The 144,179-nt window shown below is 38.9% G+C and overlaps 1 protein-coding gene and 3 pseudogenes across 4 annotated transcripts in view; 2 read left to right on the top strand and 2 right to left on the bottom strand.

The window, feature by feature from the left end:
• The first annotated feature begins 403 nt into the window (after window positions 1-403).
• On the top strand, window positions 404-16,741 carry LOC308511525 (U6 snRNA-associated Sm-like protein LSm3; annotated as a pseudogene). Its single transcript has 2 exons — window positions 404-454; window positions 16,436-16,741. The product of its transcript is annotated as a U6 snRNA-associated Sm-like protein LSm3 (transcript).
• Window positions 16,742-59,667: 42,926 nt separating this feature from the next.
• Window positions 59,668-113,005, bottom strand: LOC308511524 (importin subunit alpha-1-like; annotated as a pseudogene). Its single transcript has 4 exons — window positions 112,867-113,005; window positions 61,415-62,071; window positions 60,138-60,955; window positions 59,668-59,763 (listed from the first exon to the last, which is right to left on the bottom strand). The product of its transcript is annotated as an importin subunit alpha-1-like (transcript).
• Window positions 113,006-113,284: 279 nt separating this feature from the next.
• On the top strand, window positions 113,285-115,045 carry LOC308511523 (DDB1- and CUL4-associated factor 8-like; the record flags this gene model as incomplete). Its single annotated transcript, XM_081081549.1, has 1 exon — window positions 113,285-115,045. The coding sequence occupies one exon, from the start codon at window positions 113,285-113,287 to the stop codon at window positions 115,043-115,045; it is 1,761 nt and encodes a 586-aa protein (XP_080937675.1).
• Window positions 115,046-140,449: 25,404 nt separating this feature from the next.
• The window catches only part of LOC308511522 (tRNA-splicing endonuclease subunit Sen54-like), a 7,585-nt pseudogene continuing 3,855 nt past the window's right edge, over window positions 140,450-144,179 (bottom strand). The window contains exon 2 of the transcript in view: window positions 140,450-141,905. The product of the transcript in view is annotated as a tRNA-splicing endonuclease subunit Sen54-like (transcript). The remainder of the gene's footprint in view (window positions 141,906-144,179) is intronic.

Genomic DNA, 144,179 nt, shown 5'->3' with positions numbered 1-144,179 from the left:
AGTATTGCTACCTTAAAGGCTACAGGGATGGGGGGGTCCCCATTATATTTCTGTTTAATTCACCATCTATACCTTGCAGAAATGACTTTAGATTATTAATATTTCAATAAGTAGTAGCCTTGATTGCAGCTACTGTGCTGGACATGGTATCATGGTTAGAGCAGATTAATCTGGCCTCAGGTACATGGTATGTGACCATTGATTTGGAAAGTGTATTCTTTCCATTTTAATGGAAAAAGAAGATCAGAAGCAGTTTGAATTCATGTAGAACAGACAAATGAATTCATTAACAGTTTTGTTTCAGGGCTATGTTAACCTTACTGCTCTCTATCATGATAAAGTGTAAAGAGCACTATCTAGACTGCCATAGGACACCATATTGATTAATTACATCAATGATATCATGTCGATCAGGCATAATAATCAAGAGGTGACAAGCACAGTGGAGAGCTTGGTAAGACATGTGCAGTCCAGGGGATGGGAGAGAAATCTGAGGAAGATTCAGGGGCCTATAGTATCTCAACAGTTTTTATGGATCCAGTGCCAGGACATCACCTCCCGAGTGAAAGAGAAATCATTACATCACTGACCTCCTATCATGAAAAAGCAAGTGCAGTGCCTTCTTCAGGTTCGGTAGGAACCATATTCCATATGTAAGGACATTGCTTCGGCCCATATACTGGATGACACAAAAGATTGCCAGCTTTGCCAGGCCAGTGTGGCTCAATAGTTGAGCATCGACCTTTGAACCAGGAGGTCAGGGTTCGATTCCCAGTCACAACACATGCCCGGGTTGTGGGCGTGATCCCTCCTGTGGGGCATGCTGGAGGCAGCCAGTCAATGGCTCTCTCTCATCATTGATGTTTCCATCTGTCTCTCCCTCTCCCTTTCTCTTTGAAATTAATAAAAAATATATAGTTTTTAAAAAAGTGTTCTGCAGCAAATTCAAATCTTAATATTAGCATCTGTGCTATTTGGGCCTATGGTTTGCTGGACCCTGTGATGTTGGAGGTATTAGTAGTGATGAAAGATGCTGTCTGAGAGAGAAGGAAAATATGGTCCTCTCCCAAAAGAAACTGAAGTATTGTTATCTAAAAAGGAAAAATGGATGCTGGACATGAAAGAACAAACAGATGTCCAGTACATCCCTACTGTAGTCATGGAAACCTTGAAAAGTTCTTATTTTTGATTGGTTTATATCTTAAAAGGTCAAATTGTTTTCCTCAATGAGCACTTTTGAAACTTTAGAACACATTTGAACATAATCAACAATTTTCAAAGCATGGCTTACTAACAGGATACTAAATGTTTTTGTAAATGACTACATGCTGTGTGAATGCTTTCATATTTTGATGTGTCAAAATAGTTTATCAAAGTTATAATCAAAATGGGAATGTTTATCAAAAATACACATATTTTTGAAATTTTTCTCTGCACTATCATTAAACCCAGAAATAAAGTAACATATTGCATAGCAGATCACTATCCAATTAATATATACCTTTGAAAAAGTAACCAAGGAATAGATTCACTGGCCCATGACTTTGCAACTTAAGAAGTCTGCACTACATGCTAACTCTTCAGCATAATTCTAATAAAAATAAAACTTTTGTTCATTACCACTTTTAAGCTTTTTCTAATTAACTCTGAATAGAATCACTGAAAAATAGATCAGAAGAGAATATTAAAATACTGAGTTCTTAATTCTCTTAAGTCTACAATATTTGAATATCTACAATGTCATTAGAACCTCTTAAAGTTTATGAACTTCAGAAATAAATCATAAAATAAATGGCAGTAGAAACTTCCATTTTCCTTCATATTCCACGTGTATAATGGTGTTTTTACCTTTTTATTTAAAAAAAAACTATATAGAGAGCTAGATAATAACGCAGACAGATGATACAGCTTTTAGATTTATGGAGTAAAGAGCAGCAATGTGATTGTCTAAGGAAATTGTTTTAACTTTCCAGCTAGACTATATTGTAAAAGTAAACATAATACATTATTAGTATTCTTTTTTCCTTCGTAGTGACATAAGAGTGAATGCTTGCGTTATTCACTGTTTCTTTAAGTGAAAAAATACACATGAAATTTCTATAGAACAGTTTGTGGTTGATGATACTATTGCTGCAATTTCTGGTATTACTGCATTATTAGCATTCTCTCAGGTTTTTAAAAAATATTCCAAAGTGTTGAAATATTGCGTTCTTTTTGGCCTTCCCAAGAGTGAATCATTCTCCCTTAGAAAGTACATTACGTTTTTTGTTTTCCAAAATATCAACCGTAAGTCATAATATTAGTATAATGATAAGTATGTCAATTATCTAAAAGTTGGAAATATAGGTCTGTACTGTCTATGAGAGCTGAAATAATTAATTCTGCTAGAAAAAAATGAAAGTAGAAGATAGTTGTTCATTATTATTCCAGTTATGACTTGTTTATGTACAAAAAGAGTAATTCAACTCAAATTAATTTAATCCAATATAGAAGTTTATTTACTTATCCAAAAGGAACATGGACTTGGATTCAGTCATAGCTGAATAAATCCTGTTTGATGTCTGCACTACCTACCTGGTGCTTTGCCTAACATGGTTTAAACATTTTTTTTTCATGGGCCTTCAAAAGCTATGAATTGAATTGATTTAACATTTTCACAGAGCAGTCAACATGCTTCCCTAATTTGCTTACTCAGGATCATGATATATTTGGGAAAATAAAACATGTTGAAAAGAACCATCCATTATTTTACCTCTTTTGTCAGTATTATGCTTTTTTACATGTTTCTATTGCAAACCATCTACTGATGTTTTCATATTCCCAAAATATCCAGTTGTCTGCCACCTAGTGACTAGTCCACACGTTAGTTAACTGCTCACTTATTTAATATTTTCTACTTAGAGTCTTTTTGAAAATGATTGCCTTTTCATGATTTAGACAATCAGTAAAGGGATTGCTACCTTTTATGAGACAAGGACAGTAAATAATTATCTCAAGTGATATTTTAAAAAAGCAATGCTTCTTACATAATGTGGATTATAAATATACACTATTTCATAAATAAAACCATTTTTTTGTGCACAACTTCTGTTATTTATAGTTCTAACATATGGCAGCATTTTCTGTTGTAATATCCTATGGCTTAGAAACTTTGTAGAGGATGATTAGGTACATTTTTCTATTCCAGGATTGGTTGCAGATAGTTATAAAGCTTTTAGAAAAACACAGGAACTTGGAGAGAAAACTCAATAAAATATGCAGAATGAATTTTCAAACTAAAATTACAGAATTAACTTTGAAGGACACATATAGGTATATGAACAATACACAGTAGAATGAACGACATTCATTTCCCATTTGTCACAGTGGGATCATAATCTAGATTTCTAAAGAGGATACACAAGAAAGAAGCTACAAAAGAATTTAAAAAATATAACAAATGAAGGAGTGCAGTGCATGGGAGCAATATAGCATAAGAGTGTCTATTAGAGTAGAAAAGTAATAAGTGCAGTTTAGACTCTGGTTACTAGGTCGGGGATTATGTGCAGATTATTTATGTTCTTTGAAACAGTTTATCAGCAAAATGAAAATAATAATAAAACCTTTATAGACGTTTTAGGTGCATTAGACACAAAAAAATATGGCATTTGTTGGGGTTAGATATAGACATATCTCCACGTGTGCCCATCCCCATAGTCATACATCTTGGAGCGCAGATGGAGCCTTTATATTAATTAGAAAAAATGATCCTTACTCCAGGCAGATGCAGCTCTGCCCCATGAAGTAAATGATGTTTAGAAGAGCTTGGAATTGATTTCAACTCTCACTTGCCCTCTTGCTAGTTGTCTATGTAAAGTGAACAACTAGAACATTTCTTCAGGCCTACCTCTCCTGGCTATTGTGGATCCTGTTAATACTAATGGAAAAGAGGGAAGCAAATTAATAATTTGTTTTGCAATATTATTGTTCATAGACCAAAAGGAAACAACCTCTAGAGAAAGGCATAGTTTTGTTAACAATAAAGACTACCCAAATGCGTAGCCTTTTTGTTACAATGTTGACAAAGACTGAAAATAACTCTTTTTCTGATTAAACCCATACAAATTTTAAATTTTATTTGGAAAGCTGGCTCTATAAGATATAAATCAATTTTACGGAAGAGGTTTTAATAGTAACTGAAGAAAGTGTGGCAATGCTGATATGAGTAGAGTGAGGTTACTTTATGGCAGGTTTAATTAACTTTTATTGTGAATCTCCAAACAGGGCTAAGTCTTGCAAAATTTCTCCAAAATAATTTACAATGGAAACTTCTATTGCTTAACAGTGAAGATGCCCGACCAGCATGTCTCAGTGGTTGAGCGTCAACCTATGAACCAGGAGATCATGGTTTGATTCCCAGTCAGGGCACATGCCCAGGTTGTGGGCTCGATCCCTAGTGTGGGGCATGCAGGAAGCAGCTGATCAATGATTCTCTCTCATCATTGATGTTTCTATCTCTCTCTTCCTCTCCCTTCCTCTCTGAAATCAATAAAAATATATTTTTTAAAAAAACAATGAAGAACAATTTCACAGCAAAAAAAAAAGAACAAAAGAAACATAGGCAAAGTCAAAAGAAAAAAAGACAATTTTTGAGAAAAGATTGATATACTTTGGAAAATAAAAAATGTTCATAATGAGTAATATCCTAATAAAAAATGTAAATGATAAAGATTGAAACCAAGCAACATTATGGGAAAAATGGGAAGAAGACATGAAGAATTTTATATTTCAAAACAACTTTAAAGAGACATAAAATGGTTTTTAAACTTGTGAAAAGGTGTTAAATTTTGCATATAATGAGAAAAATGTAAATTCAAACTACACTGACAATTTCTCTCACACACACAATACCAGGTGTTGTCAAGGATGTATGCAATGGGAATTATAGTAAGATATTAGTAAGAATACAAATTGTTTAATGTACTCTGAAATACAGTTTGATATTATCTACCAAATGAAGATATTCTTGCCCTATGACTGAGCAATTCTACTCTTATATCTATACCTAAAAGTGTAGGGACATATATAGCAAGCAACATATACAAAAAAATATGCTGAGCATCATTATTTGTAGTATCTCAAACTCACTAAAAAGTAAAATGGAAAAATAAATTATGGTAAGTCAAGCAATGAAATACTATGAAACATGAATATGAATGAACTAGAATTACATGCATGTTTCCCATAAACATAATGCTGAAAAAATAAACCTAGACACTTCTTCTAGATTATTCCATTCAATTAGCATAACAATTAGGTACACATAAATCAGACTGTTTAAGGTTCCATTCTTAGGAGGTAAAACTATGTATACTGAAAAGAAGGAAATAACTACTATACAATTCAGATGATCTTTAGAGGAGAGAAGTTGTGATTATGACAGGATCTGAATGAGGTTTTGAGGTTGATGGCTTTATTTTAGTCCTTGATTTTGAAGGTCAATGAACAGGAAGTTCACTGTATGAGAAAGGACTGAACTGTAAATTCCTGCCTTGTATATTTTCCTCAGTATATATTATAGTTCACAAATAAAATGTGATTGAAAAACAAAATAGTCAGTTGAAACATAATCCTATCTAATAATAGACAAACATGGTAATTAACCATTCCTTCACTATGCCTCCCATTGGCTAATCAGTGTGATATGCAAATTAACTGCTAACAAAGATGGAGGCTAATTTGCATACTGCAGGCAGGGCAGGACAACACCATCCCGTCTGCCCCGCCACCATCTGAGCCTGCTATCTGCGATCTGGGGCGGCGGGCATCCATGTACGACCTGATCCGGGGCGGCCAGGTGGGACAGCAGTGATCCGCTGGCCCCCCGGTATCTCGTGTGCGACCCGACCCAGGGCAGCCGGGCGGGGCAGCAGCGATCCACCTGCCCACCCAGGTGTCCCATGTGTGACCCGACCCTGGGCAGCTGTGTGCACGACCCAGGGCAGTGCCCCAACCCCCGGATCAGCCCTGCTGAGTGCCCGACCTGGGGCAGCTCCCCAACCCCCAGATTGGGCCTGCCATGTGGGCAACCCTGGGAGGTGGGGCAGGCACCGAGGGATTGGGCCTGCCATCTGGCACCCGGAGAGCTGGCCTAAGCCAGCAGGTGGTTATCTCCCGAGGGGTCCCAGACTGTGAGAGGGCACAAGTGGGGCTGAGGGACACTCCCCCATCCCCCCTCCCCCACCAGTGCACAAATTTTTGTGCACTGGGCCTCTAGTCCTCTAATATTTGGAATTGCTCCAATTATGGGGAAGCTCTTGCTTAGAATAAGGAAGTTATAAATGTATTTGCCGATGACAAGAGATAGGCTTCAGTGACTGTTGGTTGAAAATTGTGCTCACTGCTGGAAGATTTTTTGCTCATAATATAGTCTACATTTCACACCATTTAGTTTTGGGGCTACAAGAAATGGATGTCTTGGTGACAACAGGAAGGGGGCGGTGTGTTTCATAAAACTGTGGACAGATTTCTTCCATTGCCCTTCAGGGACAGAAAAACTCAGTAACCCTAGAACATATATTTTAATGTAAAAATGATTACACAACAGCCTGAGTAGAATTTCTTTTATGATGAATTAGTCACAGTCTTTTTAAATAGCAAGAATATACCCCTCACACAACCTCTGAGAAAATAATAATGTAGATTTAACACATATGAACGTGAAAGGATTAGATTTCCTTGCAAACCAATCTTGTTCAAGGTCTGCCTGTTAGATAAAGATCCAAGAGCTAAAGTTACCACAGTGAGTTGCTTTCTGAAGAAAGGAAGAAAACACTTAGACAGTCATTTGAATATTCATCTAGTATCTCCTGCTAGATATTCTCTATGTGCCCTCACTGAAGTTATCTCATTCAATATGTATGATCAACCAATGGCATCAGAATTGTTTTCTAAACTTTACAGATGAGATTATTGAAACTGAAAGTATCTTCTCTAGTCACACACTGAAAGAATTGGAATGTTTGGATCTCAAACAGTTTTTTTCTGACCTGAGAACATTTGTTTTTGTACCTACTTGCTACTTTAGCCAACTATGTTCTCAGGGTTTATCATTCACTATGCAGATAGGAAAATGGAAGTCATGTTGTTAGGGGCAGACATAGAGCTACATGTATAACACCAGCTACAATTATAAGAAATGTTAATCATGCTCTATTAACCAGGATGTTCTGTTCTGATTAAAGAAAGCACATCTCACCTGGCTGGGAATTGTATGCCCTGGGACATGGGAGCTAACATCAGAATGCAGCCCGTCCTCCTTTCCTGAGAACTGCCTATTATTATGGAAAGATTTACAACGGCAGGGCTGACACAATCTAGTCCCGGGGGCACCCTCTCTTTAAAATCCCACCCCCTATTGCCTGTAATCTGGTCTTGGAGGTGCCCACCCTCTGCGACCCTCCTCTCCCCAGCCCACACTACTTCAGCTGGTTTATGGTGGGGTGCAAAGCGGATTTTTGTGGATGACCTGCTGCTCTCCCATACTGCAAGCATTATTGGAAGAAGCGCTCATATCTGAGTCAACCCTGTCTCTGCTGAATTGGCTCAAGTAGTAACAAGGCAGTCTACACCCCTAGGTTGTCCAGTTACAATGTCACTTTTCATGAAAGGAGTTTTATATGGGAAGCCAGTCAAATTGTTAGAAGAGCTGACAAAACAACAGAGCTGATGTTACCAGAGTCCAGGGTCTGAGTTCCTTTTATGGGAGCTGGAAACTTGAAGGAGGGTCTGTCTGAGGGGTAGCACAGCTGGCTACCAAGGGGAATCTGGAAATCTGAAGGAGTGCCCACCTGGGAGGAGCTGGAGTCCTAGAATGAGCTGCAAAGTTGGAGCTGGGACTTGGGAGGCAAGCTCTGCTGAGTGGCAGCTGCAACCAGAGTCACTGAAGACACTGGTCGAGATTCCTCCAGAAACTGAGAGAAAGACTAACCTTGGATTTTCACTTCCAGTCTCCAGTGCCTCCTGTTTGCAGGGCCCCCAAAGAACCAAATTGATGGAGATCTTGGAAATGTAGTTTTCAGAAGCCACCCCTCTGAGATCAGTGGTGTACAGCAGAGTGCAGGAAAGTAGGGGAGGAAGTAGATCAAAGTGAACAGGAAAAGTTCCAAATCTCAAGGCTAACATTCTAGCCTACTTGAGATTAAACCAGCCCCAAGCAGAGATGGCAAGTAGAAATTACTTACAATATCTAAGCAGGCTCATGTTAGAATAATTTATTTAATATGTAATATTTATTTTGTTTCCCAAGAAAATAAATCATTCTATTACTTGAATAATTCCACCCTTGCTACATCTGTTAGAAAGCAATCTAAATAGTATATAGAATGAGAAAACAAGCTGAAATGTAAGAAGCACAGAGAGATGTCTGCTATCACATAGGGTTGATTAAAAGACATATGTAGATGAATGTGGAGAAGAGTCTAAAAATAAGGCTATATCTTAGCATTTCCTGATAATGCTCATAAGGGACATTAATTTGAATGACAATTCCAATTGTTGGTTTTGCTAATGTCTGAATAGTGCTTTTAGAAATTCTTCTTTATATATAAAGTAGCAGGTTATAATTAGGGGGGGATTTCACATTTGAAACAAAAGAATTGATTTCTAATTCTAGGTGGAAGAAAAAAGAGACATCACCAAGAAATTCAAGACAAAAAAAAGAAAAATGTCATGAAAGACATGGGAAAAATACAGTGCTGGTATTTCATGAGAAAATATGAGTGATACAAAGTTTATGCTTTCTTTACTATTATCCAAACTGATAAAATCTAGAAAGAGGGATATCAGGAATGCCTGGCAAACGTTTTTTTTTTAAAAAAAAGCTTTATTGCTGAGAGTATTATAGATGTTTTCCCTTGTTTCCCTCATTGCCCCCTCCACCTGGTTGAGATCCCACCCCATTTTCTTGTTCCCTCCCCCTCTCCCTCCCCCTCTCCCTCCCCCTCTCCCTCTCCCTCTCCCTCTCCCTCTCCCTCTCCCTTCCCCTCTCCCTCTCCATCTCCCTCTCCATCTCCCTCTCCTTTTCCTTCTTCTCCTTTCCTTCAAGAATATTCTTTACCATTTCATGTAATACTGGTTTGGTGGTGATGAACTCCTTTAGCTTTTTCTTTTCTGTGAAGCACTTTATCTGACCTTCAATTCTGAATGATAGCTTTGCTGGGTAGAGTAATCTTGGTTGTAGGTCCTTGCTATTCATCACCTTGAACATTTCTTTTAAAAAAATATTTTATTGATTTTTTACAGAGAGGAAGGGAGAGGGACAGAGAGTTTGAAACATCGATGAGAGAGAAACATCGATCAGCTGCCTCCTGCACACCTCACACTGGGGATGTGCCCACAACCAAGGTACATGCCCTTGACTGGAATCGAACCCAGGACCCCTCAGTCTGCAAGCTGATGCTCTATCCACTGAGCCAAACTGGTCAGGGCACCTTGAACATTTCCTGCCAATCCCTTCTGACCTGTCTAGTTTCTGTTGAGAAATCAGCTGACAGTTGTATGGCCACTCCCTTGTAGGTAACTAACTGTTTTTCTCTTGCTGCTTTTAAGATTCTCTCTTTGTCTTTAACCTTTGGCATTTTAATTATGATGTGCCTTGGTGTGGGCCTCTTTGGGTTCATCTTGTTTGGGACTCTTTGTGCTTCCTGGACTTATAAGTCTATTTCTTTAACCAGGCAGGATAAGTTTGCTGTCATTATTTCTTCAAATAGGTTTTCAATATCTTGCGCTCTCTCTTCTCCTTCTGGAACTGCCCAAGATGAGAATTTTGGTACACTTAAAGTTGTCCCAGAGGCTCCTTACACTATCCTCATATTTTTTCTAATTCTTTTTTTTCCCACCTCTGACTGGGTGTTTTTTGCTTCTTCATATTCCAAATTGCTGATTTGATTCTCAGAATCCTCTACTGTTGAATCCCTGTAAATTATTCTTTATTTCAGTTAGTGTATGCTTAATTTCTGACTGGTCATTTTTCATGTCTTTGATGCTTCCACATCATGTCTTTGATGAAATTTTCACTGAGATCTTGAAATTATTACTAAGTCCCTTGAAGCTCTCACTAAGGTCCTTGAGCATCCTTATAACCATTGTTTTGAACTTTATATATGATACTTTGCTTGCTCCTATATCATTTAGTTCTTTTTCTGGAGATTTCGTCTGTTCTTTCATTTGTGACATTTTTTTGTCTCTACATTTTGGCTGCTTCCCTGTGTTTGTTTGTATTATATAGAACTGCTATGTCTCCTGGAATTGGTAGGGTGGCCTTGTGTAGTAGTTGCACTATAAGGCCCAGTGGCTTAGCCTCCCTAGTCACCTGAGCTGGGCACTCTAGGAGCACCACTGTATGTGCTGTGTGCACAGTCTTGTTGTAGTTGAGCCTTGATTGCTGTTGTTGTCACTGGGAGGAATTGACATCCAGGCAAATTGGCTGTGAGAACCAGCTGTGACCATAGTGGAAGAGCTGCTGTGCAGGAGACATCCCTATGGAGCAGGTCTTGCTTCAGTGGGGCTTTGGTGCTCACTGAGCCTGCCCCATGAGTGCATCACTCTTGGCTGTGTAGAGCTGTAATATGGTATGGTCTGAAGCTTTCCACTGGCTCTGGGTGCACTGGCTCTGGGACCCCTTGAGGTGCAAAGTTAGGCACTGCCTGTGCCCCGCCTGAGGCTATCCTTCAGGAGCTACAGAGTGATCTGCAGATGGCTGCTACTTGTGTGTTGGACTTGGAAGAGCCCAGGAGAGGCCAAGCTGTGAAGCAAGGCAGGCTGTTGCTAGTGCCGGGCCTGGGACCTCTTATTAAGTGGTGTGGGGCACACTGGTGGCAGCTGCTGCTTGAATGAGAGATTTTAGGAATGTTTGAAGCCTGAGCCAGGATAGGCCATTCATATAGAAAAGTCACTGCAAACAGCTTGGGTGGGGCTGCAAATTGGGTGGGGCAGGGTCTCAGGGAATCACCAGGGTGGAACGAACAGTGTGAGCCACGTTTATGGAGTCTCAGATAAGGTGCCTGCCAGTCAGCTCCATGGCAGGGGAGGTTTCAGCATACAAACAATGACTGCTCTGAGCACCCCTATTTGGGAGAAAGCCCCCTCCCCTGAATTCTTGTTCTGATGCTAGACAATCCAGCTCCTTCCCATATGTCCATGGATTCTTCCAAGCTGCTGCTCCAGCGCTGGATCTCAGAGGGAGCACGTCTGAGTAAATCTGTGTGCCATCCTTTTAAGAGGAATACCTGGGTCTCCAGCAGCCTCTGTGACACTCAGCCACAATCCCCGCTGGTTTTTACAGCCTGAAGTTATGGGAGCTTCTCTTCACTGTACTGGAACCCTGGGTTGGGGGGTCTGGTGTGAGGTTCCTTGCTTCTCACGAGTGGTCTCCACAGCCTAGATATCCTTCCCAATTAAAAAAACACCACACATGGGTGTCAGATCAGCCCATTCTGTGTCTCTGTCCCTCCTCCCAGTCTCAGTGTACTTTCTTCTTTACTTCTCTAGTTGTAGGACTTCCATTCAGCCAGATTTCAGGAAGTTCTGAATGATGGTTGTTCTTTAATTTTGATGTGGTTGTGGGAGGTGGTGAGCACTGAGTTTACCTATGCCGCCATCTTGGTTCTCCTCCTCCTGGAAAACATTGAATATATAATTTTTCTTACAAATACCTAGCTAATGCTGTTCAATAGAACTTTTTGAGATGGTGCAATAGTTTTCTAACTGTTTTATCCAATACAGTAGCCACTGGCCACATGTGGCTATTAGGTGCTTAAATGTGGTTGTTGTGACTGAGAACCAATAATTCCATTTTGATTGAATTTTAATTCATTTTTCATTTATATAGCACCTGCAACCAATGACTACATTTTTGGACAGCACAGACCAATGACTTTGTTCATGCTTGATAGAAACTTGTTTTCCTTCCACAATGAATAACTTCAAAGACAGTTTTGAAGCACTGAGGTAAAAAGTTGATTCCTTTCTACCAGTCAGAACAGCTAAATTATCCCTGGCAAGGTCACAGTCAAATTTCTCTCATATTCATCTACGTTCTAAATGGATAGTAAGTTATTTAGAATTAAAGTGCAGACATTTCTAAGGCTAAGATGGGCATTTGTTCCCTACTTTATATCCTTTAGTGTATGCTAAGAAGTTATTATAACAGGTGGGGGCTAAATAAGTATTTTATGATAGCATTTTGAAGCACTCAGAAAGCTCCATTATGATCTATAGTGCCATACTGAAAGCAAAATAAAGCTAAAATATAGAAGTTGCTTTTTTTTCATCCATTCAGTTCATTGAGGTCCAGCCACTTCTCACCACTTCTATGCCTACTACTTTCAAATCATTGTCTATTGCCTGGATTATTGCAATAATCTCCTAAATAGTGTTCTGCTTCTATTCTGTCCCCCTTCCAGTCTCTTTTCAACACTGTGGCCAGTGTGATATTTTAAAAGAGAAATTAGATCATGTCACTCCTTTTCTCAGATTCCTCCAGTGACTCCATTTTATTTTATTCAAAGTCAAAGTCAAAGTTTACAATGGCCTGTGAGGCCTTATATGGATGGTCTGGACCCCCATTCCTCTCATCTTACCTTCAGTTTTCTCCCCAAATTCACTCTGCCCCAGACACAGCGGTTTCCCTGCTGTTACAAACTTGAGGTATCCTTTTGCCTTAGGGCCTTTGTACCGGCTGTTTTCTCTGCCTAGAACTTTCTTCTACCAGAATATCTTCTATCTTCTCCATGGCTGTCTTCTTCCCATGGATTTTTTGCTCAATTTTCAATTCCTCTTAGATCAGTGATGGCGAACCTATGACACGCATGTCAGAGGTGACAAGCGAACTCATTTTTTTGGTTGATTTTTCTTTGTTAAATGGCATTTAAATATGTAAAATAAATATCAAAAATATAAGTCTTTGTTTTACTATGGTTGCAAATATCAAAAAAAATTCTATATGTGACACGGCACCAGAGTTAAGTTAGGGTTTTTCAAAATGCTGACACGCTGAGCTCAAAAGGTTCGCCATCACTGTCATAGATGCTACTCTGACCACTTGATTTAATTCTGTCCCCTAGGCACCTCCCATGCCTCCTGATTTCCCTAATCTTTTTCTTTTTGGTTTCCCTTTTTCTACAGTATCATCAGCATTAACATACTAGAGTATTTATGATGTTTATTTTTCACAGTCTACCTTTCTCCAATAGAACAAAAACTCTAGGGAGACAGTAAATATTCCTTGTTTTATTCATTGCTATATCCAAAACACTGTGAAAAGTGCCTAATATTAAAAAACACTTTATTAAAGTTATTAAACATATTAGCAAACGTTTATTAATCACGATAATATGTCTAAGATTTATAAATGTGTGTAATGATTTCCATGAATTTAACTTTTGTGGGTAAATATATCTGATTGTTAATGTAACATGAAAATTGCCACATCAGAATTTTCTAAATGAAATGTCATAAAGTTTCTTTAGTAAATTTTAATTTGTTTCAAAGTGTTTTAATAGTGATATAAAATCCTAGATGTGTTCAATTGGGCTGAGATAATGATATTAGAGAAAATTCTAATTTTCTTAATGCCCAAACCCTTCCATCTTTAATTTTCATACTTGAGGCACTTCATTAAAATACATGTTGTATTTAATTTTCCAGGAAATCTCAGAGCATAAAAGATGTATATGCAAAGCAATTTCCAGTTAAACTAGTTGAAACTTTAAAAATGTAAGCCCATGTCTTTTAAGTACAGCCTGTGTCTTTTCTCAATGTGAGATATGTTTGCATGGGTCAAGGTAACTCAGAATAAACAAACAATCAGAGTGCCTTTAACTTTTAAATTTTTTTTATTGATTTCAGAGAGGAAGGGAGAGGAAGACAGAGAGACAGAAACATCAATGATGAGAGAGAATCATTTACCGGCTGCCTCCTGCTTTCCCCCTACTGGAGATCGAGCCTGGGCATGTGCCCTTGACTGGAATCGAACCCAGGACCCTTCAGTTCGCAGGCTGACGTTCTGTCCACTGAGCCAAACAAGCCAGGGCAGAGTACCTTTAACTTTTGTTTTGTGCTCCTGTCTCCTAAACCCTTTCTTACATTCTGTACCCTCTCCAAGCTTCCGATATTGATTTCAAAGCCCTGACACAGACATAGTATTCTCATAATACTTGACCGCTGCTGAGAGCCGTGGGAGGAAAGTTTGCTGTTTTAAGAGCCTCTGCTTCAGTGTACAGATCCCATTTTCATCCCTCCTTTCTGAAAAGAATTACATTACAGACAAACTTAACTTGGAGCCCATAATAAGCCTTGGAATATTTTTCTGGCAACAGCTTCAAAGCTGGTTATTTCTGATTGTGTAGCCATGGAAATTATGTTTTATCTTTAAAGTTATCCTGTATTTATCAATGTTAAAATTAGCATTGTTTTTATCCCTTGGTAGTTGTGAAGGTCAATTTTTCTCTTGTTGGAAAGGTTATTTCACAACCTGTGTCAAAAGCTTGTATTTCCAGCAAAATTTATTGTCTACTATATTCCATCTCTAGTCCCACATGGGTATAAACCCTTTGAGGACAAGGTTATATCCCATCCTTTTTTGTATTCTTTACAGAATTTAGCACATAACAGGTACTCTATTCCAGCTAGCACCAACATGACCTTGTCCCTCATTATCTCTTTCCTGGACTAGAGCTATAACTCCCTAACTAGTCTCCCCACCTCTCGTTTCTTCATAACTGACTTGGGCTGCAAACATAGTAAATTTCTTACAAGTAGCTTGGCTATCACCTGGTCCAGCAGTCTCCAACCTTTCTGACCTCATGGACCACCAGTGATCCTCAGACCACCGGTTGGCAACCCCTGATAGTCTATCTACCAATGCACGTGCTACCTCCTTTCCTGAAATGCCTTTCATGTCCATCTGCCTCGCTCAGTCCTGTACCTCCTTCTGAATTCAATTCATAGCTTATCTCCTCTGCAAAGGCCCCCCTGATTGTTGTGGTTAAGGGCTTAGATTCTGAAATCAGATGGCTTGGTTGGTTTCTTCTGCTTCTTATTAGTTAAATAATCTCAGGTAAGGTCTTTCACCTCTCTGTGACTCAGTTTCCTTAACTGTAAAGTAAGGAAAATAATAGCATCTATTTCATAGGATTGTTGTAAGGATTCAGGCAGTTAATATAAAAAGCTTGGAACAGTACCTGTTTCATAATAAGCAGTAAATAAATGCTAGCTTTAATTAGTAGTTTAGTAGTTATGTTGACATTGCTAGTTTGTTATCACTCTGGGCCCTTAAGCAGTGTTCAGTACATAATTTTCTTATTGTTGTTTAACATTGATTTTTTATTGAGATATAATTGACATAAAACATTATATTAATTTCAAGTGTACAGTATAACATGATGATTTGATATATGTATATATTGTGAACTGAATACGACAATAAGTCTAGTTAATATCCATCACCACACAGAGTTACAAATTTGCTTATTTTTCTTGTGATGAGAATTTTTAAGATCTACTCTCTTAGCAACTTTCAAATATAGTATTATTAATGATAGTCACCATGCTGTACATTACATCCCCAGGGCTTATTGGCTTTTCTAACTGCAAGTTTGTACCTTGTGACTCTCTTCACCCCTTTTGCCCACCCCTGCCTTTGACAACCACAAGTCTGTCCTCTCTTTCTATGAGTTTAAGGTTTTGTGTTTTAGATTTTGAACATTGATTTTTAATTATTTTAACCTCTTGACTAAAGCATGAGCTGACTGAGGACAGATACTTGTACTGTCATATGCTGGATCTAGCATTATGACTAGAGCACAATAAATAGTTCTGGAATGACGAACTAAATAAACTGAATTATCTTTTTAATGAAACTATCAACATCTCTAATGATTAACTCCTAATATTTGCCCAAGGAATTCATGATAATTATAAAGTAGCATCCTTTTAAAAAATATATATATATTATATATATGTATATGTATATATATATATATTTCTTTATTGATTTCAGAGAAGAAAGAAGAGGGAGAGAGAGATAGAAGCATCAATGATGAGAGAGAATCATTGATCGGCTGCCTCCTGCACGCCCCCTACTGGGAATCAAGCCCACAACCCAGGCATGTGCTTCAGTCCGCAGGCCGACACTCTATCCACTGAGCCCAACTGGCTAGGGCAAGTATCATCCTTTAAGGAGCTATATTGGTAGTTTCTTCCATCAGTGTCAGAAGCTGTGCAAGTCATTGAGCTCAATGTTTGTTTTTCTAAACCAACCCTATAGAATAGATACTGTTAAGGCATGAGGGGTTTGAAACATGGCGGATGACATGGACCAGGGGAGTGTCTTCTGAGGAGCTGGCTCCAGAGCAGCTTCCCCACACCCAGCCCTGGCCCTGTCCTTGCATTCCAGGGCTGCTTTCTTCAAGGTAACAGGGAGCAACAAAGTACTAACACCTTAGAAGAGCCCCTGGATCTTATCAGGCTCAGCCTGGATGAGCAAATTTATGTGAAAATGAGAGATGACAGAGAGCTTCAAGGTAGATGACATGCTTCGGATCAACATTTAAATATGACATTGGGAGAAACTGTGCCTACTATAGAAATTAATGAAGAAGCATATGAAGAGATATATAAATCAACAAAATGGAATATTTCAATGCTTTCTGTTTGGGGAGATGGTGTGGTGCTAGTTTCCCCTCCATTGAGAGTTGGCTGAAACAAAGAATATATCCAGTGTAGAAATTGGGAGACTTTATATGATTGAGTCTTTAAAGGTAGAAGATATCCAAGAGAAAACTGCATACATTTTGATATTAAGAAATGAGCAAAGATTCTTCTACCAGTACTCCTAAAATGAGTTTATTTGCATATAACTCACTATTTATTAAGCTATATAGCATTTTTATTTTTCTCCAACCCTTCCAATAAAAGTGATCACCAACAGGCAGCCCTTTTTTTTTTAGGAGTTGATTTCCTCCACTGTTTTTTCCAGACAATTTCTGATTTTTTAAAAAATTTAAATTTGATATTTTCTTTTTAAATTTTTTTAGGAAAAAAAAAGACATGAGGAAGCCAAGATACAAAAGAGTCAAGTAATTTTTTCGGTGTATTAGAGGAACTCAAGAATACTCTCTATAATAAACACCATGTTTTCGGCCAATTCAACATTCATTCAACTGGCCATTCTACTTCCACTTTTGACACTTATAAGAAAAATAAGATGCTTCAATCATCAATGTTTGATATCGACAGTGACACTTTTGGTGTATTATTTCAATATTTCTGGACAATAGTCAACACCTGGTGTATTGCAAGCAACTTCTCTTCATGCCAATAGAAACACAGGGTGTTTGAGACATTTCATTTTCCTAATGAACTATGTGGCATGAAAACCCTGATGCTGAAATAAATTAGACAGATGGGGCCTCCTGCCTCATCTGTGTTCATGGTCCATTCTCCATGTTTAGAAACAACATGTTCCTCTGACCCTTAAAGATTTGATTTTATTTTTAAACCCTTTTTAATTATAACCTAAAATCTACTGCTATGCATTTTAAATTTATCACTAACATTTAGCTATTAGTAAATGGCCTCAAGTTGATCCAAAGATATGAGACTAGAAAAAAAACACACAACACAACCTGTGTGTTCATTCATTCATGAAACTCCTTGGAAAATCAGACATCTTTCCTGCTGAACCTGAACGGGGAAGCATGTAGCCCCAGGAGGTGCTGACAGTTTTATTGGTTTTCAAATGTAGGAGGAAGAAATGACAAATAGATACAGAGAAACTAGCTACACCAGGTGGGCTAAATTCACCTAAAACCACTTCTGGAAAATTAAACAGAGGATGAATTAATTAGAAGGATAAAAATAGCTCAAAGAATCAATGAGGAGAACCAGAGAACCATGCGCAGGAAATAAGGAATCAACGAGTTGAGCGATGTTGCAGAAAAATATCTGATCTTCAAACGTATCTGATGCTTTTGTTTACCATCTCTTTCACAAAACACGGCCACTATAGCTAGATGGCAGGCAACCAAATGATAAAACTCTTTTTCCTTCACATCACTAGCCCAAGATATAAAATCCTGGTGAGAGTATCAGAGTGTTAATTACAGTTCCTGTCCACCAGGAGATAGGAAGACAGGAGATTTTACCTCAAAACATCTGTTATTGGGAGAAGCGTTTCACCCACTGAGAATCACCAAGTAAGGGTTCCTTAGAACTAGAAAGACTCTTCATTTTTCTGAGCAGCCAAGAGTGACAACTGACAAATGTACATCCTACAGGGCCTCATTCACTCTGTTTGAAACTAAAGGCAATCAGATACCACCCCTAAATAGGCCACTTTGGCAGCAGGGTTATTTTTAGCTAAAGGCAACTGAGAATCAACAAATGCAGGAAGAGTTCTCTGCCTCCCTATATCTTTCTAAAAGCAGAGCATGAATTTCCCTCTGAGGAAGGTGCTCCCTCTCCCTGCCCCAATACTAGGGAGAGACACCAAAGACTGGAGTTGACATCAAGTTGAGTTTGCATAAACATGCCTTACTAAAATAGCTTTTATTTTCCACTAGAAACCTGATGCACGAAATTCGTGCAAGGGGCTCGGCCTTCACAGCCCCTGGCAGCGTTGGCCAGCCCTCACAGCCCTGGCTTCATCCTGAAGGTCATCTGGACGGTTGTTCTGCTGTTTGGTCTACTTAGCATATTAGTTCTTTATTATATAGGAGAAGCCTGGTGCATGAATTCATGCATGGGTGGGGCCCTTCTGGGTGGCCTGCAGGGATTGGGCTGAAACCCATAGTCCAATGCACCTGCAGCTCCTACCTGCCACTCCCTCTCATCCTGGCCCCACTGTGCTTGCCTCGGGCTCACACCCAATCAGTCTCAACCAGGAGAGGCTCACGCTGCCACAGCAGCGCTTGCCAGCCATGAGCCCTGCATCTGGAGCCCTCCCAAGGGGAGTGGTCTGTGGGATTTGGCTGAAACTGGCTCTCTGACATCCCCTGAGGGGTCCTGGATTGCAAGAGGGCGCAGGCCAGACTTAGGGACCCCACCAGTGCATGATTGGGCCAGGGAGGGACTGTGGGAGGGCTCCAGGGCATGTCTGGCCCATCTTGCTCAGTCTCGATCAGCCAGACCCCAGCAGCAAGCTAACCTACCTGTCGGAGTGTCTGCCCCCTGGTGGTCATTGCACATCATAGCAACTGGTCCACCAGTTGACTGTCTGCCCCCTGGTGGTCAGTCCACATCATAGTGGGCAGTTGAGTGGCCTTTGCATATCATTAGCATATTATACTTTGATGGTTGAATAGTCAACTGGTCACTGGACAACTGGACACTTAGCATATTAGGCTTTTATTATATAGGATTATTTTCCCCATATCAGCATACCTCACTTTATTGCATTTTGCTTTTTGTGCTTCAGAGATGTTGTGCTTTTAACAAATTTAAGGCAAGACCCTCCACCAGCATAAGGATTACAACTCACTTTATTGCTATACTTGCTTTATTGTGGTGGTCTGGAACAGGACCTGCAATATCTCCAAGGTCTGCCTGTATATTTCCTGGTCACTTCCCCATAATTTGTCATCCTTTGAAGCCTAATCCTCTTTCCTTTGTTAAAAGGGTATATAAATCCCCTAAGTCTAGTTTTGAGTTTCACATATTTTCTCTAAACTCCTGTGCTTGTAAATAGTAATAAAAATTGTCTGCCTATTCTATTAATCTGTTTTTCATTTGTTAAATCTGTAGGGCCCCAGGGATAGAACCTAAGAGAGCAAAGGAAAAGTTTTAGATATAGGTAGAACCTTAGCTAAAGCTGTTCTGTACAGTGTGATTATATGGCTTATTACATTAATGTTTTGACTTACCCCAGTTGGTTTCAAATTAATCTGTTGCTTTTGTCCTAAAGAGTTCATATTAGTACTCAGGGCTTCTATGTTTTCTCCATTGTGGGGTCACTATTACAGGGATCTGAAGAGTTCTCTAGCTCACCTTTGAAGAGTAGGGCCCTTCTTCCCATTTTCTACTAAAGTTATCATTATTCATCTATATACTCTTTCCCAGTCACACTGGCTGCTTGACTGGGCTTCTGAATGTCATTATCTTGCTTTGCCATTAGCAACTTCTTTCTACACTTGGGCATGTGCCACCCAGGACCAACATTATAACTTCACATGGAGCATTTACATTGAGTATCCAGTTCAAACCATGGAGTATACAGCCTATGGGACTAGCTGAACATGCCAATCCTGACCACACCCCTTAATATTTGACCATTATCTAGAATATTTTTACCCTGGCTTTTTTCAGAAATTATTTTATATAGCTTAGAAAAATCTATACAATCAAATTAAATTCAAATTAAAAAAACTTGTGAATAATAGTGGACTCAGAATTTAAAGATAAAATGATCAGTTCATGAAATAGTCATCCTTTTTTAAAAAAAAATAATTTTTTTATTGATTTCAGACAGGAAGGGAAAGGGAGAGAGACAGAAACATCAATGATGAGAGAGAATCATCAACTGGCTCATCCTACAGGCCCCACACTGAGGATTGAGCCTGAAACCCAGGCATATGGCCCAACCAGAATGGAACCATGACCTCCTGGTCCATAGGTCGATGCTCAAACACTGAGCCACGCCAGCAGGACCTAGAGTCATCCTTTTGTTCTCAACTTTCTAGCAGCCAATCTGCAAAAGGGAAGAGGTCATTTACCCAGGTAACATCATCCATCCATTAAAAACAAACCAATTACTTATAGGATCAAAATAAGCCAGTCAGAGAAAGACAGATAACAGATGATTTCTCTTATATGTGGAATCTAATAAACAAAATGAAATGATGAACAAAATAGGAGCAGAGACATGGATGCATAGCACAAACTGACAGCTGTCGGAGGGGAGGTGGATGAAAGCAGGTGACGTGCATAGCCAAAGAACACATATGCATAGCCCATGGACATGGAAAACAATGTGGTGAGGGCCAGCAGGGAGGGCAAGGTTTGGGTGGAGGGGGACAAAAGGGGGAAATGGGGGATATCTGTAATAATGTCAACAATAAAAATGAAATATAATTTAAAAAAATAGACACAATTGCCCTAATGTTAGTTCAATATCCTGAGAGAAGGAGACAGGAAGACAGGATTAAACAAGGCAGAGATTTATTAGGGAAAAGGGCTGTAAGGGAAAGTGGGGAGGGAGCTGAAAGAGGCTTGGAGAGCTATCAGACCACAAGGAAATTTGGATCCCTGTGCAGGACTGATGGAAGGAGAGGAGGTTGGGAAGGAAAAGTCTTAGACCGCAATGCAGTTTTAAGAAAGTTTCAGCAAGGTTGATGGGGAATCCTTGAGGCAAAGTTGTTCATTAGGGAAGCCCTGTATCTGCAGGAATACCCTTCCTTTAGTACTCCTGTTCCACACCATCACTAGCTAGCAATAACCTGTGGGAAGTGCAGTGACGGAATCAGAATTCAATAGCTGGGGCCATTGATCAATGGCAATATTTTCATGGCTGCCACATCCCCACCCTCATTTTAATGGGTCTGAAAAGATGACGACTACTAAATGTAAATGATTTATTTGAACCAAGCCTGAAACTTTATGTACCTTAGAAGTTGACATTTCCCAATAAATTTAACCTTCATGACCAGTTGTGTTTGCCCTTACTCCAATTATACTGGGAACGAGTTTTATAAATCTTGAAATATGAGAATTCATGCCCCACGGAACTGGCATTCTAGTGAAGGTTACAGACACGTCAGCAATGAACTATAATACAAGGTGAAAGGAAATGTGTGTTTAATTAAGGTATAAACAATGTATTATGGAGGGGCGTGAAGGAATGGGAAATTTCACTATAAGAGTTGGCATTTCATAAGGGACTTTATAGATAGGCATGTTCTAATGTAGGTTGACTGAGAGTAACCCAATTTATTTGCATTCATTGTTGGACGTAATGACAGCTAATGAGTTAATGTAAACCTGTCTTTCTCAAGCTTTGGTGCATAGCAGAATCATCTGGAGGGATTGTTCAAACACAAATTATTAGGTCCACCCCCATGCACAGAGTTTCTGATTCAGTGGGTCTAGGAATTGAGCCTGAGAATTTATGTTTCTAAGGAGTTCCCAGGTGTGACTGGTGGTGCAGGTCTGGGCAGCACACTTGTAGAACTAAGAAAGTAATCCAAGGTTAGTGGCTCTTTTAGAATATGAGTTACACAAATAATTGCTCTTCTTCTTCTCTCTCCTTAATTAACTTTGAAAATGTCATCATAGGATCATTATTAAGAGTGTAAAAGTTTAGGCATAGAGTAAACCTGGGTTCAAGACTGGAATTCTTGGGCTTGTTTTTTTAATTTATTTGGTTTGGGGGTGTGTTTTTTATTAATCAACTTCCACACCCCCATCCATTGGCAATCACTCATCAATTTTTGTCCCTACAGTTTTACATTTTCTAGAATGTTATATAAATGGATAAATATGAAGTGTAGTTTTTGGGGTCTTGTTTCTTTTACTTACCAACATGCATTTGACATTTACCCATGTAATATCAGTAAATATGCAAATATCATATTTCATTCATTTGCATTGCTGAGTACAAGAATATAATTTAATTTAGGTAAATATATGAGTAGAGTTTCTGGGTCATGTGGCAAGTGTGTGTTTAACTTTATAAGGAACTATCAAACTGTTTTCCAAAGTGGCTCCACCATTTTGCATTCCCACAGCGATGTATGAGAACTCCAGGTACTCTACATCTTTGCCAACATTTAATATTGTCAGCTAATTTTTTATTTTATTTTAGCCATTCTGATAAGTACATAGTGGTGTTTTATTGTCATTTCAATTTAAATTTCCCTAATTATTAATGATGTTGATATCTATTCATATACCCATTAGCAATCGATGTAACTTCTTCAGTGAAATTTTGCTTTAGTGTTTCTAATACAGATAACTTAAAACAGTTTACACTCAAATAATATTATATCACTTCACCTACAGTAGAAGAACCTTAAAACAGTACAATTTATTTTACTTCTCCTGGCCTTTGTGTTATTTCTGTCATAGAGTTTAGTTTTGCATTTTATAAATACTACAATACATTGTTATCATTTTATTTTAAACATTCAATTATATTTTACTCTAACTTAGAACATAAGAAAGCATCATTTTGTATTTACTCACATATTTCCCTTTTCTATTTTTATTTATTCCTTTATATAGATACAGATTTCTATGTGGTATCATTTCCTTTTTGCTGAAGGGACTGCCTTTAAAATTGCATGTCTGCTAGTGACAAATGGTTTTACTTTTTGTATGTTTGCATAAGCATTTCACATTTATTACTGAAATATATTTTTACTGGTTATGCCATTCAAGGTTGATTGGTATTTCCTTTCAGTACTTTAAAGACATTGTTCCACTGTTTTCTGATTTGTACTGTTCCCAACAAAAAATCTCCTGTAATTCTTAATTTTTTTTCTCTCTTCAAAATGTGTCTCCCTCTCTTTATAACTGACTTTAAATCATTTCATTACAATGTGTCTTGATGAAGTTTTCCTATTTTTTTATTCCCTCTTAATAAGATAGTTTGCTACTTATATGTAAATGCATTTACTGTGCTTCTGTTACAATTTAATAGCATGGTTTAGGTTTGTGGGTGATGAGAACTGTATTTCCTATTTCAAACAATGGAAAATCAGCTGAGAGTTAGCATTTCTTATTTCAGGAATGAATTAGAGATGTTAAGTGAGAGATATCTGCATTACTTGGAAGAAAGGGTTATAAGGATTCAGAGCTTTGTTAAGCCAAGAGATCTGGACCTTATTAACAGTTGTGCTGCTGCTAACTCGCACTATGGATATTGTTGGGAATTGCACTTTTTCTTTTTCCCATAAAATTAATTTTAAGGTATTTTAAAAGTTTGTTTGTGTGTGTTTTAAAAGAGCTATTCTCATTTTTGTACTCCCTTTTGTTTCAAGAGAAAGCTAATCTGAGATGATGTTGGAGAGACCAGAAATCAAGAGAAACTCATAAAAGAATCCAAGTAACTTTTGATAAATCCAGTGGTTTTATAAAAATACACATAATATTAGTACTTGTGTATATGTGTGTATAGTGTATAACACATATTTATAAAACACACACACACACACACACATTTAATTTGGTGTTTGTTTATCCCACTAGAATGTAAGCTCCTTGACATTAGCAACAGTTTAATATTGTTACAATATTAAAGCTATTAAAATGATTAATAAATTGAAAAGAGTACAAAATGATGTCGTGTTTTTTGTGGGGGATGCAATATGATGGCAGTAAAATATTTCTTGTGACTATGTTACTTTCCATGAGGTTATCGCCTGCCTTCCCTATTAAATTGTGAGCACACATTGAGTTACTGGTGTTTAGCTTTTTTTTAAAAAAAATTCACTTTATTGTTGAAAGTATTACAGATGTCCCCTTTCCTCCCCCCCCCCCCCCGCATTGGTCCCCTCATCCCTGCACCCTTCCCTTACCTCCTCTGCCCCCCCCCCTTCTGCACTATTGTCTGTGTCTGTGGATTAAGCATATATGCATCTAAGTTCTTTGGTTAATCTCTTCCCACCTCCCTCTCCCCTTCCCTCTGCAACACCTAATGTATGAAGTATTCAATATTTTTTTATTTGGCTGAATGATTGATTTGGTTGTGAATGAACTGATTAGGATATCTCTACTTCCTTAATGACAAACGACTGACTTAGTGTTCCAAAAATTCTACTTTCTCTAAAAGGATTATATTCTGAGTTTTTCTTTAACTCCATAAAATCATTGCAAATCCCATTGTTAGGTTTTGGCACTTAAATGTCTGCCCAGAGCTCTCATACAACTTCTGTCCATCTGCTTAGCTCTTTTACTACTTTTCTACCTGATCAATGTATCCTCCTCTGAGAAGCCTTCACTAGTCATTATATCTAAAATATCACTCATCACCCCGCCCTTGTGGCTCACTGGTTGAGTGTTGACCTTTGAACCAGGAAGTCACGGTTCAATTCCTGGTCAGGGCACATGCCCAGGTTGTGGGCTCGATCCCCAGTGTGGGGCCAGAATTAATGATTGTCTCTCATCATTGATGTTTCTATCATTCTCTCCCTCTCTTTTCCTCTCTGAAATCAATAAAAATATATTTCAAAAGAATAAAATGAAATATCACCCATCAAATTCTGACCCAAGGCTGATTTTCTTTGGGATCAACTTGAGAATATGAAATGCTCTTATATTTAGTGTGTATAGTGTATAACACATATTTATAAATCACACACACATTTAATTTTGTGTTTGTTTCTCTCTCTAGAATGTAAGCTCATTAGCAACAGTTTTGATGACCAGTTTATCCCCAGGTACAGAAGAGTGAAAGACACAGAGGAGATATTAATATTTGTCAAGTGAATGAGTACATGTAGTAAGAGGTGGATGATACACTTCATTACCAGAAGCTTCATCATCAAGACTTTTAGTAATATAGGACACATCTGTTTTCAGTGATAAGACAGGTTAACTCCACTGAAAAACTGCCTGTTACATATCAACTACTGTGCTGGATAAATATGACCAAGAGGCATTTAATTACATAGCTGAGTTCTCAGGAAGCTAAGGGAAATTTCCAGGAGCCATTCAAAGATGAAATGGAAGCTAGGAATCGAGTGATACAATGGAGCTGAAATTACTCTATTCTGGTGATATTTTGCTTTTTTCAGTATCCAAGACACTTGAACCTCCACAGTTGGTAAAGGACGAGATAAGAACTTGGTTCTTAGCAAGGAGCGGAATGGGAACAGGTCAAGGTGGAACAAGAAAGACCCCAGACCAAGACAATATCTACACCTGCAATGAAATGATTAATTAGATAAAAATTAATCTCCTATCAAAGGCCAATGACAAAATTATCTATCTAAGCTAGGGTTCTGGGAAGAAAATTTTAGAAAGGTTCCACTAAGCCTGGCTGGCATGGCTCAGTGGTTGAGCATTGACCTATGATCCAAGAGGTCACAGTTCGATTCCTGGTCAGGACACATGACTGGGTTGTGGGCTCCATCCCCAGTGTGGGGTGTGCAGGAGACAGAAGATCAATGATTCTCTCTCATTATTGATTTTTCTATCTCTCTCTCCCTTTCCCTTCCTCTTTGAAATCAATAAATTATCTCTCTCTATAAAAGCCTAAGTAATTGACTGTTCAACCATTCGACCATTCGATTGGTAGCTATGATGTGCACTGACCACCAGGGGGAAGATGCTCAACTCACAGGCATGGAAACATGGAACAGACTGATGAATCTCAGAGGGAAGGGGAAAGGGGGAAGGGCAGGAAGAGATTAACCAAAGATCTTATATGCATACTAGAGGCCTGGTGCATGGATTTGTTCACTGATGGGGGTCCCTCAGCCCACCAGGGATCAGGCTGAAAACGCCAGACCAACATTCCCCAAAAGGTCCCAGATTGCGAGAGGGTGCAGGCCAGGCCGAGGGACCCCACTGGTGCACAAATCCGTGCACTGGGCCTCTAGTATTAAAAATAAAAAAAATGAAAAGGTTCCACTGAGATTTCACAATTTCATTACTGCCCCCATTTGTGATATGAGTTTCTATTTGCTACCACATAGTCCATAAAACTCAATACCATAAAATTAAAGATATTCTTAGTTGGTAGTAACTTGGGCCACCTCATAAAGGTAAATGTATTACCTTTCTGGAAGAAGGTAATCCCAAAAAATGACTCACGACTGTCCTCATAGGAAAATTCCCTGAATTGAAGCTCAGAATTTAAAATTACACAGCATAAAAATAAATAAGGTACCACAAACAAAAAAGCAGGATGAAAGAAAAGGACAGATTCTAATGACCATGAAATGGAGATATTAAAATTAGCAGGTAAAGACAGGAAAATATGCATAAATTAAATAAAAATGACTGAGAACTTTGTGAAGATGATTATCACATTTGGGAACCACAACATAAAAATATCCTATCTAATAAAGAGGGAATATGCTAATTGACCATCATGCCATCACAAAGATGGTGGCACCCACAGCCAATAAGGAGGGAATATGCTAATTGACTGCCCTGCCCTCAAAGATGGCAGCGCCCACAGCCAATAAGGAGGGAATATGCTAATTGACTGCCATGCCCTCAAAGATGGCGGCTCCCACAGCCACAAGATGGCAGCACCCAGTCCCCTCAGCCCACCGGGGTGGAAGGCCGGGTGCCTGCCTCCAGAGTCCCCCAGTCCCCTAAGCCCTCCAGCCACCTAGGGCTGGCCCGAGGTGCCGGCAAGCTTCAGATGGCAGCTGCCCTGTCACCCAGGCCTGCCCAAGGCTCAGGTAACCAGGGCCGCCCAAGGTTTGTGCTGCCAGCAGTGGCAGCAGCAGAGGTGTGATGAGGCATCGTCTTCCCCTGATCGCCGGGTCGCCTCCTGCCTCTGAGGGGGCAGGCCAGGCTGAGGGCCCCCCCGACTCCAGTGCATGAATTTTCATGCACCAAGCCTCTAGTACACAATAATATCCTATGTTGTTTAGGGATATATAACTATGGGAATCCTATATAATAAAAGGCTAATATGCAAATTTTCCCCTCAAGAGTTCGACTGGAAGTTTGACCAGTTGCTATGATGTGCGCTGACCATCAGGGGGTGGCGCGGAACGAAGGAAGGCCCCAGCCAGGAGCTGGCAGCTGGGGGAAGGCAAGGTCCCAATTGGCCCTGATCACCGGCCAGGCTTAGGGACCCTACATTCAGAATAATGATACCTCTGTGAAGGAAGTGGAGGCAGGAAAAAGAGAGTAATCTAATCTCAGATAATATCTTAATGGAGACATAATTTTTGTTTTAGGAGAACTGATTTCAAAAACCAATAGTAATACCTCCCTGTTGACCAGGCATAATTTTTAAAATTATCTGTGGCATACTATTTGGAATTGCATTCATTGATTAGGAAGTTTAGATCACTGACAAACTTTTCTAAAAGAGGAACTTAGAATTGTATAATGACTATAGTTACCTTACATTTTTCACATTCTCTCAGCTCATTGGATACAGTGCTGATGCTATGAGTCTCTGCTATTTAAGGCAGTTACTGTATCTTTTTGCACATCCCCAATCTTCATGCCCACCTTTATTTTAAGACCATCAATGATATATAGGTAGATAAAGGTGGACAAACCACAATCAAGTGGCATAATAATGATCCTAAGTAAGATTTATGTAAGCTGGAATTGGTCAGAACCTGAAAATCAAAATGCTTCTATTAGAGCTACTTTAATATTTCATACATATCTGACTTGAAGATAGAATGGAATAGTATATTAGCTCATATTGGAATCAAGGCTCTCAAACACAGTTGCACATTAACATCATTTGGGAAAGTTTAAAATATAGATGCCTGGGCCCCAGAGAATCTGAATAGATTGGTTTTGGGTAGAGTCTGAGCAGTGATATTTGTTAAACGTTTCCCATATGATTCTAATTTGCAACCAGGAGTGGAGAACCACTTTCCTTGAGCAAAATGGCCTGCTCATGGCATATGGTCTCCATGAAACCCTGAGAATGAAGTTGCAATTTGAGGATCAACTGAGCACTCAGAGTGGTCATTGTCAACTGCTTTGATTAGCCTGGAAATAGTTTGAACTCCTTTGTTATCCCTGCCCAAGAACTGCAGGAATGCTTTAAGATTGAAGTAAAAGAATCAGGAATATATTCAAGACTCATGCATTGACATAAGAGTTTAAGTAACATTCTAGGATTCAATATCATTTTTAAAATACTCTCTTAAAAAAGATACTTTTATGCTATGGAAGATAAAACCTCAAAGTGAAAATAAGGATATAGAACTGAGATTAAAAAGAAAACAGGGAAATCATGATCATGCGCTCTATGTATGGGTGTGTGTTTTCACCTTTCCTAAGTTAAATAACAAAGACAAGACAGTAATACATGTAATCCCAGTGGCATTTACAAAAAATAAATGAATATCTACATTGTAAATTTACTTTGCCATTCTGTACCTAAATAAAATGATCTATTTCTTCAGAGCGGGTTGGGGGCTTAATAATGAAGGTGAAGAGAGTGATAAGAAAATTAAGGGAGAAGTGTTTTGCCTTTGGAAAAAATATCCTCAGGTCTGAATAAGTCTTTTCTCACTATTTTTATCTTCAGAGAAATTAAAACCTAATACCACAGTTCTATACAATTTTGACCCAGCGTATATTCATTTGCTCAATTAACAACTCTACTTAAATGAAACAAAAGGGCTTAATGAATACAAACAAATTGGACTATATAGCAAAAAACATGCATAATATATTTAATTTTAATTTTATTTTTTATTTATATTTATTTATTTATATATTTATTTATTTATTTATTTATTAAATGTTACAGGTCTCATTGTCACCACTGTAGTAAGATTACTGTGATGGAAGCATAACCTGTGTCTCAATGTAGCCACACTAACAAATTTCTGGACACCGTACACAAAAAAACAGTGCCCATAATATATTTTATTTTAGGTTTACTGTTTTCTGGGTATGAAAACTCTATAATTGACAAACATGATCCTATGTTTATACTTTTGCCGAAAAAAGTGAATATCCTGGCATATTATCTGGATCTCCGCTGTCTAATAAGGTATCCATAAGCTTATACATGGCTGTTTACATTTACCTTAATTACAATGAAATAAACTTTAAAAGTCAGTTTATAATTAGCACTGGCCACATTTCCAGTGCTCGTAGGTACTGTTTTGGACAGCTTATGGGTCGTTTGCATCATCACAGAAAGCTCCAGTGAACAGCACTTAATAATTCAAACCTTTCTTATGCTAGCATTCAACACATCATTCATTGTGTTATTTTGTTAAATATATTTTATTGATTTTTTTACAGAGAGGAAGGGAGAGGGATAGAGAGTTAGAAACATCGATGAGAGAGAAACATCGGTCAGCTGCCTCCTGCACACCCCCTACTGGGGATGTGCCTGCAACCAAGGTACATGCCCTTGACCGGAATCGAACCTGGGACCTTTCAGTCCGCAGGCCAATGCTCTATCCACTGAGCCAAACCAGTTAGGGTTCATTGTGTTATTGTAAGACAAAATAAGTCAATTTACTTTTTTTCCTGTTTCTGATCATTGCCTATTTATCTTCTTCATTGGTATGTATAGAATCACCCTAAGTATTTTCTTGATTAAATAAATGTGAAGGTTAGGATTAAAAGTAGACATGTTAATATCAGATCATTATTTTACTTTCAGAAATCCTACAAGGATGGTGTTCCAAGAAGCTAACTTTGACATAACAGTACTAGACACTTTTGAAAAACTAAAAATGGCTACTAGCTTCTATTTTTTTTCTTTTCTCCCATTTCGAAGCCCTTCATCTTATCAACTGACTTGCTCTTTAATTTCTAATATTTTGAACAGTTCAATGAAGATTCTATAAAATATCCTGTCCTAACACTGGTTTCTGAGAGTGAATTTCCAAGCAAATTAAATTCCTGTGGAGGACAGGATGCCTTCCTCGGGGTGACCTTGTGGTGGTCCTGCGTCCTGCTTCCTCTCCCCCCACCCCCACCTCCCCAGGAGGTGCTGCATCTGGAGCTTGTGTGGCCTCGCCTTAACCATGGCCTTCAGGGGTCAGACCAGCTTTCCACATGCACCAGGGGCCATGCTGTGGGGTCTGGGCTAGACAGAGTTGGGGCAGGCTGGAGGGCTGGATGGCAGGCAGCCCCGGCCTCCTTATCTAGCCTCAGCAGCCCGTCTGTCCTTGATCAGAGCAGCTGTGTCCTTGTGGACCTGGGCGGGCGGGTGGACGGGCTCTGTGCTCAGGCAGACCGCCCCCCCCCCCGTCCCCCGTTGCTCACAGCACTGAATACAGGTCCCCAGGCCAAGCCAAGAGGTGGTTACTGGACCTGGCCCCTACTGGTCACCCAGTGTGCAGGCCCTACCCATCTTGCTCAGGCTTGGGGGGCCATGTCGGGACTGGAAGGGAGTCTCCAGACCCTCTCTGGCTGCCCCAGGTCAGGGTGTCATTTATTTATTTATTTCTTGGCCTGTGTCCTGTGGGAGGTGGCGACCAGGTCAGCCTCGCACCAGCTGGAGCAGAGCTTGCATGTCCCCCCACCGCCGGGTCTCAGAGTGAATGCAGGGACACAGGGCATGTCTTAAAGTGGGGGGGCGCAGTGAGGGGGAGATGGGAGGGGCACATCTCAGCAGCGCGGGGAGTGGACCCTGGCTCACAGATGCTCAGCTGCTGCAGGGACAGGTCTGGGGTGAGAGGGCCAGCCCTCCCTCCCTGCTGTCCTCAGATGACTCCCAGTCCCCGTCTCCGCCCTGCCCTCCCTTCCTCCCCCCGCCACCCACGCTTCCTCCCAGCCACCTGGCTTGCTGGTGTCCCTGATGTGGATACTGTTTCGCGTCTGCGATGTAGATACCATATCAAGTTAGAGCGTCGTCTGGATAGTTAATACAGCTGCTTCTGTGTAAATGCTATTTTAAACACTAAAAAACATTTACTTTTATGGGAAAAACATTCCTGTCCATAATAAGAATAACTACTATGCATTAAACGATTGTGACAGACATAATCATTGGATATATATTATGCCATTTAATCTTTATAACTATTATTATTTTCCTTTGAATATGAGAAAAATAGACTCAGGGATGCTAAGTAACTCAGATGTGATCACCTAGCTTGCTCTAGCTCTGAATCCCTTGAGTCTAACCATTATGACATATAAACACTTTAAAGATAGCTTTGAAATCCAACTATGAAATGTCAGAATCAACTCACTGATTCAGCAATTAAAGTAACTACTACAAGTTTTTCCATTCAGTCCTTCAATGTTATGTATGGAGTGCCTTTCTATATTCTAGGTACTGAGTTCTGGGTGTTCAGTTGTGAACAAAACAAAACAGGCTCTCCTGGACCTGTAGAAACTGAAGTTTCAAGGCAAAGAAACTTGATTAGATGTGTTCAGTCATGTGCAAAATAATCAAAAAGAGAAACAGTGTCAGCTCCTGGGATCCACCAATTAGTTGCTAGGCCATTTTGTCAATTCCAACAACTTGAGAGCATTCCATTATTCCACCACTCAGTCAGGCATCATCAGCAGGGATGAGGATAGAATATATAGTTATATAGAATGATGAGGATCTGGCATACTGTTATTATTTCAGAACAAAGTGATTCAAAAAATAGAACCATTGAAACCTTGAGTAAAAGAAACAAAATCAAGGGCAAAAATCTCATCTGAGGTAAAGGTTAAAAGAAACCATAAGGACCAAAGATTTTTAAATAGTTTGCTACTTTTTTAGTACTTTAGATTGTTTTATTCATCAAAATACATCAAATTTACTCTGAAGTGATAACACTAAAAGTGATTTAATACATATGTCTAATTTCAGAAAAACAGACACACAATTAAGCTGACATGAAGGCTGAGTATTATATGTTTAATTTAGGGTGTGAAATTTTACTAGGTGGCCATAATCTGAAGAATTTGAAGCAGATAAACTTTAAGTTAAGATTATTTGGGAGACAGGCTAATCATTTAGAGTAATAATTTCTTGCAAGTATGGATTTATCTAGTTTTAAGAATAACAAAAACACATTCATATAATAGTTGCCAGAATAACTAAACCCTTTGTCTACTTTAATATGGCAATTCCTGTTGGCTCATTTCGTTGTAAAATATTTTGTGAGTCATGAAAGCAAAGCCAGGAAGAAGACAAGAAACTAATACCAGCAAAATACATCACCTTGACTCATATATTTGTAAACACTCTTCCTCAGGGAAATGCATTGCTGTAATAAAATACTTGTAAAGACATTATGTCTGCAATAGGAATAATTCAAGAATACAGTTATACACTTAGGTGGAAAGACTGTGACATATACTGTAATCTTATATTTTTCTCATCAAGTCAAGATCTAAATATTTATGAATAAGGATTTATGCAGCATCTGCTAGGAAATGTGCACTCTAAATTGCATTCCTTAACATTTAAAGAAAAATATGGAAAAAAATCCTAGGTAACATTTGTACAGAATGAGTTCAATTCATTGACACATTAAGTCTATGAAATAAAGTAATCATGCATTATTCAAAGAAGTTGGCCACATTCTATGAGACTTATGTCTCCTCCAGGTTTAAATATAAATAACATCATTATTTTTTTCAAGTAGTCTGGAAATAAAGCTCAAAAGAGTCACTTTATTTTAGTAGCTGGAAAGCAGTAATTTTCAGATATTCATTTGTTCCTAGAAAAAGGTACTGATCACATATTTTGACCTAATCACAGTGTCACATAATGTGATGAGCACAAAAATGCTGAGGCTTTTTCCCTATCTTCAAAAAAATTTCGCTTGAATAAAATAGAGATAAAACAAAACACAACCTTACAAAATGCTACAGTAGGAAATTATCTAAATTATATTTATTTATAAAAGAACTCTGTCTAGAACTAACAAACATAAGTAATCCTAGCATTTTATAACAATAATCTCAATAAATTATTTCTTAGTGAAAAAAGCCTTTTTTTTGTTTACACATTCAATTAATATCCTGGCCTTCTAATTGATAGCTGAGTTTTTAAAGTAAATACTCATAATACAAATACATACTGTGTTTACATTCATCAGGTTCTTCAGGAATAACAATTCCCTAACCTTCAACCTGTACAAAACCAGCTTGCATGCACTCCTATCCACTACTGATTTTTTAAAAATATTTTATTTTTGTGTTGACATTATTATGCTTCCACTAGAAGCACTCTTCTCTGAAGTAGCCAGAAATGGGTGACTAGTCAGTTAATCAAAAAAGCCCAATACATAGGAAATAACAACAACAACATGTGTATGCATATGCATGTTCATGTATGTATGCATACTTTAAAATACTCATTTAATGTAAATGTCAATATATTTTACTTTACAACTCATTTTAACTTAGAATTAATGTAATTGCATTTGAGTTTTATTTTGCAAATCAAAGTTCCACAGTCATATGCATCATCTACATGTTCTAGTTTTAGAAGTTCTTTTATTAATTAGATGGAAACTCAAAGACACTTATGAAGCACTTTATGTAAAAAAAAATCTAGAATATGATTTTTCCCATTTTTGCAAGTGTCTCTTCCACTTATTTTAGCAGCTCACACTGGCACTAAAAATGTGAGGGGATAAAGCATAAGTGACTCTTTGATAAGCAAATAACTCAATGGATGGGGCCCGGACATTCAAGGGTGTAGTGGAGAGTAGCTGTGTAGCCATGAGCACTCGGTGTGGAGAGCATCTGTCAGTATACTTTATGGAAGAATTGAGGACAATTGCTCAATCCAGTGCTTAAGAGATCGTCTGTTATAAAGTACATTCAGGTAAGCATTTTCTTTTTTAAAAAAAATATTTTTATTGATTTCAAAGAGGAAGGGAGAGAGGGATAGAAACACCAATGATGGGAGAGAATCATTGATCAGCTGCCTCCTGCACGCACGCCCCCTACTGGGGATTGAGCCCACAACCCAGGCATGTGCCCTGACCAGGAATCAAACCCTGACTTCGTGGTTCATAGCTAACGCTCAACCACCGAGCCATGCCATCCGGGCTGTATTTTCTTTTTGAAAGCAGTGCTAGAACAGGTTACCTACACCACTTTTGATTAAGAAAGCTGTAGAGAGTTAGTAACTGCCACAAGTGAACGCCAGGCGGTGGTGGCACGTGTCAATTTCTGTGGAGTCCTGCTTTGTGGAGTGTCTGAATACACTGCTGGGGTCTCTGCTCGCACTTGGTGGAATCGATCTTGGCAGATGTTAGTCCACAGGTGCCTTTTTCCCATATTTCTTTCTAAACTCTTCAGAATTTTTACAGAAATGTTTATGGTCCTTAGAGTATTCTTCAGCCAAGTCAGCCCAAAGGGGGTGCTAGGCTGGGGGTCTTGAGCAGCACAGCGAGGGACTGGATAACTTGGTCAGTTTTGATTGCTGGCTTCCAGTTTTCAGAACTAATTACTGGCAGACAAACCTGCCCCTTTTCATCCATATTGGGGTGATAGATCTTTGTTTTAAATGTGATCATCGGTGGTTTGAATGGGTGCTCTCCTGGAAAGTTGATTTTTTTTTAAATCCCACCTTAGGATTTTTTTTCATTGATTTCTAGAGAGAATGGAATGGAGGGAGAAGAGAAAAATGAAAGGGAGGGAGGAGTGAGAGGGAGAGAGAGAGAGAGCGTAACATCAACATGAGAGACACATCGATTGGTTGCTACCAGGGCTGGGGAAGCTGCAACCAAGGTATGCGCCCTTGACCTGGAATCAAACCCATGACCTTTTGGTCCAAGGGTCTATGCTCTAACCATTGAGCAACCAACCAGGGCCGGAAAATTGATTTTGATTCTGAAGGCTGAGGACTCTGTGAGACAGACATTATTATCTCATTTTTACAAATAAAGAAACTGAATCTTAGGGAGGTTAAATGCTTTCCCCAAAGCTTCCCAGTTAGTAAATACCAAAACTTAAAACTGGAACCTTGTTCTAAATAGTACTGTCTCCAATATAGCTTTGATTATATCATATAATGATTAATAGTTAATTATTGCTGTGTGGCTGGATAGGAATTCTTTTTAAAAAATACAGTTTTATTGATTTCAGAGAGGAAGGGAGAGGGAGACAGAGATAGAAACATCAATGATGAGACAGAATCATTGATTGGCTGCCTCCTGCAGGCCCCACACTGGGGATTGAGCCCACAACCCCAGCATGTGCCCTGACTGGAATCGAACCGTGACCTCTTGGTTCATAGGTCAAAGCTCAACCACTGAGCCACACCAGCTGGGTTGGATAGGAATTCTTTAAGGGCAAGACCAAATCTTTTACATTATAGCGTCCCCTGTGTGTAACACCATGCCTGTAACACAATGGATGCATGGGTTCTTTGGAGAAACATTAACTTACTCCGAAAATAACTTGTTAGGTTGACCCTTGGTCTAATAGAGTGAGTTTTAAGCAAAATCGTTCTTGTCTCTTCCTTTTTAAACATCCTGTGAACAGATTTTAAGTGTATGTTATTGTTAAATATAGGAGCTAAGAGAAATAAGCCAGACACAGAAAGACAGGTACTGCATGACTCCACTCATATGAGGTACTGCATCAAAAATAGTCGAATTCATAAGACCAAAGACTGAAATGTGGTTACCAGTGACTACAGAGAGGGAAGAATGGGAGTTATTGATCAACAGGCATAAAGTTTCACTTCTGTCTCTTGCTTTTTAAAAGTGTTGCATTGGAGATTGTTACTTCTTAACATTACTACAGCTATCTAACATTTTATTTTTAATTATTATTTACAAGCCTCATTGAGTTATTAGAATAACACTTGTTAAAAACCCTAAATCAATAGCTTCTTGCATGTAAAATAATCTTTCGGTAAATGTGGGAAACTGTTTGTTGCCTTTACTATCTGATAAGCATAGACAGAGAAACCCCCTGAAGGCTGGGTGCCTTTGAAGCCCTAGCAAAGGTCTGAGCTAGGCGCCACCTCTGTTTGTCCAGACAGTGGTAGCTGAAACTACTCCCCCATTTATTATTATGTAAATCCTTGCTGATGGGCTAGTCTGCTTGTTACTAGGGGGTCACCTGCCTAGGGCTATGCTATGGGTGCATCCCAGATGAATAAAAGCTTGGTGAGGCCTGAGCATAGGAGAGAAGTCCTTCGGGACTTGCCGCCTGGTCCCCCAATATTGCAAAATTATCTCGTGTCTTTTTCTCTCATTTGCTGTGCGGCTCCTCTTTCAGATACCGAACCCTACTCCACGCGAGTCGTGGAAGGAAACACTCAACAGGTAAATAAATTTGGTTTATATAATAAAATGAAAATGTATATAACCTCATAATCTAAAACGATGCTATTATCTGGTATAACTTGCTGATTTACTTTCTTTTCTCTTTCATGGAGGCTCAAGTTTTGAGATGAAGTTGGTGACTAGCAGTTACAAAAGTTATTTAGTGAATGTAAATTATATTACAATAACGCATTTTTAAAGATCTCTCTAGTAGATAGAATCTACTAATGTGGAGAATTAAAAATGGAGATACCATTCTGGTGAGGATGACCCTAAGTAAATTAAAACATGTAACAATTTTTAGGGCTTTCTTCTCTTGCTTTAAAAAAAACAAAATATTTTCTATGAATAAAGGTTAGCTACTTCCCTTAAACATTGTAACTAAGTTATTATGAAATCAAGTCTCAGAACAAGCTCTGTCATTATAGGAACATTTATTAGCAAAGAGGCAAAAATGATTCATGTAGCTTATTCTGTAAACTTGATGAAGTCCTAGCTGTCTGTCATTATAGGAGTCCCAACCCCCCAAACAAACAAACAAACAAGAAATATTGACTCAACACTGGACAACATCCCAGAAGTAGGACTCAGTTACTCTTACGGTCAGCATTAGGCAACCAGCATCTTTCTAAACCCAAGGCAGGATACAGAATAGCTTACAGACCAAGTCCTTGGCACCATTCCTAAAGGTCGACACTCCAAACCTGTTTTGGATGTTTATGTCCTGTTTATTCATGAATGGGAAGTGTATTTATACTATTTGAGCCAATTCATGGAAGTTGAAAGCGTTTTTGCTTCGGTAATTACCATCCATTTCTAACAGGTGCCATCCTAATTAATAGCTAGCCACTAATTTAATCAATGAGAAGCCATTTCTGACATGAAATATGGTGATTAGCAAAACACCTGGAGCTGATCAAAGACAAAGATAGCTAATGTGTTTGTAATCATTGCCTCTGGAGGGGAGCCTGTCCTCTCTGACAAAGTAATATCTAACAGGCCCTGGCATGGGGATTCCTGATTAAATGCAGAAACTGTCTTTGCTGAATTATTTTTAAGCAAATTACAATCATCATTAAAATTGTTTACTATGATTAGAAATTCAGTTGCTAAGAAATGGAAAATACAGTGGGGCCTTGACTTACGAGTTTAATTCGTTCCGAGACCGAGCTCATTAAGGAGCTCAATAAGGAGCTCCTTAACTCAAATTACTCTATCAACTCAATGCAAAAAATCGGCCGAGAGACAGCTGGTATCTCAAAAAACTAGTTAGTCGGGACACTCTTAAGTCAAGGCCCCACTGTAATAAGGGAATAAATGCAGAGGAATTAAGCTCATTTATATTAACTCTTTTCCTTTTTATATAGTTGTATTTTCTTATAGAGACCTAATGCATTAATCCACGTTATCACTGACTTAACAACAATGTTCTTCTGTCTGGAACCAGCTGTATGATAGTGGATGGGATGCTCTGAATAGAGTGGTGAGGGAGGAGGTAGCTGCCATCTTGAGAGTTTAGTCAGTGAAGTCATATTCTGGAAATTAATGGACAGTATATGTCTCTGCCATGGCCCTCACAATTCGGCTTATTCAAACCACTACATATTTAACATTTGTTCAGCTTTCATTTGGGGGACAAGTTGATTGTTGTGTACAAGGTTCAGAAGAAGGACAAATCTGTCAAAAATATTCTACCTCTAAATTACTATAGCCCCCTCACTGACATCAGTCATATCATCATTCATTGGTTCTACCCTCTTAGTAAATAATACAGTGATCTTCTATTGTTACTTTTATTTATTTATCCTATATAATAAAAGCTTAATATGCTAAGTGTCTGGTTGTCTGGTAGTCCGTTCAACCAATCAAAGCATAATATGCTAATGATATGCTAAGGCCACTCAACTGCTCGCTATGACATGTACTGACCACCAGGGGGAAGATGCTCCGACAGGTAGGTTAGCTTGCTTCTGGGGTCCAGCCAATGAGAAAAACAGACCAGACACGCCCTGGAGCCCTCCCACGATCCTTTCCAGCTGGCCAATCTCCCGCATCCCTCCCCAGCCCCAATTGTGCACCAGTGGGGTCCCTCAGCCTGGCCTGCACCCTCTTGCAATCCAGGCTAAGGCCCCCCCCCCCAGTGCATGAATTTCATGCACCAGGCCTCTAGTTTTTCAATAAAAATTTTAAGAAACCCATAATATTTTACTACACAAAGATGTACTGGCTGGTCTCACTTTAAATTTATGACCACAAACTTCAAGTGGGCGCTTAGGGTTGCCTACCACTTCTTCATTTTCCCACTCAGATAAATGTTCTCTTCTTTCTATTGTTACTTCAATTAACTGTGGAACTTATATGCATATATGCATAGCCCATGAGCACAGACAATAGTGTGGTAAAAGCTTGGGAGAGGAGGGTGCGCACAAGAGGGGGTTAAGGGGGGGAACCCAAAAAAAAGGAACATCTGTAATACTGTCAACAATAAAGTTAAATTTAAAAAACATATTTAGGGGAGAAACCAAGATGGTGGCATAGGTTAACGCCGGAGATTGCTGCCTCGAACAACCAATCAAAAATACAACTAAAAGATGGAATGGACATCACCCAGAACCACAGGAAGGCTGGCTGAGTGGAAATTCTACAACTAGAAGGAAAGAGAATATCATACCCAGACTCAGAGGAGGCACAGTGCTGAAGTGAAATACTAAGGTGCGGAGTGAGCAAGGAGCGGGCTGGCGGGGGAGGGCGCGGTTGTTGTTTTCAATCGGGAGGGAGTTTCAGACTCTGAGCTCCAGATCTGGGCGAGTCTCTAGGGACCCAGACTCAAATGGGAGAAGCGGGACGGTCTGGCTTCGGTCTGAACTCGAAGGCAGCTTTCTCTCCGAGGTTTGCAGCGGTTGCTGGGACTCTGTGAGGCAGAGGCCCTAGGGACGGAACTGAGAGCAGCCATAACTGCTCGCTCTGCCCGCCCTGTAGATCCCTGGGGACCCGCCCCGCCCAAGCCCTGAGCAGAGCCATTTGCCAGATAGCCTCAGGCAAACGCTAGATTAGCACCACCCTAGAGATCCAGCACAGAAGCTCTCCCACTGCAGACACAGCTGACTCTCATAGCCAGTTAGCCTGGAGGTCAAATCACCCCCCCCCCCGGTATGGTATTGCCGACAACAATCAAGGCTTAACTACAACAAGACTGCACACAAAGACCACTACGGGGTGCACCAAGAAAAGATAAAATAATGCGGAGACAAAGAAACAGGACGCAAATGTCAGAAATGGAAGATATAGAGCTCAAAACCACACTTTTAAGGTCTCTCAAGAACTGTCTAGAAGCCGCCGATAAACTTAGTAAGGCCCTCGAAAAGACTGGTGAGACCGCCGATAAATGTAGTGAGATCCTCAAGAAATCTAATGAGACCCTCGATGTTGTGATAAAGAACCAACTAGAAATTAAGCATACACTGACTGAAATAAAGAATATTATACAGACACCTAACAGCAGACCAGAGGAGCGCAAGAATCAAGTCAAAGATTCGAAATGTGAAGAAGCAAAAAACACCCAACTGGAAAAGCAAAATGAAAAAAGAATCCGAAAATACGAAGATAGTGTAAGGAGCCTCTGGGACAGCTTCAAACGTACCAACATCAGAATTATAGAGGTGCCAGAAGATGAGAGAGAGCAAGATATTGAAAACCTATTTGAAGAAATAATGACAGAAAACTTCCCCCACCTGGTGAAAGAAATAGACTTACAGGTCCAGGAAGTGCAGAGAACTCCAAACAAAAGGAATCCAAAGAGGACCACACCAAGACACATCATAATTAAAATGCCAAGAGCAAAAGACAAAGAGAGAATCTTAAAAGCAGCAAGAGAAAGACAGTCAGTTACCTACAAGGGAGTACCCATACGACTGTCAGCTGATTTCTCAACAGAAACTTTGCAGGCCAGAAGGGAGTGGCAAGAAATATTCAAAGTGATGAATACCAAGAACCTACAACCAAGATTACTTTATCCAGCAAAGCTATAATTCAGAACTGAAGGTCAGATAAAGAGCTTCACAGATAAGGAAAAGCTAAAGGAGTTCATCACCACCAAACCAGTATTATATGAAATGCTGAAAGGTATCCTTTAAGAAGAGGAAGAAGAAGAAAAAGGTAAAGATACAAATTATGAACAACAAACATGCATCTATCAACAAGTGAATCTAAGAATCAAGTGAACAAATAATCTGGTGATCATAATAGAATCAGGGACATAGAAAGGGAATGGACTGACTAGCACCTATGGATGAGGACAGTGCGCGGGGAGTGAGGGCGGAGGGTGGGGTGGGAACTGGGAGGTGGGGAGTTATGGGGGGAAAAAAGAGGAAAAAATGTAATAATCTGAACAATAAAGATTTAATTAATTAAAAAACATATTTAAAAAAGAAAAATTATGGTAAAATATATGTGACATAAAATTTACCAATTAAATCATATTAAGTGTACAATTCAGAGGCAAAAATAAATGAATAAATGAAAGTCCCTTGTAAGATGCGGAGGAAAAGGAATCCTTGTTAGTGGGAATATGAATTTTTGTAGCCATTATGGAAAACAGTATGGAATTTCCTCAAAAAATTAAAAATAGCACTACCATGTGGTCCAGCTATCCCACTTCTGGGTATATAGATCTGAAGGAAATGAAATAACGAATTCAAAGAGATAGCTGTACTCCCATATTCTTTGCAGCATTATTCACAGTAGCCAAGATATAGAAACAATCTAAGAGTCTGCCAACAGATTAATGGAAAAGGGACATGTGGCATATTCTTTTTTATGGCCATGTAATATTCCATTGTATAGATACCACAGCTTTTTAAACATTTGCCCATTGATAAAAAACAGGTAAATGCTTTTTATAGACATAAAATTATCACTTAACTATATAATACTATTTTTTAAATGATTTTCATCAATAAAAAGTGTGTGTGTGTGTGTGTGTGTGTGTTTGTGTGTGTATATATATACTATTTTCTATAGCTGAAATACTTTCTCAATTAAATCAAAGTAACTGAATGTTAGCAGAATTCTGGTTATTTCATATATTGAGCACATTGTAACAATTTAAAGGTTATCTCTTGTTTTTAATATTTTATTGATTTTTAGAGAGAGAGGAAGGGAGAGGGAGAAGGAGAGGGATGGAGGGAGAGAAAGAGAGAGAGAGAGAAAGAAACATTGATGTGTGAGTGAAACATTGATTGGCTGCCTCCTGCATGCCCTCTACCAGGGATAGAGCCCATAACCCAAGCATGTGCCCTTGATCAGGAATCGAATGGGCAAACTTTTGGTGCATGGAATGATGCCCAACCAACTGAGCCACACCAGCCAGGGCTTAAAGGTTATCTCTTCATAGAAATGAGGCAGTAACAGAACATCAAAAGAAAATGACCAGAAATGTTTTTGTCAGACTTTGGGCACAATAATTTAAATATTACATATCTTATTGAAGCTCTTTTATCTGTGTCACACTGAGAACAAAATTAAAATCATTAAACTGCATTACAAAATCCCTAATAAAGCTGTAATGTGAGTCAATAGAATTTATATTCAGATTTACCTAGTTTATTTATTTATACTTTTATTTTTCTTGATAAAGGTTATTCTTGTTTGTGCTAAAATGAATTATACAGAAATGTTAAGGTTTATTCTTGCTCATATATATATGTATATGTATATGTATATATATAATTAAGATAACTGATTTTAAAATCAGACATGAATTACTGCTGAATATGAGAAATTATTTTTCCTCTTTCCTACAACCTTCTTCTGTTGATTCTAACCCACACTTCCAAAGCTCTAGAATTCATCTACTTGAAACACCTCCACCAACTCCTGCATCCTGATTTTCAAATAACCAGGGAAAATGAAGAAAGAGCCAGAGGAAAAAAAATGAGTAACTAATACAAATTGCACTCTTTGTGTACTGCTCACTCCAAAATGCTGTCACTGTAATCCAAGACATTAAAATAATATGACACTTTCACCTCTAAGTCAGTCAACTTAAGAGAGTATTGGGAGTCCTCTTTTCAAGAGACTGATTGTCAGAGAAACCAAGATGGGGGCATAGGTAAACACCGGAGATTGCTGCCTCCCACAACCACTTCAAAAATACAACTAAAAGACGGAATGGACATCATCTAGAACCACAGGAAAGCTGGCTGAGTGGAAATTCTACAACTAGAAGGAAAGAGAAAAGCATACCTAGACTCAGAGGAGGTATGGTACAGAAGTAAAATACAGAGGTACAAAGGCACATTCGGAGAGGGTTGGCGGCTGAGGACACAGTTGTCTTTTTCAATAGGGAGGGAGTCCCAGGCACTGAGCTCCAGTTCCGGGGGAGTCTCTGGGGACCCAGACTCATACGGGAGAAACTGGATTGTATGGCATCGGTCGAAACTCAAGGGCAGCTTTCTCTCAGGGGTGCTTGCAGCAATTGCCGGGACACTGAGAAGCAGGGCCTCTGAGAGCAGGACTGAGAGCAGCCATAACTGCTCGCTCTGCCCTGTTGATCCCCTGGGACCCTGCCCCGCCCAAGCCATGGAGGCTTTTGCATGTGAAAGGCCTGGCCCTTTGCAATCTGATAATTACCTAACAAACTGCAGCTGGCCCAAGGCTCCAGGGCAACTTGCACTGTATCACAGCTGGCTCCTGCTGGATAGCCTCAGGCAGAGGCCAGATTAGCACCTCCTTAGAGATCCAGGAGCCAGTGTGCCCAGTGGTTAGAGTGAGACCATCCAGATTGCAGCTCCTCAGATCCATAAAGGACACACTCAAGGGGCAGACTCAGTGAGCACCAAAGCCCCACTGAAGCAAATCTTGCCCCGGAGGGGTGTCTCCAGCACAGAAGTTCTCCCACTGCAGATGCAGCTGATTCTCAAAGCCAATTGGCCTGGAGGTCAATCCCTCCCAGTGTTACCTACAACAATCAAGGCTTAACTACAACAAGACTGTGCACACAGCCCACAAAGGGGGTGCACCAAGAGTGTCCACCTCAGGTAATTGGGGAGGCTAAGCCACTGGGCCCTATAGGACACCTAGCACAGAAAGCCACTCTTCGACACAGCAAAGCATAAAAAAATGTGGAGACAAAGAAACAGGACACAAATGACAGAAATGGAGGAAAGCAAACTACTGGATATAGAGTCCAAAACCACACTTTTAAGGTTTTTCAAGAATTTTCTAGAAACCGCCAATAAACTTAATGAGACCCTCAAGAAATCTAATGAGACCCTCGAGGTTGTGATAAAGGACCAACTAGAAATTAAGCATACACTGACTGAAATAAAGAATATTATACAGACTCCCAACAGCAGACTAGAGGATCACAAGAATCAAGTCAAAGATTTGAAATATGAAGAAGCAAAAAACACCCAATCAGAAAATCAAATTGAAAAAAGAATCCAAAAATATGAAGATAGTGTAAGGAGCCTCTGGGACAGCTTCAAACATACCAACATCAGAATTATAGAGGTGCCAGAAGATGAGAGAGAGCAAGATATTGAAAACCTATTTGAAGAAATAATGACAGAAAACTTCCCCTACTTGGTGAAAGAAATAGACTTACAAGTCCAGGAAGTGCAGAGAACCCCAAACAAAAGGAATCCAAAGAGGACCACACCAAGACACATCATAATTAAAATGCCAAGAGCAAAAGACAAAGAGAGAATCTTAAAAGCAGCAAGAGAAAGACAGTCAGTTACCTACAAGGGAGTACCCATACGACTGTCAGCTGATTTCTCAACAGAAACTTTGCAGGCCAGAAGGGAGTGGCAAGAAATATTCAAAGTGATGAATACCAAGAACCTACAACCAAGATTACTTTACCCAGCAAAGCTATCATTCAGAATTGAAGGTCAGATAAAGAGCTTCACAGATAAGAAAAAGCTAAAGGAGTTCATCACCAACAAACCAGTATTATATGAAATGCTGAAAGGTATCCTTTAAGAAGAGGAAGAAGAAGGAAATGGTAAAGATACAAACTAGGAACAACAAATACACATCTATCAACAAGTAAATCTAAAAATCAAGTGAATAAATAATCTGATGAATAGAATATACTGGTGATTATAATAGAATCAGGGGCATAGTGGGGGGGGGAGGGTGTGGGGGATGCAGGAAGAGACTGAACAAAAATCGTGCACCTATGGATGAGGACAGTGGGGAGGGGTGAGGGCGGAGGGTGGGGTGGGAAACGGGTGGAGGGGAGCTATAGGGGGAAAAAGAGGAACAAGTGTAATAATCTGAACAATAAGATTTAATTTAAAAAAACAAAACAAACAAACAAACAAAAAAAGATACTGATTGGAATCAAGACTTTGGGCTGGTATAAGAAGAGTTGTTAAATGGTTTCAGGTTCCAGAGCAATAGTTAATCTATATACAAGTTATCAGCAGCTGATTGGCTCCAGTTATTCCTTCAGACATCTATGAAAGACAAACCCGGGACATGAAAAGCTCTTGCTCATTTGCATGTTCATAATACCTCAGTGATTCACCGGGACTGGCACTGAGGCTCCCTGAATATTAATGCAGAGCCAACAGCTGAGCTGAAGGGCAAAGCAATATACAGAAACAAACTGCAATTTCCCTCCGGAATTCACAACTGAAATAGATGTTGGACAGGTTTTTAAATCATCATCATCATCATCATCATCATCATCATCATCATCATTTCATCCCTTATTACAAGAATGCTCCCCATTTCTTAGAGCATCTAGCCAGATTAGTGTAGGATTACAGCACACCTTTTACTTGTGTTTTAAACCAGATTTAATCACTTAGTCTTCTTTTACACCAAACCCCACAAACTACACCCTTGTACATGCTCACTATCAATGCAGTATGCACTCCCCCCCACACCCCAAAAGGAGGACTCCCAGTTGTACACTGCATTCAGCTGAAGGACATATCTATTTTTATGCGCTTTTAAAAGCTTCAAATTTGTGAGCAGTTAAAAGTTAGGACAGTTAAATACCTCTGCCTTCAATCCTTCCCTTTAATTTCTTATAAAAACCTCTGCCTCCTCACCCCGCCCTAGGTCACAGCTCAAATGGTTCTTTCTGACTTGACTTCTATGGAGAGTCACAGATTGCTGCTTCCGGAAGAAATGCTGCAATTCCTTCCATGAGCTGCAGCGGAGTATTTGTGGAAGAATCTGTAGGAGGGAGATGTGTTAAGGGGTTTGCATGTGTGATGTATTTGTAGCATCGCCATTACAGTTATACATCTGTGATCGCAAGATCGTTTATTATAGGATTCTATTTTCCTTGGAGAAGTGGCAGATGAGACAAAACCCACCCCGACCATTTGCATTTCCTTTTGCTGAAGAAGGTGCTGCCTGCCAACAGGGGTTTCAGAAAACAAATAGGAGGAGATGAAACAGTATTTCTTAAAAACAGCCTCAGGTTTTGAAAAGAGAGTTCTGTGCCTCCCTGATTATCATGCTGTTTTGCTTTATTTGTTTTCATTAGGCTTCTATTTCAAATGATAGTAAATAATAACAGCTATGGCTAATCTTTATTAACCAGACTCTGTATCAGTCAATTTTTGCTCCATAACAAGAACCCTTAAAATCAGTGGTTTAAAGTACTAAACTATTATTGCTCAGGTGCCTCTGGGTTGCCTGGGGTTTAGCTGATGTGGGAATAGGCTCAGCTTGGCATTTCTGTTTCAGGCTGTGGCAGCTAGCATGGCCCTGTCCCATTTGCCTCAATCCCCATTAGACCTATGGGATAACCAGGGAAGATTCTACTCAAGAATTTTAACAGAGGGCACAAGATACAAGCACAATATAGGAGGCTTCAAGTGCTTAAGCTAAGATCCAGAACACTCACTTCCTCTTTATTCTATTAGTCAAAGTTACACTTTGAGATAGCATGGAGGGACCTGGAGAGTATTACATAAAGTGAAATAAGCCAGTCAGAGAAAGACAAAGACAAGCATCACATGGTCTCACTCATATGTGGAATCTAATGAACACAATAAACTGATGAACAAAATAGATCCAGAGACATAGAAGCATGGAACAGACTGATAAATCTCAGAGGGAAGGTGGGGGTTGGGGGAGAGATTAACTGGGGAACTTATATTCATACTAGAGGCCAGATGCACAAAAATTTGTGCACTGGAGCGGGGGGGGGGGGCTAAGCTCTGCCTGCCCCCTATCACATACTGGGAGCCCTCAGGGGATGTCCTACTCCCTGCTCCCTGCTCCCCTTGGGGAGCAGGCCTAAGCCACAGTCTGGCCTTCCTCTGCAGGAGGCAACCAGGCTGATCATGAGAAGGTGCCACCCCCATCACCCCACTGCTGCAGCCACTGCCAGTCACCATAGCCACCAAGGTGTTTTCATCAACACGGACTCCAGTCCCTTCACCATGAAAAATGACAACTTTCTTTAGGCATTTTCAAGATGTGTCTTTCATAGGATATGACATTTCTTTCTTTCTTTTTTTATCCTCACCTGAGGATATGTTTCCATTGATTTTTAGAGAATGTGGAAGAGAAAGGGAAAGACAGACAGAAACATCAAAGTGAGAGGAACACTTTGATTGGTTGCCTCTTGCAGGAGCCCTGACCTGGGCCCCGGCCAGGGAGGAGCCTGCAACCTAGGTACATGCCCTTTGTCAGGATTGAACCCAGACCCTGTGGTGGGCAGGCCGAGGCATTATCCACTGAGCCAAACCGGCTAGGACAGGATATGACATTTCTTAACCCTCCAGCAGCGGACCTTCCTTTTTTTCTCCAGGAGTGTGGTAAAAATCCCTAGATCACCTTATTGGATTCTTATTACCCAAGTTACTGAGAATATTACCAGTGGCATACAGGGAGCTTAGCCAATGAGCAGTCAGAAAAGGTGTTTCCTCTGTAGTTCACACCAATTGCCGGCTCGACCCCTGCCCAGGCCGAACTCTGTAGCAGAGTCGTTAGGCCTGGGCAGGGGACCCCCATCTCCCACAATTGTCGGCTCTGCCTCTGCTCTCTGTGATCGCTGGCTCTGCCCCTGAACCCTGCCATCACCAGCTCCCTCCCTGCTCCCCGCAATCTCCCTCTCCGCCCCTGCCCAGGCCTAATGCCTGTGGCCGAGTCTAGGCCTGGGCAGGGGACCTCCAGGTCCCCGTCATTGCCGGCTCCACCCTTGATCCCCATGATTGCTGGCTCTGCCCCTGCTTTCCACCATCGCAGGCTCCCTTCCTGCTCCCCACCATCGCCAGTTCCGCCCCTGCCCAGGCTTAATGCCTCTGACCCAGGCGTTAGGCCTGGGTAGGGGACCCTCAGCTCCCTGCGATTGCCAGCTCCACCCCTGCTCCCCACCATCGCCAGCTCCACTCCTGCCCAGGCCTAACTCCTCAAGGCATTAGGCCTGGGCAGGGGACCTCTCAGCTCTGATTTCAGGCTCCAATCACCCCTGGGGGCCTACATATGCAAATTAACCACCATCTTTGTTTGGTTAATTTGTATACTCATCTGATTGGCTGGTGGGAGTAGCGAAGGTACAGTCAATTTACACGTTTGTCTATTATTAGGTAAGATATGCATAGCTCATGGGCACAGACAACAGTGCAGTGAAGGCCTTGGAAGGGCAGGTATGGACTGAAGTGGGTGAATGGGCAAAAAAAGGAGGGGACATCTGTAATACATTCTACAATAAAGATAACTAAACAAAGACAAATATACATTATCTCTTTAGTGAGTGAGATTGAGAAGTCACATGACAAAAGGAGAAGTGAAAAATGTAGACCAGTAATGCAATCTGCTACCCACACAATGCTCCAGGCTCCTGTGTTCATGTTACATACATCATTTCATTTAGTCTTCAGAGCAGTCCCATGTATTGTTGTCATCATTTTACAAATAAGGAACTGAGATTCAGAGAGGTTAAGTAACTTGTTTAGGAGTACACTGCCAACAAATGGTAAAGCAGTGATTGACATTTAAGCAGATCTTAAATACTATGCAATTTTTCTCAAATGTTCCATCCTACCTGGTTTCAAATACTCTTTCTATATTTAGTATAAAGATTTTAAAGATGTGGGATATAATGTTCAGTCATCATGATAATGATAATGGGTAAGGATAGAGCAAAACAAGAATTCTGCCGGGATAACACTATTCATTTTTAAGACATCTCATCCTTAAAATTCATTTGTGAGACAGAATAAGGATAATGTCCTCAGCAGGAAAGAATCACAGGAAAATTAATAAATTAAATTTCCATTTATAGGTCTTTTGTGAGCAATAATTATTCTTATAACAATAAAGATACTTTTCTTTGACAACAGATACCACACATAAAATTATAACTGATTCTATTTTATAAAAAAATGCAACACACAAATGTAGTTTTGTGTATTCTAATACCATTAAGCAAAACCCACAAATGACTATAATAATGATAGAGAACTTTAATGAATGGAAATGAGTTGTTACAGTATCAGTAGAAATATAAGTACACTCCTAATTAAAGTATTTTCTAATTGTCTTCTTGGCAATCAATGGCAATGTAATCTTAGAATATGTTTATATTTGCATTGGTCTCTTGATTTTACATATTTTCATATTTTTTGTCTAACAATTGTTAGACAGAAACCTAAAGAAATGCCTGACTAGCATGGCTCAGTGGTTGAAGGTCAACCTATGAACCAGGAGGTCACAATTTGATTCCTGGTCAGGGCACATGCCTGGGTTGTGGGCTCCATCCCCAGTGTGGGGCATGCAGAAGGCAGGCGATCAATGATTCTCTCTCATCACTGATGTTTCTATCTCTCTCTCCCTCTCCCTTCCTCTCTGAAATCAATAAAAATATATTTAAAAAATAAAAAGTAACCTAAAGAAGTTTAGTTGAATCAAAAAATAAGTCTGTACCATAGGACTTAGTGATAATTCTATACTGTTATCATACTGTAATTTGTTGTGTAAAGTGTGGCTTAGTAAATATCACAAACTGTTAAAAGAGCATAATATTCTAAAATAAACATAAAACAACAGGACAGAATTAAATACGATGGGCTGTGGCATAAATACAACCTCCATGTCACAAAATTTCTCCCAAAGCTTAAGCCGTACACAGAGGTTTTATTTGGGAATAAGATTAGCATTCATAGCAACTGGAATACTAACATATTGAAATGAATGTCTCTGTGCAGCTTGTGAAATAACATATAGAATCCTTGTCTTCGAGAACATTATGTTTTTTAAGATTAATAGTTGTAATGAATCTCACACTTGGTCCACTTCCCTTACTTCACGCCAAAAATGTTTCAGAATCTCATTAAATGCAGACTGGAAGCTAGGGCCTTGAGAGAATTTCTATGTTTGTTCTGCTGAGGAAAGTGCATGATATGTAATAAAAATTCAATAATTATTTGGACGAATGTAGTTTTATGAGCTTTTACACCACTAGACTCAAGCAGAACTGGGTTCTTAGTAGCTGAACAACCTCAGTCAAGTTATTTAATATTACAAAGCCCCATTTTTTTGTTTTTACCCATAAAAATGGGGATAAAAATCTATGTCATACAGTAGTTTAGGGGAGGAAGTCAAAATATTTATTCATAACCAAGTTCCACCAACCTTCATTAACTGATGAGTTAAAATGGAATCATACTATTAAGTCACATTTAAAAAATATATATTTTTATTGACTTCAGAGAGGAAGGGAGGGGGAGAGAGAGATAGAAACATTAATGATGAGAGAATCATGGATTGGCTGCCTCCTGCACATCCCCCACTGGGGATAGAGCCACAACCCGGGCATGTGCCCTGACCAGGAATTGAACCATGACCTCCTGGTTCATAGGTTGATGACAGTCAACCACTGAGCCATACCGGTGGGGCCTAACTCACGTTTTTTCAAAAATATATTGTATTGATTTCTGAGAGGAAGGGAGAGGGGGAGAGAAAGAGAGAGATAGAGAGAAGCATCAATGATGAGAGAGAATCATCAATCAGCTGCTTCCTGCAGGCCCCCTAATGGGGATGGAGCCCACAACCTGGGCATGTGCCCTTAACTGGAATCGAACCCAGGGCCCTTAAGTTCACAGGCTGATGCTTTATCCACCGAGCCAAACCGGCTAGGGCTCTAACTCATATTGTAATCATTCTAGCCCCCATTTGCTGAGGCAAAACTTCAGTCCCTTCCCCCAAGATCTCTACCAATTATGCCTGATGTTACCAGAGAGAGTTTCAAATGTGCTCATGAGAGGACATCTCCTATTTCTTGACCTCAAACCTTTTCACTGTTGCTCATGGCCTGCAACAGCACTTGAGAATCAATTCTCCCCTAGCTGGCTACCACTCAGCCTTCTTGGAAATGGTAATACTGTACCCTATGTTGCTATCTCTTGTTCCTGATGTTTTAGCTTCTCTGAGTAGCCACAGGACATTCCTTGCATTCTATTGGGTACTCATTGAGTTGCTGCTCCTAGGTATTTGGTGCAAAATAAAGGGATCATCCTTGCCCTTCAGCCTGTAGAGCCTCTCTCTCTAAAGCTCAATTACAAATCAACTTTCTGAGCTAGGGAGGTCAGTATCTGAGACAGAAATCATGCTATTGTCTGGCCAGGTAAATTCATACAGACAGACCACCTTCTAACCTTCCTAAGTCTCCTTCCACCCTTAGGATGGATTTTAGCATACATGAGAAGAAGAAACTCACATCTTGCTGCCAGTCACAACCCCTTGAGAAGATAAGACCTTGTGTTTGGTAGGGTTTTGGATACCTAGTGCAGTTTGGCTCACCATTAATATGGACTTCATCATATAAAATGGCTCCTTTAAGATTTTTCTGTATCTGGGCCCCTTATAGCTTCTCCTGAGATCATAATTTGTTTAGTCTGGAATGAGTTGTTAGCATAGGTAATTTCTGAAAGTTCCATAGATACTCCTAATGTGTAGCTCAGGGTTAAGAATCACTATTCAGAGAATCTGATGAAAAATTAGTTTACTAGATAGAATGTGCATATGGTTTTATTTATAACTAGTGTCCCGGTGCACAGATTTGTGCACATTGAAAGAAAACTAATTAGAAGAAATATTTTAATATCGCTATTCGCCCTTTCTCTATAATAGAAGTGTCAACCAAATTCACGATCGATAATGACAGATGGAAACACAAGCATGTGATTGGCACCAGTGAGAGCTTTATATGTATTGCACATGCGCGAGTCAACTTAGCCTTTTATAGATATAGAATAAACTTGCTTAATTAGACCTGCTTTCTGATTTAGCTAAACTTTTTCCAGCCCAGCGAAGCACCCCAACTTCTCTTTCAGGTAATTGTCAGCAACACACCAGTAAATATCAACATGAAGCAGATTATTATTGTAGATCACACAGGGAGAACAAAGGGTAAAATATTTAACTGCAGTAGTGTTTGACTATATTCTGCACAGTGAGAAATATGAAGTCATTTTCAAGTTCCACCATTTCTTCTTTTCAGTAGGGTCAAGTTTCTAAAATTTCTAAATCTCCGTTTTCCGGCTAATGAAAAGAAAATAGGATTCTACTGAGTCTCCTATCTACCTACTCCAGGACTTCTGTGAGGATCAAATGAGATGAGGCACAGGAAAACGCTTCACAGACATTTGGTTAAAGTGTAAATGTTTCCACCTGGGTATAAAGCAAGTGGTGTTCCTGGGCTGAAGAAACTCCAAGGAGGCTAGTCGCTAGGGAGAGGAAGCTGGGCGTTGCTACGTGATATCATTACCTGATGCCCACAGTGAGAGTTTCTGGGCTGGGCTGGGCTGGGCTGTGGGCCGCATTTTGCACCATGGGGTCTTGGCAGTGTTGGCTGCAATTTGGTGGGGTGTCGCTCTGGGGTGGTGGTGGGGCCTGTGTCCCACTTAGGGGAAGCCGAGTGTTGCTTTGTGGGCGCCGGGTCCATGGTGCCATTTCTTTATAAATGGCAGCTCCTGCATTGAGCGTTTTCCCCCTGGTGGTCAGTGCATGTCATAGTGACCTGTCAGATGGTTGGAGGGACACTTAGTATATTAGCCTTTTATGTATATAGATTTTAGTAGAAAGTCATGTGTCTGTGAACAGCCTGAAAGCTAGTTTAAAGATAACTGATGTAGACCCAGTAAATTTGGCTGTTTCTCCATATGAAGGAGTAGCCATGCTGGGCAGACTTCTAGAAGAGATATAAATGGGGCCATATACCAGAGTGAAGCAATAATTAGCTTCACCTAATACAGCGCCATTCCCGCCCCCTTATTTATTTGTATTTTCCTAATGTTTCTGATATGATGTTATGCTATCCTGTAGTAGGTGATTAATAAATGTTTGTTGACTCAATGTTATTGAAGTGCATGTTACTACTGAAATTAAGGAGAATATTTAGATACAGTAAATCAGAATGAGAATAATAAAAAGAGATTTATTAAGTGTTTCACTTTGGGGAAAGTAGAATGACCAAGGTTCATTGATCAGGGTATTAACACTGGAAAAAAAATCTATGTCCAAGATCTAGAGAAATAATAATATCCATTTTTCATGCAATAGAAGAAAATATCAGTGAGAAATGTGTGGCAAGAGGGTCACAGAAATACTGTGATGGTTTTGAATAAATAACCACTCCCTAGATTGTCTGGAAACTTACATGAGGCTTGGTTCTTATTAAACTGTAATAAAATCAGCAAGGATGTTTTCTAGCTAAGATAAGGTAAGAAAATAAAATTGCAATTAAGATAAGACAGGTGAAAGTTTTGATTATACCAGAAGTAGAATGAATGAATATTTTTAAATTTTGACAGCTGCAAAATCAATTGTAAGAAATAGGACACTGGAGCTAGAGATTATGACCCATTCTGTGATTTTGACTATTGTTATGATAAGCCAAAGAAAGGTGCCAAGAGTCAAGAAAGGAGAGGAAGGGAAGGAGGGAAATATGTGTGAATATCTGTCTCTGTAGGGAAGCAGATGTATAACTAATTGTATAAATATTATACAACTCTGAAATTAAGGAGAATATTTAGATACAGTAAATCAGAATGAGAATAATGGAGGAATCAAAACTCTGGATGATTATAAAATAAAATGACCTATACAAAATATCAAAACAAGAAGGATTCGTCTTATTGTCAAGAAGACTATATATATATATTTTTTTTTCTCTTAGTGTTACCATCTAGAGGTAACCACTCTGAGTACATATATTATAGACACACACAGTTTAACATTTTTAAAAATATATTTTATTGATTTTTTTTTACAGAGAGGAATGGAGAGGAATAGTTAGAAACATTGATGAGAGAGAAAAATTGATTCAGCTGCCTCCTGCACACTCCCTACTGGGGATGTGCCTGCAACCAAGGTACATGCCATTGACTGGAATTGAACCTGGGACCCTTCAGTACTCAGGCTGATGCTCTATCCAGTGAGCCAAACCAGCTAGGGCCAGTTTAACATTTTCAACACACACATGCTCTCATCTTTTCTTTCAAAAGCGAGATAATGTCCATTTGAATTCATAAATTTTTTCATTTAGATTATTTATACTGTTAATTGTCATTAAATATGTTTCACGGCATCATCTTAAAGCCTTTGATGATCTAAGGCTTCTAGGATCCAATAATAATTACATTTTTATTTGTCCATCATCTCTAATTAGAGTATGAGTTTCTGTGGGTGGAGACTATGTTTTATTTACTATTGCATTCCCAATATCAAATCTGCATACTTCATATAATAGGCATCCAAATAATTGTTGAAGGAGTATCAGCTAATCTATATATATAAAAGCCTAATATGCTAAGTGTCTGATTATTTGACTCTTCAACCAGTCTCTATGATGCACACTGGCCACCAGGGGGAAAACGTTCCGATCCGTAGGTGAGCTTGCTGCTGGGGACTGGGTGAGACAGGCCAGGCACGCCCTGGAGCCCTCCCGTGGTCCCTCCTCAGCCAGGGTGGGGTTCTGGATTGCAAAATGGTACAGGCCAGGCTGAGGAACCCCACCGGTGCACTGAGCCTCTAGTGGTAGATAAAAATAATTTTGGTCACTCCAAGCTTCAGGGCATGAAATAGGATAAATTATAGCTGATAATGACAACCGCCTAACATATCACAGTGTTATCCCATAGCATGAAAATAATGCATTCAAAATAAATATGACAAGGACAAAACACACTCACTATAGGTAGGGATTCTCTGTAAATATGTTTCATTAAGAAGAAAACTGCCCTAGCCGGTTTGGCTCAGTGGATAGAGCACTGGCCCATGGGCTGAAGAATCCCAGGGTTCTATTCCAGTGAAGGGCACGTACCTCAGTTGCAGGTTTGAACCTGATCCCCAGCCCTGGTCAGAGTGCATGCAAAAGATAACCAAATGATGTGTCTCTCTCACATTGATGTTTTTCTCTGTCTCTCCCTCCCTTCCACTCTCTCTAAAAATCAATGGAAAAAATCCAAAAAAACTAGTGATATCCACTTTCATAAATAATTTTATATTTTATTGTGATTTGACTCTACATAATGTCCTTTTAAAATATTAAATCATAAACATTTACAAAATTAATAAAACTTGCATTAATTTTTAAAATATGAATTAATCGTCTCTTAAGGTGTATGCAAACTTGGTATAGCCTCTAACGTTTTAGACAATAAAAACAAATAAAGTTTTCATTTCTGAAGGAGCCTCAGAAAAAAATGGAAAGTTTTATTTGATAACTGTTTCTTCTGAATATACATTTGATTGCTCTAAGAGACACTTATTATTTATAGAATAGCACAAGGAGCAGCTACTTAACCTTACACGTAAACAGCTTACACAATTTGAGGTCATATCTATTCAGGTAACAGATATCATATTTTCACTTGGATAGAAAATATTCTACAGTGTAAACGTGTCAAGATAGTCTGAATAATTTAAATCTTTGTAACTCAGACAAACCTTGCCAGTAACACAACATATTTGTTTTTCAGTACTGTTTTGTGGAACATGCTATGTAGGCAATTGAAAGATGGTAATCACTTTGGGGGGATTCCAGTTTAAAAGACAATTTTGTTTTCCGTGCTTCAATGATGTAAAGCAAAAATTCTATACAATTTGTAATAGAATTGTTTTTAACACATACCATTTTTTAAAATCTGTATAGTATATTTATCCCTTAAACGAATGCCATTTGAAAAAGAATGCAAGTTCAATGTTATTTCCTTTCATTGTAGCATATTACCCAAATAAGAAAGGAAAAGGACTAGTGGGGTTCAACAATAAACACTATAGCCTGTCTGCTACAGTGCTTTCAATCTTTAATGCACATATGAATCTACTGGAAAAATCTTGTTAAAATGTGGATCCTGAATCAGTAAGTCTGGGGAGAGTCAAATATTCTGAATTTCTAACCACCTTCCCAATGATACTTTCAGATGCTCCTGGTCCCAGGATTGCAGGTGGAGTAGCCAGCATTTATGATTAAAAGGTCCATGGTGGGGGTGGTGGAGAGAGCGGGAGTATTAAATGAGATACCAGGCAACTGACAAAAAGTGTTATAACTTGCCCTTGACAGGTACGTATATTGATCTAGTAATTTTTGTTCTGTGAGTGGTTGCTTGCTTTTTTTTTAATTATTTGATTATTAGGAATAAATAAAAAAATCATTTTTGTCTGGTAAGCAATAATTAGGTTAAGTTGTACATGAAGTTCGGTGAGTGAATGTATAAGCCATCTTTTTTAATAGCCTCAAAATAAATATAGAAGTAAATGTACTAAGCGAGAAGAAAGAAGATACTAAGGTTAACTATAGGAAGAGATAAACCCAACAGGAATTACAAAGGTCTGTTTTATACTATCCAGGAGAGTCAGACAGAGACGGACACAGGACTAGATAGCTTACGTGCAATTGTGTGAGAGCAGAGACAAACTGGAAGTCACAAAGTCTAGTTCAGCTGGAGCAAATAAAATTGCGACAGACTCAAATATTTTGCCAGTAAGTACTGGTTTAGTGGTATGGTTTTGTTTAAAAAAATACTGAATAACAATGGAGGCTGAAAAGGAAACTATTTGCTTGTCAAAATACTTTAAAATCACTTTCATTCTTCTGTGAGCCTTTTATGTTATGAAAGAGAATTTCCAGGATTTCTTTTTCTGCATAATCATTACCAAACCCATTAATTTATCAAGTTTCACTTCAAATATTCCTGTTTGGTTATTTTACACATAAAAGATACTAACTTCTAGGGAGGGAATTAGAGCTCAAGTTTATAAACTGAATTGATAGAAGGCATGATATTCTTTCACTAAAAAGGAATGGATTTCAAGGCATATTTTATTGATCTGACATGCTCTTCTTAAACTGATGGCTGTGGTTCTCAAGCTTTCAAGATAAAGAAGTGGTTCCAATCAGTAGGTCTCCTTCCCCAGTGGATAAAATAGTTCTCTTCCATGTGATCAATCATTGCTTTTGTAGTTGTTCATCCTCACCCGAGAATATTTTTCCACTGATTTCCAGAGAGAGTGGAAGGGAGGGGGAGAGACAGAGAGAGAGAAATATCAATGTGAGAGAGACACATGGATTGGTTGCATCCCACATGAGCTCCAACCAGGGCTGGGGATCAAGCCTGCAACCCAGGCATGTGCCCTTGTGCCCTTGACTGGAATCGAACCCTGGACCCTTTATTCCACAGGCCAATGCTCTATACACTGAGCCAAACTAGCTAGGACCAATCATTGCATTTTAATCAATATAAAAATCACAAGATTATTGACCATTAGGGGGAAAATATCTCTATTAAGGACAAATAGCTTCCAAGAAATACTATCATGAGAATAATATCCTATATAATAAAGGGGTAATATGCAAATAGACCTAATGGCAGAACTGAACAACCAATCAAAGCATAATATGCTAATGATATGCTAAGGCTTCTCAACCACTCGCTATGATGTGCACTGACCACCAGGGGGCAGACAGGAGAATGGTCAACCAGTCGCTATGACATGCACTGACCACCAGGGGGCAGATGCTCCAACAGTAGGTTAGCTTGCTGCTGGGGTCCGGCCTATCAGGACAGAGCGAGATGGGCCAGACATGCCCTGGAGCCCTCCCACGGTCCCTCCCTGGCCCAATCATACACCCATGGGGTCTCTCAGCCTGGCCTGCACACTCTTGCAATCTGAGACTCCTTGAGGGATGTCAGAGAGCCGGTTTCAGCCTGATCCCGCAGGCCACTCCCCTTGGGAGGGTGCCAGACACAGGACTCATGGCTGGTGAGAGCTGTTGCAGAAGTGCCAGCCTCTCCCTATCAGGACTGATTGGGCACAAGCCCATGGCAGGCACAGTAGGGCCGGGATGAGCGGGAGCGGCAGTAGGTGCTGCAGGCGGCATTGGACTGTGGGTTTTGGCCCGATCCCTGCAGGCCACCTAGAGGGACCCCACCCTAGCATGAATTCTTGCACCAGGCCTCTAGTAATGATATAAGACTTAATCTTGGATACATCCTGCCAGCTAAGACATTGTTAGCCTATAGCAGTGGTTGGCAAACTGCGGCTCGCGAGCCACATGAAGCTTTTTGGCCCCTTGAATGTGGCTCTTCCACAAAATACTGACTTCTGTGCATGGGCCACGAAGTTTCAATCACACTGTACGTGCACGCCCACACGTGGTATTTTGTGGAAGAGCCACACTCAAGGGGCCACAGAGCCTCATGTGGCTCGCAAGCACAGTTTGCCGACCACTGGCCTATAGGATATATCCAGCTCTCAGTTTTCTGAAAGCAGACCCCAAGATGAAGCTTTGTGTAAAAGTGGTTTATTAGGAAGTCTTTTCAGTGGAGAAACAAGCAAACAATGAAAAAAATTATAGGTAAATAGAAAGACGTGGGGAAAGGAGAGAAGGGGGCCTCCCAAAAGTGAATATATCAAGCAAGGTTCCATAGAGGGTAACTCTGAATTAGTGTCATAGTTACTGTCCTCTGGCCTGGCCAGCATGGCTCAGTGGTTGAGCGTTGACCTATGAACCAGGAGGTCATGGTTCCATTCCTGGTCAGGCACATGCCCAGGTTGCAAGCTTGATCCCCAGTGGGGGACATGAAGGAGGCAGCCGATCAATGATTCTCTCTCATCATTGATGTTCCTATCTCTCTCTCCTTCTTCCTTCCTCTCTGAAATCAATAAAAAAAAGTATTTTTAAAAGTTACCTTTCTCTGGACACAGTATAAATCACACCTAGAGTTGTCTCAACCAGAGGGCAAAAAAGCTGGAGTATTTATACTCCTGAGACCAGCCAGGCAGCCTTCAGTAGTTAAGGACCAAGCCTCAGGGGTCATAAGTTACCAGGAACTTCTGGCTCTTTCAGTTCAGGTAAAGCAGTTCTGTGGCCTGAGGGGAGTTTTCAGACAAACACAGGTTGTGGGGAGCGGGGAGAGGAGTGAATGCAAAGTGGGAAACCCCCTGCACACAAATAGTAAAGGGCTGGATAGGGTAGGAGCAGGACACAGACTGAGTAGGCTTTCCTTCTCAAGTATCCAAAACAAGATCATAAGAGAAATGCTTTTTAAAAATTTAATCTTCATTTAAAGGACACTGCATCCTATGAAATTCCACATAGAAATAAGAAACCTATTGAGAGGCGGCACTTCATACAGTGTGTACAGTTTGGAACTGTTCAAGTATAGTTTGTTGTTACAATAACAAACTACATTTAAAAACGGTTCTTAGTAGAGAAACAGTAAGACAAACCTGTATGAAACATAGTACACAACAAACAAATTTATGCCTCAGCTGTACAATCTAACAGTTAAAATTCCCAGGAGTGCCATCCTTCAAAGGTAGTTTCTGGCATAACATTTTGATCTTCCTCTTCCTTTACAGAGAAATCCTTCTCTATCAATTTCTTAAAATATATTTTGTATTGTTGATAGTATTATAGATATCTCCCCCCACCGCATTTACCTACCTCCTCCCAGCCCCTACCCACCCCCTAGGTCTTCACTACCCTATTGCCTGTGTCCATGGGTTTCGTTATCAATTTTTTAATTTATTTTTTAATTTTTATTGATTTCAGAGAGGAAGGGAGAGGGAGAGAGAGATAGAAACATCAATGATGAGAGAGAATCATTGATTGGATGCCTCCTGCATGCCCCCAACTGGGGATCAAGGCCACAACCCGTGCATGTGCCCTTGACTGGAATTGAACCTGGGACCCTTCAGTCCACAGGCCGACACTGTATCCACTGAGCCAAACCAGCTAGGGCTCTTTATCAATTTTAATGAAGCTTTGTACACAGACTTGTTTTCATGGTTTTGTAGAGCATCCATTTTGTCCAAACCTCCAAATTCTTCCATCACTGTATGCACTAAGTTTTTCAGTTTCACCAAGTTTCTCAGTAGCCTGAAAGATCTTTGAAATGGCATCCAGAATAACCAGAATAATTTTGGTATCTTTCGTAGTTAAGAAGTTCATCAGTTCTATTATGCCATGATGAACGAGGTATACAATCTGTTCAACTGTACCACCACTTGTAGAATTGGCCACAGCCCATACAGCTTCCTTTTGTGTCTTAAAGTCTGCCTTAGAAATAACAACAATGAGGAATGGGACTAATCCATGATTCACAACTTGCTGTATCTGGTCCTAGAGGCCAGCTGTGATGTTTGACATTGTTCATGTAGCCTCCTTCTGAATATTAGTTCTGGAGTTCATTAGCAGGCTGGGAAAGACGGCAAGTGCTCCCGCATATATTAAACCCCGAGTCTGTTTATCTGTCTCAGTGAGATTATTTCCTATGGCTTTAGTGCAGGAGTCACGATTGGCAATTCAGAAGCTCTTAGAAGCTTCACAATTTGGGGCACAACTCCTGCTTTCAGGACCATTTCAATCATTCATTTGAATGATCAGTAAGGTAGGAAATGGCCCAGCAGCTATCTGCTAGTATTTATGGATCCTCATCATGTAGGAGACAAACTAAAGTAGGAAGAATCTGCTCAGTAACATCTAATGGGGGTGAAAGATTGTTGTTGCGATAGAGGTTTAAAAGTGTCCAGGTAAAATGACATAAGTAACTGCCAGAGCTGTACAGCAGCCCCTGGATGATGGATGAGCGGATTACTCAGACACAGTTTGACTGTGAAAGAGAGGGCTAAGGGGTCCCTGGCTCTAGCAGCCAGAGCAGCCTCGATTGCCTGCCTCATTAGCCTTTATTGGAATTTTTATCTTTAGATACAATCAGTAGGGTGAGTAATCTCAGGAGGACACTTGTGTTTACATTGTCCTCTAGGCAAGGGCACCCATGAATTAAGCATAAGGATTCTAGTAAACACCCAGGGGTCTGCACATGCACAGACTTGTTTGGAAAGGTCAAGGAATAATTAGGGGCGCCACCTTCGGCACTCTCATAAGTCTCCCCTAAGTTGGAATTCCGATAAACAGGGCAGGCGGCCTTCCACACACTTCCCTTTTCTCAGAATGTCCTCCTTACAAACTTTTCAACCAAGTCTCATGCTCCCCAACAAGTAACCACGTTATGTAAGTAAAGATGAAAAGATGACATCCCAGGAACTACAAGAAAAGCCAATAGTGGGTCAACTGCAGCATATATGATAACCAAGTCTCACAAAACTGAACCATCACCTGCAATGTTTCCCAGAGCCCATGTGGCTTGTTCACTGCTGTGAACCTGGGGAGATGCCAACAGAGAAATGAATGCTGGGATAGCATCTCCATCTACTACAGCCTTGGTCTGTTCCGATGCCCTGGAAGCAATGCTAGCTAGGGCCCAAGAAGATTCCAACTGGATGGGACTACAATCAATTCTGCCCAAGAAGGACACACAGTCTGGAATCAAACCAGCCTGGATTATGTTGTCTATGGGTGACTGTTTTTCTCTAGAAATTAGTTTCCTCACAGCCTGAATAGCTTGGAGCTGGCTTTCCAAATCCTTGCTATTTATGCCTTCAACCATGTCCTCAACAGACCAATTTACAGTGCCCTGTTGTTGCGGTTTTCCTGCCTTGGAGAAGTAGCATCATCAGGAAATGAGCTGACATTTCTCCTTTGAGCATCTGGTCACCCTTCTTAGCTTCCCTCAGCTCCACATTAATTTCTGAACTGGCTTTCCCCTTGTTCTTGGATCTGTTAAGGCGGGCAGCTGGTGAATTAACATTCTCATTGGTGGACGTGGTTAGGAGACAAAGGGAGAAAGCTACACAGTCAGCTCAGGCTTTCACGGGAGACAGTGAGGGGCCCACTGTCTGCAGTTCCGCTGCTCTGAAAACATCCACCACTAATCAACCTGAAGATGGTATCAGAAATGCTTATTTTTTAAAAATAAGAAAATATATTTCAGTATGGAGAACAGACATAGGTTAATATAATAAAGACATATAAAGATCCTACAAAACAATTTTTTAATGTTTAGTATATTTTATTGATTTTTTACAGAGAGGAAGGGAGAGGGATAGAGAGTTAGAAACATCGATGAGAGAGAAACACTGATCAGCTGCCTCCTGCACACTCCCTACTGGGGATGTGCCCACAACCAAGGTACATGCCCTTGACTAGAATCGAACCTAGGACCCCTGAGTCCGCAGGCTGATGCTCTATCCACTGAGACAAACTGGTTAGGGCCAATTTTTTAAATATATATATTTTTATTCATTTCAGAAAGGAAGGGAGGGTAAGAGAGAGACATAAACATCAACGATGAGAGAGAATCATTGATCAGCTGCCTCCTGCACACCCCCTACTAGGGATCGAACCTGCAACCCAGGCATGTGCCCATTACTGGAATTGAACTTGGGACCTCTCACTCCACAGGCTGACACTCTATCCACTGAGCCAAACCAGCTAGGGCACAAATCAATTTTAAAAAAAATCAAAGTACATAACCAACAAAAAAAGAATAGGGTATAAGAAGTCATTCACAAAAGAAGGGCTAAATAAAATCAAAACACATGAAAAGATGTTCAATTTCACTAATAGTCGAATTAAACATCAATTAGGTTTGCCATGTCTTCTTATTAAATTTGGGATGATTTTAAAAATAAGAAATGCTTATTTAAAAAAATAATATTTGTATTGCCTTACTCTATCACACACACATAAAAAAAGATATTATCAAACAATAAGGGGAAATATTGTTATGCCCAGATTTCAGGATCTCCAAAAGACCACCAGGGAGCCAGCTGAGTCCGATGCAAAAGCAAAGAGTCTTTATTTGAGCTAGCTTGGCTCCCCGACCACACTCACTGACACAGCGGCAGGAGGCATAGAGAGCTAGCTCTGTGTGGAGAGGGGTTTTATAGGGGGGTTGGAGTAAGGGGAGGAGAGAGGACTGTGGGCCCTGCCGACTGGCCGGGTGCAAGTTGGTGTCTTGTTACACAGGATGTGGTCATATCTATGGCATGCACTTCCCTTGATTGTCATTGGTTAATTTAAATAAATCCTAGGTGTGGCTAGCAGAGGCTTGGGCTTCCGGGAAGAAGCTCCTTGCTGAGCACATGGCTAAGGCTGCTGCTCAAAAAATGGAGGATCCGGGGTAAGATGGAGGGCATAGCCCTCGCCCTGGGGCAAGATGGAGGGCGTAGCCCTCGCCCTTTCATTATCTACATATTTGCCAAATTACATAGGAAACATTTATAGTTACTGTGTAATGTAACTTTGATTATCTTTTTTTTTTTAATCCTCACCAAGGATATTTTTTCCATTGATTTTTTTAGAGAGACTGGAGGGGAAGGAGGAGTATGGGGGAGAGAGAAACATCAATGTGAGAGAGACACATTGATTGGTTGCCTCCAGTTCGCACCACAACCAGGGCCAAGGATTCAGGCTTAAAACAAGGTATCTGTCCTTGACCGGGAATCAAACCTGCAACCCTATGTCTGATGCTCTGACAACGAGCAAACCAGCCAGGGCTCTAACTTTGATTATCTATAAGGCTTTGAGTTTTATTCCCAACACTCTAGTGTTTATTTCTTTCTTGGAGAATAATTATTTTAATTTCCCAGGGTTGACTAGTCTAAATCACCTACCCAAAATTTCTAAAAAAGATACTGAGAAGCAAGTTTCTCTGGTCTCAACTTCATTACTCTTCCATCTTAGTTTCATTGTGGTTTTTAAAATTTTTTTCTGCTTTTTTGCTACCACACCTCCTGAGTTCTGTTTTGTTGTTTGTTCATTCATTTGTTTGTTTATCTGTTTCTTAAAACCTTCCCTGATATTATAGATTATTTATAAATCAAAGAAGAACTTTGATTTCATGTAATAAACACACAACTGAAACTCCCTTCAAAGTCTAGGCCTCTCTTCACTTCCATACTCCAAATTTGCAGCCTTAAAGTGGAAACACTCCTGAAACACAAAAATAATCCAGTTCTAAACAGAGTGAACATTTTAATCTATCTCCCATCTATTCCATCTTCTCTTGATAATAGTTTCTAATCTTCAGCTGGGTGAGAACCTAATTTTAATGATATTCACCCAGAGAAAATAGAGCCAAAAGATGGAGAAAATAAATCTGAGAACTAGAGATATTCCTGAGTTCCTGAATAGCTATATCTGGTTGCCGCAGTCTTTTTTTGCAGCAAGGGTTCAGGAATCTGGAGAAGGGCTATGCATAAATGAATAGAGACTAGACAAGAAATATAAATTTGGAAGGCATTAGGGGAGCCAGACGGAGGCTCCGCTCTCTAGTGAAGTGGGCTCTCTGAATCTCCAGACCCAAGGCTTTTTATTTACTGGAAAACACATTGGCCCTTTAGGAATGCAAACAGGCATATCAAAAATAAAGTTTGGTAAACAGGAAAAGATTATCAGGTTAGGGGAAATGCCTACAGCTGTTCAGCAGCAGGTGATAATATGCAGATTTTCAGCCAGCTTTCTGACGAACTTCTCGAATTTATTATGCTTACTACTGTCCTTAGCCTCCAGCATCTGGCTTTGCATTTTCTCCAGACTGCTCATTCCTATTTGCTAAGGCTAATTTTAGCTGTTCTCTGTCACTTTCTTTTTAAAAAAATATATTTTATTAATTTTTCACAGAGAGGAAGGGAGAGGGATAGAGAGTTAGAAACATCGATGGGAGAGAAACATTGATCAGCTGCCTCCTGCACACTCCCTACTGGGGATGTACCTGCAACCAAGGTACATGCCCTTGACCGGAATCAAACCTGGAACCTTTCAGTCCAAAGGCCGCTGTTCTATCCACTGAGCCAAACCGGTCAGGGCTGTCACTTTCTTTTTTTAAAAAAAAAATATTTTTATTGATTTCAGACAGGAAGGGAGAGGTAGAGACACATAGTAACATCAATGATGAGAGAGAATCATTGATTGGCTGCCTCCTACATGCCCCCTACTGGGGATAGAGCCCACAACCTTGACCAGAATCAAACCCAGGGCCCTTCATTCTGCAGGCCAACGCTCTATCCACTGAACCAAACCAGCTAGGGCTCTGCCACTTTCAACTTAATTCTAACTAAAACATGCAATTACTTGGTAGTATTAATATATTTAGGGAGCATCATTTTCAAAATAAATTATAAATTGTGTTCAGTGAAGTCTCAGAGAATGTCAATTTTTAGAACAATGAGCCCAGAATGAAGTATTGACTTTTACATGCTAAGCTAAAGGAAGTTTTAATTCAACTCATGAACAGTCTATCTTAATATAGGACTAAAATCTTCAGAATGTAAACAACTCCCTGAGGCAACACAAAATTATGTATACAATGTTAGAAACTACATGACTTAGAGAAAAGCATGCCGACACATTATAACAAAACAATTTCAAAATGTATAAAGATTCCATATCAAATAGAGTGTTTGGTTTTGGTTGAATTGCTGTGAAATAATCCGTTAATGTTATTAGTGTGAAAATGTTATTTGAACACTCAGTTTGTGCAGTTCAGCTTAGCCAAAGGTAGATGGAGGTAACCCAAAGCCGAAGGCCTGGCTTATTTCGGTAATCACTTTGCATTGGCTAGGACTTCTAGCTTATCCTAATTAATTATTTGGTGACATTCAAATCATTTGCCCTGGCATGTGATCAGTTCAAATACATCTGCCAAGCAAACCACTCAAGAAGATGAAGAACACTACATTTTCCCAAACACTCCCAACATTATGTTGGAGCAATTTCATTAGGTCTCTGACTTTCATTTTTAAGAAACTCAGAACTCAAGTTCTCACAGCTACTGCCTATTTGTAGCTTCACAGAGGGGAGAGAGTAATGCAATGCATTACAATAGGAGCGTCTGAGAAGGATAAATGGATTGAGTACTACTGCCAGTTAATCACTTTGAGAAAATGGCCTTCACCTATAGCAGGAATAAACACAGTTGGCAAAAAGTTATTTCTGACTAATGCAGTCTGAAGACTCGAGGCCAAGACAACTGCAGGGTAAACCCTTTATATTTGATAAATATAATCCCTCAATTTCAGATAAAGTGTAATTCATGGTTAGTTCCTCCAAATCTCTCACATTGCCTTTTCACCTGTCAACTTTGATTTTCATTTGGAGTGATAAGGAAAAAAGTCTCTGCATATTATTTGAATTAGTTACAAAACTAGCAACTCTTCTACACTATTTTAGTTTGAGGAGAGATGAAATTTCTCCTCAGGACATCTTGACTTAAATATTTAACTGAAGCCTACTAGAATGCCCACAAGTCCCTGAGAAGTTTTGGGTAACTTCATCCCTTCTCCCAAAAGACACATATGGTCACCCCTAAAGCAAGACAGCTAAGAAGTATCCTCATATATATCACTTATATTTATATGACTATAATTTATTTTCTTGAAACTCCTAAAGAATCCAGAGATTAATCTTAGTTGTTTTGTTGTTGTTTGTTTGTTTGTTTGCTGTTTTTTTTGTTAATCCTCACTCAAGGATATTTTTCCATTGATTTTTTTAGAAAAAGTGGGAGGGAGAGGAAGAGGTAGAGAGAAACATCAATGTGAGAGAGCCACATCAATTGATTGCCTCCCACACATGCTCTGACCAGGGCCAGGGATAGAGTCTGCAACTGAGATACGTACCCTTGACTGGAATCGAACCCGGGACCCTTCAGTTTGCAAGTCAACACTCTATCCACTGAGCCAAACCAACTAGGGCCAATCTTAGTTTTATACAACTTGGGGGTAGGAGTAATATTAGCAATAATAATAATTACTAACTTTTACTGAGTCTCTTCTACATGCCAAATAGTTTTGAGCCACTTAATAATGTTTAACATCATTACTATATGCCAAGCATTTTTCTAAATGCTTCACATGTAATTAACTCATTTATTTTTCATAATGCTTTATATGTATTCCTGTTTTTTAGATCAGGTAGTCGAGGCACAGTGTTTAAATGTCTTGCCCAAGATTGCACAACTAGAAAGTAGAAGATATTAAATATCAAACCAGGCAGCCTGCACCTGGAGCTTACACCCTAAATCATCAATCTTACCTCACAAATTTCTACACTTTTCCAAATATGGGTGATTGTTAGGATCAAGTAAGTTATTTGTTTAGTAATTTGGGGTAGCATAGTAGTTAAAAGTGTAAACTTTTAGTCAGACATACTTTCCTACTTATTATGTTGAGTGACATTAACTTCTTTATGCCTTGGTTTAACAGTTTTCTGTAAAATTGGAACACACATGTATTATTATATAAGAGGTTAAATAAAGAAAAAAATATGTCCTTGTGTGTATGTCTGTAACATAACCTCTTTAAGCATTTATGATTTTCAATACATGGTGTTTCATCTATTTTGCGCTCTCTGCTTATTCCCACCAAGAATGTAAGTCATATTAGTAAAAATAATATTAATACTATAGGCTTTCTCTGCTTAGAGAGTTAGAATGAGTGATGATTAGAAAACTAGTGTCTAAGGAAGAGAGTGCAGTCTGGAAAAATAGAATGTATCACCTCTGTTAAAGGACAGACAGAAAGCCTAGCAATAGTACCTCTGATGCACATATAAAAGCACAGCTCTTTGCAGACTTTTTTCTTCCTATTTGTCTTCATTTCCTGCCTAAATAAAATGCTGTCCTTTTTCTCTATGAAAAAGAAAGAGTGGGATAACTACTCTACAAAGGAAAAGGAACATGGTTTGAAGGATATTCTTACAGAGAAGACTAGAAACTGTGGACAAAGGGTATGCTTCTGGCTAATTTTTAAAACTCTGTTGAATGTAGAATTATGGTGTTCAGTTCAGCAAACATGATTGATCCCTAAATGTGGTAGATGTTGGGGATGCCAACATGAATAGGGCAATGCAAGACCTTTATCTGAGAAGAACACCTGAATTCTGGGGAGACCATAGAGACATAAATCAATTTATTCCTTCATCCCACAAGCACCGAGTGTCTATTCTGTGTTAGGAACTGTGTTATCTGTTCTATATATAGAAGTTCAAAAAGGTAGACATGATGATGACCTCCTGAACCTTATATTCTAATGGGTAAGATATCCTATATAATAAAAAAGTAATATGCAAATTGACTAAATGGTGGAACGACCAGAACGCCCACGACACCTTGCCCCAGCTGGCCCACCCCCAATGGTGCCCATCGGGTGGGCCGGCTGGACCCCACCAGTGCACGAATTCATGCACCGGGCCTCTGGTATTTTAATAAAAAAAAACAATAAAATTTAGAAATGCATCTTATGATAAGACTAGAGGCCCGGTGCACAAAATGTGTGCATGGGTATGGTCCCTAGGCCTGGCTGGCAATCAGGGCTGATCAGGGCCTTCCTTCCCCTGGCTACTGGGTGCTGGCTGGGGCCTTCCTTCATTCTGTGCCACCCCCTAGTGGTCAGCACATGTCATAGCAAGCGGTCAAACTCCCGGTCAGTCGAGCTCCCAAGGGGACAATTTGCATATTAACCTTTTATTATATAGATGTTAAAAAAAGAAAAATGCATTAATGTGAGCTTATAAGGGAGTTTAATCTGATCTTAGGGGTGAAGGATAACTTCCATGTCGTGATGATAAAGAATAGAGGGTAGGGTCCTAGTTAGAGTGAATATAATTCACCATGTCCCTGTTCCAGGTAGGAGACCCATTAAAAACCCAAGGAAGCTCAGTATGATGGGAGATCAGAAAAAGAGGTAGATTTTGTGAGAGATGAAGCTGAGGAAGTGGAGGCCAGATCAGACTTGGCTTTGCCAACCATATTATGTATTGTGATCTTTATCTTAATAATGTTAAACCACTGAATACTTATTTTTCAACAGGTGGGTGACATGATAATTTGTGAACTTTCTGGCCATATTGCAGAGCAGTGCTTGTAAGGAGAAAAGGTAAGAATGGATATGGGTAAACCAATTAGAAAGCCATTGCCATAATCAAAATGATAATGAGAACTCTTTCCAGAGAAATGGTGATAAGGATAGACATAAATAAGTGGATTTAAGGAATATTTGAGTTAAAACTGACAAGGCAATGATATGAAAGGTAAGGAAGAGGGTTCAATCAAGGGTGACTTCTTATTTTCTGGTTTATATGCCTGCCATTCTTCAAAGGAACACTAATGAAGGACCGTATTTTGAGGCAAAGATAAAACATTTTATTTTATTTTGTTTTGAAGAGTCAAGGCCAAATTCAAATATAAAGAGAAGTATATATAAAATATATAGTATGTTGGTTCCACAAAAGAACTGAAAGCAGAGACCTTGAACAGATATTTGTATACCAATGTTCACAGTAGCATTTTTTTTTACAATAGCTAAAATATGAAAACAACACAAATGTCCATGGACAGATGAATGGGTAAATGAAATTCGGGTACATGCTACAACATGGATGAACTTTGAAAACATAATGCCAAATAAAATAAGACAGACACAAAAGGGCAAATATTGTATTATTCCACATGCAAATTCATATAGACAGAAAGTAGAATGGTAGTTGCTGGGGGCTGGAGGGAGAGGGTAATGGGAGTTATTGTTTAATGGGTATGAAGTTTCAATTTGGGAAGATGAAAAAGTTCTGGAGATCGGTGGTGGTGATGGACGTACAACTGTACTCTTTGAAATCGTTAAAACTTTAAATTTTACATTCTTTATATTTTGCCATCATATTTTAAAAATATATTTTTATTGATTTCACAGAGGAAGAGAGAGATAGAAACATCAATGATGAGAGAAAACCATTGATAGGCTTTCCCTGTCATGTCCCCCACTGGGGATCGAACCTGCAACCCAGGCATGTGCCCTGACCAGGAATCAAACCATTGGCCTTCTGGTACATAAATCGATGTTCAACACTGACCCATGCTGGCTGGGCTTGCCATAATATTAAAAAACAAGTATAGAGCCTTAACAGGTTTGGCTCAGTAGATAGAGCATTGACCTGTGGACTGAAGGATCCCAGGTTTGATTCCGGTCAAGGGCACGTACCTTGGTTGCAGGCTCCCAGCCCTGGTCAGGGGCATGCGGGAGGTAACCAATCGATGTGTCTCTCACATTAGTATTTGTCTCTCCCTCTCCCTTCCACTCTCTAAAAATCAATGGAAAAAATGTCCCCGAGTGAGGATTAAAAAAAAAAAAAAGTATAGGGATCTGGGGCTCAGAGTCCTAGGCTAGAAATGTAAGTGAAGGAGTCATTGCTGTATCTATGACAATTGAAACCAAGTAAAATGATTGACTTTGAATATAGGATAAAAGAAAAATAAGTATATAACTAAGCCTGATGAACTCAAATATTACTTGTATACAGAGGAGGACTGGTCTTCAGGAGGGACAGAAAAGAGGAGGGATGACTAAGAAATTATGAGAAACACAAAGAGAAAATATTATCAGAGAAGTTAAGGGGCAAGAACATTTCTAGGAATCAGTGATCAATATTGTTTCAATGAACCAGGAGGTCACTGTTGGTTTCCCGATCAGGGCACATGCCTGGGTTGTGGGCTGGATCCCCAGTAAGGGGTGTGCAGGAGGCAGCCGATCCATGATTCTCTCTCATCATTGATATTTCTCTTTCTCCCTCTTTCTTCCTCTCTGAAATCAATAAATACATTTTTAAAAAAGGTCCAGAGAACAAAGGCTCTTTCTAAAAGATCTTTCAATAGGAAATTGTTGAAAGGATTGATATACCATTTCAGCTATGCCTATATAATTTTAATCCAAGCACATAAGGTAAATATACAGCTTGTTTTAATAAAATAAAATAAAATACTACTGACTGATATATTTTTACATGATGAAAGCTTGTATAGTAAATGATTGAGCTGACTGAAATCATTGTACTAGATTAATTTTTCTTCAGTTGCTTTAGTTAATGGCATTTAATTTTAGAGTGGACCTACTGAAGAGCATTCATGCAATTCAGGATGGTGTAGCTCTAATGACCTGTTGCTTTGTCACTCCATTCAAGAAAAGTGACCTAGTGTTTCACAATCAAAAGATACAACATTAGGCTGAACTATTCCCTGTCTCTATTCCTACTTACTGTTTCTGCTTTTGCTACCACTGTACCTTCCTTCTACTCTTACCTTAATGCCAACACCTATACTGACTCACTGCTTCTGCTAAGTGATATGTGGTGTGTGAGGGTGCACATGTGCATGCACATTTAATTTCTGCCTTTGCTATGAACTGCTATGCCACTACCATTCAAACTTACCACACAAAAGATGCCTTTATTCACTGCTGACTATAAGGGTTCCTCTATTAGCCCAATGCAAAGGCACTAGCCAACCTATAGATATTTACTTCTAAGACAGGACTCCATCTTCTTCTAATAAAATTTGGTCAAAGAAGCTGTTGCCTCCCCTCCAGCAAGATATTGGATCTAGCCTTCAGCAAAGCCATCCGTACTGACCTCCCCTCCCCAGGGTTTGTAGGAGAACAAGGACAACGAAGATTTAACCTTCTGGTTCCAGCCATCCAATCACCTAAAACGGAGTAAATCAAGTATATTTTCATGGATAAAGAGTCTTCAAATGTATCAATAACTCAAAATGTATTTCCACTTGCTTGGCAATATCTAAATTTCCACTTTTCACTTTACATTTGAAAGGATTGAAGTACCAATTCTTGGCTAAGATAATGCAGGGAGGCCAATTATTTAATGACTTTAAATGTTTGAATTTAGAAACTTCCAAGTTTCAGAGAGGAATTGGACACTGGGGATTGGATGGACAGAAAAATTACAGAAGGGGTGGGTAGCCTGTGATGTATAGGAAAAATGATGAAAAGGAAGAACAACAATCAGTAAATAGTGATTCCCAGTACTTAAGAGATTTTTCGTTATTGTTTACTTCTAACTCTGTGCAAAAGGAGAGAGATGATTTATAGCGTGTTATTATTTTTTTCTCATGCATATTCTTACTTGTGCATAGTTTAACACTACTATTAAGAGCGTGCATGGATCTGGACAGTAGTACTGGTGCTTTCTGAAGTTTATTTTTCCTAACTCAATCACATACACTGTAGCACAGTTTCACTGTCTTGGGTTTTGTAGGGCAGGAACAAACACATTTTCACAATCTTGCCATAGAGCTATATGCCCACTCCTAGGCTCTAGGCCACTGTTTAGTTCACAGGGACTTCAACTAACTCTCCTTCCTATAAATCGTGCTGAACCTCAATGGTGACTTCTTGCAATAGGATCTAGGATGACGGAGGTAAACAGTATCCTAAATGCCTGAGTATGGCACTGGAGATTGGGAGGGACAGGTTTTTATTACCTGGGAATTGTTTTAAGTCTCAGTGATATGATGCAAAATATAGAATATATTTGTACATCTTCCTTTCCTAACCACTAAACATTCTTGGATGACTTCTAGAGATATTTATGAAATATACCACATTATGCCCGGCGGGCTTTTGTTCTGTCCAACAATTAGGTCTATATATTTTTTAAATATATTTTTATTGATTTCACAAAGGAAGGGAGAGGGAGACAGAGATACAAACATCAATGATGAGAGAGAATCATTGATCGGCTGCCTCCCACTGGGGATTGAGCCCGCAACCTAGGCATGTGCCCTGACAGGGAATTGAGCCGTGACCTCCTGGTTTACAGGTCAATGCTTAACCTGGTTCATAGGTTGATGCTCAACCACTGAGCGACACTGGCTAGGCCCTTTCTTCCTTTTTAAAATATTTGAATTCTTTAAAGTATTACATATCTCCTTTTTCTCCCATTGACCTTTCCCTGGCGACTCCCACCCCTCAAGAACATGCCCTCACCCCCTGTCTGTGTCCATTGGTTATGCTTATATGCATGCCTACAACTGCTTTAGTTGATCTCTTATCCACCAGCAACCTCCCCTGCCTTCCCTCTGAGGTTTGATGGTCTGTTTGATGCTTCTCTGTCTCTGGATACATTTTTGTTCATCAGTTTATGTTGATCATTATATTCCACAAATGAGTGCTATCATGTGATACTTACCTTTCTCTGCCTGGCTTACTCGCTTAGCATAATGCTCTCCATGTCCATCCATGCTGTTGTGAATGATAAGAGTTCTTTCTTTTTAACAACAGCATAGTATCCCATTGTGTTTTTTAATCCACTCATCTGCTGATGGGCACTTGGGCTGTTTCCAAATCTTAGCTATGGTGAATTGTGCTGCTATGAACATAGGGGTGCATATATCTTTTCTGATTGGTGTTTCTGATTTATTGGGATATAGTCCTAGAAGTGAGATTACTGGGTCAAATGGGAGTTCCATTTTTAACTTTTTGAGGAAACTCCATACTGTTTTCCACAGTGGCTGCACCAGTCTGCATTCCTACCGCAGTGCAAGAGGGTTCCTTTTTCTCCACATCCTCTCCAGCAATTGCCGTTTGTTGATTTGTTGATGATAGCCATTCTGACAGGTGTGAGATGGTACCTCATTGTTGTTTTGGTTTGCATCTCTCAGATGATTAGTGACTTTGAACATTGAACCTTTCATGACCTCAGTTTTTGTATGTGAAATATTTTTAAAGTCAAACTGCTGGTATATGTGGTAAATGAATTTTAAAAATTGTCTCTGAATATAGGTATTTCCTATGAAGTTAGGGAAAGGAAAGACCAGTATTGAAAAAGACATATGAGAAAGCAAAACTCAATCATTTGTTTTAAAGAGTGTTCAATAAAGATGGATCATTGCCTTCTACTGTATAATAACTTACTTTATCTGAGGTTTAGATTTTCTTGAAAAAAAAAAAAACTTTTCTGTCTTCATTTAAGGAGTAAACACCTCATATGTACCAAAAAAGTTCATTTATATAATGGAATTATATTGTTTGTAGTTGCAGATAATAGAGATTAAATTCCCATATGACAGAAGATTATGGGTCATTGTGATTCAGGTCGACACAAGTTCACGATGTTGGCAAAATGAGTATTTTTATATGCTGTTGAAGCTGCCAAGAGTCTTCCCAGAGTCCTTTATTTAAAGAAAGAAGACTGTATTTCTCAAGAAAAAAAAATCCTATAAAGTTTTATGTACTTTATATTGACTCTTTGTCTTCCTGACATATTTAATAGTTCCTGTTCAAGCCACAAGATATTGAATGAGAGGTTCTCTATTGGGTCACTGCTCCATTTGAATAAACCTTTACAGCTTTAGTCTTCAGGAACTGGCAGCTCTTACAATGAGACCCATCTCACATGTAACATATAACAATTTGTCCATATATTATTATAATCACATATGAGACTCCTTTGAAACTAAAGTCTTTACAAAGGAATAATGAGCAGCTAAGGATTGAGTCCTTCTATAATATTTTGTCCTTTTAGCTTTGATGCCTAACTCAGCTTTTGATTCTATAGCGGCAAACCTTTCTTTTTGTGTCATGGAATAAAAGGAAAAGAAACTGGCTTTTTCTGCACTAATTTGCCAGTGAGAACTTCAAATGCCCTTTCCACTGACAGTCACTGCTCTCATTGTGCTTTATTACTCATTCAACAGACAAGAAGTAGGATGACAACTGTGGGATTCAAACCCTCTATCCAGCAAGTTTTGGGAACTGAATAGCATTGGTTCACCATGACTTTAGTTTTAGTTTCAACTTCCTAATTAGGTTTCTACACACTTCTTAAAGGTGTCCTTATTGTTTCTTTGTGCTTCTATCAGTATGCAGTAGCAACAAAGTCCTCCCCAATAGTCAGCTTATAGACACTCTGTAATTGTTAATGTTCATGCTCCAACCAGGTCCCCTCAAATCCCTTTTTACCATTTTTTAGAGGTACCGTCCATCTCCCCTTTCCTCCCGAGCTGCTGGATCTGCTTTTGTTCACAGATGAAAAGGTTTTGAAGCATCTAGGACAGTGATGGCGAACCTTTTGAGTTCGGCGTGTCAGCATTTTGAAAAACCCTAACTTAACTCTGGTGCCATGTCACATATAGAAATCATCTTTGCAACCATAGTAAAACAAAGATTTATATTTTTGATATTTATTTTATATATTTAAATGCCATTTAACAAAGACAAATCAACCAAAAGAATGAGTTCGCGTGTCACCTCTGACACGCGTGTCATAGGTTCACCATCACTGGCCTAGGAGTTAGCGAGCCCATTGCTCAGAGTAGCCTTAACCAATGACTGTACTGTATAGCAGTATGAAAGAGCAGCTCCCTAGCCTTGGCTAAGGATAAATATGAGGCATAATTTACACTCCAGAGTTTTCCAGCAGGATCAGACTGAAGCTATACCATCTGAGAGACTTTTACTGGAGATGGAACCCTTCCTTGGCTTCCATTATCTCTTGCAGTAAACCCCTGGGAACACTTCTTTAAGTTACTTTAACACAAATCCTCATAGCAGGGTCTATGTTTAACTCTAAGATACACCTACAAGGGAGACCTCACAGTCATACCAAAATATCTCTTCCTGGTGGCAGCACTAAGCATATTGGAGTTGTTCTTTTGCATTCACTGCATGACCTTTTATTGAATAGAGAAAGAAAAATAAGACTATAGCATTATCTCTACCAAAGAGCTAATGGTTTCTGCAAAAGAGAAATGACTGCCAATGCAACTATAGGTAGGATCTGTACAGCTGTCATTTAGGAAGCAAAGGGGAAGCAGCATGGGAAGTTTTCTGAGCATCAGAACTACAGACCTTTATGAGACACATCAGATATATCTAGCATCTATCCCAGCATGTTTTATCATCAGAAGAGGCCAAAGCAGAATGTTTCATATATTAAAACTCACCAGTTGGATATTTGAATTGCAAAAACTATCTTATGCCCAATTAGAGTAAAATTCAGAATGGCAAAAATGAGTGAAGTACACAGGTGGACAGTAAAAAGAAAGGTTGAGAGACTAGCCCAGAGATTGTTTGATAGCATGGAAAAATTCCTCTAAGCTCAGAAGCCATAAATGTGCTACATTTAGAACATTCAGAATTTAATAGTGAATCCTACTATATTATGTTGGACTATGCATCATTAATGTAGGTCAAAAATGGTAAAAAAAAAAAAGTAATCACTGTCATATGGTTCCACCTAATCCAATGTTCTACAGAGTAGCACACCATTGACATAAGTTAGTTATGGAGAGAATTGTATAGGTCATCTAGTCCAAGCTATCCATCCACAGAGATTTAAGAGTTCTTAAACTGGATTCTACAGACATGTTTCAGCATGAGATTTATGATCATTTATAGGCCTGCTCAGTTAGAAATATTGTAACTTTACTAATCTTACTTATAATATTAGGAGATAAAGCTGAATTCCTCTTTAATTTTCTCTTATTAAGTTACAAACTCATGTTTACTTTAACATCCTTTTTATGATGAGACCCTTTTGATCACTCTTCTTTGGAGTCACTGTAATTGATCAGTTTTAGAACAGAATGTAGTATCATATCAGCATTGTGCACTGAGCTTATACATCATGGTATTTTCTCTACAATTGAGAAACTTCATGCTTTGCAATGGGAACCTCATGAATAAATCAAGAAATTTTTTCCAATTTCTAACTGAAAATAGTATGTAAAGAATAATCTAGATGAGAAAACCGAAATGACTAGATAAAGAAGTTTGGTATTGCCTCTATCACTTTAAGCAGAACACTAGGGGCAGGCCACACACAGACAATATCTGTCAAGAGTTTGACTATAACTTAGGACAGTGATGGCGAACCTATGACACGCGCGTCAGAGGTGACACGCGAACTCATTCTTTTGGTTGATTTTTCTTTGTTAAATGGCATTTAAATATATAAAATAAATATCAAAAATATAAGTCTTTGTTTTACTATGGTTGCAAAGATGAAAAAATTTCTATATGTGACACGGCACCAGAATTAAGTTAGGGTTTTTCAAAATGCTGACACGCCGAGCTCAAAAGGTTCGCCATCACTGACCTAGGATGAAGAAATAAATGATTTGTGGATATGCTACATTTGACAAGACTTTGTTCCACAAGACAATTTTATGCAATGATTGTGTTAAATAACTATGTAAAGGAAATAAGCTATAATTATCAAATTTCTTTATCACATCTTTATTGTTACGATAAAATGAACTTAAACAATTAGGGGGAAAGTTTCAAGAATGAATAAAAATGAATGAGTAAACATATAAACAGATATCCATAATATCAAAATAAGATAGCAAGAGAAAAATAACTAGATACAAGTACTGAAAATATTTATAAATAAAAGTAATAAACTGTATCAGTGACAAAATGATAAGAATGAAATCCATATCATTCTGGAACATGTCAAGCATACAATGATATTAAAGCATTAAGAAAAAATTCTTTCTTTATAAAGGTACTTGGCTTTAGTTCCCTACCTAAAACTCTTATTGGAATATTAAGTTTAATTTGAATCTCTATTTTAATAAAGGATTTGAAGAAGTTAAAGTGAATGCCAAATAATTTTTAATTACTAAAGGGGAGAAATCTAGTTGTATTTCTGCCTTTTCTGTATAGCAGAAAATGGGATAAAAATGAAATAATTATTGTGTATTGGTGGAATATTGTTTTGTCTGCAGAGGATCAGATTAAAAGAAGTGGGCTTAAATGAAATCAAGAAAGATTTCAGCTACACATAAAGAACTGCTAAATTATCTAATTGATGAAAAGTAGTATGGGTTGATCATGATGCGGTTTAGAATGGGTTTTTTCAGCAATTACATTTATAAATACTAGAACTTCAAAGGAGCATATGACCATTCAATCTCTCATCTTATTGTTTCTTGACCAAGAAACAGACACAGAAATTAAATTGCTTAATGACATCAACAAGTCAATGACAAATGTAATACAAGAGATGATCATTCTTAACTTCTAGTCTTGGATAAACTATTTAAAACTTTTGTGCATTGGTTTGTTTTGTTTTCATTTGTACAATTGAAATAATAATGCATCACTCAACCCTAACTGGTTTTGCTCAGTGGATAGAGCATCGGCCTGCAGACTAAAGAGTCCCAGGTCCAGGTTTGATTCTGGTCAAGGGCATGTACCTTGGTTGCAGGCACATCCCCAGTAGGGGGTGTGCAGGAGGCAGCTGATTGATGTTTCTCTCTCATTGATGTTTCTCTCTATCTCTCTCCCTTCCTCTCTGTAAAAAATCAATAAAATAAAAAAATAATAATGCATAACTCAAAAGGACAACTATAAATATCAAATAAATATTTGGAAAATACTTAGCATGATGATCATCTATAATAACTGTTTAAAAGCCAGTAGTTTTTTTTTTAAATCATTATTATTGCCAAGTGCTTTTTTGTCTTAAAAAATCATCTAACAATAAAAAGAGATAATCTAGAACTGTCTTTTATGGGCCATCTTATATGTCAAAGTTCAGGTCAGAACACTTTAAAATGTTAAAGGTTTATAATTTTTCCAATGAGGGCAAATGCATATTCTTAAATTATGCCAATGAGAAAATAGCAGCTAAAATATTAATATACTAGAAGCCCAGCACATGAAATCGTGTGATCCCACCTACCCATGCGGCCTCGCCATGCTCACAGCCCTACCCACCCACGCCAGTCTTCCGTCATTACGGCGTTAGGGCCACAGGTCTTTTATAATATAGATTTGATAAGTATATTGAGGCTATTGTTTTTTACTTTCATTTGTTATTCATTTTCAAATCCAAAGACAATTTCCTCTCTTTAAAGAACAGTCAACATAGGTTTCATTATCATCTCTACTTTATTGATGACTAAACCCACGTTTCCAAGAGGCGAAATATCCATTTAATATCCTCTGATGTGTTTAGTTTACTCCTGGCATCTGAGGCTGATGACCAGAAAGAATATGGGAAAACATATTATTTTGCTGTATTCTAAACTTGCACCCCCTTTTAGGAGTGCAATTTGGCTATCTCTATCAAATTTAAAAGCACACATACCTTCATTTAACAATGTTCCTTCTAAGAAATCATCTAAGGAATATACTCAAAATGCATATATAACAAATGTACACACATATGCACATAAAGATATATGTACAAGAATACATTGCCACATTGCAGGCTTTATAACCAGAAACTGAAAGATGGTTACAAAACTTTAGTGTGACTTGTACAATTGAATGGCATGGTAGAATATGGGCTGACATGGGAGGATATCAGTGGTTCATTCATTATTACATTCAGCAAGGATTTGAGCTCATACTAAGTTCTGGGCACTAGCTACACAGCCATCAACAAGACAAAGTCCTTGTCTCTATGGATTTTACAGTGTAGTAAGATAAGCAGTAGTTAAACAGAAAAAAAACCAAAACAAATATATCATGCATGCTATATAATGCAATGGGCTGATAAGAAAAAATTTAAAAATGGGAACAAAAATGATGTTTTCTTTAGGAAAAAACTAGGCAACAGAAAAATTTGACTATTATAGTTCCATTTGTGTTAAAATTAGAGGGAAGATACATAATTACATATATGCATGAGATATATTTTGGGGAGATGCATAAGACACTGTTGATAGTGGATATTTCTGGAGAAAAGCCGATGTACTAAATTATGACAGTAAAATTATTAAAATATCAATATCATTAAATTATAATTTTCTGTGTTGTAACTTTTGTACACATGACTTTTTAAATCATATATATATATATATATATATATATATATATACATCAAATTGTTTACTGCTAAAAGAAAAAATATCTAATAGGCTTTTACTATAAGCTCAATAAAATGCCAGCTTGTTATAATGGCTCACAGAGTCTTCTATGATCAGGCCCTGCCCACCTCTCTTTTCTCATTTTTTTTCCACTCTGCCCTTTAATAGCTATCACGCAACAAAGTTAGTTTTCCCCTTTCTTGCTTTTAAATCTGCACATTTAGTAGTCTGTGTTATATGAACTATTTACAACTCAATTGAATTGATACAAAATTCATTTTATTTAGAACTAATATCCCTAAAATATAACTACTTTGAAGTTTTTCTTGACTTAGATGGTAAATACAAATTGAGAGCATATAGGCTCCTGGCCATTTATATTCCCATCTGTCATCAAGTCCCACTGAAATAAACATTTTTTTAAATGAAAGACGAAAACACATTTCCCTGTTCCAAGCAATTTTTCTGTATTTCTTTGCACATTTACCTGAAACTTCTTCAGATATATGCACATTTATCATTCTATCAGAATGACATTTAATATATTAAGGAAGAAAGCTAACAAAATATCACATGTAAGATCCAAATCAAGTTGTAGCAATTTATTAACTTTATGAATCTAACAAAGTTATAGCTCTTCAAAAAGTAGTTGATTTTATACTATAAATTATTTTTATGTTAAATAGATGTAGTTTTTTTGCTTCATTTATTTCTAGAATGTTGTTTTAAGAGAAATATGGCTAGGATACTCCAGGTTTTCTAAGGATTTATAGAGTGAATTTAAATTTAAAAACAGATATAAGTGTAATTCATTAAAAAATAAAATTTTAAATTTCTACATAAATCATAAATATATGTAAAAACTACAGCGTTAGTTGTTGGAATAGAAATATGTAATTTTATGTAATAGGAATATCAATAAATGAATAAGTAATGTAATTAATTTTAATTGAAGCATCTATTTCTGTTTCTTTTTTATTGAATTTATTGGCGTGACATTGGTTAATAGAATTATATAGGTTCAAGGTGTACAATTCTATTATATCTCATCTGTATATTGTATTGATTTCTCTTTCTATCACCATTTATGCCCCCCTTTACCCTCTCCTGCCTCCCCCCATCCCCCTTTCCATCTGGTAATCTTCATAGTGTTGTCTGCCTATGAGCTTTTTTATTTTTGCTTAATCCATTCACCTTTTTCACTCAGCCCTCCTCCTCACTCCCCTCTGACAGCTATGAGTTCATTTCTATTTTATTTGTTAGTTTATTTTGTTCATTAGATTCCACATATACTAGTAAGTGAAATCATATGGTACTTGTCTTTCTCTAACTGGTTTATTTCATTTAGCATAATACCCTCTGGGTCCATTCATGCTGTCGCAAAAGGTAAAATTTCCTTCTTTGTTATGGCTGAGTAGTATTCCATTGTGTAAATGTACCACCGCTTTTTTATCCACTCGTCTGATGTGCTGCTTCCAAAGCTTAGCTATTGTAAACAACACTGCTACGAACATAGGGGTGTTTATATTCTTCCTGTTGGTCTTTCATATTTCTTTGGATATATTCCCAGAAGTGGAATCACTGGGTCATAAGGCAGCTCCATTTTTAATTTTTTGAGGAAACTCCATACTGCTTTCCACAGTGGCTGAACCAATCTGCATTCGCACAAACAATGCATGGGGATTCCCTTTTCTCCACATGCTTGCCAACACATGTTCTTTGTTGACTTATTGTTTATAGCCATTCTGACAGGTGTGAGGTGATATCTCATTGTGGTTTAATTGACATTTTTCTGATGGTTAGTGGTACTGAGCATCTCTTCATATGTCTATTAGCCATCTGTATGTCATCTTTGGAGAATTGGCTATTCAGGTCCCTTGCCCATTAAAAAATGTTTTTATTCGTTTCAGAGAGAGGAAAGGAGAGGGATAGAGAGATAGAAACATCAATGATGGAAAATAATCTTTGATCCGCTTCCTCCTGCATGCTCCCCACTGGGGATTGAGCCTGAAACCCAGGCATATGCCCTGACGGGGAATCAAACTGTGACCTCCTGGTTCATAGGTCAACACTCAACCACTGAGCCACATCGGCTGGGTGGTTGCTCAATGATCTTTATGAGAGCTTCAAGGGACTTAGTGAAACTTTCAAGGATCTTAGTGAGAATGTCAAAGACATGAAAAAGGACCAGTCAGAAAATAAGCATACAGTAACTGAAATAAAGAATAATTTATAGGGACTCAACAGTAGAGTAGAGGATTCCAAGAATCAAATCAATTATTTGAAATATGAGGAAGCAATAAACACCCAATCAGAAGAGCAAAAAGAAAAAAGAATCCAAAAATAGGAAGATAGTGTAAGGAGCCTCTGGGACAATGTCAAGTGGACCAATATTTTCATTATGGGGATGCCAGAAGGAGAAGAGAAAGAGCAAGATATTAAAAAACCTATTTGAAGAAATAATGACAGAAAATTTTCCCTACCTGGTGAAAGAAACAGACTTACAAATCCAGGAAGCACAGAAAGTCCCAAATAAAAGGGACCCAAAGAGGCTCACACCAAGACACATCATAGTTAAAATGCCAAGGGTTAAAGACAAAGAGATAATCTTAAAGGCAGCAAGAGAAAAGTGGTTGGCAAAAAGAAGAAGAAGAAAGAGGAGGAGGAGGAAGAGGAGGAGGAGGAGGAGGAGGAGGAGGAGGAAGATTTTTAAAAATGAACAATAAAATGGGAATAAATACATACCTATCAATAATTGAATCTAAAAATCAAAATAAACATTTTGTCTAATGCAGCGGTTCTCAACCTGTGGGTCGCGACCCCTTTAGGGGTCGAATGACCCTTTCACAGGGATCGCCTAAGACCGTAGGAAAACACATATATAATTACATATTGTTTCTGTGATTAATCACTATGCTTTAATTATGTTCAATTTGTAACAATGAAAATACATCCTGCATATCAGATATTTACATTACGATTCATAACAGTACCAACATTACAGTTATGAAGTAGCAACGAAAATAATTTTATGGTTGGGGGTCACCACAACATGAGGAACTCTATTAAAGGGTCTCAGCATTAGGAAGGTTGAGAATCACTGGTCTAATGAAAAAAGTAAACTGATGAATAACATAGAACCAGAGGCCTGGAAACATGGAACATGTCAAATCTCAGAGGGAAATGGGGAGAAGGGGGCAGGAAGAGATTAACCAAAGATTTTATTTGCATAGATGCATTTCCTATGGACACAGACAATAGGGTTATGAAGGCTTGGGGGCATGGCAGGAATGGGGTGGAGGAGGTCAATGGGGTGGGGAAAAAGGGACATCTATAATACTCTCAATAATAAAGATTTTATTTTATTTTTATTTTTTAATCTTTATCATTGAAAGTATTACATTGGTCCTCCTTTTCCCCCCATTAACCTCTTCTAGCCTGCTCCCATCCCCCCCCCAACAATAATGATTTTAAAAAATAAAGTAACTTAACCACATAAATAAATAAATTAAATAAGTAAATAAATAAACACAGATATTTGAGAGGATCCTTTTGAAGTTGCTTAACATATATGCAAATTAAACTCTCACATGTTTCATTTTATCAGCAAAATCATGGAACCAATAAACAAATAAACAGAAATTTTGTACTATAAATCAGGAAATTTATCAAATGGAGTTACTACTTCATGCTGAGTATCTGAAATGACTAAAAATTAAATGTTGGGATAAAAAGGAAAGTCAGCTCTCCATATATTATTCATTTTTTCCTTCTCTCCCAGTTTTATTGATAGATTGACATACATTACTCATAAGATTAAGGTAATACCACATATAGTTTGATTTACATACATTGTGAAATGATTACCTTAATAATTTTAGTTAACATCTGTTGTCTCACATAGATACAGTAAAAAGAAAAGAGGAAATTTCTCCTTGTGATGGAACTTTTAGTATCTATTCTCTTAACAACTTCCCTATATATCATACAGCAGTGTTAACTATAGTCATCATATTCATTTATTTTACTAGTCTTCACATTAGAATCATAGTTATCCTTATATATAACTACTATTCCCTTAGATTTTACCCCAGTTAAATAACTATATTTTTTATTTTTTTATTGCTTAACGTATTACAAAGGGTATTACATATGTGTCCATTTTATCCCCCCGCCCTAGACAGTCCCCCAGCCTCCCCTACCCCCAGTGTCTTATGTCCATTGGTTATGCTTATAACTATATTTTTTAAAAATTATTTTGGGCCCATTTGGTGTCAGTATTTGAGTGGCAACCCATGAACCAGGAGGTCACAGGTTCAATTCCTGATAAGGGCACATGCCTAGGTTGCGGACTTACTCGATTCCTTGTGGGAGCTGTGCAGGAGGCAGTCAATCAATGTTTCTCTCTCATCGATGTTTCTATCTCTTCATTCCTCTCTCTAAAAAATAAATAAACTATAAAATTTATTTTGGTTTCCCCCCTTATTATGTTCCTGTTCACATAAAACCTGTTCTACAATTTTATCATTATACTTTCATTTATTTCTGTGTTTAAATATCTCCATTTAACTAGGCTTAAACTTATTTGAAAACCAAAAATATTATTTCTATCAAACTAATCTTTTTGTAAGGTAACAATTTCAAATGAGCTATGTTACTTATCAAGTATACAATTTAATATTAATGCTTGTGTAAAAGCATTAATATTAAATTGTGTACTTGATAAGTTACTAACCGTTGTTTCTTTAAAGCATGTCAAGTAATAGCTACAGCTAAATTAACATAGAAAGTTCAACTATGTGAACAGAAAATATTATCTTTCTGTCTACCTAATTATAGGCAGATTCATTATTTTTTTTCCTTTTTGTGCATCAATAATTCTATTAATAGTAATGGAAAACAAACCCAAATTTTAAAGTAATGTTTGACAGAAAACTTTCAGGTGTTCAAAGAGATCAACTAGATTGGAGATAGCCACACACATTATTTCTTGTCATGTACATACCAGGTTTAAGACATCCCATGCCAGCCTTGTTTCTCATTATTATGACAACAGAAAAATGACTGTACCTGAAATGTAAACATAGCTAGTATAATGACATTCCAGCTATACTGTAGGACATTTTTATTCAGGAAGGACCATTTCATAGGGTTGAACTCTGCCTACATAATGGGTTACACATTGGTCTTTTTTTTCTCCTTTCTTACCTCAGCCACACCAGTTTGCACAGTTTAGAGAGCTGACAGAAAAGTTTGAAGATTTGTTGTTCAGACCTGGCCCTCTACGTGAGTTCACACCCCTCTGAAACTTAATTGGCTTTGTGACCCTTTCCCTTTCTGAAAATTATTGGTTTATATTTCATCAACTCTAAGGATCTTCCTTTTTCTTGTTTCTCTTAGGTTTTGTTGTGGTTTGTTTTGTTAATCCTCACCAGAGGATACTTTTCCCATTGCTTTTCAGAGAGAGTGGATGAGAGGGAGGGAAAGAGAGAGAGAGAAAGAAGCATCCATGTGAGAGAGACACATCAACTGGTTGCCTCCTGCACACACACTGACCGGGGCCCGGGTGCAAACCTGCAACCCAGGTACCTGCCCTTGGCCAGGAATAGAACTCGCTACCCTTTCGTGAGCAGGGTTATGCTCTAACCATTTTGCTATACAGGTCAGGAGATATGGATCTTTCTTGGTATAAAATAAATATCACATGATCTCACTCATTTGTGGAATATAATGAACAACATAAACTGATGAGCAAAAACAGATCCAGAGACAGAGAAGCATCGATCAGACCGTCAAACCTCAGAGGGAAGGCAGGGGAGGGCGGGGGTAAGGGGAGAGATCAACCAAAGGACTGTATACATGCATATAAGCCTAACCAATGGACACAGACACCAGGGGGGTGAGGGCATGAGCAGGGGTTTGGGGAGTAATGGAGGGATAAGGACACATATGTAATACCTTAATTAATCAATAAAATAAATAAAATAAGAAAAAATTAATTAAGAGAAGACTAAGGAGTGACCTAAGGACCATTTTTTTTATGAATGTTGTTAATTTTGTAGGGTGGATTTATGATAATATGTAGCAGTTTATGCAGAGCAGCATTTCTTGCCAATAGAAAACCAAATTATATAGACAAATTTTAAATTAAAGCAGAAGAGAAATAGTTTCAATTCACTATTGATATGGGCTACAGAGGATGGCATTTTAGAGTTATCAAACTGGATTAGAGCTTAGGTTTTGAAATCAAACAGATCTGAAATGGGATCAGTCTGTGTCATTAATTAACTAAGTGTCCTTTAGAAGTCCTTTACCTTTTTGAGTGTGAATGTCTTCATCTAAAATATGTGTATAACGGTACCTACTTTTCAGGGTCAAATATCTTTAGTGTCTGGTATATAATATAATCAGTAAATATTAGAAACATTAAACCCTCTCTATAATTAAGACAGTAATCAACATTTGTCCTGATTAACATAATCTAATGCCTACATGTAAGACTTTATAAAGGAAGCTCTTCAGCTTATTTTCAGGAGCTATGATTCAAATTTCAAATATTCCATTTTATAATTTACATTTGAATTTGCATGTAAATGTGAATTTTTACAATTCAATATGAGTAGGCTAATATTGGTATCAAAATTGCAATGTAAAGAATTGGGTAGCATACCAGAAAGAATACAGCCAAGACTGATTAGCTGTGGGGCCTTGAACAAGATACTTCACCTTAGTTAGCCATATGTTTTTCAATAAAAAGGAGGGTTTACACTGGATACCTTAACAAGCCACTTTGTGTTTTAAGTCCTGAAATTTACTATTTAAGAAATAGTTTCTCCCTAACCAGTTTGGCTCAGTGGATAGAGCATCAGCCTGCGGACTAAAGGATCCCAGGTTTGATTCTAGTCAAGGTCATGTACCTTGGTTGCAGGCACATCCCCAGTAGGGAGTGTGCAGGAGGCAGCTGAATCGATGTTTCTCTCTCATCGATGTTTCTAACTCTCTATCCCTCTCCCTCTCCCTTCCTCTCTGTAAAAAATCAATGAAATTTATTTTAAAAAAAGAAATAGTTTCAGTTGACCAAAATATATATAGAAACGTTCTTTAACAAGAAGAAATACTTTAAGGCATATTAACACAGACAAGTTATGAGCAAATGGCTGTCAAGATGTGCTTTATTTTTCCTCCTAACACTAGTTTTCCAAACAAAAGACCTCCAGATGATTGATAAGCCACTTCCTGTCAAGTACAATAGTAAATCTTTCTGAGAAACTGTCAGTGGGTTTGATTCTTGAATCTCTCTTTAAATAGACTCCATAGGGCAGTCTAGACACAGAACACAATGGCAGGGAAGACCTTTAGAGTCAAGTTGGAAAACCTTGCATCCTTTAGAAGTAGTAGCTTTTTTTTCTCTTGTACAGAATGAATAATATCCTAAAAAAGAAATTTCCACAACTAAATTGGGAAGCTCAATCTGGCATTATCAGTTTATCGGGTCATAAGAGGTTGAGGAGGGCAGCACCGCCTGTGCAACAGAGTTTGAAAATATTTTCTTTTAAAAAATGTATACAATATTCTCTTAACCTGACCTAACCCCTGATACTTGGTTAAAAGCTGAATGAAAGTTTATTTCGGCTAAAAATAATACAGCAAAATAAACTGAGGTCACAATTTTGCACTAGTCAGATTGGCAGGGAAAAGGCCTAGAAAGAACTTTGTAGATGTGATAAATACATGAAGTAGCTATTAAATAAACACTAAAATCAATCTATTTATGTCAGCTTTAATATCTGTATTGTGTAGCATTTTCTACCATTAATATATTTCTTTCCCTCAAAACTAGAAGTCTGGATATGTATAGACTTTATGTTTCCTGATAGCTTTAGGGGTTAAGAAAATGACAGTAATGTCCACTAGTACATAACAAATTAGATATGCATATATTTTATATACTTTTCAATAAGTATTTTTAGTGCTCAGCTAAACTTGTATACTAATTGCAGGGTAGGAGGATTGTAATATGTTTCAGAAACTCTATAAAACAATTGCACTGAAACAAATCAAACATATATTTAATAGCTAGTTTATTAATTAGTCTGTTCTTTTTTATTTATCTTTTACTGAATACAATTAAACCTTAGCTATTAGCTTGTCAATTTCTACCAAAAAATACCTGGGGAACTTTTATTGGAATTTTGTTGAATACATAGTTAAGTTTGGGTATAATTGGCATATTATCTATTTTGAGTCTTCCAGTCCAGAATTATAGTATATTTCTTAATTCATTTAAATATTCACTAATTTCCTTGTCAGTGCTCTCTAGTTTCAATTTTTGTGTCTTGCGCATATTTTGTTAAATGCATTCCTAAATATGTGGCGATATTGAGCACTGTTATAAAAGTAATTTTTTAAATGTTATTGTTTCTTGTATATTGATTTTCTACCCCGTGACTTTGGTAAATTCATTGATTTTTGTTCCTATAATCATTTCTAGATTCCTCAAGATTCTTCTATTAAACAATCATGCCATCTGCATGTAGAAACAATTTTTCCTTTAACATCTTATGACTAACTTATTTTTTTTCTTCCCTCATTGCTATGGCTAGGGCCTCCAACTTAAAGTTGAATAGAAGTGGTAAAAGGGGCATACTTTGTTTCTGATCTTAGGGAAAAGCACTCACTCTTTCACCATTAAGTATGATGTTAGATTCAGGGCATTTTTGTTTTGTTGATGCCATTGATCAAACTGAGGGTGTTCTTTTTCTAAAATGATAAATATTTTTATTATGAACAAATATTTGTCTTTGTAGTATTTTGTCTGCATCTCTTGAAATAGTGATATTGTTTTATTCTTTGTTCTCTTAATATGTTTTGAATTATATTACCTTTTTAAATTTTATATAAAACTTGCATTCCGGAGATAGAAACTATGTAGTCCTCGTATATCATCTTTTTTATATTCTGCTAAAGTAGATGTGCTATATTTTGTTTATGATTTTGCATCTAAATTGATAACACATATTGATTTGTAGTTTTCTTGTAATATCATGTGGTTTTGGCATCAGGGTAATGCTGGCCTCATAAACTGAGTATGAAAAGTGTTCCCTTCCCTTCTATTTTCTGAAACTGTTTGTGATGAATATCATTTCTTCCTTAAATGTTACTTTGGATTCAGCAATAGAATCATCAGAGCCTGGCTACCAGAAGCAAATAGCCACTTACTCCTTGAAAATGTCTTTTATCTGCTTATAAGGTTGTTTGTTAATCATGACTATGGCTTTATCAAAAGGATAAATGAATACCTTAGGTCACTGTATAGTTTTCCTCCACATCTAAGCTCTAATTTCCCCTGTATTAGTTTCAATATTAGACAGGAACTAACTAGTGGCAAATATGGTGACTGTAAGTAAATCTGACTTACACTGTCATTACAGAAAGTCCTTTAAAAAATAATGCCTCTTGCCTTCTACCTCAAGAAGAAGCTGAAGATGGGGGCCGAGTAGCTTGTCTTGAGGCATGATGATGGAATATGCCTATTTCTTGCTTGATTCCTGTGACTCATGTCAGAAAGCTGTTAGCTATATTAGTTTATCTTTTTAGTATATTATTCACACATGCTAATTATATAGTTTATAAGTAATGTATATACTGATTTTAATTGATTGAGAGAGTCCACATCTACTTTAATATTGACATTTATTTATATGGCCATCTCTGGCCTGGAAACTTACTGAGAGCCTAAGTAGTAAAGGGGAAACATTGATGTTGATCCAGTGTTGGTATTTAGTACAATTAATATAGGAAAGCTAAGCTTTCAGTGTTACCTCCTAGAAAGCAAGTTCATTTTATACTAGGTGAAAGAGAGGAAAATACAAAATAATATATTTTAAGAGGTTCTGCCATAACCCTAATTATGCTTTTTATTTATTAAAAATTTTTAAAAGATATATTGGTCTAAGAAATCAAGCTGATGAAATTATTTTAACCCTTAATTGTACCAAACCAATAGAATGCTCACCCATTGCTTTTTTCTCATTTGAGACTGTTGTAAAAATGCACCTAACACTTCTTTTTCTTAAGTTTGTATATCCGACAAAGATAAAAAAGCCTGCTTAGCAGTTCCTTTCCTAGCCATTTGTTTTCAACTCCAAAGACTTTTTATCTATGTATGCTTAGTTTAGTAGAGAAATGCTTATTTCTATTGTATAAAATGACTGTTTTCAGCATCACTATGATTTTAAAGGCATTTTATTGTGGTCAAGGAGTACTTCTTTGGCAGCCAACATCATTATAGAACAGTGGTTCTCAACTTTGGCTGCACATTAGAATCACCTGAGAATCTTTTTAAAATCCCGATTTCTGGGCCTCATCCTCTGGAAATTCTGTTTCTTTGTTATGGGGTGGGGCCACAACATTAGTAACAAAGAAACAGAATTTCCAGAGGATGAGGCCCAGAAATCAGGATTTTAAAAAGATTCCCAGGTGATTATAATGTGCAACCAAGGTTGAGAACTACTGTTATAGAAGGTGCTATAAATTATAGAGATTGCAAAAATAATAGCAGTGAGGATACAGATATTTGAGGCATCATGTTTTCTGAGAGATTGGATATACTGACAAGAGCTTTACAACTTGCTTACCTTCCCTAGTCCTTTACATGTTGAGGTAAATGCAATGTTGGTATCCTGGATTCTACTGGGTTGGAGGCCATATTATCTCAGTATTATGGGTAAAAAGCCCACAGGCACCTTATAAAACATGTTTGAAGTAGAAAAACATAGATTGAAAAACTTTTTTAAACTTCCAAGGCATATATTTCTGGGTGCAGATAAAATTTTCTGAAAATAGCTTCTCACCTCCATCCTGGATAAGATGCTTTTATTGTGATACAAATACATTTTTTCCACTCCACGAGTCACAATGCTCCATAATTCCTAAGGAAAAGAAGATATATGGGGGGGGGTAGTAGTTATAAATAACTAATATCAAATGTATTCTTGATATCTGGGTAGAATTTGTAAAAAGCAATAAAATATGAAAGCATTTTAACTCAGTGGTTAAGAATACAAAGGCATGATCCAGATTCAGAAGTGTGGGAGAATTACTTGATGTCTCTGGTTTCTCATATATAAGACAGAGACATCAAAAATACCAACTTTATAGGGTTATTACAAGGAGTAATACTTTATTTTATTTTTAAATGTATTTTTTATTGATTTCAGAGAGGAAGAAAGAGGGAGAGAGAGAGAGAATCATCGATGATGAGAATCACTCATCAGTTGCCTTCTGCACGCCCCACACTAGGGATGGAGCTCACAACCCAGGCATGTGCCCTGACCAGGAATTGAACTCTGACCTCCTGGTTCATAGGTCGACACTCAACCACTGAGCCATGCCGGCTGGGCAAAGGAGTAATATTTTAATATTTGTCAAAATCTTAGAATAGAACCTGGCACAAACCAATTAAATAAAAAATATAATGTGTGAGGGGAAGTTATTGATACAAAAGGAATAGACACAGGAAAAGGATTCAGGGCATCAGTGTCTCAAACTGTACAGTAATAAGACCAAAGAGTAGGGAAACTCACACTTGTATTTTTATTCCCAGATCATTTCTGCCTCAACCACTTTAGCTACAAGTACAACCAGACTTTCTAAGATGCCTAATGCTGGGTTAATTATACCCCTCTCTTCAGAATGGATAGAAATATTTTTGCTTTTCCAGCTCAGAGCTTTTAACATTATTATCGAACAGTTTTGAACCACGTATTCCATAACCTTAAACTTAAATGTGCTATGCTCTCTCTTCATGGGCATCAGGTAAACTGAATGCCAATAACTTGCTTGGTTACTTTTTATTTTTATTAAGAAATCTGATTAGACTTGTACTGAAACAATTTATTTCATCCTGTTAGGAAATTGCACTGAAAGAGAGGTCTATTAACTCTTTCGGATATTCTGGAATCAGTGGGGAAATCACTAATTGCTTCAGGCACAGGTGAGTGCCATGAGTACCAAATTATGCATGACAGCGGCAATTTCCTAAAAGACCTGTGATTACGTAGTGGTTAAAGCTTTAATGTGTTTTCAGTGCCTAAGTCGTTAACAGAGAATGATTTAGGCACAAGGAGAATCTAACTGAAATGTAAAACTGAAAGGGCATTACAAATAGTAGTGAACCCAATAAAAGTGCTTGAATATTACTTAGTGTCAGATGCAAAAATTTTGCCCATTAATTCTGAAATGTCGTGAAAGATACCAAGCAATTGAAAAGCACAAAGAGAAAGCTAGTCATAAAATGAGACAAGAATAAAATGGAAATAAATTTAAAAACCTTTTTCCTTGTATATCATCATCTTCCTCATATTTATAAAATCGTCACTTTTAAGAACTTAAAATAATACCACAGTCTCTGTATTACTGGCTCTACAACCCTTACTATAAGGTCCTTCTGGAAATTGGTCATTAAGTTTTGTAAGTGGGGGACTGAGACTAGATGTATATATCTGAGGCTGTGGAACTTGTGATATCCAATTATTTTATTTTGCTTAAGGACTGCATTTATTCTTACAATTTAAAAAATATATATTTATTTTCTTAAAACAACTATTTATAAACACCCACAGTCTCCTTTTAGTGTCTGTTGAAATGTGTGATTTTTTAAAAAATCGTTTCAATCACAGCATACCAACCACGTATGAGTCCAACTACATTTTCCATTCAATCATTTTTGCAAGTGCATAATATTTCATTCAATCAAAATATCATAATCACTTCTCTATTATAAAATAAATTAACAACCTCTTTTTCCCAGTTTCATTGAGAAACACAATAAAACCAATCCAGTTTAAGGGTACAGTTTGATAAATTTTGACAAATGTATGTATTTGTGTAGCCATTCCCATGAACATTATATAGAACTTTAAAATCAACCCAAAAAGTTCCCTAGTGACTCTTTACATTTATTCCCCTCATCCTCTGCCTCAAGAAACCACTGCTATGCTTTATGTTACTATAATTTTGCATTTTCTAGAATTTCATATAAATGGGATCATATACTATGTACTCCTTTGTGTTTCACTTTCTATTTTAGCCTCGTGATTTTGAGATTAATCCTTGTATTTGTGTATATCAAATTTTTCCTTTTATTACTGAGTAGTATTCCAGAATATGGATATACCACAATTTATTCATTCACCAATCATGTGGCATTTGAGTGTTTGTTTGTTTCTAGTGTGGGGCTAATATAAGTATTGCGACTTTGGAAATTTGTGTATAGGTCTGTGATGGTTAATTTTATGTGTCAACTTGATAGGCTTTGTGGTGCCCAGATATTTGGTGGAATATTATTCTGGGTGTGACTGTGAGGGTGTTTGTGGATGAGACTAACATTTAAATGGTAGACTAAAGCAGACTGTCTTCCCTAATGTCCGTGACCTTCATCCAATCACTTGAAGGTCTGAATGGAACAAAAAGCCTGACCCTCTCTTTAATAAGAGGGGACTCTGCCTGCCTGCCTGACTGAGTTGGATCACTGGCCTTTTCCAGCCTTCAGACTCAGACTGAAGCATGAGCTCTTCCTGGGTTGCAAGCCTGAAAGCCTTCCAACTGGAACTTGGCTCCCCCGTGTCTCCAGCTTGCCAACTGCAGACCTTGGTACTTTTTAGTCTTTGTAATCACACAAGCCAATTCCTTATAATAAGTATCTCCATCTATCTATGTCTGTCTATCTATCTGTCTATCTATCTATCTATCTATCTACCTACATACACACATATATAGTATACACACATACATCCAAATGATTCTATTTCTCTGGAGAATCCATGTTAATAAAAAGTCTTTATGTTGACCTATTTTTTAAAAATCTATCCTGGGCAAATACATAGATATGAGATTGCTGGGTTATGAGATAATTGCATTTTTAATGCTGATGTTTAACTGACAAAATTATTTTTCTCAGAATGTACCATTTTGCATCCATACCAGCAATAAAGTTGCTTGATATCCTTGTCAAAACTTAGTATTACAGGTGTTGTGTTTTGTTTTTGGTTTTTTTTAGATTTTAGCAATTCCAGTGTGTGCATCATTGAAGTTTTCATATGACTTTCTCTGTTGACTAGTGATATTAAGCATCTTTTCATGTGATTATTGGCCATACACATATCTTCTTTTGTTAAATAGCACTTCAATTCTTTTGCCCACTTAAAACATTTTGATTTTTTTTCTTAATAGTGAGTTAAGTTTATTCTTTTTTAAAAATAGTTTTATTGATTTTAGAGAGGAAGGGAGAGGGAGAGAAAGATAGGAACATCAATGCTGAGAATCATTGATCAGCTGCCTCCTGCATGCCCCCTACTGGAAATGAAGCTGGAAACCCAAGCATATGCTCTGACCAGAATCAAACCGTGACCTCCAGATTCATAGGCTGATGCTCAATCATTGAGGCACAGCGGCTGGGCTAAATTTATTCTTTATATTTTCTGAATACAAGGCTTTTGTCAAATACTTTTGACCAAAGACTTGCAAATATTTTCTCCCATTCTGTGGCAGGCAATTACATTTTCTTAACCATGTCTATCAAAGAACAAGAATCTATTTTGTCTTTTATGGGTCAATGCTTTTCGTCCTTTTGAAGCAACTTCATTTGAAAGCCAATAAGACAAATATTTTACCTGTTTTCTTCATGAAGTTTTATATCTGTATCTAATACTTTTTTAAAAAATATATTTTATTGCCAAGACCGGTTTGGCTCAGTGGATAGAGCATTGGCCTGCGGACTGAGGGGTCCCGGGTTCGATTCCGGTCAAGGGCATGTACCTGGGTTGCGGGCACATCCCCAGTAGGAGATGTGCAGGAGGCAGCTGGTCGATGTTTCTCATCAATGTTTCTAGCTCTCTGTCCCTCTCCCTTCCTCTCTGTAAAAAATCAATAAAATATACTTTAAAAAATATATAAATATTTTATTGATTTTTTTACAGAAAGGAAGGGAGAGGGATAGAGAGTTAGAAACATCCATGAGAGAGAAACATCGATCAGCTGCCTCCTACAAACTCCCAATTGGGGATGTGCCCGCAACCAAGGTACATGCCCTTGACCGGAATCGAACCTGGGACCCTTGAGTCCGCAGGCCAATGCTCTATCCACTGAGCCAGACCGGTTAGGGCTGTATCTAACATTTTTGTCTATCATACATTTTGAGCTAAATTATGTACATGATGTAAAGTCAGTTATTATTTATTTTTTATCATGCAGATATCCAATTGTTCCAGTAACATTTATTTAAGAGTATCCTTTCCCCATTCAATTGCCTTAACACCTATCCTAAAAATCAATTGATCATATATAGTATGCACGTCTACTTCTGAAATCTTGATTCTGTTTCATTAGCTTGATGTCTTTAATTATGCCAATACCACACTGCATTAATTATTTTAGCATTATAGTAAGTCTTGAATTAGGTAATATAAGTTTCCAAATGTTATTCTTTTTTTAAATCAAAGCTGTTTAACCTATCACAGATTTTTTTATTTTCATGTAGTTGATATAATCAACCGATCAGTTTGACTGGGATTGCATTGAATCTGTATTCAATTGATAAAGAATTGACATCTTAACAGCACTGAGCCTTCTAATTCATGAACAGGTATGTATGTGTTTTTTAATTTAACCTCATAAATGAATATTTTATAATTTTTCTCAGTATTCAGACATGGCATATATTTTATTAAATGCATTTCTAAATAGTTTATATTTTTACATGTTTTAAATATTATTTCTTAAATATCAATTTTCATTTTATATAAATACAATCAAATTTTGTGTGCTGGCCTTGTAAACTGCAGCTTTGCTAAATGTACTCATTAATTATAACTGTTCTGGAGAATTATTTTACAGTTTTCCATATACATAATCAGACAATGAGCAAATATAAATATAGTTTTACTTCTTTATTTCCCAAATTGCGTGTTTGTAATTTATTCATCCATTCATTCAATTTTACCTTTTTCTACAGTCTGGGTCTTCCAGTATAATTTTGAACTAATGGTGGTAACTATTATAAAAGGTAATACTATTGAACAAATTGGAAATGGGAGGAGAAGAAAAAGGAGAATTTACAAGCTAATTAATTTCACAGTTGCTCATAATAAAACTGACTAAAGGAAAAGAAGACTAAGGATATTATATAAAAGTATATGTTTAATGGTACCACTAAAACAAAGATATTTTAAAGCCCTAAATATTAGTAGTAACTACAAAACACTTAAACATATTTAAATGAATCCAAGTGGACATAACTCACTTAATTTGTCTACGTTTCATATTAAACCACGGAGCAAAAAATATTAATAAACTATCAGCATCCTGAAAAACACAAAATTAGAAAAATATGGATAAATAATCAAAATCACTAATGGAATTTTGAAAAACATTTACAAGCTATTTTAGGTCATCTTATGCAAAAAAAATCTAAATGAAATGGATAGGGCTCTAGAAAAATAAAATCTACAATCATTAACAGACAAGAAAGTGGAAAACTGGAGATTTGTAAATAAAATAACCTCTGACCTATAAATAACACCAAGTTCGGATGGTTTCACATGAAAACCTACCAAATCCACAAAGAACAGATCATTCTGATGATAATTCACCTATTCAAGAGTACATATAAAGAAGTAATTTCTCAAAAATATTTTTATGAAGTGTGAGTAATATGTTATCTATAAGCAGAATAAAAGCACAATAAAAGAAAAGGACAGAATAAATTCTCATTTATCTCTCACTAATGCAGATCACTGATGCAATTCAATGCAACTTAATTTGACTGATTATTTAAAATGTTGAAACGGCATTTAGACTGGACTCAAACCTATTTCTTCTTAAAACAAAACAAAAATACCTTGATAAAATAGGATTCAACAGATAATTCATTAAAATGTTTCCCAAATATTTTATTTATGATACATTGCAGGTGTTCCAGTTAAAATTAGAAAAAAGACAAAATGCTTACTGCAACAACTGCTATAAATATTATATAATACTAGAGGTCCAATGTATGAAATTCGTGCAAGAGACTCAGCCCTCACAGCCCTGGACGTCCAAAAGGTTGTTTGGCTGTCTGGTATAATTAGCATATTATGCTTTTATTATTATAGATATTATTAGAGATGCATCAGCTAGTGAGATTAACAAACCCAAGATAATATAATCCAAGCAAACAAAGCTCACTCACTCACATGCACTTGTCCCCGTTTGCTCTCGTGTTCTTTATCCATGTAGCCATGTGGTACTAGCAGCCACACAGCCTGTAGCCATGTGGACTCCAAGCACAGGTCTGGACATTGAACCAGCTGGGGTGTAGCCAGGAACACAGACTAAGCTAGTTGGATATGAAATGGGACTGAAATGGACTGAACCAATGGCACAGAATCTGTGGACACTGGCCTTTTTTCTGGGCTTGATGAAGACAAGTTTGGACTTCCTTCACAGCGTATGTATGGAGATGGGACACGGGGAACATTCCATTTCAACCCCAATAAACCTTACCACAAAACTTCAACCTCACGATGCTGTTAAGGACTCCATTTTCACTGGCAACAGTCACACAAACAAAGCTTAATTTAACTTATTTTGCAAGACTAACTTGATCCAGGTCAGTTCTTGCTTATGCCTCTGGAAATCAGAAGCAAAACTTGAACAGTTTTTTAAGGCTGATATGAGGTAACCACTGAAAATTGTAATATTATATCCAATCATTCTGAAGAATAAACAGTCACTGCTTTCTCACTATATTGCTGTTTTATAACAATACACACTTGACCTTCATTCTGTGTTTTGATTTGAGTACTCCCAAATGTCTTTTGGGGGGTGCACACACAATAAACTTTTACCAATTACTGCTTTAGTGATTCATTGGTTTTACTAGTACTTCTATTCTTTTTGGACTTTTGACATAACCACCATGGCAATCATGATGCAGGTTATCTCCATCATCTCCCCAAATTTCCCTACTTTGTATTCAGTCCTCTCCCATGATTCTAGCTCTAGGCAAGCAATGACTGATCTTTTCCATTTTTTTTCAATCACTGTCCTAAACCAATTTTTTAAATATATATATTAAAAAATATATATATATTTGATTTCAGTGAAGAAGGGAGAGGAAGAGAGTTCGAAACATCGATGATGAGAGAGAATCATTGATTGGCTTCCTCTTGCACTCCCCCCACTGGGGATAGAGCCTGCAACCTGGGCATGTGCCCTGACCAGGAATGGAACCATGACCTCCTAGTTTGTAAAGTTGACGCTCAATCACTGAGCCATGCTGGCTGGGCCTAAACCAATTTTGATGCTGTACTCCTAGCTGGGCACAGGATGGAAATACTGAGCCCTAAGAAGTATAACCATGGATACCCAAAATAAGGACTCCATTGATAGCTTTGTAGGGACTGACTATAAGAATGTAAGATTAGTTGTTAAAAATGTGTTTATGTGGCAGTGGTAAGACAAAACATTAAAGAATTCATCAGGTAATCCTTATTTGGATTTAGAAGTTGGACTGAACCTTACTCCCAATGACACCTGCCAATATTTAGGTCTCTATAAGTCATATATGGTTTCAACAAACTGAATGTGTGAGGAGGAGGTTATGAGGCAGGAAAGAAAGAAGTTAAGGAAAGATCCCAGCAAGTGGGATGAAGAAATAGGAGCCCTCAACCTCTCACAAGAGCCCCTACCGCTAGGATTGATTAAAGAGAAACTAGTTGCCCAGCCGGCATGGCTCAGTGGTTGAGTGCCAACCTGTGAACCAGGAGGTCAAAGCTCAATTTCCTGTCAGGGCACATGCCCAGGTTGCAGGCTCGATCCCCAGTAGGGGGTGTGCGGGAGGCAGCAGACCAATGGTTCTCTATCATCATTGATGTTTCTATCTCTCTCTCCCTCCCCTTTTCTCTCTGAAATAAAAAAATATTTTTAAAAAATGAAACATACTTGACCAAAAGATCATATATCTTTATAAAACAACATCTGAAATCAATAAAAATATTTTTAAAAAAATAAAGAGAAAAATAGTTTATGACAGGAAAACCCCTGTGGTGGTTGTAGAGATCAACAACAAAAAGGACTGGCTAGAACCAGATCCTTCTAAGATGGAGGAAAAATTGACCAGAGACTGACCCCCAAAGGTCATAATACCATCATTATAATGAAAACTGACACCACAGTAGAAGGGGAGCTAAGTGGGACAAAAGCCATGACAATTCCAAAACAGACCATGTTAGGAATCATGCCTTGTCTCAACCAGAAGTAAGAGTCAGAATTTGGCACCATAAAGCTTGGAAACAACCCCCACCCACCCACCCAAACATATAATCCCAAGCACTAATTAACCATACACAAAACTCACTCTCGAGTTTGCCCACATCCACTTGGACACAGATTTTTTTGCTTCTTGCACTGTGGCACTCATGGCCTGGCCTCTTTCTTTTTCTCTACCTGAATGAAACTTGATTTATTCTCACTCCAATTTTCCTGGGTAAGTCAAGGATAGGGAGGTCACCTGATATGCAAAAGCTCCTGGACCGTGCAGGGGCAAAGCTATTCCTTGGCGAGGAAGTGGTCCAGCAATAGTTAGAGTATGAAGAAAGATATTGGTGTTCTGCTAATTTAGTGTTGTGATATAGAAAATCACATACATTTTTCTTTATTTTTTTTTGTTGTCGAAAGTTTTACATATGTCTCCTTTTTCCCAATTGCTACCCCCCTCCCTGCCAAGACATTCTCACTCAGGGCAAGCCCCCACCGCTCCAGTGTCTGTGTCCATTGGTCAATATATAATTTTTTATTTATTTCACAGAGGAAGGGAGATGGAGAGAGAAACACACCAGTGATGAGAGAGAATCATTGATCGGCTGCCTCCTGCACACCCCCTACTGGGGATCAAGCCTGCAGCCCGGGCCTGTGCCCTTGACTGGAATCAAACCCGGGACCCTTCAGTCCGCAGGCCAATGCTCTATCCACTGAGCCAAACCAGCTAGGGCTATTTTTCTTAAAAACAAAAACAAAAAACCCTAAAGTTTGTTTAACTGTATTTACAATTCAATCTGTGGAACAGATCACAACATGCTAGTCATATATTTAAAGTAAATAAATCATAATGCTGGCAAATATTTGGGACATAAACCTTTGGGTTTTTTGGTGGAGCCTGAATATATTCATTCCATTGGCTTTAGCCTGATTTTATCTGTAGCTCTCAATTTTATGTCCCCAGGCTTTACTGTCATTATTCAAGCCATTGCTACAAATATTGAAATGTTTAAAATCAAGTTCAGAACCTTGAACCTGTGACCACAGAATTTACTTTTGGCTGGCACTACTAATAATGACAGCTAACCTTTATGTAGTGTTCAACTATGTACCAGGAAATATTCTAAGCAATTCAAAAATATTAATTTATGTAATAGTAATTAACTATCCATTTGAATTTATTTTTATCCCACAATACTCTCCCTGAGACAGTTGTGATAATTAACTGCACTTTCCATATAGGGTCACAGAAGCACAGAAATGTCAAAGAGCTTGCCCCTAATTATATAACTACAAAAGGGCAGGGTTAGGATTCAAACCCAAGCCCTGGATACCATGTGTTTAAACCCCATGTTTTGATCATATCTACTGTGGCAGTTTTGAATCTGACTGCAACCATTGTTGCATAGTCTTAACTCCCTCATCTTGGCTTAGAAATATTTTAAAGATACTATGGAGTGCTTTGCTCAGATTAATACCCCCATATTAGTTTTATATTACTGCTGTAATAAATTACCACAAATTAGTGGCTGAAAACAACACAAACTTATCATATTACAGTTCTGCAGGTGAGAAGCCCAAAATAGGGAAGCAGGGTTTCATTCCTTCTGGAGGCCCTAGGGGAGAATTGGTTTCTACTCCCTTTCCAGCTTCAGGATACTGCCTCATGACCCCGCATCACTCTGACCTCTGCTTCCATCATCATGTCTCCTTTGGCTCTGACCCTCCTGCCTCACTGTCTTACAAGGATCCTTATTATTACACTAGAGGCTCAGTGCATGAAATTTGTGCACAGGTAGGGTCCCTAACGGCTGCCCGCCGGGGCCTTCCTTCATTCTGTGCCACCACCTGGTGGTCAGCACACATCATAGCGAGCAATCCAACTCCCAGTGGGTCCAACTCATGAGGGGACACTTTGCATATTAGGCTTTATAGATAGATTAGATATAGATATAGATATAGATATAGATATAGATATAGATATAGATATATAGATTGGGCCCATCCAGATAGTCAAAGATCAGCTCCCCATCTCAAGCTCTTTAATTTAATCACATAAGCAGATTCCCTTTTACCACGTAAGTTAACATATTCACAGGTTTGGGAGGATGGTCATTATTCTGCCTACTGCAATTCTGTTTAAAAGAGGAAAACATTTTCACTCAGGAAAATCATTTTCTATAGTTATGTACTTAAAACATTTCTGCCGATTAACAGTGCACTGTCTCCCTACACCTTTAAGAATTTTTAACAAACACTGGACAATCTCTTCTTCAAATGGCTGGGCTTTAAAAAAAATATTTTTATTGATCTCAGACAGGAAGGAGAGGGAGAGAGATAGAAACATCAATGATGAGAGAGAATCATTGATCAGCTGCCTCCTGCATGCCCCACACTAGGGATCGAGCCCGCCACCCAGGCATGTTCCCTGACCTAGAATATAACTCTGACTTCCTGGCTTATAGGTTCAACCACTGAGCCATGCCAGCCAGGCCAAATGGTTTTTAATACTTTCCTTATACATGAATCATCAGGTGAAAATGTAGCTGTTCATATTCTAAAAGAAACAAGTGCTGTGGAGTCTTAATCCCAAGCCTTTTTTTTAAATTTTACCAGGACTCTTCCTCTTCCTCTTGTCAGTTGTTTAGCTGGTCTCTTTCTTCCAACTCTTTGTTTTCCCAACTACCCACACCTTTGGGAGCCCTCCCTATGTTGACTCTGGTTATAACTGTCTTTACAGCTTACTCAGTAATGAACACATGCTATTTGAATGACTTCCCCTTGGGATGTGAATGATGAAACTAAAATGAATATAATATCACTAATGTTTAATAAACTCACTAAATCTTTTCTGTTCCAAATGAGTACAATCTTTCAAAGTAGTCACTCTGGAAATTCATGCATTTTATTCCAACAAACATGATGCTTCTCCTACTACATTTGCAGTCTCATTCTTTGAAATTGGCTTTAGGGTTTATTTAGAAGTCATATAAGAAAATCAGCCATGTTGCATCATAGAGTCAACTTGTAGTTGACTAAAATTAGCCTTTAAAATCATGCATTTTAACCCTCTCATTTGCAATTTATAAAACTGAATCCGATAGACCAAATCTTACTATTCACCCATTTTCTCATCAAGTGGATTCATTAATTTTTAAACCAATTTATAACCACCATTTCCCACCCTCCTAATCACCCCCCTCCCCAAGCAATAACATTCTTCAGTAAAAGCTGGACTAGAAAACATGGTTAAAGTTAGGAACTGAAGTAGGGATCACTTAACTCACAGAAAATCTAAATGTTGGCACTAATTTAGTGGGTAGGTTGGCGGGGGTGGGGGGCAATGAATGGGGAAGGGGAGAGAAAGACTGAAGAAAAAAAACACCATATAAACAGAGAGTTGATGTGATCTGTAGTTGTCAATGTATGTACCAAAATAGTGCACAGAAAAGGATGCCAAATTCATATCACTACCAGATTCAGTGGTAAAAGCACCAGCAAGAAGGATGGCCAGCACTTATACAGTAACTTAATGTGGGGTTGGGAGAATGAGAAGAGATAAGCTAAATAACTTATATACAGTACTTATAGGCATAGCCCATGGACACTGGCAATGGGGTAGTGAAGACCTGGGGGAAGTAGGAGTATTATTAAAAAAAAAATAAAGACAGGCCCTGGGCACTTTCCAAATACACATACTGCATATTGACAAGAAGCCCAAACTACCAACCATGTCTGAACATTGAGGGGAAATTGTGGGCAAGAAAGCAAGGGGGTGTTTCACGCATGAGCAGTGACTCAGCTCAATAGTGAAATGCCATATTTCAGAGTCTAACGTATCACATTAAGAGTAAAAAAAAAAAAAAAAGAACTATTCCAAAAATGGGGCAAAGCATAAATTTCCTTCTGCATGTAAATGAAAGGATAAAGAAATAGTGGCACTACTTCCAATAATAGATGTTTTAAAAAATACAGACTTTTGTTTTCTTTTAAATCTAATGTGCTTAATTCTAGGGGGTGGGGATGGTAAAAATTCCATTGTATTATAGCAGAATCTTTTTTTGTATTTCAGTTTTATATCTTTATTTCACACATTATCATGACTATCCATCTCACATATCCCTAGAAATAATGTTCTCTTATTCGCTTAAATACATCAATATCTCTAGTGAGATTCATGAATATTCAGGTTTTTATGCTCACTATGTGCTTTATTAAATGCAAAATTCATAATTGATGAAAATGAAAAGCAATTCTGTTTTCAAAACTGTATTTTCATTTTTCTTCAATGGTACAATTTCTGTAACTCACTGAATTGTACAACCAATAGGAATAAATGATACATACTAAGAGCTCAAACTTTCACAAACACAGGTTTTTTTAAATTTAAAGCAATGAAAATAATTACAGCTGGGGGCTGTATTCAGCTTTTAAGAGGGGTGGTAGTCACTCATTCTTTGGAGATATTGATACATTTTTGTCATAAATTAAAAAAAATAGACTAATTATAATGAAACTAGAGGCCCGATGCATGAAATTCATGCAAGAGTAGGCCTTCCTTCCCCCAGCTGCCGGCACCAGCTTCCCTCTGGCACCCGGGACTTGGGCTTCCCTCCCAGCCCTGGTTTCGTCCTGAAGGTCAACTGGAAAGACATCCAGTCTAATTAGCATATTATGATTTTATTATTATAGATGACTACTATTTTCTATCTGTGCAGATGCTAGTCTTACTAACTTTAAAATTATTCACATCCTCCTGGGACAGGACAACAATTAGGCTTGCAGAGTAGATCAGCAACAAAATATAAAGACAGAATGGCACTCAATATGGAAGAATGGGATAAAATAACTACTCTGGCCAGATGGAAAGATGAGTGACAATAAAGTACATGAGAACTGAATCCCTTTAGTACTTGAAGTGTTCCTTCTTTTGTTGGGGCTACTCTCTTGAAAACATGAAGCCAGACTTCGTTCACTTCTGAGCTCATTTTAGGTTGTTCACAACACATTTTTCGCATAATGCTTCACTGTTTAAATTACATGGTGTCTATTTAATGAATTGTGAGCTAAGAAAATCCGTTCTTACTGATAGTCATACTTGTAAATGTGTCATGAATCCTAGATGGGGCTTCTGATGTAGGAGGATGCTGGCTGAATATTGGTCAGTTTCCATGAATAAGTCAAATGCTGTGTTTCCTACTTTCTACCACACATCCATATTAAGAGTGGGGTTGGCAGATTTCTTCCCAGAATTGTAGGAATAATTCAACTCCCCACATTATGGATAGAATGTAAAAGTAGTGAATTTGAAAATAAGCCACTGTGCAACAGCCAAATTAATCCCACTTGGTTGACAACAAATCGGGATCCACTAATAGAATTGGAAAGTTAGGACAGAAAAAAAAATCCAATAATTCTGATTAAACATTTAAAATATGAAGACATTGAAAATAAACACCGAAACATCAAATGTATTAAAAACAAATACTAAAATATTAAACATTGAAAACAAATATTGAAATGACTGAGATCTTGGCTTAATTAGATAAGACCCTATGTAATTTTGAAAACAGCCTAAGGTGTTAGGAGAGGCTCAAATCCCACAAGCACCTGAAATTCATCATATGCAAAATGAAACCAGAAATCATCCCTTCAAACCCCACCCATTCCATCCTTCCTATTCCTCCTGAACCAGGGCCACAAAAGGTTGAAATAGTAGTGTTGCATGTCTTTTCTTTCACAATCCTTACCCAGGAAGTAGGTCAACAGCATTTCTAGTCAGTCAACAGTGAACTCCATACATCTCCTGAATCTGCTTTATCTATATTACTATTGCCATTAAGTTCAAGACTGGGCCATCATTTATCTGCAATATTCTGATAGCCATTTACTTGGTTCTTTCACTTGTTTCAACAGGTCTTTACTTGGTGCTTACTCTGTACTCTCTACAAAAATCTGTAGCCATAAAGATGAATCAAAAGCAGTACCTACTTCCAAGTAACTTATTTTTGAGTAGAGGAAACTAGACACATGAAAAAAGTACTAATGGTATTATATACATGTCTGTAAAAACAGTCCTTCCAGATAAACTGTGAGAAATTATTTGAATTTTGTTTCCAAACATCTAACCTCGCCTCTATCCAACTATTAAATTATTGAAAAATCTATGTATCATCAACTAGATAGAACCCAATTTGTTCTCTGTATGTCTTTATAACAAATCAGCAGTTCTTAAAGTGTGCTTGGGGACCCATGGGGAGGGACAGGGTTCACTGAGACCCTTTTCAGGGTCTGAAAGGTCAATATTATGTTAATGATAATCTTAAAATGTTATGTGCCTTTTTCACCCTCATTCTCTCACAAATGTACAGGCAAGTAATCCAGATACTGCAAAACTGGTGATATTGCAAGATTGCTTGAAGAAGCAGACATGAGAATCCAGATGTCTTCTATTAAACCAGATAATAAAGAAATATGCAGCACTGTGAAATTCAATTTGTTTTGGGGAAAATAGCTTTTAGAAAATATTTATGAACATGTAATGAGGTTTATTATTCTTTTTCAAAACAAATTAATAACTATTTAAATATTTGTTTCTGCTTTAATGTCTAAGGTGGCAAATATCAGAAGATGCAAATCATCTATATACATAAAAGCCTAATATGCAAAGTGTCCCCTCGGGAGTTAGATCAACTGGGAGTTTGATCGCTCGCTCTGACGTGTGCTGACCACCAGAGGGTGGCGCGAATGAAGGAAGTCCCCGGCTGGCAGCCAGCAGCTGTTAGGGACCCTATCCGTGCACGAATTTTGTGCACTGGGTCTCTAATATCAATATAAGTACTATCTCAATAGTTTTTCAGAATGCCCAGGAAGTCCTGAGACCAAAAAGTTTGAGGACTTCTGCAATAAAAGATTATAAGTTACAGGCTGGCCTTGTCTCAGAATGCTGTTTACACTTACTCTGGGCTCCAATCATACTGAGACTTTTCATTTTCCAGAATATGTCACACAGTTGCTGCTTCCTCCCTCCTGTCACAGACCATGTATTCATCTGTAATGGCTTCTCAGACCCCACACATATGAGACTGAGGCCGAATGAGGGTGAGGCAGAGGAATGTGGGCATGCATACCCAAGGGCCAAGAAGACAATTCCTCTTAGTTGGCTCTGTGCTGCTCTGCTGTTCCTCCTTTAACGATACTATTCTCAAAGATTTTTCCTGGAAGCCCATCTAAGCCCAATGTCTACCCCAAAATAGTCTCTCCTGTCACTGTTTTTCACAGGACACTAAGTAAATAATTCAAGTAACATATTTTGCTATTTCAATTATTTGCTCAAAAAGAAAACAGTTCTAGAATATAAAAAATTTTTTATTCTTTTGTTTCCAAATGGCCTCCTGAAGTTTCTGGGCTTCCTAGAAATTTGAATAGGTGTTTCTAAAATCCAGGAAGCACATTTAAATGTAAGTTTTGCCAACACCTTATGAAATGTCCACAGAAAATCTTCTAATCTTAGTATGCAATTGATGTCATGAAAATGACTGGTTTACAAGTCTGAGGTGTTCTTTCTGTGAAGGCTGAAAATGAGACAAACCCATTACGTGAGGGAGGTAGGATAATATTTAAGAAAGGATTCTCTTGAATCCCCAAACACACTAAGGCTATCAGGTAGGACCCCTCTTTGAATGCCACTCTCAGAATCAGGCAGTAGTACTGCTGGCCTGTAAGAGTAATTAGAGCAGGTACAGAGAAAGACAGGTACTGTATGATTTCATTGATAAGTGAAATCCAGAAAAACAAAAAAGAACAAAGACCCATTCAGTGTAGAGAACAGGCAGACAATTACCAAAAAGAGGCAGTTCGGGGATGGGGAAAAATAACAATCAGCGTAATCATTTCAAAACCACTGTATTAGTTTTAAAACCATTCTAATAGACGAAGGCAGATGGCTCCCACTCCAGTCCTTTTAAAAAAACTGGTTATAGTAATGTCCTGAGATATTCAAGTGGCTCTGGAAGGTTTCTTCTAAAAAAAAATCTCTCTCCTAGACTAGGAAATTCCTCTTAGATTAAGGAAATAGCTTCTGGGAAAATTAAGCTTATCAGTCAGCCATGTCTTAGAGTGAATTACTTTACTCTTTTAATCAAATTGCTTTTGCTTTAATAGGCTGGTACGGATTATAGTGTTCTGGGTCATCCTGCCCTCCTAAGCGTCACATATACTTACAGGCCATGAGGTAGTAAAGCAAAAACGAACTCTACTTCCTCTCTGGTTGAACACACCTGCCGATCACAGCAAAAGTAGCCTCCACTGGGACTTCCAATGCAATGACCCTTTAAAATTTGCCCTCTTTATGGTCCCTTATTTCCCTTAATTCCCTTTTTGATAGTTAAATTCATGATTCCTCATTTTTTAAAGATAAGTTTTTTATTAATTTTAGAGAGAGGAAGAGAGCGATAGAAACATCAATGATAATCATTATTGATCAGCTCCCTCCTGCACTGGGGATCGAGCCCACAACTTGGGCATGTGCCCTGCCTGACCAGGAATCAAACCATGACCTCCTGCTTTCTCAACCAATGAGTCACACCAGCCTGCCTCGTGGTTCCTTATTATAAAAATTTCATTATGTAGGATCTAAGTTCCCTTGCCCCCAAGCTCTCCATTATCCTCAACTAGCAAAAAAATTTAGATTTTGATTTAATCTTTGAATTTGCCTACTCCACTCCTGTCTTCAAGTATCTGAAATAGAGAAACACAAATGACCATGCTGTCTCATTTCACTTTTATGCTGCACAACTACAAGTGGACCCTCTCTGCTTCCAGGCAACAATTCTCCACTCCCCTATTGGACTCATTCTCCCATTCGCTGAGTTGACTATTACGCATCTTCTTCTCCTAGAAGAAGATCCAGCATAGCTTTCATCTTCCTTTTTCATGGCTGATATCCTTCCTTCTTTTTTTACTGGGAGAATGGAAGCAATTAGAAGAGAATACATACATTCTCCCACCAGCAAAGCTACAACCTACTTGCCTCTGTGCTAAGTATTTTGTCTGCCTTCCTGTTACAATTCCTCTACCTGTGCGTTGAATCCTATGCCTTCTTGCCTATTCAAGGCATTCTTCCTAAAACTTGTATCTCCCTTGCATTATCAGTTTTTACCCTCACTACTAAATCATTGTCACGAACATATAACATCCAGTGGTGATCCAGACTGAAAAAGGATTATCTTGACTGCATTTCCCCTTCTGACAGGAATTGCATTGTATCTGTAGTTCACCTTGGGTAGTGAGGGCACTTTAATAATATTAAGTTTTCCAACCCATGGACACTGGATGTCTTTCCATTTATTTGTGTCTTCTTTAATGCCTTTCATTATTGTTTGGTAGTTTCCACTGTACAAGTCTTTTTACTTCCTTGAAAAAGTTTATTCTTAAGTATTTTATTGTTTTTGGTGCTATTGTATATGGGATTGTTTTCTTAATTTCCTTTTGCATAGTTCACTGTTAGTCCCCTGAATGCAAAAGCAGACGAAAACACTACAAGAAATCCATAGGCCAATAGTCCTGATGAACACAGATGCAAAAATCCTCAACCAAAAAAAAACCCCCAGCAAACGAGAATCAGTAGCACATTGAAAGGACAATACACCATGACCATGTGGTCTCTATCCCTGGGATGCAAGGATGGCTCAACATAAGCAAATCAATCAAAGTGGTCCACCATTTTAACAGAATGAAAGATAAAAATCACATGATCTATACACCATTATGTTCATAGCAGCACAATTTACAATAGCTAAGATTTGGAAACAGCTTAAGTGCCCATCAGCAGATGAATGGATTAAAAACGTGTGGTACATCTACCAAATGGAATACAACACTGCTGTGAAAAAGAAAGAACTCTTACCATTTGCAACAGTATAGATGAACATGGAAAGCATTATGCTAAGTGAAACAGGCCAGTCAGAGAAAGATAAATATCACATGATCTCAGTCATTTGTGGAATATAATAAACTGATGAACAGAAATAGATCCAGAGACAGAGAAGCATCAAACAGACCATCAACCTTCAGAGGGAAGATAGGGGAGGATGGGGGCAAGGGGGAGAGATCAAGCAAAGGACTTGTATACATGCATATAAGCCTAACTAATGGACACAGACACTAGGGGATGATGGAATGTACTGGGGGGTGGGGGTGGTCAGGGAGAGCTCAATGGGGGGGGCATATGTAATACTACATGTAATACTTTAAATGATAAAGACTTTTAAAAAATAAAATAAAAATCACATGATCATCACAGTAAGTGCAAAAATTGGTAAAATTCAATATCCTTTCATGATAAAAATTCTTAACAAGCTAAGTATAGACAGAATTTGCCTCAACATAATAAAGGTCACATATCACAATGCTGCAGGTAACATCATACTCCACCATGAAAAACTGAAAGCTTTTCAGATGTTCTTTTTTTGTTTTTGTTTTTAAGATCCAGAAAAAGGTAAGGGTGTCTGTCCTTGACATCTCTATTCAACACAGTACTGGAACTTCTCGTCAGAGAAATGAGGCATGAAAATAAATAAATAAAAGGCTTCCAAATTGGAAAGGGAGAAGTAAAAGTAAATGTTTGCAGATGACATTATCTTATATATGGAAAACTGTGAAGATCACACACACACACACACACACACACACACACACACACACACACACATACCTGTTAGAACTAATAAACTCAGCAGAGTTACAGAATACAAAATTCTACCTTCTTCAAATGACTCAGTGGGAAGTACCAGCAGGGGAGGAGAGAGAGGATACTAAATTGGGGGGGAATGTGTCTCTCTAGCTCCCTCCCTCTGAGCTCACCGACTGATGGCTAATGATCGCTCATGTCCAGCGGGTCAGACCCTCTACACTGTCTTTTCTGTCTCAGGTTTTGGTAACTGCTCCCTTTCTTCCCCACCTATAAGCCTAGCGGCACAATGTCTTCCTGGTCATTATAGGCCGGAGGTCCTGACCTTCCCCTTGTGATTTCTATACAGCCTTCTCTCATCTTTGAACAAATCCCACTTAGGAACTGCTTCAAATTGCCCAAGTGAAAGGTGTATATCAGGTCAGTGTCCTGAGTAATACACCTCACACACACTCCACTTATGAGAAAATGTTATCACATCCACTTTCAGAACAGATTCCAAGCATAACCCATTTCCACCAACTGCTCCATCCTCATCCTAGTTTAACCCACCGTCATTTCTCACCTGGGTGAGAGCAATAGCTTAGTACTTCTGCTCTCTCTTTCTACCCCATTCTATTCTCCACACAGCAGCCAGGGTCTCTTTTCAAGAAGCAAGTCTGATAATGCCTTTCCCCTGTTCACAAGCTTCTAAAGGATTTCCACTACACATAGAACGAAATAAAAATAAAATTCCTCAGGATGGTCAGACAAAAAGGCTCTGTTGAGATGGCCTTTGCTTCTCCTAATCCCCTTGCCTGGCAGGCTCTGTAATGCTTACTTGCATTGTTTCAGTCGTAGGGGCCTCCTTCAAGTGCCATGGACACTCATATTGTGCCACTACTTCAGAGCATTTACCTACCCTCAATGCCCCTTTCCAGGGACCATTCTTATCCTAGCTATTTGCATGCACCATCTCTCCTTTCTTTCAGCCCTCTGCTTAAGTCATCCTATCAACGAGACATTCTTTGAATTCACTGTCTAAAATAACATCCTCTAGTCCATATCTACATACACGGCTTTATTTCCCTCCATATCACTCATCTCTGCCTCATAGGATCTCCATATCGACTGGTCTGTTTCCACTTCCCCATGGGTGAAGGGATTACCACGCTTATTCACCAACTACTACCCGAACCTAGAACAGCGCAGGGCGTTTACTTAGAAGCTTTAAATAAATTTGTGGTGAATGAATGAATGAACGGGAATGGAAATATACCGAATGGATCAACTTGATGAAATGCAAACTTAAATGAAAATTCACCTCATAGTTAGTGTACTTAATGAGCAGGTAGAAAAAGACTCAAACTAATTCAATAGCATCAAATTAAAATAAGCTGATTCAACCTCTAACAGCGGAACTCTTCCTTGAAATGGGACTACACACATTTCCAAGTCAATTAACAGCGATTCCTCACCTGCACGATGTCTGCGAGGGCATGTGAGGCTTTAATGCTCTGGCTTTCCTGTGATATTGTTGTTATCTTTTGTATGTTGTGGTCCACGGCAGAGCAAGACCCTTTGTTCATGAACATTATCTGAAAACAACACCCTACTATGCCATGTACCATACATAGAAAAGCGTATATAAGTGCATATGACGGACAATAGATAGCAAAGGGAACAACAGAAACTCTTTCCAGGGTGAGCTATAGGTATTACCAAGATTTCCCTAAGTTTCCTCTCTTCCAGATTTTAACATCCTCCTCTCCTAATAATTATCCTGAATGCTGATTCAATCATTTCCTTGCCATTTCAAATCTGCATAGGAAAACTATAAAGACCTGCATAAAAGTGCAATTATCAATGACTCCGCTGCCATTTGTGGTTTCCTCATCGCTGTGCTGTGAACCACTCCTATTGCTGTACTCAATTTTAATTGATTAAGTCTGATTTTTGTACATGATTCCATTACAGAAATATACGTTAATTTATTTCTCCGTGTTACTCTTGTTAGGCTTTCAGGTGGTTTTCAGACTGCTGTGCTACTACTCTTGAGAAATCACTGTGAATCTCCTTTCACATGCCTTTCCGTTACTATTAGACCTGGTCTCTCCCTTTAGAAAACTTTATAATTCTATGTTTAATCAACTTTACATTGATCTTGCAATTACTGTGTCGGAAACCTGTTTTCCGCATTCTTAGTCAGCAGTTTACCGTAGCCCTTTGAAAACTGACTGGCCTCACCCTAGATAATTCCTTTGGAAAAGCTCTGGAGTTAAGGCGGCACTGACAGTGAACTGTCTCCAAAGAGCATTCTTTTCCTAAAAGCACCCACATCCAAGCCTCTTACCTATTTGGGGATTGACTGAAAGTATTTTGATAGTTTTTAACATCACAGAAGAGTTTCTTTCTCATGACATTATGTTAAATTGGACAACCTCCAGGAGTTTCTTCCTCATCACATTATGTTGGAGTCCCCTGAGGATCTTCCATGGAAAGAACTCCAAACACATACACAGAATCTCAGGTGGACAAAGGAAATAAACGTGCTTCTCGTTCAAATTGGTGAAGCAGCTACTCATTTCAATGTCTACTTGCCCTTGACCACGTGATTCCAGCCTTGATTACACTGAGGGACCAAATTACACTTCTCACTAAAAAAGGCTGTCAGGCATAACAAATAAAAATTGAGGACACACAGTGAAATCTGCATTTCAAATAAATAGTACATCTCTTTAGCAGAAGTCATGTCTAATGCAATATTTGGGAACTACTGATACTGAAAAATACTCGTTTTTAAATCTCAAAATGCAATTCAGTAGGCTTTGTGTGTTTTACCTGTGACCCTATGGCTTTCGTAGGCAGTCAGTCGAGCTCTCCTGGTTTCCTTGAAGGGGTCCGATTTGCCGGAGACAGGCGGCTGTTTGTATTTCAGGAGCTCCCTGGCTGCGCGGGCCTTGGCCACCTCTCATGGCATTTGCTTATCCATTTCACAAGAGCACGTTACCTTGGAGCAGGGCACTGAGCATCTGCGGGTACGTGCTCTTCCTTGGGAAGATGTGTTGTGGCTGGTCTACTGGAAACAATGTTTCCAAGGAGCAAGCAGCTTCCGCCTTGGAAGGAACAGCAAGCACAGAGGCTGTCATGTGGCTCCAGGGAAGCAGCTCCGGCCTGGAATTCTGTGCGCAGCCCCGAAATCGCGCGAGACCCTGGATGGGATGGCAGAGGTCTTTTCAACCTCATCAGCTCCCATAGCTGCCGACCTATGAACCGGAAGTCGCTCTTCACACCTTGGCTGACCCCAGCTGGCGTCGAGCTGTTAGGCCGCCCTTCGTGTGTGCTGACCTGCTGCGGCCCTTGGCTGGCCCGCTCCCTTCTCCAGGCTTCTAGAACTTTCCCAGCACAGCCGGGCCACAGTGAGCATCATGTCTGCCTATGGGCGCGGCGCAGGGGGCTCCGGGGACCAGTCAGGGAGGGAGTCCCCGGTGCCAACATCCAGGGGCCTGCGTGGAAGGCCCCAGGCCCAGAGGGGCTGCAGAGTGAGCAGCCACGGAGGCGGCAGCGGGGACGCCGTCGCTCCCCTCCTGGCCAGCGCAGACCCCGAAAGTGACAGCATGGTCCCGGGGATCCAGGGAGCCAGAGCAGAAGCCACAGGCGAGTACTCTTACTCGGACCGCGAGCCCAGAGAGGAAGGGGCAGCGGCGGAGGAAGCGGAGGAAGCGGAGGGGGGCGAGGAGGCGGCCCAGGGGCGGCACAGCGCGCAGAGCGGTGGGGCCTGGCCTGCCCAGCGCGCGTCCCAGGGGGACAAGGCCCTGGAGAACTGGGTGTCCTCGGAGACCTCGGCCCTGCCCCGGCCGCGCTGGCAGGTGCTCACTGCGCTGCGCGATCGCCAGCTGGGCTCCAGCGCCCGCTTCGTGTATGAGGCCTGTGGGGCCCGCGCCTTTGTGCAGCGCTTCCGCCTGCAGTACGGGCTGGAGGGCCACAGCGGCTGCGTCAACACCGTGCACTTCCACCAGCGCGGCACCTGGCTGGCCAGCGGCAGTGACGACCTCACCGCGATCATCTGGGACTGGGCGCGCCGGCGCCCCGTCATGGCCTTTAACACGGGCCACAGAAATAACGTCTTTCAGGCCAAGTTCCTGCCCAACTGCGGCGACTCCACCCTGGCCACGTGTGCCCGCGACGGGCAGGTGCGCGTGGCACAGCTGCCCGCCATCTCGCTGAGCAGGGTTTCTAAGCGTGTGGCCCAGCACAGGGGGGCCTGCCACAAGGTGGCCCTGGTGCCAGACTCCCCTGTCAGGTTCCTCACGGCGGGGGAAGATGCGGTTGTCTTTGACATTGACCTCAGGCAGGACCACCCAGCTTCCAGAGTGGTGGTCACCAAAGAGAATGAGTCCAGGGTGGGCCTGTACGCAGTCTCTGTGAATCCTGCCAATATTTACCAGTTTGCTGTCGGGGGGAGGGACCAGTTTGTGAGAATTTATGACCAGAGGAAAATCGATGAGGCTGACAATAACGGGGTGCTCAAGAAGTTCTGCCCTCATCATCTGGTCCACTGTGAGTCCCAGTCATTCATCACCTGCCTGGTGTACAGCCACGACGGCACAGAGCTCCTGGTCAGCTACAACGACGAAGACATCTACCTCTTCCACTCCTCCCACCCGGATGGGGCCCAGTACGTGAAGCGATACAAGGGCCACAGAAATAATGCCACGGTCAAAGGTGTCAATTTCTATGGGCCCCGGAGTGAGTTTGTGGTGAGCGGCAGTGATTGCGGGCACATCTTCCTCTGGGAGAAGTCGTCCTGTCAGGTCGTTCAGTTCTTGGAGGGGGACAGGGCAGGGAACATCAACTGTCTTGAGCCCCATCCTTACCTGCCTGTGATGGCGACCAGTGGCCTAGACCACGATCCCAAGATCTGGGCACCCACAGCGAAAGCGGCCACCAAGCTTCTTGGCTTGAAGGACCTGGTTAAGAAGAACAAGCGGGATCGCGATGCAGACGGCTCGGGCCACAGCAACCCGATTCAAAATAACATGCTTTCGTTCCTCATGCATCACATCACACGCAGAAGTCATCCCCGTTCAGGGCGTCGCCCCAGGGCACCTCCTGAAGGGAGAGCCCCGGATGCAGAGTCAGATGAGTCTTCTCGTTCCTCAGATGCATCCGAGGAGGAAGAAAACTGAAACTGTCAGCGGAGCCGCCATCCTGAATGCCTGATTCCTGCTCCAGCTAGACGTCACCTCAGTAGGACTTTCAAGTTTGCAATTCACTTTAACTGTTATTTTTGCCGTTTGCCTTCTATGTTCCACCGTGAAAACCTCCTTTCATCTCTTGCCTGTAGTATCCTTTCTTCCTTTATGACGTGTTTCTTTCCTCGTTCCTTTTTCCTCACTCGGTGTCTTTGCTTCTCATTCCTATGTGAAAGTGTAAGCAGTTTATTCATGCCCTTTTCCTTTTGTTCTCTTATGTTTGACCTCTAAAGGTTCCTAACTCAGGAGGAAATTCTAATGGCCTCATGGAATCTATATTCTCATTTCTGACACTTCGAAAACTTACATGTTTTTTTTCATCTTTAGTAGGTAATATTAAGGTCCTCAGTTGAGCTAAGAATTCTAGAAATTTGTTTATTGTTTAAAAGTAAGTAGAAACTGCATACATAGAGGCATATGCACTTGTGCAAACACACGCAGACTCCCACCCACACAGAGTGACAAAGGGTGAGAGAGAAAAAAAGAAAATGAAAGAAAAGGTGGTTAGATAAATTCCTAGCAAGATATGTTGTCTGTCTAAAATTAATAACTCTGGGTTGTTCCCATTTTATGAACGCACATGTTACTATTGATTAAGCTGAGTAGAGGGGCTGGTAGAGATGAAATTTAATGAGAAGATATTGTTTACTCTGTACTTTGAATTCTCATGCATTTTCATGGCTGAGAACTTCCAAAGGGATTACTGTCCAAGAAGTTCTCTTGGGACAACCATCTCCTTCAAGGTACCAGACAATAATATAAGAATTCCTAATGTTTGAAAATATGTATTTGCAACTAATTTTAAGAATGAATTCATGTTTCAATAAAGAGTTGTGTTTATACTGACAGATAACTGTGTGATATCTTTGGAATAAATTTCTCATTAGACATCTGTGGTTGGCTCAAAATTCTCTTTGACTCTTTTCAAGAGGCTAAATTGCTTTTAAAAATGTTTTGTTCTAAGCCTTCTTTAATGTAAATGTGGGGCATACGATGTCCAACTACAGTTCAGTCATAATGTTTTTGTTTCATAAACATTTTTTGTGTGAGAGATGCAGAGGCCTCCTTTGCCCCAGCACCCCTGTGAAGGATAACACCCTTCTTTTCAGATGATTGTTGGTACAGAAGGATGTGATAAAACATCCTGTGGCCTAACAAAGGCTTTTCTTCAATAATGCTCCTTAAAATGCCTATTATCTCTGGCCCCTTGAGAGATGGTGGAGAAATTTATATAATGAGATAACACTTTAAAATGGAAAATTATTGACCCATAATTTCTCTTCACTAAGATTTAAAGTTAGGGACAACTTCTTGGGTATCTGGGGCCCGTGGGTAACTCCTCCCAAGTGTTTTGTCAGCAAAGGACCTTAAATGTGGGGGAGGGTATGTGGGTGGGAAGAGATCAATCAAAGAACTTGTATGCACCATTATAAACTTTTGAACAATAATAGATACAGAGGCAGAGCTGCCTCAAACAGATTGTCAAACTGCAGCGGGAAGGCCGGGGAGGGTTGGGGGACAGGAGGTAGGGGGGTAAGAGATCAACCAAAGGACTTGTATGCATGCATATAAGCATAACCAATGGACATTAGACACTGGGGGATAGGGGAGGCTAGGGGACTGTCTAGGGTGGGAGGGGGAAATGGACACATAGTAATACCCTTTGTATTTAAGCAATAAAAAAAAAGAACTTGTATGCATATATGCATAACCCATGGACACTGAAAATATGGTGGTAAGGCCTGGGGCAGGGGATAGGGGCAGGCTAGAAGGGGTCAATGGGGGAGAAAAGGGGACATATGTAATACTTTCAACAATAAAGTTTTTATTAAAATTATAAAAAAATACAATGAATCTAAACTAACACTGTGGTTTAGAACAGGACATAAGGAAAACAGAGTTCCCCTGGCTGGTTTGGCTCAGTAGATAAGAGCGTTGGCCTATGGACTGAAGGGTCCCAGGTTCGATTCTGGTCAAGGGCACATGCCTATGTTGCAGGCTCGATCCCCAGTGGGGGGCGTGCAGGAGGCAGCCAATCAATGATTCTCTCTCATCATTGATGTTTCTATCTCTCCCTCTCCCTTCCTCTCTAAAATCAATAAAAATATATATTTATTTTTTTAAAAAGGAAAACAGTTATAAACTAGGATCCCAAATTTGGGGCTATCCTGCACAATTGAGTGGGGGTGTAAACTAGGAACAGGATACACAAATTTAAAAAAAAAGAAAAAAAAAACACTTGGAATTTGCAGTGGCACTGGGTGGCAGTGAGAACAGTGGCAAGAGTGGATTACTACCCAGTTCTTTATTCACCTGCTTTTTGGAAGCACGTCAGTCACAGGGGGTTTGGGGGTTTGTACTCTGAACTGAAACCTTCTTCAGAGTTCCCTGCTTGGCTCTGAGATTCTTTGTGCAAAAAGAAGCACTTGTGGTGAGATTTGGAAGGCAAGTAGTATCCCTCTTTGATTTATGCTCAGAAAGAAGGGACAGAGGCACATTGGTACTCATCTGGTACTCATCTGAGGCAAGAGCCAGGCCCACAGCTACAGCAGCTCCCCCTGAGGTCTTTCATCTTCAGCAGCTCCATACAAAAGAGTCCCCCCCTTCTGCCCAGCACTCCAGTCCCCATGGTTGGAGGTTTGGAGGCTGCAAAAGGTCAGCATGTTTCCAGACTGTCCTCTCAGGTTCCATCTGTTCCTTACAGATTCCAGTCTTTCTCTGCTTCCCCACTTCTCATCCCTCTCTTCTCCCTGAATGCTATGCTGACCTCAGGCTCCAGCACCTGAAGCAAAGACAGAAGCCTCATGAAGGCTGCTTATGCGGATCCTGCAATCACATACCATCAGGTCCCTGTTACAATCCCCTTACACGCATATCACCTCCGGTGTTTCTGTTCCTCTGTTTGCACCCTGATGGAGGCAACCATCCCCACGTAGTTTAGATTGAGTAAGGCACCAGATTGCTTAGACAATTTGCCGTTTGGAAGAGTAAATTCCTCTTAAGAGGAACCTTTGACTTGATCAATATTAATGGACAGATGGATGAGTAGATATAGAGATAGATGGGTAGAGAGAGGTAGAGAGAGAATATGGAGTGAAATAACTCATTTGAAAAGTAAAATTATGATATTGGGTGAAAACCAAGCTGGTGGCATAGGTCCAGGAAAATGAAAGTAATGTTACCAGTTTAATTCACGTAAATATTGGTTCATTAGTATATGGGAGAGAGCAATAAATAATCACAACGGAGGAGACAAATGGCAGCGGTATAGACGGACTGTCCCGTGCCTTGTCCCAGAGCAGATAGGGTGAGCAGCTGAAACAAGTAACATCCAGCCTGAATTGGCAGAGGAAATTCAGCTGGGAGACTGTTTGCAGCCTGGAAAGGCAGAGGACTCCCGGAGAAAGGGGACTCTTGGAGTTTGCTGGATCAGGCTCCCCTAATCAGGCAGCCTCCACTGCTGCTGAAATCTCTCAGAGCTGCCAGCTCAGCCAGAGCGACCATGCAATCTTGAGTGGCTGTTATCGGAAGTGTATACATCCAGGGACCGTGCAACCACAGCACCCAGGGACTAGCTACGAACCTGGGAACACAGGATCTCAAGCAGCATGAATACATGGACTCAGAGGAGCCCTGTTCCTCCTCACGGAAAGGTCAAATTTCGCCTAGATAAAGGTACAGTTTGTAATTCAGGTTGGAGAGAGGAATGCACACAGGGAAGTCTGTGCCCCACAAAGTCCGCGGCCGTTGGGGCCAGCGTGATCCGTGAGTGTGGAAGGGGTCTCACAGGGCTGCTGGCAGAAGGGAACTCTAAAACTCAGCCCATAGCTGGACTGGGTGCAAAAAGGCAGCCTTGGATTTTGCCAGTGTGCCAGCTGCTTATTGCCAGGGGAGAGAGGAAGTGCGGAAGAGTCTTTGGGAGATTTGCGCACAGAGCTGGTTGGTGGAGTGTTGTGAGCTAGCGCACCTACGCAGGCTCTTTTTTTTTCTTTTCTCCTTAAATCGTTGCGTTTGATTATTAAACCTAATACATAGGATCGCCCAATTGGGGTCACTCACAGAGACTGCAGGGAAAGTTGTTTTTGTGGAACCTGGGACTCAGAGCGGGGAGTAATGATCAAGGAACCGGCTCTGGGGCAGTGGACTCTCCCAAACCAGTATTAAGTGCGATAGGGAAAACAAAAACTAAATACTGGCTAGAGCGGACTTATAGCCTCGGAGGTCAATTCAGAAACACTGCCACCCAGGGGCTGAACCACAAACTGACTCTTCTGTAGACACAAATAAAGGCAGTCTGGTAAACAAATACGGCCTGCTTTAAAATCAGGACTGTGGTTTACAACACGGAGGAACAGTGTATCGCAGGGAACTTCAACACTTTCCTGAATACCTGACAGGACTAAGGTGTGCCAAACAGAAGAGTAGAGGAAATGAAGGACCTTCACTACTACACTTATTTTTTTTCACCTTTTACTTAAGAAACTATTTTTTTCATTTTTCATCACCTGATTTTTCCTTTTTTATTTTTCTTAATTAAATATTTATTGTTTAGATTATTACAGTTGTTCCTCTTTTTTCCCCTCTTAGCTCCCCTCCACCGGGTTCCCACACCACCCTCTGCCTTTACCCCCCCCCCCCCACACACACACATCTTCTCAGATCACAATGGAAATCAACTACAATAAAAACAATCCAAAAAAATCAAACACATGGAGACTAAATAGCATGCTATTAAATAATGACTGGGTTACCAGAGAGATGAAAGAAGAAATAAAAAACATCATGGCAACAAAAAACAATGAAAACACAACAATCCAAAACCTATGGGACACATCGAAAGCAGTCTTGAGAGGGAAGTTCATAGCTCTATAAGCCTACTGCAGAAAAAAAACAAGAAACAATGATAATAAATTACCTAACCCTACAACTCAAAGAGTTAGAAAGAGAGCAATTAGAAAAGACAAGTGTAAGCAGAAGGAAGGAAATAATAAAGATCAGAGTGGAGATAGACGACATGGAGACCAAAAAAACAATACAAAAGATCAACAAAGCCAAGAGCTGGTTCTTTGAAAGGATAAACAAGATTGATGAACCTCTAGCCAGGTTCACCAAGAACAAAGAGAGAGGACCCAAATAAACAAAATCAGAAATGAAAGAGGAGAAATAACAACAGACCCCACACAAACACAAATGATTGTAAAAAAATACTATGAACAACTGTATTCCAACAAACTAGACAACCTGGAGAAAATAGACATATTCCTAGAAAAATACAACCTTCCAAAACGTAATCAGGAAGAATCTAAAAATCTCAATAGGCCAATAACTATGGAAGAAATTGAAGCAGTCATCAAAAAGCTTCCAGCAAACAAAAGCCCAGGGCCAGACGGCTTCACAGGGGAGTTTTACCAAACATTCAAGGAAGAACTAAAACCTATCCTCCTCAGAGTTTTCAAAAAAATTCAAGAGGAAGGAACACTTCTAAGCTCATTCTTTGAAGCCAGCATCACCCTTAAACCAAAACCAGATAAAGACAACACAATGAAAGAGAAATACAGGCCAATATCCCTCATGAACATAGATGCCAAAATCCTCAACAAAATCCTAGGAAATCGGATCCAGCAGTACATCCAAAAGATCATACACAATGACCAAGTAGGATTTATCCCAGGGATGCAAGGATGGTACAATATCTGCAAGTCAATAAACGTAATACATCACATAAACAAATTGAGAGAAAAAACCACATAGTCATATCAATTGATGCAAAAAAAGCATTTGACAAAATCCAGCACCTATTTTTGATAAAAACTCTCAGCAAAGTGGGAATAGAAGGATCATACCGCAACATAATAAAAGCCATATATGACAAACCCACAGCCAATATCATACTCAATGGGCAAAAACTAAAACCATTTCCCCTAAGAACAGGAACAAGACAGGGATTCCCACTTGCACCCCTCCTGTTCGACATAGTACTCGAAGTATTAGCCATTGCGATTAGACAAGAAGAAGAAATAAAAGGCATCCAAATTGGAAATGAAGAAGTAAAACTGACCTTATTTGCAGTCGACATGATATTGTACATAAAAATCCCTAAAGACTCCATAAAAAAACTATTAATCTTAATAAATGAATTCAGCAATGTAGCAGGATACAAAATTAATGTCAAGAAATCTATGGCATTTCTATAATGAACTTACAGAAAGAGAGCCTAAAAAAGCAATCCATTTACCATCACACCAAAAAAATTAAGATACCTAGGAATAAACTTAACTAAAGAGGTAAAAGACCTCTACTCGGAAAACTATAAGACAGTGATGGCAAACCTTTTGAGCTGGGCGTGTCAGCATTTTGAAAAAATCTAACTTAACTCTGGTGCCGTGTCACATATAGAAATTTTTTGATCTTTGCAACCATAGTAAAACAAAGATTTATATTTTTGATATTTATTTTATATATTTAAATGCCATTTAACAAGGAAAAATCAACCAAAAAAATGAGTTCGCGTGTCAGAGGTGTCATAGGTTCTCCACCACTGCTGTAGGACGTTGAAAAAAGAGATAGAGGAAGACATAAACAGATGGAAGAACATACCATGTTCATGGATTGGTAGAATCATTAAAATGTCCATATTACCCAAAGCAATCTATAAGTTCAACGCACTTCCCATTAAAATTCCAATGATATATTTCACAGACCTAGAACCAATTCTCCAAAAATTCACCTGGAATAAAAAAAGACCCCGAATAGCTGCAGTGATCCTGAGAAAGAAGAGCAAGGTAGGTGGGATCTCAATACCAGGTATCAAGCTGTATTACAAAGCCACTGTTCTCAAAACTGCCTGGTACTGGCACAAGAACATAAAGATCAATGGAATAGAATAGAGAACCCAGAAATCGACCCAAACCAATATGCTCAATTAATATTTGACAAAGGAGACAAGAACATACAATGGAGTCAAGACAGTCTCTTTAATAAATGGTGCTGGGAAAATTGGACAGATACATGCAAAAAAAATGAAACTAGACCACCAACTTACACCATACACAAAAATAAACTCAAAATGGATAAAGGACTTAAATATAAGACGGGAAACCATAAAAATACTAGAGGAAGCCAAAGGCAACAAAATCTCAGACTTATGCCTAAGCAATTTCTTCACTGATACATCTCCTAGGGCATTGGAAACTAATGAGAAAATAAATGAATGGGACTACATCAAAATAAAAATCTTCTGCACAGCAAAAGAAACCATCAACAAAACAACAAGAAAGCCCACTGCATGGGAGAACATATTTGCCAATGTTATCACTGATAAGGGTTTAATCTCCAACATTTATAGGGAACTCATACAACTTAACAAAAGGAAGATAAACAATCCAATCAAAAAATGGTCAAAGGACCTAAATAGACACTTTTCAAAAGAGGACATTCAGAAAGCCAAGAGACATATGAAAACATGCTCAAAGTCACTAATCATCCGAGAGATGCAAATCAAATCTCACACCTGTCAGAATGGCTATCATCAACAAATCGAAAAAACGACAAGTGCTGGAGAGGATGCAGAGGAAAAGGAACACTCGTGCACTGCTGGTGGGAATGCATACTGGTGCAGCTACTATGGAAGACAGTATGGAGTTTCCTCAAAAAGTTAAAAATGAAACTCCCATTTGACCCACTGATCCCACTGCTAGGAATATATCCCAAGAAAACAGAAACACCAATCAGAAAGGATATATGCATCCCTATGTTCATAGCAGCACAATTTACCATAGCTAAGATTTGGAAAAAACCTAAGTGCCCATCAACAGATGAATGGATTAGAAAACTGTGGTACATCTACACAATGGAATACTATGCTGCTGTAAAAAAGAAGAAATTCTTACCATTTGCAACAGCATGGATGGAACTGGAGAGCATTATGTTAAGTGAAATAAGCCAGTCAGTGAAAGAAAAATACCACATGATCTCACTCATTTATGGATAATAAAGACCATTATAAACTGGTGAACAAAAATAGATTCAGAGGCAGAGCAGCATTAAACAGATTGTCAAACTACAGCAGGAAGGCTGGGGAGGGTTGGGAGGGTAAGAGATCAACCGAAGGACTTGTATGCATGCATATAAGCATAACCAATGGACGCATGACACCGGGGGGGGGTGTAGGGGGGCTGAGGGAAGGTCAAGGGGAGAAAAAGGAGACAAATGTATTACTCTTTGTAATATTTTAAGCAATGAAAATAGAAAAATAAATAAATATCACAACCAACTGGCCATGAGATGGTGGGCAAAGTTAACAATTCTATGACATAAGCAGGCAAAATTTCAAATTTAATTTTTCAACACCAATTATTTTCATTCCACAATGGAATATCTACAGGACAGTTCTGTGTAGACCTTCATGACCTTTATGTAATATTATAATTGTGTCCTAATCATGCACAGATTTTAACGGCATAGAGTTGTGACAGATGCCAAACTATACTTTTAAAAAAGACATCTTCTGGCAGCCATTCCTTAAAAGGACAGGTGTGGAAAAGATCACAGATGGAAAAAAACAACAACAACATATAAAGGAGCCTAATTGCTAAATGGCAGGCCAAAAAACTTGTAGTGAGTTCTATTTGTCCAGCAGTGACTTTCAGCATTTCTCTTTCAACCATGTGAGCCAAAAGCATAATACAAGAAATTTACAACAGACTAGACCTTACCCAACCTGTGATCAACATCTGTTAACTTCACTAACTTAATTTGCCCTGACTTCAGTATCTTCCATAGTAAAATGAGAAGTTTAGATTTTTAGATTTCATTCCCAGAGCCTTATGGAGCACTTAATACCTACTTCTTTAGTGCACAAGGAGTTCAGAGATGAGTGTATGAGAAGGAACTGACTACACTGGTCTCAAGCTGTGTTTTGGGGAGAATTAAGGAATTTGGGATGTTTCCACTGTGAGAGGGCTGGGAAGTTTCCTATCCTGTTGTTTTATGCAAAGTACAATGTGTATTTCTCTCCCCACCAAAAAAACTTTGGCAGTCTCTTTATGTCTAACCCCATTATATCAGCAAACATCCATGGAAATTAGGTACACGTATACTAGCAAATATATTCAAATGTAATCTATATATATATATAATAGCCTAGCAGGGGTGGGCAACCCCTGGCACGCGTGCCAAACATGGCACACCAGTAACTTTTGCTGGCACACGAAACCCTCCCTTATAATCTTCCATTTACAATTTTTTTTCTTAATATCGACTTTTTTATTTTTCAAATAAATTCAGTGTAGGTGCATCTTAGATAAATAAATACTTTTACATAACAAGTTATCTTAAAGACCATAGACATGGATTGACGAGAGAGGGGAAGAGCAATTTCTATGCCTCTGCCTTAACTCTCCCTGCCTTCCTAGATCTGACCAGTGTTTTGGTTTCATCCACATATGCTTGTGAATCTTTGTTCTCAGTGATGAATTTTGTTAAGTCTCATAATAGGAGTAGCCTGGTAGATGAAAGTAGTAGCTCATGCATATCTCTGAAGGTCATGAAATATAAACCTGATATAAAATCTCTGTCATCGGTGATGCAACAGCAAAAGTCCCACTGATAATATCAAAGGGAGTCATAAAGTTTTCTGTCGGACTATCAGTGTACATGTATACATTAAAAAATAAATGTATTTTTCATCATCATATACTGTGCTTCTGTCGCTCGAATGAATTTTATTATTTTTTCAAGATTCTTCACATATGTACACCTTAAGGGATATCAAGTAGGTGTAACATGTTCTCAAAAAATTAGGGTTGGCACGTAGAAGAATTTTGAGTCAGAGATTTTGCTGGTTTTGGCACGCACTCTCAAAAAGGTTGCCCACCCCTGCTTTTGGGGATGTTGATTTAAGCTGTTTATTAAGAAACAAAACTCAGTAATAACTTTTGACCATCCCCCTTTTCCTGACCAAGAGATTCAGACAGAGAAACCTGATTTAGTTTGGAGAGTTTAGGATGTCCCCTTAGCCCAATTTGTGTTAAGTATGGTAAAGAAGAGGGCTTCAGGCAGATGCCTGTTAGCTGGATACCCGCTGTGTCCCACTGTGTCTGAGTCTCCTAGCAAGGATTTGCCTGCCATGTGTGTCTTACTGCTCCTTAACTACCTGAAGGTCACCCATTCTCACTTCTGAAATCTAATGTCTTTGAAATTTTTATGCCGATGTGAATTCCTCATGCACATTTATTAAACTTTGATTTTTCTCCTGTTCATCTGTTACTTTTAGTTTGGTTATTAGCCCAACCTAGAAGAATTTAAAAGGAGGGAGGTAAGGAATCAAAGCTTTTTTTGCCCACACAGAAGCATTCCCAATTAACATTAAGAACACACAAAAGCCCTGATCAGTTTGGCTCCGTGGATAGAGCATCGGGCCATGGACTGTAAGGTCCCAGGTTCGATTCCAGTTGAGAGCATGTACTTTGGTTGCAGGCTTGATCCCCAGTAGGGGGCATGCAGGGGGCAGAGGATCAATGTTTCTCTCACATCAATATTTCTAACTCTCTATCCCTCGCCCTTCCTCTCTGTAAAAAATCAATATAAATATATATATTTTAAAAAGAACAAATGAGAATGTGCACTAGAAGCACTACGTTCAAATTAAAGTTGTTCAGGAGATCCCAGCAAATGCAGGAAGTGATGGAGAAGTAAGAGGTATGATGAGTGAAAAATACATTTAAGGGTAACTGGTTGTCAATGATATGATAAGACATATGGACAATCTGAGAGCATCTCATTAATAAGGACTAATTAAAATGAGAATTGGACAAAGTAACCATTTACAAAAAGCTCATGTGCGATTACTGCACTAAAACTTAAGAACAGTGACTTACTGGGTTTGCTCTAATATAGCAACTGCTGTAGGTTGGCTTCTGATTTCAGTTGGCAGTTTCAGCCTTTAATATTGAGCCCATTAGACCCCCTCAGTACTTTAAAACATGTCTGTGCTCATTTTGAAATTAAAGGAACTGTTTGCTGATTTTTTCTTTTTTATATATTTTTATTAATTTCAAAGAGGAAAGGAGAGGAAAGAGAGATAGAAACATCAATGATAAGAGAGAATCATTGATCGGCTGCCTCTTGCATGCCCCACACTGGGGATCAAGACCGCAACCCGGGCATATGCCCTTGACTGGAATTGAACCTGGGACCCTTCAGTCCGCAGGCCAGCGCTCTCTCCACTGGCACAAACCAGCTAGGGCAGATTTTTTTCTTTATACACCATTCTGGACTATGTTGGGATATTTGTTTTATCATGTCAAGGCATCTAATTCTCATTACAGAGGTTTTTCAGGTTTTAGAAACTGGATTTCTGAAAGAGTATGAAAGTATGCCTCACCTCTATGGTGCTCTGAGGAAGCATCTTCCCTGATAACCCTATGATGGGCCTAGATTTGTATTATACTGAAGTTGTGAGCATTTTCCTTGTATATACATAGGTATGATCAACAGAAAATTTTTCCTTTCAATACTCACCTGACAATATGTTTTTATTGATTTTAGAGAGAAAGAAAGGGGAGAGAGAGAGAGAGAGAGAGAGAGAGAGAGAGAGAGAGAGAGAGAAACATGATGTGAGAAACACCAATCAGTTGCCTCCTGTATGCTTCCACAATCTAGGTATGTGCCCTGCCTGCCTGGGAATCAAACCAGCAAACTTTTGGTGAAGAGGATGATGTTCCAAACAACTGAGCCACCCAACCAGGGCAACAGAAAACTTATGAGCATTTGGTGGTAAGTGCAAATTCCAGATTAGAAGACCTTAAATGAAATTGACCTGATTTCCACAGAAATCATGGATGTTGTAATAATGTCTATTATCTAGTTCACACAGGAGCACCTCCTTTATCTCCAGTGAAGTGAGGTTTTGCCACACATCTTTATTATCCACTTCCATGCCACATCTGGATTTCAAATAAAATGTCAGTAATGTGATGGCCAAGGCAAATTTCTTTAGTTACAATTTTATTTTACAAATCTATGTTCCTTGAAAAAATTATATATCCCTAAGAAGTTTATTTTCTTACTTTCTGAGAAAATGAGATTCAATTATCTTCTCTTTTCAAATCTACAAAACTGCCTCCCCCATGAGTCTGAACTGGTGGCCTTACCTCATATTTTACAAGCCAGAATGTCAAAGCAATAACAACAGGCTCCCCACGCCTATCTTCCCACCACCAAACCTGTGAATTTTCTTGACCGAATTCATACCATCTGGTCTAATTCTAGGAAAGGGCATTCTTCCACTGGTTTCTAGATCATACCTCCTCAAGGGCTTGAATCCTGGTATTTTCCTCAATTTCCTACATAATTTCTTTCTTTCACACACCTAGATGTTTACTGTCTATATATATATATATATATATATATATATATATATATATATATATATATTTCTAATATCCTTTATCTTAAAAATAGTTCAGGCAGCCTGGCTCAGTGGTGCAGCATCAACCTATGAATCAGTAGGTCACAGTTTTATTCCCAGTTGGGGTACATTCTCAGGTTGCAGGCTCGATCCCTAGTGTAGGACGTGCAGGAGGCGGCCAATCAATGATTCTGTCTCATCGTTGATGTTTCTCTCCCTCTCCCTTCCTCTCTTAAATCAATAAAAAATATATTTTTTTAAAAAAATAAGTATAACAATGACCCCTTAATTCTACATCTCACTCCAGCTGTCACTCCTTCTTTCTTTTCCTCTTCATAGCCAAACTTCTGAAAAGACTTGCCTACACTCACCATTTCACTTGCTCTCCTCCTAAAAACCCCTTCAATCAATGCAAATCAGGCTCAACTCTACCTCTGCTCTAAGGATGTCCATACAATTTTACTTACTGCAGAGAAAAGTTCCCTGTTAAATGATCAGTGCTTTAAAGAAAGCAGCTATGCAAGAATATTTTGTACTGTTCCTAAATACTAAGAACTTCACAGTTTAGTTTGATGTAATGTGTCCCTTAAGATTTTTTTTCTTTTAAGAATTTACTAAATGTTTTCCTTTAAAATTTCATCTTTATTTCAATTTACACTTTTTATTGAACTTTTATTGGAAGCCACTTTCCAAAAGCACATCATTGAGCAAAATAGAGAAATGAAAGAACATTTTCAAAAGGTCACAAATAATGAAAGTTACTCAGCATGAATCACAAAACAAGCAGAGACTTCAAAAACCAAGGGAACTGAATGATTTCTACTGACATGATAAACATTACCATGGATTTTTGAAACTTAATGCATTTTTAATATTTTGAAATAATTTTAGATTTATAGAAAAGTTCCAAAGGTAATACAGAGAATTTCCACATAACCCTGATTCAACTTTCCCTAATGTTAATATCTTACTTTACATTGGTATGTTTGTTTGTTTATATATTTGTTTGTTTATGTATTTATACCAGGATAGATTGATGAATAGTTATCTCATTCTTTTTAAATATATTTTATTGATTTTTTTTATAGAGAGGAAGGGAGAGGGATAGAGAGTTAGAAACATCAATGAGAGAAACATTGATCAGCTGCCTCCTACACACCCCCTACTGGGGATGTGCCCACAACCAAGGTACATGCCCTTGACCGGAATTGAACCTGAAACCTTTCAGTCCACAGGCCCACACTCTATTCACTGAGCCAAACCGGTTAGGGCAGTTATCTAATTCTTTAGGTTGTATGTAATGCCACATTGTTCAAGAGGGCTGGTGAAATTGTTCCAGCTTTGGTCATTGGGAACTCAGTTTTCATGTGTCCCTTTGATATACTTTCATCCCACTTCCTTACTATCTGGAACTGCAAGATGCTCAGGGTTTATCTTGTAAATTCTCTGGCCCAACACTAGAATCACACATTTCTCCAAGGATCCCTGTTTCCTTTTATTGGAGAATAGTATGAGAAACCAATAGCTGGGTGCTGGGGGTACTCATTACTACTGGGGTGTCATTCTTCCCAGGGCTTCTCAGTGGACAGAGCTATGAAATATACATCAGTATACTAACCCATGTATACACCCATATATATCATTATTCCTGCCTCTATCTATCTGTCTATCATCTATCTATCTATCTATCTATCTATCTATCTATCTATCTATCATGTTAACCTAATTGTGAATTAATACTGGTATTTCCCATTCTAATTTAGTACATCAGGGTTCATCTATACTTCCCTCCCTGCTTACCTATAATTTCCCTCTCTGACAATAAAAAACCTGGTTCTCACTATCCATCATCCATTTTTCTATTTACTCTAGCCAAGACATATATGTAAAGCCAGTTGTGAATTATTACTTGACCTGAATCCTCGTGAGAAACAAATTTTCCAAGAGTACTCTTTTTACTGGTACACACATTTTGTTCTGCCTTTACCCTTACGGTTGCCCTTCAAAACAGAATTTGACAAAGTTATTTAGTCAGCTTTTTCTCCCACCTGCTTCAGTGAAGTTATGTCATACATTTGTAATAGACTTAGATTCATTTGTCATAGTGTGTATTTGATTCTGAGATCCCCTGACATCCTGGTTAAATTTTTTTTAGTTTGCATATATTAAAGCTCATTATTTTTGATGTATAACTCCATGAATTTTGACAGATGCACTGATTCATGTATCCACCACTCCAGAACCATACAGAGTAGTTCCATCACCCTAAAATTCTGCAAACATTTTTATTTTTGAGAAAGAACTCTTATAGGAAGCATGTGGAACAAAATCATCCTCCCACCTCCAAATATTTAGTTCTACGTGTTGATGTTAAAGAAAGTTTATTTCCACATTTCTAAAAACATCTAAATAATTGTAGTTACCCTTATTCACTCAAAATTCATAATTGCAACCTTTTAAAAATGTTCATGCATGTGACTATCAATTATCACTTATTAACCTTAAGAGGTTAACACCTGAGACCAAAATCTTGACCATTAGAGAGTGGCTCACTGCAGAAAAAATAGGCTTCCCTATGTGATCCAAGATTTTAATAGTTATCTATTATGGGTTTTAATCCTTCACAGTGTTGGAAGATAGTCCCTAGAATATCAGGGTCATTATAACTTTTTACCAGAGTAATCAAAAGAACCAATAATTCAAGCTAAGGTATGCTTTCAATTTGAGATTCATAAGTGTGGGGACTAAAAATATTAATAGTTCCCCCCCCCACCTTCTAAGTTCTTCTACACTGGACTAATGACCAAATTAACAGAGACTGATTAACAGGAGAAAATCAAAGCTTATTACATCTACATGGGGCATTCACATAGGTGTGAAAATTCCCAAGACAGTGAAGCAACACTGGCATCTAAAACATTTTGGACAAGAGGAGAACGGGGAGAGGAAATGGGTTATTAGATATTAGAAGTGAGAATGGTTGATTTTCAGGTAGCTGAGGAAGAGGGGAACACCCATGGCAGGCAAATCTTTGCTAGGTCACTCAGAAACAATGGGACACAAGCTATATCTATCTAACAGGCACCTGCATGCAGCCCTGCTGTTTACCATACTTAATTCAAAATAAGGCAAGAGGACATCCTAAACTCTCGATCCTGAAGCACATTTCTCTGCCTGAATCTGTTTGGCAGGAGAGGGGTTAGGGCCAAAGGTTCTTTCTGAGTCCTTTGTGATTAATAAACAGCTTAAAATCAATATCCCCAAAAGCAGCTTCAGGGTGGTCCCTTCAACCTTGCCTTTAAAACTTTATTACTTAAAGTTTCACATTCCAGAAGCTAACTTGTTAGATTGCTCCATATTTCATTGATCTAATCAGTCAGTCCTAAGAATAAGTCAGTTCGGTTCAACTGTTGAGTTCAATTGTTGAGTTTCTTTTGCTGAAATGAAGGCAGGCAGTGACTACCTGATAGTCTCCTGGTTTGCAGGTGAATGTCCAATGATGTCATCAGGTGCTCAGGAAAATTCTACATGGCTTACATAGCATAAGCCAGTCTCTGAGATTGTTTCAGAATGAGCTGTAGTGATGATTTCTCAAGTTCACCTCATGTCATTTAGCTGCAATTTACAATTGCAAGGCTCAGGGGGGAAAATGTTTTAGTTCCCAACTCAAAGAACTGGAGAAAAATTAAACATTAGTTTGAAGAATTATAACCAAATATTTAAAGATACTAGAAAAATTCAGGATCCATTCACATTTAGAGGTAAAAAACAAAACCTGAAAGACAATGAACTGGATTCTAATATCTACAACTGCATATTACAGATTCTCTGGAAACACAATTTCTCTCCCTAAAACCACCCTCATTTTTTAAAAAAAATATAGTCAAAATAAGACTATTTACTGCATAAATCTAGTTTCAATAAATTGACTTGATTATTCACATAAATACAAGAATAGCAATTGATCATATAGGCTTTCTTAAATCTGCTTTGCTGAATCTCATAAGGAATCTCCACATTGAACTTTAATTAGCTTCTCAGGGCAAAGAAGTCGAGCTACAGAGCTGCCATCAGGATTTTCCTGCAATACCAATAGGTTTGGGTAAATTCCTGAAGTTCTTGAGATGCTTTCTTTGCTATCTCCCACGAAAGCAATTTTTGTTCCTTACCTGGAAAGCTACTGTGAACCATGAAAATAAGCAAGAATACCAGGCTGTTTTCCCAAGGAGCTTATATCAACTTCCAAAATCCATCTTAATTTCTTAAAGCTTTCTGGTGACATCCAGAGTTGATGCATGTTTCTCTCAAACATGACATTCCAAAGTCTTGTTTAATAAAACCAGTTTCCAACTGTATCCTGATATAAAAAGAATAGATTCTTATTGATTTCATACAAACAACAACATTGCCATGAAAATAATAATACTCAATAAGTGTTTCTAAATTATGGAGGAATCAGGTAGGGAGAAGACATAAATGCTTCAATATTGCTTACAAAGGTATAATTTACCAAATTGCTCTAAGAAAAACAAGTTTACTTATATCTGGAAAACAAAAAAATATTTAAAAAATTAGACTAGAAAAATGGCGGCAGGGTAAGTGGATGCTGCACAGAATGCTCCCAGGAAAAAACTGGCATTACAACTAAAATACAAAAAAACTTCCTGAATAATCAATGGAAGATTCACTGGAGAGAACCCCGATACCTGAGGACTGAAAGTGGAGAACACATAGAGGCTCATAGGAGGGATAGAGGTGAGGAAGGGCTTGCCAGGCACCCAAAGACAGCAACTGAAGTTCTAGAAAGATCTCAGCTGTGGAATATTGCCACTGAGAACTCTGGGATCTAATCCCCAAGCTGGGTCCCCCAGCAGAGAGCACCAGAGAAGGGTAGCCACATAACATCTGGCTGTGAAAAGCAGTGGGGTTGCTCCCTGCCAGGGAGCAATGGCTGGAAATTCAGGCACCCTCTTAAAGGGCTAACACACAAAATGCCCTGTGGAGCCACCCACCTTGTGCTTCAGCAGAGGGAGGGCAGAGTAGACTGGAGCTGTGTGAGCAGAAGTCAGGATTGGGGACTCAGGGGTTAGAGCTCAGAAGGCAGACACCCCGGTTACTTGTGCTGAGTCACTCCCTCACACAGTGGAGGACATCTTTCCCACATAGACATTTGCCTTGTCTGGGGGGAAGACTGTTGACCCACCATATTTGAAAACACCTTGCACTGAGGCTACTTAAGAGACTAAAACTAACAATTGGCTTCCAGGCAGAAGCAACTGCCCCACCCTGTTGAAAAACAAAATTCTCGCCACACCTGAGGATGATTGGCTAGGGCAGTGGTCGGCAAACTCATTAGTCAACAGAGCCAAATATCAACAGTACAATTTCTTTTGAGAGCCAAATTTTTTAAACTTAAACTATATAGGTAGGTACATTGTTATTAACTTAATTACGGTACTCCTAAGGCTTAGGAAGAGCCACACTCAAGGGGCCAAAGAGCCGCATGTGGCTCGCGAGCCACAGTTTGCCAACCATGGGCCTAGGGGAAATTCAAGAGGAATCATATCAGTCTGTAGGCAGGTGGTCTCTGGAGGCTTTGAGTCTTTGCCTGATTCAGTCAGAAGCAGCATTTGACATAGTCCGGCACTAGAGACTGAGAGATATAGAGGATCTACCTAATACATAGTAATGAATCCAAACAGGCAGCCAAAATGAGGAGACAAAGGAGCAACCCCCAAATGAAAGAACAAGATAATTGTCCAGAAAAAGAGATAAATGAAGCAGAGATAAGAAATTTATCTAAAACAGAGTTCAGATATGAGAAAAGATATAGTAACTATGAAAACAGAAATAAAGAATGACATAGGACAAATAAAGAACACATTGGAAGGAATGATAGCAGATTAGGAGAAACTGAGGATCAAATCAGTAAATTAGAAGACAGAGTTGAAAACAAATCACTCAATCAGAGAAAGAAAAAAACAATTAAAAAACAGGAGGACAGTTTAAGGGAGCTGTGGGACAACATGAAACATAACAATATTAGAATAGCAGGTGTGCCAGAAGAGACAGAAAGGGAGCATGTTTGAAAAAATAATGGCAGAAAACTTTCTTAACCCAGTAAAGGAAAAAGTCACACAAGTTCAGGAGGCACAGAGAACCCTAAGCAAGAAGAACTCAAACAGACCCACACCCAGACATATCATAATTACAACGCCAAAAATTAAAGACAAAAAGAGACTCTTAAAGGCAGCTAGAGAAAAGAACACTATTACCTACAAAAGAGTTCCAATAAGGCTGACACCTGATTTCTCATCAGAAACTCTACAGGCCAGAAGGGAATGGCATGACGTACTCAAGGTAATGGAAAGCAAGGATCTGAGACCAAGGTCACTATATCCAGCAAGGCTGTCATTCAAAATAGATGGCCAAATAAAGAGCTTCCTGGACAAAAAAAGACTAAAGGAGTATATCACCACCAAGCCAGCATTACAAGAAATGCTAAAAGGACTGCTGTAATGATAAGAAGAAACAGAGAGAGAAACCTAGGAATACAGAATTAAAATGGCAATAAATAAGTACCTATAAATAATAAACCTAAATGTAAATGGATTAAATGCTCCAATCAAAAGGCAAAGGGTAGCTGAATGGATACAAAAACATGACCAACTATATGCTGTCTACAAGAGACCCACCTCAGAACAAAAGACACACACAGGATGACAGTGAAGGGATGGAAAAAAAATTGTCCATACAAATGTAAAAGAAAAAAAAAAACAAAAAACCTGGAGTAGCAATACTCCTATCTGACAATTTAGATTTCAAAATGAAGGCAATCACAAGAGACAACATAATACCGAAAAGATCAATCCAACAAGAGGATATAAACCTAGTAAACATATACACCCAATATAGGAACACCTAAATATATTTAAAAAAAAACTTCTAGAGTTCTTTAACAGAGAGATTGACAACAATACAATCATATAGTAGGAGATTTTAACACCCCAATGACTTCACTGGGTAGATCTTCCAGACAAAAACTTAACAAGGAAACAGTGACTCTAAAGGACACACTGGATAAGATGGATTTAATTGACATTTTTAGAACATTTCACCCCAAAGCAACAGAATATACATTCTTCTCAAGTCCACTTGGATTATTCACAATGATAGACCACATGTTAGGACACAAAAAAAAGTCTCTACAGGTTCAAGAAGGTTGAAATCATATCAAGTATCTTCTCAGGTCACAGTGGAATGAAATTAAAAATCAACTACAGTAAAAACACCCCCAAACATTCAAACACATGGAGGCTAAATAACATGCTATCAAACAACAAGAATCCCGATGCACAAAATTCATGCAAGAGGCTCAGCCCTCGAAACCTTGGCTGCCTTGGCTGGCCTTCGCAGCCCCGGCTTCACCTGGAAGGTCGTCGGGAAGGTCTTCCACATGGTTGTTCTACTATTTGGTCTAATTAGCATATTAGCTCTTTATTATATAGGATGAATGGGTTACCAATGAGACCAAGAAATAAATAAAATTGTCCTGGAAACAAATGAAAATGAACACACAACCTCAAATCTCTGGGATGCAACAAAAACAGTCCTAAAAGGGAAATTCATAGCACTACAGGCATACCTCAAAAAAACAAAAACAAAAAACAAAAACAAAAAAAGAAAAATCAACAATTAACTACTTAACCCTAGAACTTACAGAACTAGAAAGAAAACAACAAGAAAAGCCCAGAGTAAGTAGAAGGAAGGAAATAAAGATTAGAGCAGAAATAAATAACATAGAGAATAAAAAAAGTAATACAAAAAATCAATGAAACCAAAAGCTTGTTCTTTGAAAGGATAAACAAAATTGATGAACCGTTAGCTAGACTCATCAAGAAACAAAAAGATAGGATCCAAAGAAATAAAATCAGAAACAAAAGTGGAGAAGTAACCTCTGACACCACAGAAATACAAAGGATTGTAAAAGAAAAAATACTATGAACAACTATATGCCAACAAACTGGACAATGTGGATGAAATGGAAAAATTCCTAGAAAAATACAATCTCCCAAAACTGAATCAGGAGGAATTAGAAAACTTGAATAGGCCAATAACAGCTGATGAAATAGAAGCAGTAATAAAAGCAAGCAAAGAAACAAAATAACCTCCCAGCAAACAAAAGCCCAGGTCTGGACGGCTTCACAGGGTAGTTTGACCAAACATTCAAGGAAAAACACCTATACTCCTCAAACTGTTTCAAAAAATCCAAGAGGAGACCTAACTGGTTTGGCTCAGTGGATAGAGCATCGGCCTGTGGACTCAAGGGTCCCAGGTTCTATTCCGGTCAGGGGCATGTACCTTGGTTGCCGGCACATCCCCAGTTGGTGGGTGTGCAGGAGGCAGCTGATCGATGTTTGTCTCTCATCGATGTTTCTAACTCTCTATCCCTCTCCCTTCCTCTCTGTAAAAAATCAATAAAATATATTTTTAAAAAAATCCAAGAGGAAGGAACACTTCTAAAGTCTTTTTATGAGGCGAGCATAATCCTAATTCCAAAACCAGATATAGACACTACAAAGAAAGAGAATTACAGGCCAATACCTCTGATGAACATAGAAGCTAAAATCCTCAACAAAATATTAGCAAATTGGATCCAGCAATATGTTAAAAAGATCATACTCCATGACCAAGTGGGATTTATTCCAGGGATGCAAGGCTGGTACAATATTCGCAAATCAATAAACGTGATACATCATATAAACAAATTGAGAGACAAATATCACATAATCATATCAATAGATGCAGAGAAAGTGTTCAACAAAATCCAACACCCATTATTTTTTAAAAAATATATTTTTATTGATTTCAGAGAGGAAGTAAGAGGGAGAGAGAGATTGAAACATCAATGATGAAAATCATTGATTGGCTGCCTCCTGCATGCCCCCTACTGGGGACTGAGCCTGCAACCTAGGCATGTTCCCTTGACTGGAATCAAACCTGGAACCCTTCAGTCCCCAGGATGACACTATCCACTGAGCCAAACCAGCCAGGTCTTAACACCCCTTTTTGATAAAAAATCTCAGCCAAGTGGGAATAGAGGGAGCATATCTCAACATGATAAAGGCCATATATGACAAGCCTACAGCAAACATTATACTTAGTGGGCAAAAACTAAAACCATTTCCCCTAAGAACAGGAATAATACAGGGATGTTTGCTTTCACCACTCTTATTCAACATAATACTGGAAGTCCTAGCCACAGCAATCAGACAAGAAGAAGAAATAAAAGGCATCCAAATTGGAAAGAAAGAAGTAAAACTCTCATTATTCCTGGATGACATAATATTGTACATAGAAAACCCTAAAGACTCCACCCAAAAACTACTAGATTTAATAAATGAATTTGGCAATGTAGCAGGATACAAAATCAACACCCAAAAATCAATGTCTTTTTATGCACCAATAATGAATTCTTAGAAAGATAAACTAAACAAACAATCTCATTTACCATTGCAACAAAAAATTAAGATACTTAGGAATAAACTTAACCAAGGAGGCAAAAGACCTATATTCAGAAAACTACAGGAAGTTGAAAAAAGAAATAGAAAGAGATATAAACAAGTGGAATAATATACCATGTTCATGGATTGGTAGGATCAACATCATTAAAATGCCCACACTGCCCAAAGGCAATCTACAGATTCAATGCAGTTCCTATTAAAATACCAATGGCATATTTTACAGAGCTTGAACATATACTCAAAAATTTTAATTGGAATCAAAAAAGACCCTGAATAGCTGCAACAATCTTCAGAAAGAAAAACAAAGTTGGAGGAATCACAATGCCAGATTTCAAGTTAAACTACAAAGCCACCATAATCAAAACAGCCTGGTACTGGCACAAGAACAGGCATATAGATCAATGGAACAGAACAGAGAACCCAGAAATCGACCCAAGCCATTATACTATATTAATATTTGACAAAGGAGGCAAGAGCATACAATGAAGTCAAGAGAGTCTCTTCAATAAATGGTGTTGGGAAAATTGACAGACACATGCAAAAAAATGAAACTAGACCACCAACTTACTTCATACACAAGAATAAACTCAAAGTGGATGAAAGACTTACATGTAAGTTGTGAAACCACAAAAATCCTAGAAGAAACCACAGGCAGCAAAATCTCAGACATCTCCCATAGCAATATGTTTACAGATACATCGCCTAGGGCAAAGGAAACTAAGGAGAAAATAAACAAATGAGACTACATCAAAATAAAAAGCTTCTACATAGCAAAAGAAACCATTAACCAAACAAAAAGAAAGCCCACTGTATGGGAGAACATATTTGACAATGATACATCTGATAAAGGGTTACTATCCAAAATATATAAGGAATTCATACAACTTAACAAAAGGAAGACAAACAGCCAATTTAAAAATGCACAAAGGACCTAAATAGACACTTCTCCAAAGAGGATATTCAGATGGCCAAGAGACATATGAAAAAATGCTCAAAGTCACTGATCATCAGAGAGATTCAAATTAAAATGTCAATGAGGTATCACCTTACACCTGTCAGAATGGCTACCATCAACAAATGACAAGTGCAGATGAGGGTGTGGAGAAAAGGGAACACTAGTGCACTGCTGGTGGGAATGCAGACTGGTGCAACCATTATGGAAAACAGTATAGAGTTTCCTCAAAAAATTAAATACGGAACTGACCCAGTGATCCCACTTCAAGAAACCAGAAACAGCAATCAGAAAGAATGTATGCATCCCTATGTTTATAGCAGCACAATTTACAATAGCTAAGATCTGGAAACAGCCCAAGTGCCCATCAGTAGTAGATAAAAAAGCTGTAGTACATTTACATCATGGAATGCTATGCAGCAGTAAAAAAGTAGAATCTCTTACCCTTTGAGATAACATGGAGGGACATGTAGAGTATCATGCTGAGTGAAATAAGTCAGTCAGAGAAAGGCAAGTGTCACATGATCACACTCATATGTGGGATCTAAGTAGCAAAATAAGCTGATGAATGGAGTAGATCCAGAGACAATGGAAGCATGGAACTGAGTGTGAAATCTCACAGGGAAGGTGAGGGAGGGTGACTGGTGGGAGCTAATCAACCAAAGACCTTGTATGCATATATGCATAACCCATGTACATAGACAATCGGATGGTGAAGGCCTGGGGTGGGGAGCAGGGTCAGGCTGGAGGGGTCAATAGGGGGGAAAGAAGGACATATGTAATACTTTCAACAATAATTATTTTTTTAAAATATATTTTATTGATTTTTTACAGAGAGGAAGGGAGAGGGATAGAGAGTTAGAAACATCGATGAGAGAGAAGCATCCATCAGCTGCCTCCTGCACACCCCCTACTGGGAATGTGCATGCCCTTGAATGGAATTGAACCCGGGACCCTTCAGTCCGCAGGCCGACGCTCTATCCAGTGAGCCAAATCGGTTAGGGCAATAATTATTTTTAAAAAGTAAAATAAAATAAAAAAATAAAGAGGCGAGAGAAAAAATTTAAAAATAAAATTTTGAAATTATTATTCTCAGTTCATTCAGTCCCATATTAATAGTTCTTGATTATTTGCCAGTATTTCCATAAATCCAGTCATTTCTTAGAGTTCTATTAATCTGCATCCAGTTCAAAGATATGATCTGGATATTTATCTTCAGAAACATGTAATTTATAATAAGTCAGGGTCCTTTCTCTGAATCTTTAAGATGAAAAATATTTGCAAAAGCATTAAAATAAAACAAGGTCTGTATAAATGACAAAACTTAAAATGATATAATTATAGATCTGATTATAATGCAATTAACAAAACATTTTGCTCTTCTAAAACATGTAATATTCCAAGATAACAATTAGAATTACAATGTAAATATATCATACCTTTGTAGACTCTTGGAGATTTTCACATATTATCTGGAACATCCACTTTAATGATAAAAATATATGTATATGAATAGAACATAATTATTACTTCTTCATTTGACAAAACTTCCCGTGTAACTTCAGGATATCAAAAAGGCCTAATTAGCTTAAAAGTTGTTTTTTATTAGAAGAGAGAGAAAACAAATCTTACATATTCAGGGTGTCCTTAACCCAAAGCCATTGCCAGGATAAGAAAATGTTTCCTTATGTCATCATAGTCAGCTAGATATTGAGGGAAAGAATGCAAAGGGAATGGGACACTGAGCCTGTTTGCTTCACTAGGAAGCTACAGATTCACACTCCCCTCAGGGAACCACCAGTCCACTCTGCACAGATCACTGGGGGAAAGGATAGAACAAAAGAGGGGGTGGTTAAGCACATGCGCAATAAAGTAAAAATGGTGCAGGGGTAGGTGTTGGCCCATAGTCTAACCTGGGAAAAAGATCATTGTCCAGGGCAGGGGTGGGGGATGTCTGACCTATGGGCCAAATAAGGCCCATGAAATCATTTGGTTTGGCCCTGCCAAGGCATTAGGGGTGAGTTAATTAAATGTTTGACCAAATATAGCAGGCTAATTTTTTTTTTGAAGAAAAAGGATATACTTTTTTAATGGCTATGGCTTTATCGCATGAAGCAGGCACCCTCTTGTTTAAAGGCACAGAGTTCTCTCTTCTGCCCCACCTCGCTGGGTCTCTTGAATCTAGTGTTGAGTTCCACCATGGACATCGCTGCAAGGCAGCGGAGGCAGTCCTGGGGTTTGGAAGCTCTGCAGCAGCCAGGTAGGGGGAGGCGGGGGGGAGGGGGAGTAGGGCTCAGTGTGGCTCTTCTGCAAGCATCAGATACCCAGGGCCAAGGTCCACACTAGTCTCTGCAGCTACAAGGGTGTAGGAGGCAGCTGAGATGGTCCCTGAGAGTAGACAAACCAAGCCCCTCCAAGCCCCCTAAGCAGGCCCCAGGCCCTGCCAGAACTGGTCAGTGTCCGGGATCCCTGGGCAGTGTGAAGTCCCTGAAGCTGTAGAAGGAGATGTCTCAATGATCCACCAGGGCAAATATGAGAGGCACAGCCCCTCTCTGGTAGACAACAGCTTGAGGGTGCAGAGGTCTGGGACTGTCTCATCAAATCCACTGATGCACATCCAGAAGTAGGGCTTGCCAGGGTTATTTCGGAACGTGGCTACAGTGTCAGCCTAGTAAATATCAAAGCTGATCTCCAAACCTCCGGACTTCTCCAGCAGCTGGGCACCTCCATCAGCGAGGTGTGTTTATCTGCAGCACAGAGAGATTGAAGGACTGCGGCTGGGGAGTCTTCCTGGCTGGGACTCAGCAAAGGAGTGACAGGCTGGTCCCCCAGGTGTTGGGGGCGGCTCTGGGGCTCTGCAGCAGCTGTTTGTACTCCTGCCAGCTGGAGCAGCTCTGCACCTAGGGATCCAAGTTCACATCCTCCTGTTCGCGTCTGGAGAGATTGTCCTTCAGCTGGCACCAGGGCTCAGCGTCTGTCTCCCGCCCTGCGACCTTGGCCTGGAGAAGCTCTGGGGCTGGGTAAACAGGAGGGTGTGGCGACTGTCTGCAGCCATGTTGGGGAAGGAGATCTGCTCACCCCATTCTCCACTTTGCCACTTTCCTGGTTGCATCCCACCACCTCCCTGGCCAGGCCAGGGCAGGGCTCCAGGGAACCCAAAGGCTGAAAGAGGCCCGCCTGGCCCTCTACAGGGCTGGACTCCTGGGGTTTCAGCTGTTGTGGTTGTGGGGAGGTGGGATATAGGTTGCCAGGCTCTGGGGTGTCCCATCCACACTCCCTGTAGGGAGTTCTCCAGGGTCTTGGGCTTCTTATTAATGGACTGAGAGCTGGAGCTCCTCCTCTTCCTTTTGCCATTCCCATCCTCCAAGCGCTGGGCATTGCTGTCCCAGTTTAGCTGCCTCTGGTAAGGGGACAGGATAGAGCTTGTTTGGAACCATGGAACCACAGAGCCCAATCTCTTGAGGTGGCTGAAGACCTGATACTGCAGACAAGCCAGCGTCCTCAGTCAGCAGTAATGGGTAGGCTTCCCACTCCAGCAAATACGCCTCTTTAGGGTGCAGCCACTGCCGGCCCTGCTCTGCAAAGCCATGGTCTGCTAGCATTGACCCGCAGGAGTCTTCAACTCCACGAACCCCTTTTTTGGTCCATTCGGCGGCCACCAAACTGCCCAGGCGCTCCACGTGCTCCTCCTCTGCCAGCAGCTGCCAGAGCTCCATGGGTTTCAGGCGTAGCCGCTAGGCCTGGGCTGCAGAGCCATAGGAGAGGAAGTCCTTGGGGCCAGGAGAGCGCTGGGACAGCTTCTGGGGCCACCTGTTGAGCAGCTGGAAGTTCCCCTGCACTGAGCAGGCACCTCGCAGGAACCTCAATAGTTGTGGTCTCTGGTTCAGGCTCTATCGGGCGGCCAGCAGGCTAATTTTTAAGTTGATCATTTTGTATGGCCCACAAATGATGTTATAAATATCAAAATGGCCCTTGGCTGAAAAAAGGTTCCCCACCCCCTGGTCTAGAGGTTGGATCCCATCAAAAACCCACGAAAGATTGGAAAGCTAATTAGTTACTTTGAATAAGCTTCTGGTTTCTCCCAAGCTGGAGAATACATAATTTCAAGTAAACACACTCTCTCTCTCTCTCTCTCTCTCTCTCTCTCTCTCTCTCTCTCTCTCTCTCCCACCCATGCTCACCCGTGTGTTCACATATTCTCTCTCTATAGCCCTGTGGCGCTAGCAGCCACCTGCCCAACAGCTACACAGGCTCCAGGCAGGAGCCTGGATAGTGCAGCACAGTAATGGATTGTAGCTGGGAACACAAGCTGGGCTCGCCAAATATTGGACTGAACTAAACTTTAATATGGCACATGATCTCTGGACACTGACTCTATTCTCGCCCTGATTTTCCTTGGCAAGACTGATGGAGTTGGAATATTGGAAGGGCAACCTTTTGGTTTTGTATCACAAATACATATTATCACCAGACCTCAATGATTCTCTCTCATTATTGATGTTTCTATCTCTTTCTACCTCTTCCTTCCTCTCTGAAATCAATAAAAAAATATATTTTTAAAAAATAAAACATACTTGACCCAAATATCATATATTTTTATAAAACAATATTAAATTATTCACTTACTCAAAGTGACAATCTAAAATATTAAACAAACATGAGTTAGCAAAATTTTAGTTCTTAGGACTGAGAGGATTATTTTCTTAGGTAATCAGGGAATTGATTAAGACAATATGACAGAAATATTTTAATAAAATAGAACCTTTGTTTTGTAGGTAAAAAAAGAATTTTATATTTGGAGCAGAAGAATAATTCAGAAGAAAAATTTTGTCCCTCTAAAAGAACCAAACTCTGATTTTGCATCAGCTTACATTTGATATTTAAATTCATTTACTTAATTAAATTTATTCCAATTTTATTTAAATTAACCATATATAAAATTTCTTCTCAAGATTTCTCTTCATAAACCTACAACTGTTTTCATCCCTTATAGTTTTCCTCTCTTAAATCATGCAAAATACATCAACTTTAGAACAACCTACTTTCTTTAAATTTCCTCAAAAAAAGTTATTTCCACACCTTATACATTCCATTACCAAAAAAACATAATTTCTTTCTAACTAAATTGGAATTTTAACTTTTACAAACCTTATTGTCTAGTGACAACTAAAAAGTAAATAATTAACATTCTTCGGGATGGCAAATTTATGAATAAATTTCATAACTTCTAGAAACTTTTTATTGACAAATATATAAACAATTTTATAAACATATTTAATAAAATGAAAGATATATTCATTAACTGATCCAAATTTATTTTCTACCTTCTCTATAATAAGAAGTCAAAAGTAGCCCTAGCTGGTTTGGCTCAATGGATAGAGCATTGGCCTGTGGAATGAAGAATCCCGGGTTCGATTCCGGTCACGGGCACATGACCGGGTTGTCAGCTTGATCCCCAGAAGCGGGTATGCAGGAGGCAGCCAATCAATGATTCTCTCTCATCATTGATGTTTCAATCTCTCTCTCCCTTCCTCTCTTTGAAATCAATATATTTAAAAAAAAAATAAGCCAAAAGTAGGTACACTTAGATCATTTAACTTAAGAACACTATAAAGATTCAAGTTACCAGCAGACTTCAGAAAACTATGTTTAGGAGATATATATATATATATATATATATATATATATATATCATATATATCATATATATATCATATATATATGATATATATGATATATATAATATATATCAAAATTATTATTAAAAAGTTTTATCAAAGCACTTTATTTTAGTTTTACTTAGTTATTAATTCTTAGTAACACTAAGAGATTTCAAAGTCAATTATTACCCAAGCTATTTTTTTTACCAAATTTTGTAACAGAGATAATGTGAACTTATTTTGTAACTGCTGGTAAAACAAACATATATAATTAATGTTAATGACTCTAAAAGACATCAACAAAACTTAAACCTGCGTTGGAAGCAAATATTTTCATAGATTACAAGACCCTGAAAAAATATTTGGGATAGTTTCAATTTCTTAATTTATATTAACATTTAATTCATTTAAGCCAATAAAATATTATAAATTAATAGTATTACCATCTAGAGGCAGAAAATACACACACACACACACACACACATATCACAAATAGATCGAAACATAAAACAAAATCATTGGT

This window comes from Myotis nattereri (assembly GCF_964212035.1).
Source record: "Myotis nattereri genome assembly, chromosome: X".
Taxonomy (NCBI): Eukaryota; Metazoa; Chordata; class Mammalia; order Chiroptera; family Vespertilionidae; genus Myotis; species Myotis nattereri.
The sequence above is the reverse complement of the archived record's forward strand: the minus strand, read 5'-3'. Positions and strand labels throughout refer to the sequence as shown.